The 144,179-nt window shown below is 39.7% G+C and overlaps 4 protein-coding genes across 9 annotated transcripts in view; 1 reads left to right on the top strand and 3 right to left on the bottom strand.

Moving 5' to 3' along the window:
* Positions 1 to 18,100, bottom strand: part of SRPX (sushi repeat containing protein, X-linked) — a 43,942-nt gene extending 25,842 nt beyond the window's left edge. For 2 of the 4 annotated variants that reach the window (XM_021407885.1, XM_021407892.1), the window contains exon 1: positions 17,949 to 18,100. In XM_021407885.1, coding sequence (XP_021263560.1) covers positions 17,949 to 18,018 — 70 coding nt within the window. In that variant the 5' untranslated portion in view covers positions 18,019 to 18,100. Of the gene's footprint in view, positions 1 to 960; positions 3,357 to 17,948 lie in introns of those variants that run through there. The other 2 variants (XM_021407897.1, XM_021407876.1) reach the window with 2 other exon arrangements.
* Positions 27,096 to 92,898, bottom strand: RPGR (retinitis pigmentosa GTPase regulator). 3 transcript variants are annotated; one of them, XM_021407784.1, is made up of 17 exons: positions 92,741 to 92,898; positions 90,436 to 90,561; positions 83,906 to 83,998; positions 81,541 to 81,603; positions 79,857 to 80,015; positions 77,757 to 77,906; positions 68,053 to 68,211; positions 57,474 to 57,629; positions 56,799 to 56,923; positions 54,886 to 55,068; positions 53,787 to 53,952; positions 52,392 to 52,495; positions 51,891 to 51,956; positions 33,692 to 33,937; positions 33,434 to 33,473; positions 32,074 to 32,162; positions 27,096 to 29,760 (listed from the first exon to the last, which is right to left on the bottom strand). In XM_021407784.1, exons 1-17 carry the CDS (start codon positions 92,814 to 92,816, stop codon positions 29,536 to 29,538), a joined length of 2,226 nt encoding a protein of 741 aa, XP_021263459.1. In that variant the 5' UTR covers positions 92,817 to 92,898; the 3' UTR covers positions 27,096 to 29,535. The 3 variants fall into 3 exon arrangements, 2 of the variants coding, with proteins under 2 accessions (XP_021263459.1, XP_021263466.1); XR_002441972.1 differs by lacking the exon at positions 33,434 to 33,473 and having other exon boundaries at positions 29,666 to 29,760; XM_021407791.1 differs by lacking the exons at positions 77,757 to 77,906; positions 79,857 to 80,015; positions 81,541 to 81,603; positions 83,906 to 83,998.
* LOC110403958 (spore wall protein 2-like) lies at positions 46,864 to 51,884 on the bottom strand. The gene has a single exon (XM_021407771.1). It carries the CDS (start codon positions 50,809 to 50,811, stop codon positions 48,493 to 48,495), a length of 2,319 nt encoding a protein of 772 aa, XP_021263446.1. The 5' UTR covers positions 50,812 to 51,884; the 3' UTR covers positions 46,864 to 48,492.
* On the top strand, positions 91,868 to 121,276 carry OTC (ornithine carbamoyltransferase). Its single transcript, XM_021407799.1, has 11 exons — positions 91,868 to 92,547; positions 94,978 to 95,080; positions 97,872 to 98,010; positions 98,716 to 98,797; positions 104,474 to 104,561; positions 109,636 to 109,789; positions 116,056 to 116,178; positions 116,854 to 116,907; positions 117,011 to 117,160; positions 118,186 to 118,323; positions 120,496 to 121,276. The coding sequence occupies exons 2-11, from the start codon at positions 95,004 to 95,006 to the stop codon at positions 120,553 to 120,555; spliced, it is 1,065 nt and encodes a 354-aa protein (XP_021263474.1). The 5' UTR covers positions 91,868 to 92,547; positions 94,978 to 95,003; the 3' UTR covers positions 120,556 to 121,276.

Here is a 144,179-nt window from a genome sequence, read left to right as displayed (position 1 = left end):
ATCACTTTCCATTCTCCTGCCTGACTCGGTCAGTAGTCCTAAATGTCTTTGCAATGCAAGCGAAAGCACAGAAACCCAGCAATCCTGCATTCAGCAAGAGCTGTGATTAACTGAGAAGTAGAGGATACCAAGAGAACCTCAGAATATTCCTGAAACCAAATGCAGCTCAATTATCCAGACCAAGTTAACACGTTTTCCAGTAATTTCACATGTTTTAGCCTGGATGATTAACTTCCAGAGGTGTCTAGCAACTTCCCTGCCTGTACTTAAGGAAATACACACATGGATAGCTCAGACCTGAGCTTCCCACAAGCTATTGTTACGCTTCTGTTTCTTGCAGGTGTAAGCTCTTCAAGGCACAGAAAGCAATTCCATATCAAGAAGATACCCTCGGGGCTATATATCTCTGTATTGATTAAGATCCAAACACCATGTTTTAAAGCATAGGTTTCAACTTGCTTCAACAGACATGCCTCCTATAGGATTCCATCAAAGTACAGCTCCTTCAAAAAAACTACAGCCCAATTGAAATGCAGAACAGAAAGCTTCATAACTAGCAAGTTCAAAAGAGGTCAGTGATGTCTGAAGTCTGTGAGCCAGCAGTAGCTTGTGCCTTGTGAAATAAAGCCACCCAGTTACTCAGAAATCATGAATCCGATTAGGAAAATGCAGACACAGGTTCTCTTCCCAGAAGACAATCTCTTTCCCTTTCCTTGCCATCTGTGACCTAATGTGACTATGAAAAAACTCTGCAGCTGACATCAAGCACTACAGGTGTTTCAGAACAGATGAATTTCACATGTTAAGAAAACTACTACGGCTGTATGTAGTCAGCTAACAAAACAACTTGTTTCACATGTGGGCAAATGCTGCATGACACATAAAACAATACTACTGGCATAAGGTCCCATTTATTTCCATGAAATCACATACTCAGAATAAGGCAAGCTATGTCCATACCTTTTACTCTCACAGAAGTCACTGGTGTGATGGAAAGAGCATGAACGCAGAAGTTAGTGCTTAACCAAGAAACGCTCTGCAAAATAACATTTAACTTCGCTCCCATTTACGTACATATGTCGATATCTTAGATACAGCAAATCCAAAGCAGAACACTTTCCACCACTGGTTTGCGTTATTTCTCTCTTCCCTGCAGGCTGGCAATAGAAGTGGAAGTTGTTCAGGTGGCTCCGAGCCAACCCAGGCAGAAGGCCGTTAACGCAGCAGTCAAGGAAAAGCTGGCAGACTTCAGGAGAGGCTACAAACTCCCTTGCCAACACATGTGTGCAGCCCAGGGAATACAGTACAGTCAGAGGCTGCTCCCTGGTGTCTCGCTTCACTACAAATGTATAACCACAGGTTTAGTGTCAGGATGAGGAAGGCATACTGCTTATAGCATGCGTCACATCGTGCTTAAAATAGACTTGTAAAATATATATACATATAGCTGTTTTTCAACCAAAAGTCATTTAAGAACTAGATAAAATGGCTTCTGCTATTGAAATAAAGTGATGATTTCTGTTAAGAAAAAAAAGTCTAAACAGGCTAAAAAAGACATACTTCAGAGCTGACACTGGTATGTCTGCAACAGAAGTATCACTCATCTTATGTTGCACTTGGTTTCCTTCCCACATGGACCACATTCCCTTGATTGTTGAGCAGCGCATCCCACAAGGTACCACAATGATTCATCAAGCACATGGGCCGTAGGGGTCAAGCTGGGGGCTTGGCTCACAGGGAAAACTCAGAATGTTATGTACATGAACATCATGAAATACTGATTTTCAGACTGGACAGTCAGGTTTTGTTTTGTCTGTTTAATCTGGCAATGAATCCAAAAACACGGAAATAACAAGGTGCAGAGAATGAGGAAGAAGTCAGTTTCTGTGATTTTTTTTTTTAATAAGCTGTCAAGAGAAGGCCCAAGAGCATATGCCCTTTCCTTTAAAAAGGCTCAATCTGATGGCAATCTTGCTAAAAAGCTAAAACCCAGCAAAACAAAAGAAAAACCCAAAAGAGACAGATGAACAAAACAAGTCCTTGAATATTTAGAATGGCAACATATTATGCCAGCAGGAAGCCAAAAGGGAGAGAATGGAGAAAAATATTCCCTTTGTTCAGGCTGTGAGAACTTCAAGTTCCATTGTTGCTTAAGGAACTCATCAATAAATAATACTAAAAAAATAAAGATAGCATCTCTCTGCGTGATCAGGAATGGTCACAATACCACAAAATGCTACCAAAGAGAGGAAAAAATGCATCATGAACACTGAAACATAAATCAGCTCAGCTGAACAGAATGTACATTCTTTAACCTATATACTCAAGAAGAGTGAACACCCTACATTACAGCTACTAAAACAGAGCTAACGTATATTATTATGCAATATGAAGCTATTTGTCATTCTGAGCACACAGAGAGTCTAAGCTTAAGTCTAAGAGCATAAGTATAACAGGAAGGAAAAGAATTCATTATTTACAGCAGTTATGGAGTTGTGCATGGAAAATATAGACAGCTCTTGAAACAGAAGAATTCACACTGACAAAATAGAAGAGGCTCTACAAAGTCTGTCCATATGTTTTTTGTGGTCTGGACATGGACAGCCACAAGTACTGCTCGTTTCTTTGTTGCTCTCATACTTGCCTACAGTTCAACTCAGATTCTGCCCCATCCCGTCAAACATCAACTCACCTTCACCATTTACAGCTTTGCTGCTGCTCAAACAGACTGCAATAACCTAATTTAAGCACAAAGTTCCTGGCAATTAAGAAAATTCCAGTTGTTTTATATCCCTGCAGCATGCCTTCACCTATCCTGCTTTCTACACTGGCTTGTCATAGCAATTCTACTCTTTACACCTGTGGCCCCGTTTTCCACTGAGGTTCCATAGCCTGAACTGCAGACTTCCCATCTGCACCCTGCTAGCAAACCCTCCTCTTCCATCAGGACTTCGGAGACTGGTACTGCCTACAGACAAGCTTGACCAGTGGCACTCTCTTTTCTAAGGCCTCTTCCTGACTGATCTTATTTACAAACTCACAATCACAGCTATCTATACATTTAGAGATTTGAAATCATGAGAACAGGCAGAGGCCTTATTAGCTTTTGTCTTACTGAAACAAAGCTATGTAGGTGTGTTGTCAGTATCGTTCATCTGTACGCATCTGATCTCACTTAAGTTTTCCAAGAGCTGGGCTGGCTGGAGCCCCCCAGGACACTGGATGGACTGTGTACTCAGGTCAACAGCCACCCTCAGACAACAGCTGCTTGACATGAGCCAGCAGTGTGTGCTTACATCCCAGAAGGTCAACTGTATCCTGGGCTGCAGCAAAAGAAGGGCAGCCAGCAGGGTGAGGGAGGGAGATTGTTTCTCTCTGCTCTGCTCTCACCTGCAGTACTGCATCCCAGTCTGAGGCCCCCAGCATAAGAAAGACCTAGAGCTGTTGGAGCAGATCCAGAGGAGGCCACGAAGATGATCAGAGGGCTGGAGCACTTCTTCTATGAAGAAAGGCTGAGGAATTTGGAGTTGTTCAGCCTGGAGACCTCACTACTGCCTTCCAGTACTTCAGGGAAGCTTATGAACAGGAGGGAGACTGAATTCTTACATGCTCTGATAATTATAGGATGAGGGGGAATGGTTTTTAACTAAAAGAGGGGACATTAGATATTAGGAAGAAATTCTTTACCCGGAGGGCTGCGGGACCCTGGCACAGCTGCCCAGAGATGCTGTGGTGCCCCATCCCTGGAGGCGCTCAAGGCCAGGCTGGGTGGGGCCCTGAGCAGCCTGAGTTGGTGGGGGCAGCCCTGCCCATAGTAGCAGGGTGTAACTACATATAGACTTTAAGGTCCTTTCCAAATGAGCCATTCTATGATTTTATGACTAGTCTGCCTCTAAGCTACCTGAAAGGGCAAAGAACTATGGCAGTTTTGGATGAAAACCTGATGGCAGGGAACTTCTCAACACGATATGAGGTCCTGAGGACCAGCACCTTTGTGGTGTGAAACTGTGTAGCACAAAAGAATTCCAGAGTTCATGCTATCTTCTATGCTGAGCAGAAGTAACTGGAAGGCCTTGCAGAGAGATCTTAATAAATTAGAGGGCTGGGCAATCACCAACCATATGCATTTTAACAAGGGCAAATGCCAGATTCTGCACATGGAATGAAGCAACCTCCACATGGGATTGGGGGATGAGAGGCTGGAGAACAGCCCTGTGTAAAGGGATCTATGTGGGGGTCCTGGCTGATGGAAAGGTGGATCTGAGTCGGAAACGTGCCCTGGCAGCCAAAAGGGCAAACAGTACCTGGGGGGTGCAGCAGGGCCAGCACTGCCAACTGGAGATGGGAGGGATTGTCCTAAGCTGCTCTGTGCTGTGTGGTTGAACAATGAGTGCAGGTTGGAGTGCCACGATACAGGACAGATATAAAACTATGAGTGAGCATCCAAAAGAGGGCTACAAAGATGGGGAAGGGTCTAAAGGATAAGATGAATGAGGAGCGGCTGAGGTCCCTCAGTTTGTTCAGCCCAGAGCAGAGGAGCTGAGAGGAGGCCTCACAGCAGCTGCAGCCCCTCACAGGGAACGGAGGGGCAGCGCTGAGCTCTGCTCTCTGGGGACGGCGACAAGGCCCGAGAGAACGGCATGGAGCTGGGCCAGGGGAGGGGCAGCTGGGGTTAGGGAAAGGGTCTGCACCAGAGGGCGGTGGGCATGGGACAGGCTGCCCAGGGCAGCAGGCATGGCCTCCAGTGCTGGAGTTCAACGAGGGTCCCTTTCAACTCGGGATATTCTATGAAATATGAATTTATAACAAATAAAGCCTGCATTACTCATAAAGCTCTACAGAAACAAAATACTTGACAGACTTCTTCCCTGGGTGAAGCACAAGAGGACAGAATACATTACAGGCAGGTGCACCACTAGGTAGACTAGAAGGCTGCAAGCTAGAAAGGCAAATGTGGACTTTGAAGAGGCAAAAAAGTACTACCACGTATATATGTATATATAGATTGTTAACTTTTAAGATCTAGAGGAATAATATCTGTGAGCATATTTCAATAAGCACTTTTTTCCTTCTATTAAAATATTCTATGGTATAGAATGGACTTTGGGGTAACTTTACAAAGGAAGAGACTGAGAACTAAGTCTGATCTATTCTGAACTGGTGATAGATGGAAGAAATTTTATTTACTTTTGATGCAGACAGTGGAAACCAGCACAACTCAGTATCTAACCTTTAATAGTACAGCACCAGGTACACTGCTTTCTTCTCTTCTATCTACAATTCACATAAATAACATGTCAATGTTATTTGGAAGCTCTGCCATTTTACAAATATTTTTCAGATCTTACATGGAGACTAAAAGAAAGGTTCTCTAAAAAACAAACAAACAAACAAAAATCTCAATTTTAACTATCAGACAGTAATCCTGATTCTTGAAAGCTAGCATCAGGAGCTATCTTTATTCCAAAGAAACTCTCTAACAAGATCCCAGAAAACAATAGGAGGAGAGTGGAAAAATGTGAAGTTACTGACTGAAGTTCCTGTCTGTGATCTCATCTCACTCCTTTATATCTGGAGTCCTACTGCGTCTGAAGCAACACAGAGCTACTGTATATTCTGTACTGGCACTGAGCTCCCTTGAAGACTTCCCCTGCACAATTTTTCCTTACCTTCTCTGCTTAAGTCACCACTTCAGAAAAACACATATATAATACATACACATGTAACTTTTTTGTAATATATGTAATGATCCAACATTTATATATATTTTATATATATATATATATATATATATAACTGGTTCAAGAAGGACTTTCTAGCTTTAATTTGTTATCTTGCATTGTCTCACTACTTCTTATGCATAAATGCAACTATAGTACAGAATTCTATCATGGTGTACTTTAAGTTCCAATCCTGTGTGAGCAAATGACTTTTCAGCGAAATATGAAGCATAAACACTGGTTTACAAAGCCCATGTTCTAGAAAGTGTGCTATCTAGTCCATAGCACCTGCAAACAGACAAAAGCATCAAGCGTGCTTGGTATTAATACTCCAGGACCCCTTGGAAGGGAAAGAGACTTCCAAGGACTCCAGGATTTCTCGTTCTTTGCTACTGCTTAGCAAAGGTAGCAAGAAAGCAAAAACACAGGCATTGCACTAGGGAGGAAGAGCTGAAGAAATTACTCACGGCCATGTGTGGCAGTGAGCAGGTCAAAAACTAAGCAAAGAAGATGGAAAAACAGATGGAACTCGAAAAGAAAAAGAAAACCAACAAAAAAACCCACCAGGTACAGAGGAACTTAAAATTTAATAGCAAACTAATCAGTGGAGGACAAAAAGAAATAACTGCTGTCAAAAATCAGGAGGTAGGAATTCAATTTCTCCCTGAAGACTAGTATTAAAAATTGCTTCAAAGCAAACAATATTTGTCATGGAGTTCACAGCCAAAAGCACAGAAGTTGTATAAACCAACTGATGAGAACTGGCTTGCTCATTTTGTTTAAATTAATGAATGTTAATTATGTCCTAAGGGAGACTCAGAAGAGTTTGCTACAGCCAGAATATATAATCCACGTCTTAAAGGAACATTTGAGATGCTCCCACCAAACCTTAACTCATTTTTCTTTAATATTCCTTTCAGTGCGAATTCCCAATTGAAAGGATATTCTCCATGTTCTCACATTTCTAATGAGAAGACAAACAAGTTTCAGAAAGAAAGTGGTTGCCACAGCCATTTGTGAGGATATGGATGAGGAAATCTCAGTTTCACTAATGATTCATACACATCACAGAAATCACAAGAGTATTACAAGAAATACCGATATTGTATTGATGGCTTTGGTTACAGCAGAATTTGATCACTTGGTGATTTTTTTTAAATGACATCTGCTGGAATTACATGATTTATAAGAAATATTAGCTTTATATTAAAAAAAATATATAGATTTACTGCCAAAATCAATGCTCAGAAAACCTGCATCTTCAACTGCCCCGTGCTAGATAAATAAAAATCAGCCAACATAAAATAAATTTCCTTAGTCTCTGGAACCCTAATTGCTGGTTTAAGGCAAAAGAGAAACCTGGAAATACCAATATAACCAATTAAACAAATTCATGACCTCAGTGCACCACAGCCAAGTTTCCAACATTTACACCCTACTCCTTCACGTGGCAGAAAAGGGCAGTGAAAATTCACTGCAACTACCAGAAACACCAGAGGTGACCAGAGCAGCTGGAGAGAAACTCTAAGAGCAGACTTTGTGTGGAGAAATATTTTGAAAGTCAATCCATATGTTTTTCAAAAGGTATGCACTTGAAAACAAAATGGAAAATCAAATTTTCCTAGTCCTTGCAGTAGATGCTGCAGACTTCTCATCCTCTCTTCATAACCATGCCCCACCTTCAGCAGCAACCTGGAGTCCTTTTGTTGAGGCTGACATCTACTACTAATGAGCAAAGTCTGGCAGGAATGACCAACTCCCTCAAGCAAAGTAGGCAAACAACTTCATATTACTGAGTTCACTTAATCAGGATATAGTCCTTTAACCACTACTTCTACCAATCTCAGCTGTCAACAGATACAGTTTAGTACAGAAGAACTGTTCGAGCTCCATAAACATCCTGAAGACAGAAACTAGAGGCTCTTAGAAAGCAGCAGCCAAACTCAGAGCAAAAGAGACATTTTTATATAACAGATTTACAGCTTTGTTTGAATTCTAGTCACATCACTCAAATTTCTTCTCTGAGCATCAAAATATTTCACTATTTCATTAAAAAGTGGCATATACCAAAGATCAGACCTTTCGCCGCATAAAGACAGTATAGGACCCCACTGTATTTCACACTTAGAGAAATATCAATGTCTGAAAAACTCCCTTGTGAGATTTCAGGGCTTGTTAAAGACAGACGGACAATCTACTTGTTTCTTATACAGGCCTGACATATATCTACAAAAAGGGAGCACGTAAAATACTAAACAAACAAAATCTATACTAAAAGCACTATGGTAGTAAAAATTCTCACAGCAAAAAATGAAATCAACATCTAAATCATTACTAAGAATTAATACACCCTAAATGAGATGGAACTTAACCCAAAATCCAGCTGGAGGTCAAACACCGAAGACACATCCCATTCCCCGTAACACTTGCAACAGCCTGCAACCCTTCCAAGTCCCTTTGCTCCATCTGGGAGCTGACTCACCCCACGGCCCCAGGGTCACAGTGGGCCCCACTCACCATCCTGGCTCTGCTCAGTGGATGTGGAGTGGGGATGGTGGGTGCAGCCACTGGAGTAAGCCCTGCCCCGCTGCCAGCCTCTGTTGCACAAGGCCCAGCAGAAAGCGAGGAGTCACACAAGCTATATCCTGCACTTGCTCCTTTGCCCCCTGGCACTACAGAGGCTCTCTGGCATCTTTTGCTCGCAAAGCAACCGGTTCCATAGCAGCCTACCACATGCCAACATCTGCCAATGTGAAACTGGGTGAGTGCCTCAAGCATGATGTGACAGAAGAGCATTCCATTTCACCAAATCCCTAATCCAGCTGGCTTCCCGGAAAAGAAAGCAGATACACTGGGAAAAAGAAGATACATGTTGGTTTCAACCATCCCTACAGAATTTGATTTCCCAGCAAGAACTGTTAGTAGGAGCAATCCATCAGCCAGCACCCCTATGTAATACATGCTCCAGACTTCAGTAGTCTTCAGGAGATTGTTACGGGGCCGAAGTATGCATACGGCAGATGGCTGAGAACTACAAGCCTGGAGGAGATGCAATCCTGTATGAACTTGCAAACTGCAGCACGGTGGAGCCTGCCAAGTCTTCCTCCTCCCCTGCTCATACACAGAGTATCTCACTGCAACGGCAGTGATTCTCACAGCACTTTCCTCAGAGGAAACTACAAGTGACTGAGACGTACATAGTGCGGTTTTAAAAGAACCATTCAAGCAAACATAAACCAAAACGTAAGTTGTTGCTGTTGCTTGAACAGTGCTGCTGTGCTGGGCTTTCCAGTCAAAGCTTATTTAAATAGTGCAATAGCTAATTCATGCAGACACAAGGTCTTTGTTACACCTTTCCCTGGTGCATTTCTGCCTTTTGTCCATCCAGCTTACCACAGTGCCCTCATCTAAATCAGGCCCAAAATATTCTGGAGAACGCTTCTTAGTGTGAACTGGGACCCTGGGAAGCATCAGCCTCCACACCACAAAATTCATTAGCAACACATTAATTTATTGTGTTGTGTGCCACAGTATGGAATTTTTCTTTTCCCCATCCTCCTGCTTTTCACTATCTTTGCGAAATAAAGAATAACTTTGTTACAGCCAAAAGAGTAAACTCGGAACAGAATTGTACTTCAAAAACAATATTCATCCGCTGCGAAAACATCAGAACCTACTTTCACTGTGAGGGGCTTTCGTATATACTTTGTTACCGAAAGGAAGGACTTATTTTTAATTCCTCTGTACCGATTCATTTTGGCAAACTGGCTTAGTTTTCCGACAGGAAAAACAGACAGTCATAAACTAAATGTGTTGCCTTTTGATGAGCTCCAACTTGTTTTTTATTGCACACAAGCAACGTATGTGTTTTAATATATTTTATATCTAAAACGTCAAAGGCATTTTATAAATATGCCACACATTTAAGATGTCCCTAAGCAAACTGGCAGGCAAAATTATTGCAAAAGGATGATTCTGAATAACAATAAAACAAAAGAACTTTTGGTGCTGCAGGGCATGCTTTCTGCCATTACTGGTGTCTAAGGGGTGCAAAATGCCTTGAAGCCATTTATAGGCACTGTTTAGTATTCTTGGTTTCAACACCCAGTTATAAACAAACACAGAATCACCAACCAGAAGTAGAAAAAATAAAAAGAATTCAGGCATCCATATTTTCTGAAGAGACCGTCAGACACATCACCAACAAGTTCTCAGGTAGTTAACAGCTGCAAACTGTCAGTGCACTGGAGGAAAGGATGAAAAGGTGTTGGTGATACACCAACAGCACTGCTATCATTTATGCAGGTGTTGACCTCTCTTATTAGAGAACTACTCATATGATGTAATTGATTGCGCATTTCCTTAAACTAGAAGTCAATGCATGTTCATAGTTATGCTTATCTCCTGTTTCTCACATAGATTTCCTATGTAATTATGGTAAGTATCAGTACCAGAGAGAAACTCAAAATGTGATTCCTGATAAAGGAATTTCTGAACAAGGCAATGCATCCACATGTTGTAACCAAAGTAGCAGTGAGGCAGATGGAAAGACAAGTCAGTGGAGTGCATGGATTTACCCCAAACAGCAACCATACACAAGTCATACTGCTTTTTAAGTCTTGAAGAGCTACAGGAGCTTCCTATGGCAGTTCCCTAACTAAACACCCCCAACCACTTTGACTTAATACGATGCACAGCATACATAACAGCAATAATGGTACTTCCTCCTCATATGAATGTTTTCAGCCACAGTTTTCCAAGTGTGTTCTCCCACCAGATAAACCATTCCCAAAGGGGATGCAGACAGAGGTTAACCAGCTCCCTTAAAAATATGAAAATCAGTGATACAAAGCTGAAGCAAATTACCGGCCAGATGCCTTCACAGAAAACACCTTCAAGAACTCATCTTTCTTTCCTCCTACACTAATAAAGAACATACCTCCCTTTCAACATGCAATCGTCTTCTGTGCCGCTCACATCCACTCCTTTCCCAGAAAAAGTAAACTATAGGGAAGACCTTTTTGTTATATGTTCTATTATTTATTATTATTTTTTATTTAATCATTTCACTGCCAGCGCATCTAAACAGCTTAGAGCAGTGAATGTCTGCAAGCCAACATGCTTTTAATCTTCAGGAATAGCTGAATAGAATCATGTTAACTCCAGCCTGTTTGACTTAGGAGTGACACATTATAACTAGAAAGCCACAATGGACAGACTCAGGATGGGAAGATGCAAATTAAGTCATTATTTTAAGCGCACTGTCCGAAAATTGAAAACTTTAAAGAGAACTGTAATTGGCAGCAGCTTGCAACCATGTGGCGGCCGGAAGCAACATCTCACCCTATCTGGCCAGCTGCTGTCAGGACAGAAGACCTCGGCAGGACACAAGTAAGGCCCACAGACCCTACTAGGTTACAGCTTTCCTGAGACAGCCACAGAGGAGACAGACTTTGCACAGTGACTCCATTTGCCAGCCCACACTGGTTAAGTGTAGGCTTTGGGTAAGCCATGCAGCATGACAAGGCACTGCTGGAGAAGCCCAAATACATGACTAATTCTAAACTGTGATGGAATGCATGCTATTCTTAGCATACAGATGTATGGCAGGCCTAAATCCGGTACCTTAAAAAGCAGTGACATTTCCTGAAAAGAGAAAGGGGGCAAAAAATAGGAAAGAATAAAATCAGTTGTCTTCAATTCCATCTCAAATTGGAAGAAAAGCTGTCTATTCAAAGCTGTGTGAAATTTAAGATTTGTCACAACTGAAAAAAAGTTTCCTTCTGTAACAGCAACATAGTAATTTTAGAAACTTCAAAACAAAGTTTCACTATAACACAAGCTTCCAGATCATCCAAATTACATATATGAAATATTCTCACACATGTATATTTTTATCCACTGCACTGCAGCAAAAGATAGCAGTAACAGAAAATTTATTGCTGTACATTTTTCTCCAAAGCTGCAGAAGTTCCCTCTGCAATTCTACAAGGGACACAGCTGCATGTCACAGTCTGAACACTGTACAAATCAAAGACATATATGTGTGTGAGTATTTACTCACCAGTTTCAAACAAATCAATACATTCGAGAATTATTCTGATATGCATCTTGCATGTTTTGGATGTGGCTTTTTGCTCCTTGAAAAAAAGTTCAAAACGACCCGCTGGCATCTCACAAAAGCAAACCAGAACACCCATAATTTCATGTATTCTCACTAATTTATTTTTAGGCCCCAAGCATCAAGCAAAACTTGGTATCTCAAAACAGCTTCTAGCCTAAATCCCACTTATGTCATCTGTCCTCAGACGCAGATACATTTTTATCCATTAAACAAAGCATGAAGTTGTACGAGTGATATCTGCTCGAATGGCAAAAATCTTTGCCAAAAATGCTTGGCTTTCCCCAGCTATCGTCACACGAGCTGGCAGGGGCTGGGCGATCTGATACAGCTGGGAGTGCCTCCATCTCCAGGGATGTGCTGCAGAAGGCCAGCTGAATGGCTCAGCACCAGTGAGAGCAACAACGCACATCCCACCCCCACTGCTTATATTGTGCCAAAGAGCACTGCAGGGTGAAAGAAAGCAGCTCCCAGCTCAGCAGGCCCACTGGAGGATGCACTAGAGGTCACTTGGGCATGCTGGTACCAAGCTCTTAATGCGCTCTCATGCTAAATGCATTCTCCTTCCACCTTCATGCAACTTAGGAGGAAGATGTAATTTTAGACATTTCTCTGAGGAAAAAATGTGCAGCTGCCAAGAAACACTAGTTAAAGAATAATGTGAGGTGGGGGAAGGATTTCTAATCATCCTTATTTTTCACTTGATAGAACTTTACTTTCCATATAACTGTTGCTTTCAAGTTTCTGTGTACTCGGTACGCAGCAAAGACATCACAACAAATTTTTGCCAGTATTGTTCAGGAAAACTAACAGAAGACATTGGTAAAGTTGAGCTTCCCACATTCATTAATTTGAGTGATTTTAATTTGCTTTCACAGGTGTCTCTGAAGAAATACAAAACCCTGTCTCTCTTCATTTTGAGATATGCAAAAGCACAAGCTAAAGCTGTGTGGTAGAGCCCTTACAGAGCCATTCTGAGTTACAGGAAACACCAGAATCATTAAAATTAAAACCTCTAATTTGGAACTACTTTCAAGATATTGCAGCATAAATCTTCAGTCAGAGCAGCTTTAATAGTGTTCTTTTAAATATAATTAATAGCCAGAAGCAGTGGCAAAGAACTCACACAGCCAGCCTGTAGTATTCTGCATACTGAGCTTTTAATTTACTGTTCTAAAAAAAAGTTTGAGTGCCTTGTGAAACAGACAGCATACTGTAAGTACTTCACATATCACGTATCTTGATGCATCAAATCAAACCAAAAAAAAACCACCAAAAAACACAGCCATTCCAGAAGCAGAAAACTTAGCAAAATATTTTGAGGGAAACTTAAATTTGTTACCCCCGTCAGCAAAAAATACATTTGCACTTTCATAAGCTTCACAGGAAGTAGCATGAAAGGCATAGACTGACAATACTAAATTACAGTATATATCACAACTTCATGAACTATGAGATTACACTTCACTTACAAGTCTGAAATCAAAGAATGCCTGCTATCAGCAGCGTTATTTTGGTCATCATGGTATAAGAAGGGCATGAAACAATGAGATAACATCAAAAGGAGATCTACAAAGATGGGGAGGGTCTAGATGGGAAGACATATGAAGAGTGGCTGAGGCCCCTCGGTGTGTCCAGCCCAGAGCAGAGGAGCTGAGGGGAGGCCTCATGGCGGCTGCAGCTCCTCACAGGGAGCAGAGGGGCAGCGCTGAGCTTTGCTCTCTGGGGACAGCGACAGGGCCCGAGGGAACGGCATGGAGCTGTGTCAGGGAGGGGCAGCTGGGGGTTAGGGAAAGGTTCTGTACCAGAGGGCAGTGGGCACGGAAGAGGCTGCTCAGGGCAGTGGGCATGGCCCCGAGTGCTGGAGTTGTGGGAGCATCTGGACAGTGCTCTCAGATGTAGGGTTTGATTTTGGGTGGTCCTTGCGGGTCTCTTCTAGCTCAGGATGTTCTCTGATTGTGTGATTACTGGTAAACTTTCTGGACAAAAGACAGTGTGATCATGGTGGAGGTAGGTAGAGATGAGAGCTTGAGTGATGGGGTCTTCTCAATGCTCTCCACTCCCGTTACGCCAGTAGGCTGTAGAGCAATCCTTTGGAAATAACCTCTTCCAATGAAAATACTCTCAGGATCCTTGTACTGCCTAATTTCATGTATGGCAGCACTGGACAGGGGTTCAAGATGCAGGACTACCTAAAAATGTAAGTATATTTCTAGACATCTTATAATTTGTGAGACAATCAAGTGAGGAATTACCAATTTCAGTGACCCCTCTGAGATGGCCTATCTGCAGTAACTGAATTGCAAGAAATTTCAAAACGGAGTCAAAAATAAAATAAAAAAAAAAAAACAACAGAAAAACAGGATTCATCTTTTATATCTTCACAGCACATCCCTGTAAACAGTGCTCCTCATACACTCTCTGGACTTCGGTCACTTAGGGAAATTTTATCAGCAGTACATCAAGGCATCTGAAAGCGCAAGATGAAGCCCATGCCCATCTCCAAACTCCAATCCTACTCTAAATCAGTATCTATATAGTAGACTTTTCACATAAGCATCTCCAATTACTTCACAATGGTGCACATTTGTGCTATTTTCATTTACAGAGGAGGAAAGCAAGGAAGGGCAAAGCAAACCTGTGCAACTTGCCTAAGGTTACGCATGAAATACATGAAGAGTTTGAATTTCCAGTCCAGTGGTTCATTCAACAGAACACTGATAAAGCAGCATGCCAAATATTTTTCCTTGCACCTTCATCAGCCACAAATGAGACTCAGTTGTTACCCATCCTGTTCATATTTGTATAGTGAGGAGAAAAAATAAGTGTATTTCATTAATACTACTTATTACATCTATTGCCTTCAGCTTTCAGAGAGTTGAGGCTACAAACAACACAGAAAGAAATGCACAATGCTTTGGCACCAGTTAGTGGTGTGAGTTTTCAGTGAATTTACTACAGCTCATGAGGATGGCCTACTTCACATGAGAAAATACAAATGCAGCATCAAGGGAATGATAATATTCTTGATGGATATAAACAAGACATCTGTTGTATCTGAGGTCACTTAAGAACATCATTTTTGCTAGGCTTCTCTGCTGCTGGAAGTCTTGCTTGTTAGTGCACATGCAGTCATCCACCTACCTAAAACGTATTTAAGAGTGGCCAACTGGTCCAAGAGGACAACTCTTAGAATAAAGCTGTGCCTTAGGACATAATTATCTGCTTGCAATGGCATGACTTTTGTTTTTATTTTGTCTTTCACTTGGCCTGCAAGCAATCTGAGGGCAGGCAGTGCCTTTCTGTTCTGTTTTTAGACAGCCTATGGGATACCCAGGTCAGCCTTCTCCACACACTCAGTATCAGTGCACTTGGCTTCAGAGGACCAGCACACACAGAACCAAGGACAAAAGGGGATCTTGCGCATGGTTCTACAGAAGTAGTCACCTAGGGTTAAGGGGCAGACAGCAAGCTGCATTAAAAAAACACCAAGAAAAACCTCAGCTGACACAAGGGGCCCCACCCTTGGCAATACAGGACACCAGCTGTTTGAGGGGCTTGGATATGGCTCCCTGCCTGCTCTTCAGTCCACTCTAACAGAAAGGAACTCTCAGTAGGAATCAAGGCATTAATTGCAATGCTAGGTTTATTACAGCTTGCCATACATAGTCACTTTTCTCCTGTCTCTAGTCTAGTTACAGCATAAACTCAAATGGGCAACAACGGCCCCTCTTCTCAACGGCTGCAGCACTGGGATGTCTCACTCACCAACAGATCCCTCACCCCACAGTGACACAGCTATTCTTCCCACAACCAGACTTCCATCTGCACATTTTTAATGTAAATACATATTTATGTTTAAAAGTGTATCACGTGTATATATTGTTTTTCATGTACTTACATCTCATACAGGCTTTGAGAACAGCTCTATAAAATCACATATGCTTTAGGTGACCTTTATAGCATCTCTCGAGGTTCATAATCCCTTCACCCAACAACATCCTACTCTAATGCACAGCTGCTTTTTTAATGCAGCATAACTACTTCCCGTTAATTTTGTCATAGATTGACTCTTCCTTACATCTGTCTACTAAACGTGTAAAAACACGGGTACAGCAGTCTTCCCCATGCAGTGCCAGTGGATTTCACTACCAAAACACTGATCAAAAGACATCCATACATTCAACTGTACCTCATCTGGCACTACCAGGTGTTCCGCCTGAGCTACACGTAATAAGGATCTATATAGTTTTTTCAAAACTCTGAAAATCAGAAAAAAAGAGACGGGAAGGGCTCCAGGGGAAGGCAAGAGGAACCTGAGGAGGAAAAGTCAATAAAGACACTCTTTAGTCCCTAGAGGAGAAAAAAAATAAAATATGTACACTCTTCATGATAGCCTTTGGGTTATGGTGCACAAAAGCTCTACACTAAAAATTTCAGTTGTATCAAATTATGAATTCAAGAGCTGATTAAACTACTTCTGGTGTTTAAATAACAATCCATTACTGAAAATAAGCATTTTGTGTGGCTCTAGAACAGATTCTTTGGCTTTGTCTACAAGAAAGCATTCACCCCCTAGTAACAGATCATTAAAGTACATGCACGTATAATCTGTGTTCAAGGCTGCCACACACATATACATCCTATTGAAATTATTTTAAGAAGCTATTTGAGTTTCCTTATGGACTTTCTGTTACCTGATATGCACAGTTGCAGATGGTGACACTGAGAAAAAAAACACCTATTTACAGTTTCACTAGATTTCATTGCAAGAACAAAGATTTGAACAGAGATCACATTTTCTCTATTAAAAAACAAAAGCAAACAAATATCACAAAAGAAAGGGAGCATAAAGCTTTAACTCAATATTAGGGTTCATAAATACAACTGCTGATAGCTAGAAGTATTTGGAGCCTTTGACACTAAACATAAGAGGAAAATTGGACTTGCAAATGACTGAAAGCTGAAACAAGCAGGCTATTGTGTGGACAGTTTGAAGATGACATGCAAGAAGTGGGTTTTTGAGACTGGAGAAGTTCCATTTGGCCTTTCAGGAAGAAAGAGAAGAACAGGATATTAGCATCCTCTGTAAACTAATTGAAGACTAACATTGACATGAACCACAAAGTAAGGCATTCAGTCATCTTCCTAAAAAAATAAAGGGAGTTTGGCAGCACAGCAGTCGTCCGAGAAATGCCAGGATAGAAACCTCTGTTGTCTTTGTTGACTTAGCAGCTGATGCATCCAATACCTTAATGTTTTGTAAGGAAAAACACAAATGCGCACTTCAGCATCTTTCATGCTGGAAAGCAGCTAGCTGAAACAAGCCAGCAAAAACAACAAAAAAAAACTAACTTGGACTCAAACACCATCGCTATGCCACCTCATGCCCCTGCACAACCAGAACTACCGCTGCAGAAAGGATGGCTCAGGCTGCAAAGCACAGCACCACAGTGCGCATAAGTGCCCCACAGCTGGGAACTGACACCTTCCTTACCTGGTTTTCTCTGCAGCACCAACCCACGGTAATACACCTGCACTTGGATCCACACCTAACCCCTTCACAGGCTCTGTTCTGACCACACATCTCTGCTGAGCACACCTGTTGAATGATGACCGCATGCCTCCTCCGCTTACACCGGCTTCACCTGCACAGTCTGTCAGGGCAGCTATCTCTAACTTGACGAGATGCAGCTGCTTTAGAAGAACGGGCAGAGCTACACGTGGATTTTCCTCTGCCATGAAAGCGGGCCTATGTTTCAGCTTATTTCCAGTTTTGCTAAAACCCACTCAAAGAATCAGAAGTGAAACAAGGTAAGGTCGTACTCTAAGCACCAGACGCACAAGGAGCTGGCCCCATTTACTCCCCCAGTTGTCATACTGAGACGAGCTTTCTGCACACCCAACCCCACACGGACACCAAAACCCGACGAAACCCTCCGAAGTGCCCTCCAGCGCCGAGCTGGGCACCCGCTCACCCCAATTCCCATTCTGCGATAGACGAGACCCCCACGGCACAAAGCGCTGCGGCCCAGCCGCCCCCGTGGGGTCAGCGCCCGCCGCCGGCGCTCCCCGGAGCTGCCCACTGCCCGCCGCCCCTTCCCTACCCTCGTACTCCCGGCTGGGGCAGGCGGCCAGGGCGAGCAGCGCGGCCAGGCGCAGACAGCGGCTCGCCATGCTGCGCGGCGGCGGCGGCCCTTCCCGGCTGAGGGCTGCGCGGCAAAGGGGCAGGAGGAGGAGGAGTGGGACGGAGACATCCTCGGAGCGGGCTCCCGGGCTCCGCCGGAGACTCCTCCTCCTCCCGCCGCCGCCGGGGCGCGGAGACCGCTCCTTCCCGCTCCATCCCGCCCCGCCCCTCCTGCCCGCGGGGCCCGGGAGCTCTGGGGTCGGAGCTGTGAGGATGGTGGCCGGAGGTGTTGGATGGGTTCAAAAATCGTGATCCAGGTCCTTGAATCATGAGGTTATGAAGGAAAAGGCTGGAGTCCTTGCATTTGCCGTTAACTTTTTGAGCTGCTAGGGTGTTCAGGGTCACGTTGTTAGGCTTCCTTCCATAACCGCAAAGGCTAGAGGCTTTTTTTCCCCCTTCCAGATGAAAGCAAATTCCCTCAGCAGCCTTAGCCTACAGAACCAAGGCTGTAGGCAAAGCATCAAGTGTTCCAACACTTTTGATTAAAGTTTGAGTTCTTTCAGCCCTCCAGCTTTACTACAGATAGATGTAGGCTTTTTTTTTTTTCTTTTTCCATTTTTCCATCTTGAAGAGGGAGCATATGTTACGTCTTCAAGCTGCTGAAGGTGCGGTATAACTGTGGCCTAGCTAGAGCACTGCTGGGAATTGCACAGTAGGACAGGGGGGATCGTAGAATCACAGAATGGTTTGGGTTGGAAGGGAGCTCAAAGCCCACCCAGCCCCAACCCCTGCCGTGGGCAGGGCTGCCCCCCACCAGCTCAGGCTGCACAGGGCCCCATCCAACCTGGCCTTGAGCGCCTCCAGGGATGGGGCACCACAGTGTCTCTGGGCAGCTGTGCCAGGGCTTCATCACCCTCTGGGTAAAGAATTTCCCCATAACATCTAAGCTAAATCTCCCCTTTTATTTTAAAACAGATCCTCCTTGTCCTATCGCTATCAGACTGTGTGAAAAGTCAGTCTCCATCTTGTTTATAGGTTCCCCTCAAGAACTGGAAGGCCACAATGAGGTCTCTCCAGAGCCTTTGCTTCCCCAAGCTGAGCCCAGGGGGGCTTCTTGGGTCCCACCACGGGCTGCACTATTTGCAGCAGAACACAGGCACAACACACTGATTTTCAGAGACCATCATCTCCAGAGAAAACAGTAGTGTGGAGACTGAGGAGGAAGAGACATTGATTTTGCCTACTTTTGAGGCTAAGACAATGGTGGCCTAGGAAATGGACACTCACTATTAATTATAGTAAAAGTCTGGACGGGTGCTGTGTTTGGGAGCTTCCTCCCAGATGTTTTCTTCTAATCTGAGTGAAGCACTCCTCCCCACCCCAACCCACCACACCTGGCATCATACTGAGCCGTGCCTCAGGAGTGCAGCCATGGGCACAGTGTGGGCACTGGGACCCCAGCATCAGCTCTTCTCCCACAGGACCCTGCTCTGCCAGATGCAGATGGTGCTGGAGTAGGCTAGTCTTCCATACTCAGGTTTTAAATTTTATCACTATGTATAAAATCTATTACTATCACTGGTAAACTGCAGTTTACCAGCCTAGGGAAAGAAGAGATATCCATGCAAGGTGTGATTAAAAAGACCAACATTACCTTGGAAGTGGAAGAATAAGGAAAAAGGATTGCTTTAGGCTATTATTATTGGCACAGATGTCATAGAAAAGATTAATGTAGAAGGTTAGAAGTCTGTAACAAATAGTGATAATCTCTATGATTTATCTATGCAGCAAGGCTTTGGTAGCAATTCAGCATGAGAAGATGCAATTCTGCAATTCAGAAGTGTGCATTTTCTTTTTTTAATTTGTAACAAATTAGATTTTTGTGAAGTTGTTTTCTTAAGGGAGCTTTTCATAGGAGAAAATGTTTGGTACTGGGAATGTGTTAAACAAGTGTCACATTTATTGAATTTAAAAGTATAGTCTTGGTCAGTTTTTCCTCCTAGTTCAGCTTTCAAAGAGTTGTAGAAAAAATTCCAAATATTTAAGCCTGTGGTTATATGGAGTCCCAGGTACTACTGGCATTGCACAAGAAGTAACCACCATGCTGTTTGTTGAGGATTAACAGCTTTTGGCCATTTAGAGGCAAATGAAATGCAGTCCCCAATTAGATAAAGCTCCTTAAAAATAGGTGACAGTACAGGACGAAGGTGTGTGAGAATGTCTTAGTTTAATATATAATAAGTCTCAAAGCAAAACGTGCTGTTGGAGACTTACAGATGTATTCTTAATATGCCTGTGAGTTAATTTAAGCATGTAATTTCTCTTTCATGCTTTTTTAAATAGAGGTTCATAGATATGGTTTTCCTAGTGTGCACCAGAATAGCTGTAACTTAACTACAGTTCCAGTGATAATACAAAAGCAGCACTTAATGGAGGGGGAAATTCAGTGCCATACGATTTTTAATAAAGTTTAACAATCTGATTAAACTTCCTCACCAAAGAATGATAAGAAAAAGAAACAGAAAAAAAAAATAAACAACAACCAAACAAATCCAAAATAACAACCCAGCTGCATGTAATTAAGCTTTGGATGTCCCACTAGGACTCTGTTAGTCATGATACGAAGATGACAAAAGGAGGGCCCAATCCAGGTTGGGTGCACTCCAGTGCTGGGAGGTTTCTGTGACTCTCATGTAGAGTCCAACAGGAGGAGACAGAAAAGGAAGAAAAGGTTGGGATTGACCTGTGGAGATAACGAGAAGGAAGAGAAGCTCTGGAGTGGGCACTGCTGTGATGAGGTAATGGAAGCACTGAGAAGAAAAAAGGCAAAGAAGGCTAGAAGGAGGCATATGGATGTGTGTCACATACAGCTCAATCTTGGGAAAGAAATATGAAATTTCTCAATCTTACCATAATGCCGCTGTCAACAAATACCTGTCAAACCGCGCTGCCAGCACATGTGTTTCAGTTCAGCAGAGCAGATGCTTCATTCAGTGATGTTTTCAAAAAATCTCCACTGAAGATAGCATATCCGATGAAGAGACTTTGCTTATTTTGCATTTTCTGCTAGAAAGCTGTGGTTTTTTTTTCTAAGATATAGACAGAAAACAGAACACTGGAGGATGGGTCTATTAGGCTTTTAGCTTTGTCACTGGATATAAATGTCAGAAGGATGTAGACCAATGGAAATTCTTGTTCTGTAAGTTTCAGTAACAACAATAATTATCAAATGGTTTATTTTATGCAACAATATCCTTCATTTAATGAGGCAGCCCTTGAAAAAAAATACTTAACAATACACTGCTCTGGCTGTATATTTCAGGGAAAAGAACTGTCCTTCAGGACGGCACTCTCTGAATCACGGAATCACAGAGTCATTAAGGTTGGAACAGACCTCTAAGATCATCTAGTCCAACTATCCACCCACCACCAATGTTGCTCATTAAACCATGTCCCTATGTGCCACGTCTTCACATTCTTTGAACACCTCTGGGGACGGTGACTCCACCACTTTCCTGGGCAGCCTCACTACTCTTCTGGAGAAGAAATCCTTTTGCTGTGCTCCCTGTGTAAGCGATATGACCCACTTCTCCTTGGGTCTTGCCAGTTATTGGTGGCCTCATGCTCTCCCATCCTGCAATGAATGGCACAAAGAAAGCGGCTAGGCTAACATTCTCTCAATTTCTCCACTAACAAAATCTTCACTATAGAAAATTTCAACGTGAAGTCTGCATCAGTCACATATACATAGCATACATATCTAGCAAGTCTTTAGGAATACCAGTTGCGTGTTCCTCTTCCACCCAGATGACTCACAGTTTCTTAGGCAGTGACAAAACAGAAATGGTGTGGAGGGGAAAGAATACTGCGTAATACTTTTAAGAATATTACATGGTGCATCAGGAGATGCATGGTTACTGTATAATAGAGATATTAAAGAACAAAAGCTCTGTATGTTTTATTTTGTTAAAGCTCTTAATATCTCTTAAATTCTAGCTGGTAAGATCTCAGCTTTTGATGAGCTTAATTGGAAACAGCTGTGTCTAAACTGTTTCAACATAAAATGAGAACGATCTTGAAAATGAAAGATTTCTCTGTACGCAAATAAAAGAACGGTAATTTAGCCAGATTCAGATTTTGCAATGTTTTTTTTTGAGTCATTACTATTTGAAAAAAGCTGGTAATTATATTTTGTGATTAAAATGCAATGCCAGCACTGTCTTAGAAGCAAATAGGTTGAAGTTTAACTGACATCTCATCAGATAAGAAATTGAGCAAAGCATACCTACTAAAAAGCCTTAATTTCCCCAATTCTCACCACAAATAGTGGTCTCATCACACTTCACTAGGATGCTATTTATGTTCTTGAAGGAATTTAGATGTAACAAGGTGTGAAAATGTAACCCTTGTGAGCAGTGAATAGTCTAAATTACATAGCTCTTAAAAACACTCTTCAGGGAAGTTACAGATTGTTATATTTTAAAGAGAGAAAACTGTAACTGTTTATCATTTTCATATACAACCCTGGGGTACTTTTCAATTTGCTCCATACTACTTTTTAATATCTGATTCAAATAGATTTCCTTTCTACTGCTAATTCACATAATTTAGATTTCTTGAAACTTCTCTTTTCTGTGTTGCTAAGCAGCTGTGCTGGAAGGTGGATGTCATAAGTCTAAGTGTTATTCCTTCATCTGGAGGTATTAGATGTAGAGTACTGAGAGTAGGATCAAGAGCGGGAGTGTAACTCAACTGCTGTAAGAACCATCCCTTTCTCAGTCAGCAGGGCATCTGGCCAGTGGTTTTAATGGAAATTGAGTACAGAATGGGCTTTGGATGTAAGAAAGCATTTCTGGTGTACTTAAGTAAATGTCAAAATAGTAGATGTCAAAAGGCACTTTTGATGGACACTTTTAATGTTGTATTCATAAATACATTTCAAGTGAACTCCTACTAAGTTTATCGATACTTGCATAAGACTAGCTTGTATGCATGTGATTGTCAGAGCTTACATCAGTTTATTATGATATTAATACATTTCAACTACTCTGATGTCAATGGCATGACTTAAAATCTTCCTTAGGGACAAAATTTGGACACGGCTTGCTTATTATATAACTATTTCCTGGAAGAAAAAGAAAAAAGTTACACAAAGATCATTTGATATATTATTTTAATCTTTGGGTGTATAAAATACTGCCTAACCAGCATGTTCTCTCCTTTTCGATTTCAGTCATCAGAAACCTGCTTAGGAATAGTAGAGACAGAAATAAATCCTGTGCTTCTGGAAATCGCTAAACAAACGTATATATGTATTAAATTGTAATTTTAGATCATATATCTCCAATTGTTTATAAACAAACACGTATACATACGTGTGTGTGTGTATGTATCTCAATATATATATACACCCATATGTATACTTGTCTATATCATAGAATACCCCGAGATGGTGATTGCCCAGCCCTGCCATTTGTCAAGATCTCTCTGCAAGCCCTCTCTACCTTTGAGGGAGTTAACAGCTCTTCCAGTTTGGTGTTGTCCTCAAACTTAGCATCCGCTTAAGTCCTGCATCCAGACATCATCTCCAGAGGAGACCTTTCCTTTACAGATAAAACACTTGATCCTCTAGAGAGGAGTATGGTTTGAAAGGTTTGGAGAACATCATTTATTTTGTTGGATTGCTTTCTAAATTTCTAAAATATCAAATAAAAGCATAGGCATGAAAGAGAGCTTGCACATCACCTGTTTGTGCCATCAGCAAAATGTACTTGGTGTCTTTTTCTAGTTGGACTTCCAGATCTGCCTCTGTGAGACTGCTGACATTGCAGAGCATTGCCTGGGTACACAACTACTGCCTTACAGAAGCCATTCTATTGAAATCATGGAGCATTTGTAAGAAATGGTATCTATCTATCTATCTATCTATCTATTTGATCCAAGGGATGGAACAACTCCCCCAGGAGGACAGGCTGAGAGAGCTGGGGCTGTTCAGCCTGGAGAAGAGAAGGCTGCAGGGAGACCTGAGAGCGGCCTGTCAGTAACTAAAGGGGGGCTGTAAGAAAGAAGGGGACAGACTCTTTAGCAGGGTCTGTTGTGATAGGACAGGGGGAAATGGTTTCAAACTAAAAGAGGGGAGATTTAGACTGGATATAAGGAAGAAGTTTTTAACAGTAAGGATGATGAGGCACTGGCACAGGTTGCCCAGAGAGGCGGTGGATGCCGCATCCCTGGAGACATCCAAGGTCAGGCTGGACAGGGCTCTGAGCACCCTGATGTAGCTGTAGGTGTCCCTGCTCATTGCAGGGGAGTTGGACCAGGTGACCTTTAAAGGTCCCTTCCAGCTCAAATGATTCTATGATTCTATGATTTATCTAGTTATTTGTTTAACTGTTCTGGAAATAAAATTTTTGAATAAGAAACCTTTTCAGTTGTTGTGTCCTTCTAGGCATTCATTCATTCATTCCTTTACTGGTGAAATCTCAGACTGAATTTGTATTTCATCTCCCCAAGGGAGCAAAAGCAATGGTTCTACCATCAGTTTAATGGTTTTCTGAAAGATTCAACCTCTAGATTCTTAGCTGCAGATATACACAAACAAATAATAAAATGCTAACTGTTAATTTCAAGATATAGCTTCCCTTATGAAGTCTTTTAGGTGCAATCAAGCATGAGTTGTACTATGGTAGTGTTAATCCTGCCCTATGGGAATCGTTTTAATGTATTAGTAACTCTGAAGAGCACACGAGAGATGTAGTACATTGCCAAAACATGATCTGTATCTTACTGAGAGACGAATGCATACAGCAGCTTGTCTGGGGTGCGTATCATAGTTCAAATTTTATCTTTGGAGTTCACATAAAGTTTCTTGAATAGACTCATGAAAAAATGACTCAGAAAAATCCCTTACTGAAAGAATCAGTTACTCATAAAATGCCATACCTAAAACATGGTATGCTTCAACTTAATTATATATTTTTCTGAATGTGTGCATGAACGTGTGCATGAACCATCAAAAAAGATGTCATTTCTGGAAAGTTAACAGTTGCTTGTTAGGTTCTGCTCCTCCCCACTATCTATATGTAAAAAAAAAAAAAAAAAGGGTAAATGACACATTTAGCAACTTTTAATACAGCTGAGCTTAATTTAGGAGTTTCATAAGCTTTTACACTCTTAGCCAAACCTAACAAACAGTTGTGTGACAGTTCCACAGAATCAGCATGGTTGGAAAAGACCACTAGGATCATCTAGTCCATGGGTATCCAAACTTCTGGCTTTCCTGCGCTGCACTGAGCGAAGAGGAATTGTTTCAGGCCACATAGATATTGGTCACTCTAAAAGTAATGCCTCCTGTTTATTTTCATGGAAACTGCAACAGAGTGAGCACAGTAACTCTGATAGAGCAAATTCTGTGCTACAAAACACATATGCAACACAGTCACAACCGTTAGCTCTACATTTTCACCAGTGACGAACAACAGCCTGCACACCACGCTCATAAAAATCTGCACCCACTGTTGCTGTTGCCACTGCTGAAATGCACCACCAACTGCCTCACTGTGCTCACATAGAATCATAGAATCACCAGTGTTGGAAAAGACCTTTAAGATCATCCAGTCCAACCGTCCACCTTTCACCAATAGTTCCCACTAAACCAAGTCCCTCAGCACAGCATCTGAAAGTTTCTCAAATACCTTCAGGGTCAGTGACTCCACCACCTCCCTTGGCAGCTCGTTCCAGGCCTGACCACATCCACTGTTTCATCTCCATCAACATTGATCAAGTGTTGATGAATGTCAGTGGATACCATTTTTTTCTGTACAGAGGAATTCAATGACACACCTTTGCTTCATATGCACTTCCATGTCAGACATTATTGCTGTTACCTGGAAGAAGAGGCCAACACCCACCTCAACACAACCTTCCTACAGGTAGCTGTAGAGAGCAATAAGGTCTCCCCTGAGCCTCCTCTTCTCCAGACTCAACAATTCCAGTTCCTTCAGCTGCTCCCCATAAGACTTGCACTCCAGACCCCTCACAGCTTTGTTACCCTTCTTTGGACACACTCCAGGGCCTCGATGTCTTTCTTGTAGTGAGGGGCTCAAAACTGAACACAGTACTCAAGGTATAGCCTCACCAGAGCTGAGTACAGATGGATTATCACCTCCATGTACTGGAGGTCCTGACAACACTATTTCTGATATGAGCCAGGATGCCACTGGGTTTCTTGGCCACCCGGGCACATTGCTGGCTCATGTTCAGCCAAGTGTCAACCAACACCCCCAGGTCTGTTCCCTCCACACAGTCTTCCAGCCACTCTGCTCCAAGCCTGTAGTGTTGCCTGAGGTTGTCGTGGCCAAAGTGCAGGACCCAGCACTTGGTCTTGTTGAACCTCATCCCATTGGCCTCAGCCCAGCGATCCAGCCTGACCAGATCTCTCTGTAGGGCCTTGCTACCCCCCAGCACATCAGTGCTTCCTGCCAACTTGGTGTCATCTGCAAACCTACTGACGGTGCTCTCAATGCCCTCATCCAGTAAAGATATCGAACAAGACAGGCCCCCATACCGACCCCTGGGGAACACCACTCATGGCCGGTCGCCAGCTGGATTTAACTCCATTCACCAGCACTCTGTGGGCCCAGCCATCCAGCCTGTTCTTCACACAGCAAGAAGAGTATCTGTCCAAGCTCCTGGCTGTCAGCTTCTCAAGGAGAATACTGTGGGAGACAGAGTCAAAGGCTTTGCTGAAGCCTAGGTAGACTACATCAACAGCCTTCCCCCCACCCACCAGGCAGGTCACTCGATCATAGGAGATGAGGTTGGTTAGGCAGGACCTGCCCTTCGTGAATCCATGCTGGCTGGGCCTGACCCACTAGTTGTCCTGCACCTGTCACACTCAGGGCAATCTGCTCCATGACCCTCCCTGATACTGAGGTCAGGCCAGTAGGCCTGTAGTTCCCTGGATCCTCCTTCTGATCGTTCCTGGTGGGTGTTACATGTGTAAGTCTCCAGTTCTCTGGGAGCTCTCCAGTTGACCAGAACTGCACACGTATGTAAGATGTAAAAAGGCTTTTTCAGATCAAACATTTACCTGAACGTATGTATTGAAATTTGCACACTGAACATCTACATTCAGAAATAAGTGAATTTTTATTTAAACTCGCATAAATGTATATATGATCTCTCCATAAAACTTACGGGGGGGGAAAAAAAAAAACCACTAGTATATACAAGTGTTAAGGTACCAGAGGACCTTAAAACAAAAAGTTAGAATCCAGAAGAGATAAAGCTTTCAGAGAATTCTGAATCACAAAAATTGATAGAGGGAGTATCCTTAACTGCCTTTTGGGGGGCCAGCGTAAGGAAAACTGCTGGCTTCAGACCAAGATGATGCAGTTACACCTCCGAAGAACACAAACTCCACCTAGTGGCAGTTTTGCTGATGACGTTTCAGAAAACCAGGAATTCTGAAGCACAACCTCAGTTGAACAATAGGGCCGTGAAATCAAGGAATAAGTATTTAAATTATCTTTGGGAAAGTAACGTGGACTATAGAAAAATACAAGTGTTTCTACAAGTTTTTCGCTATTGTTCAGTTGACAAATGCCTTTAAAAATAAAAATATGTTTTTATCATGACTGTGAACTCCTAAAAGACTTAAGTTAATACACATGTACATGTAACGGATTTGTTTACTCTTTTTTATTACCAAGGAAGTCACGTAAAAAAAAAAAAGACATTTCAATAGATTAATCTGCTCATGCTTTTTCGTAAGCAAACTGGATCATCTGGTGTGGACCAGGTAAATGTGCGAGTCCCTTGAACTAGCTTTGGTGTACATCAGCTTAGATTTCATTACACAAACTTCAACAGCATCAGATGTAGTGGTAACTACCACTCTAAAGTACTATTTTCCACTAAAATAGTTCACACTTAAAAGAAGAAACTGTCCTGACAGTAAAGATTTGTGATTGAATTTCTCCTCTTAAAAAAAAACAACCAGAGCTCATTTAAATTTATGAAGATACTGTTGGGTCTATCTCTCCTTTTCCACTTCTTTAATATTCACAACAGTATCCAAGCAGAACAGGAACCAAATGTGCATTCAAGAAAATAAGAAAATATGTAAATACAGAGGACAGTGCGAAAAGAAAGAGCTCATGGAAAGTTAACTGCAGATCTTAAGAGGTAAATAACAGATAAAAATAAAAGGATCTCACGTAACTCTGGCAAAGGATGACCAAATCACCCAGGTTTTTAGTGCGATGCTTTCTGTAGCCTAAAGGAGACCTCATGAAAGTATCTGGGCACATGACATACTTACAGGAACTAAATGCATCAATCTTCCAGCTAAATATAACTCCAGACACTTATGATTCTGTTATATATAAACTTAAGCAACTTTGGAACTAGAAAAAAACTAATTATCCAAAAGGCAAACATGGCCAAAGGCATCTGTACGCCACTGAAATGAAAAAAAACACACATAGGTTTTCTACAAAGATCATCTGTTCCTTGGAAAGGATTCCAACTAGTACTCAGTTTAGCATTAATTCTTTGTATTTTTTTTCCCCCCTAGAGTTTGTGCTTATTCATAAAACCTATGCATATTTGAGTAACAGGCAAGCAGATACTGGATCAGATTCATCCTGGTAAGGGTTATATTTCTTATTTATCTAAACAATGTTCAGAAATCTAATTCCTTGTAGAAGGAATTTTGGTAAGTGGATGAGTGGGGTTGTGACTTTTCCTTCGTGAACTATTAAACAAAACATTCTGTTCATCCATACCATGGATGTTCAAAAACTACACAACTGGAATCCAATTCAGATTACAATAAGGACACCCACCTCTTACTTTGCCTGATTCTGTGAGGAGAGAGTCCTGCTACCTGATGCTGATTTCAGCAGGAGTAAAGGCATTCAGCAACTCCCAGCCTTGAGAGGTTTCCACAGCTCCAGGTTTGGCAGGATACTGACTCACATACTTGTGTCACTATTAGAGGTATAGTTTCCAACTACTGCCATGCTGGAAATCAGGCACAGACTAAGTAATTTCCTCCATGAGGGCCTCAATGTTCAGTACGTGAGGCATTTATTGCTTTTTTTTTTTTAAAAAAAAAAGGTGAAAAGAGAAAGAGGAATATGTATTTCTAAGTAACTGAGCATCCTCTTTAAAATGTGAACTTCAGTGCTCTAGGCCAGTTTGGTAATCTTTCATCAAATATTTAAGAGTTTTGCAAAAGCATCATACTGCGTAGACTGAAACAGAATAAAGTTATACAGTAAAAAAAATGAAATGTCTGTGTCTAACTTCACATAAAAAAATATATTTTGTTTTACAACACTAACAATTAAGGCTACAGAACTCCAGCAAGATTCTGATAAACATATTAATTGCAACTATTAAACTTACCAATAAATACAAAGAAAATGGTCTGCATGTTTAAAATCACAACAATCAATTGAAATCAAACTGGGAACAGCTCCAGTAATTTGTAACTGTTTTCAAGTATAAATTGCACTATGTGCTTTAAGACTGCCACATTCTTACATATTGTAGCAGTGTTAGAGTAATACACAAGTAGAAGATTTCACTCTTCTATCCTGGTTAGTCACAGTTTCCTTGGAATTCTCCAATGTATGATTCTGGTTTTCGTCTTTGCTGTCTTCACCAGATAAATCTTCCCTTTCTTTCTCTTGTTCACTCTGGAGTGGCTTTCCAGATACATCTTCCTTTCTGTTACATACATTCTTCTGGAATGCCAGTGGTTTTCGTTTAAACAAGGAAAACTGGAGTAAAAAAAAAAAAACACAACAACATAACAAGCCCCAAACAGTTAGCTGTGGAATTCAAGGTTTAAAAAAAAAGAAAACAACAACAACAGAAAACCCACAAGGGCGATCTCAAGGAGGCCAGAAACCTCAGGTAGAGCAAGGAAAGGCAAAAGCTCACTTGATCTTGATTTCTCAATAGAAGTGGGGCCTCATGATCCTTCTTTTGGGGTTTTAAGAATATATATGCAATCTTAAAATCAGGGCATATTGGAAACACAAGGTCTAGCTGACCTGCTGTTTTCAGAGGGAAATATGCTGGAAAAATTATTTAGCAATGCCTCTTTAGAATCAACTCTTGTCACCTCACAAAAACCTGATGTGACAAGCAACTCATCTTTTATAGGAATGCTATACAGAGTCAGGTGATAACAGGCTTTATCTCATTTCTACTGACAGAGGTACTAAGAGCTATTGTAATGGGGCATACTTTTTTCTAGTCACGCTAACCCTTACCAATATATACTAGCCATTCTCTGTTTAGAAGTACTCACGAGGCTAATTAAGGCAACGTATGAGAATTTGCAGACTGGCTTATACGCTTGCCTGTAGAAGAAACCAAGCTAACCTAACCATCAGTTGCATACACAAAACAATAGTTTCTAATGTATAAATACATAAATAACTGAAACTCTTTAAAGTCTTTTTTTAATCAGATGATTTCTTATATGAGAAGGTCAAACATCACTTGGTTATTCTTTAGGAGCAAGAGAAACAACTGCAGATAGCAAAAAGTCTTCTTGAAACAGAGATGTTGCTTACTTTCAAGCTAATTATAGCAAGTAAATAAAAATATTCCTATTTCTTTCATCACAAAATTTACCACTGCGTGTGTCTTAGAGGACTCTTTATTACAAGCTCCATCAGACTACCATGTATAAACAGAAGAAATTTTTTTTAAGAAAAGGAAATACACTGTACTTACATTTTAGTTTAACAGGAGTTAGTCACAAAACTGCCTCTTAACTTTCTATAGCTTCACAAAAAACAGTTGTTTTTACTGCAACACTACAATACCTAAAATAGTTACTCATGTTCTGTGTTTTTCATGAAGTATATTCTGGTTTTGTGACTGTTCCATTTACATACCCTATTATGAAATAAAGTAACTTACTTCCAATCAAATATTATTTCTCCCTCACATAACCTGGTGTAAAACCATATCACAAACATATAGATGACAAATAAGAGTGCCCAGGATTTAGGTGATTACTTCTAACAGACTTGTTACCTGTAGTCTGCAGTTACGGTGTCACTTCCCAGGTATAATGAGAGTAGCTATTAACTTCTGTTAAGATTAGTGTTATCTGTAGCTTATCTATTTACTTAAATCTATATATTATCTGCCTATAGCATTATGTTCCTGGATCAGATCTAAAGAACCTTACAAAGTCATGGTTTATGCCACAGCTGGCCACACTACTGTAACATCTAGATACCTCAAAGGCAATCTCCCATCATTCCACAGTGCAGTTCCACTAGTGTTATAAACACTCACAGCTTTCAATATGAGCATCTTCTTTTCTTCCACTAGTCGTACCTATCTGACATCTTCATTTTGGAGTTAAAGAGCAGGAAATACGTGACACATAGAAAGTTATAAGGCGCTCTAAAACTCTAAGGCCAAGGAGAAGTACCATAAAAAACACACCAACATGCGTGTCTGACAGTCTCTGTCAGAAAAATGTTGATATATATGCTTAATATATGTAAGGATAGACAACAGCAGGTATAGCTACCTCAAATCAGTTCTGGGTCACCTGAGAAAAGTAGAGATCACCCCCTTTCTGAGGATCAGAGCTTACCAAACACTCCAAAGGAGACAAACTCCAAGTAGAGATGCTTCCCTTGTGGCTGCCAGCCCTTAAATGAGGTTAGAGAGGGGTGAAGCCAGGGTCCACCCCTTCTGGTCACACAGGTGAAGTGAGGTGAATTGCTTCCACCTGTGCTCCCAGGGCTGGCTATGCCCCCTCACCAGGTGCTCAATCACCAGTTCAGGCTCTGAACTAACGGTAACCACACAATATGCAAGCTTCCAAACTCTCTCATTTTGATTCACGGACAGTGCACAATAACCAGATTTTCCACAATAAGCAACACATACAGGGATATCACAAAACGAAATCAAATTTTAAACAGAAATAATGAGTTGCTCAGCAGTTTAACTGTTTATTGCAGTTCAGGTAAATTTGGTTATTTGCTTCAGCTCAGTAACTGCCCAGTGCCTTCCTGTTCACTGCTGAAATGAAAAGTAAAAATCAGACTACATACCTTTTTTCTCCCAACTATTCCTTCACCTATTTGGTCCTCAGTGTTCTCTGAAGAATCGTTCACAGTGTGATTGTCAGTACTTTCTCTCTCTACAATAACATAAACCTTTATATTAACTTTCTTCTGATTCTCAGAAATTAAGAGCAGAAAAAAGTGTTATTCAAATGAGTTTTGAAGTGAAAGTCACTAAATACAATGTAGATCTTAATCTTCAAGTCAACATAACGCCCAGCTTCTCTACACTTTTCTACATAGTAGCCTTGTATTATTCTCCAAATGCTTGATTTTCAGGAAAAGAACACACACGACAGTAATATAATGTAAAATGTTTTGACTTGGACACTCGTCGTTTCCTCTTGTGGAGAGAAGACAATGTCTTGTAAACAGATTTTTAAAGTATAATCTAATTTGGAAATGCTGACTTTTAAGGCAAAAGTTATTGTTCAGCTTTAATCTTTATTCCATAGAATTTCCCGGTAAAGGAAAAGCTTTCCATCTGAGTTGATGTTCCTGTGTTTAAATTTTCCTATACTCCCTGCGTGAATGATACAAAAGAACTTTATGTCAAAACCTTGATGATGGAAAATTGTTTGAGCATCCATTCCACACAAGCTATTGCAATTATAATAATGAAGATAAATGGCATAGCTTCATTATTAAAGCAAGCGGTCTTTTTTATACCGTGCTTGTTTTTTTCTTTCGAAAGAGCAATCATAGATTATTCTAGAATTTCTGAAATAAAGGGAGCATTTTTGACTTGTCTTGAAAATATGGCATTCAACCTCACACTCCCAGATTTTCTAAAGGAATATCTGTCATCAATATACTCAAACTGTCTTCAAGACTGCAAGCAACGTCTAGACTCACGTCTTCAGCATCTTTGAACAGCATTCAGGAATTACCACATTTCACAGAAAATAGTCTGTTTGTGAACATAATGAGGAAACCTCAGTTGATGGGGAAGGAGACAACTGACAAACTTCTCTGGTGAACTGAAGAAACACAGCACCTAAAGAAGCTGCTTGGGAAATAATCCAATTGCCATGACTTTGTCACCTTAAAACTAGAAAGGATTATCTTCCTTTTAAAGAAGATAATCCTGCTAAGAGAAAGTCCGTTTGTCTGGGCATCTTCCAAAACGTAACTGGAAGAAATGTTTTTTTTCTTCCAACACCTCAATAATTAGTAATAATTTTTCCCTCTCCAATTTAATTCTCTCTCAATAACTGCTTTACCAATCACTGACAGTAACTATATTGTTCAGTATTTTTATAATAGAGATTGTTTAGAAATCTTTTGAAATGTTTTATTCATTTTAGAATGTATGTAATGGTCCAATTCTCAGGAATTGTATTCTTACCCTGCTGAATGATGGTCTCTTTCTGAGTAGTCTCTTCTGTCTATAGAGACAAAACAATGAAATTTCTACTTTCAAACTTGCTAAAAAATAAATTGTTTAACTATAAACACCTACATATGTATTTTTCCCTCTATCAAAACCACCCAAGAAAACAACTTTGCTTTTCCAAGTCAGCTACACATATACTAAAATTAATGTGAGTTACAGAACACCAAACTGTATCACAGAAAATAACTTAAAAGGAGTAAAAGCTTTTACCTCTACAGTTTCCACTGTGCTATTATCATTTTTCTCTCCCTCAGGTGTTTTACTATGGTGTTTCTCTTTCTCATGTTCTTCCTCCATTTCCTCTTTGACTGTTTCTTCTGCTTCTGTTTCTCCATCTTCTCCTTCTTCTTCTTCCTCTTCTTCGACTGCTTCTTCTTCCACATCTTCTACTGCTGCTGCTTCTTCATCTTCATCATCATCATCATCCGTGTCTTCGTCTCCAGACAAGTTTTGTTCCTTTGACAAGATGGCCAGAAAGTAATTTTGAAATGCATGCTGCACAATGATATCATGTTCCTCAACCCAAACCAATTCATCATACATTATAATTTGACTAAAACCAAGAAAATTCTAATGAAAATGTTCCAAGGTAGACAAAACAAGTGTAAAGACGGGTGACCTTATTTGAGGTTTTGCTCTCAACAATCTGACTGTGAGTTAGCTCATGTTAACATTACTGAAGTCTTACATTTTGATACACTAAGTTTAAAGGCTTTGTCACTGCATGATCACTGTAGAATCTTATCTGCTGGTGTTTGGAACAAGGATGAGGAAAATGACAGCAGGTTTCCGGAAGGCTGTGAACATTTCTTTCATTTTTATTTTTTGTGAGAAAATTATGAAGCTAAAAATGCCAAACTCTTCATGTGCTCAATTCTTCAATAATATTCTATGAAAGAAAGCAAATATTTTTCTGTGATGGAAAGAAAAAGCAAATACCACCTCTCCAAGAGCTGAAAAAGGTTGATTCTTACATACTGGTGTATCTGAGGAACAAGGAAGAATAAAAACTGAAAATGTTTTCATCTAAAGTTCTTTGGAAGTGGCATTATTTATCATTGATATACTTTATCCTAGACTTCAGTGGTATCACTATAGGTGGTATTAAATGCAATATTAAATGCAGACATGCTTAGAGATAACACATGCACTGGATTTTGCCTTTGCAAAAAAAAAAAAAAAGTGAAAATAACACCACTGGATAAAATACTGACAGTCTTCCAAAAGAGTAACAGATTGACATGGAAGTACTTAGAAGGTACATCCGTGAAAAAAATAATTTTCTACTTTTGGTTATTTCAAAATCAAGATAGTTTTCAAAAATATTGAGCATAGTTATGGCCTGTGAAAGGGATTCAACATAGTCACTTTGAAGTGGTGGAAACTGAAGATTAGTAGGGCATGCATGCGCTATGTAACACGCATCTACTAAATGCAGCATGAGGTAAAGACGGCTAAATGTAAAAGAAGATTTTAATCCAGCTTTGAACCACTAGAACTGTTTATCCCACTTTACAAGCACATATAAGTATCTCTAGCTGTGCTGATACAGGGATACTGGTCAAGCAATCAACAACAAAAATAGTGATGTTACATATAGCATAGGCAATAAAAGCATTAGAATTTGGGTTCTGAGGGAGGAACTTCTAATGAGATACTAAAGGATCACGACTTGTTCACATGAAAATCAGTTCCTAAAGTCAAACTGATATGAAAAAACTCTTCTTCCAATTCGGTCTTATCCAGTTACATAATCCAATCGCAAAAGTAATCTATGCTTCTAGCCTTATCTTTAGTCACACTTCATTTCCAGCTTTCTATCTACTCACAACTACCTTCTTCCTCATCTATATATTCAAAACATATTTTAAAAGAGCAAAGTCTATTTTCTTTCAAGAACATTTATCCTGCACAGATAACAATGTGTCTGATGACAAGCAGCACTCATTAAGCTGAAAGCCACATCTGCCAGAGGTAACTAAGAAAACTTGAACTTGGCATTTAAAAATACTTCCTAGAAGCATAGTCTAGTGGTAAATAAATTAAAAAAAAGAGGGAAGAACAAAGAAAAATGTTGTGATATTTTCATCAGATCCAAATGCTTCAAATAGCTAGAAATGTTATAATTAAAGTAACATTAAAAAAAGACTTTTTAAATCAGACTCATCATAAAGTCAGTATTAATCAGTGGGACCACAAATAGCATTATTCTAGAAATGAAACAATGTACAAAATTACTGTCAGCAATACAGAATTTGTCTGTTGTGTGGAGAAGTTTTGCACTGTGGTAAGCAGAATCATGTGTACATTTTCCATATACTTGAATGAAAAAGCAGAGTATAATCATCCATAGCATTGATTTTAACATGGTTACAGTATTTCTGAAACTGAACAAAGATCCTACAATAGCCTTATAGAACTTAAAAGACTCATGTATAACAAAAATCACTGTTCTTTTACAGATGCACGACTTCATTGCATGACTCCACAGGTTCATAGCAGGTTTGGGTCCAATCATAAAAACATTTCCTATAAGCCTAAAAACAAAGCTGTTTAAATATAGGAGTCTACATAGGAGATACGCAGAAGCTGTCAACGTCTTCAGCAGATTGATAAGCACCACTCAGATATCATATGAATTTAAGACATCCTAACATGGGATTTACAGAGACTAGTATCATTCTAGATTCCAATTCACATCCTATAGGACATCCTATAACACCTGAAGTGACACTAGTTATGTTTGGGTAACTGAGTAAATGCTCCTAGACAAAGCAACAAGCGGAGCTAAAAGAAGGTACTTACTGTTGTTAAATTGAACAGCTTTCCGGACTGACCAGGTTTCCACTGACTATACTTGCAGCTTGGCAGTGGTGCCTCTGGCTAACACCTTATCTGTTCAACTTCTAAAATTAGCCATTTTGAATGACAACTCTGATTGCAGACTTTATTACTGTTACTTTCACGTACCCACTTACAGGCATGTTTTGGAGAGTTTTTACCAATGGTAGTAAACAACAGATGAGAATGCGATACTACAGATACTCTTTTTACTTTAAAAGATGAATCATCAGTTTATCAAAAATGATCTCCAAACAATGTGATGCTACTAATTAAAGCACATGTTTAACTCAGTATAAGCTCTGCATTACACTCCATCATCACGCGTTAGGAGGTTTATTTTTTTATTGCACTTCATATTCCCTAGTCAAAGAAAGATAATGCTGTAAGAATAACTTCAATAGTTTTACGTCTAAAGTTGATACACAGAAAAACTGACTTGGTCAAGGACACACACAGTAAGTCCAACAGTGGCAAAAACCATAAAAGAAAATACTTGAAATGGTTTTCATTTAAGCCAGAGATCCCAGTTTCTTCAAGGTCAGTACCAGGAAACAACTTTTCATGTACCACTTTTCACCTAATGCCATGAAAAAACAACCTCAGTGAAGCATGAAGATGCATCATGGTAGACCTTGCTCAAATGACTGCAGCGAACCAGGTTTCTCTATATGGCCTTAACTGTTTCATTGTTGATCCCTCCTGCATAATTTATGGAAACTCTGGCAGCTTGGCTGCCCATAATTTGCATTTCAGAAGGGAAAGCTTATGGATTTTCTCCAAGCCTCCCTTCAAGAAGTCAAAATATTTTTTTTGTTTGCCACCACCAATTTATGTTGCTAGGAAAGAAAATATCAAAACCACTGACAAAATAAATTTATGCCTTCTCAGATCTTCTAAAATCTTGCAAAAACTCAGTGATGAAGATAAATCTGTAATTTCTACGTGTACCACTATGAAACAAAGAGTTCTGGGAAGTTCAGGTTTACAGAAAACATATTTTTGTTTCTATTTGCCCTGGAAACTGCTAATAATCTGAAGAGATTATTAAAGACAGCTGAAAATAAGACATTTAGCCACATGCTTCTTCCTTAGCTACCTTCTCCCAAGTAACCACAAATTTGCAATTGCTTAGCAGAGCTTTTAATCACATAAAGAACAGATTCCTCCCATTACCGGTCCAGTCTGTTACCTTTAGATATCCAAAATCTCTCCTACATGCATATGTCTGCTTACACACCTATACAATAACTGAACTGAATACACACTTAGTAGAAGTTTCACTATGAAGTAGAAGACACATAGTTGATGGGTATCATCTCTGTTGAGGTTGACCTACAGGCCACAGTACATAATGCTGTCAGATGGGGAATGAACAATGCTCCCTTTGTTGAACACTGGTAAAGACAACCACAAAATACATCTCCACAGATCATACTTCTTTTTTGATAAAGGGTTGAAGAGGAATCATAATTTCCCCAAATCCTCATTTTAACCTCCAAAACACTAGTGCAAGTCAATATCATTCTTGAATTATCTACAAAGGGAAAATACATTGTTACCATTTTATTAACACGGCATTTAAAGTAACAACATTAACCACTAATTTACATACAGCTGAGAGAAGACAAAAAAAAATTGGATCTACTTGTCCCTTGTGGGTTAGACATATATAGCTGGGTAGGCATGTAACATTTTGTTGATACTGTTCTTTTAATGATATCAAGTTATCTAACATGAAGTGACTGGAAATACTGCCTTACAAAAGTCTTAGTAAGGCTAAAACACATACCTTGTAGTTACTTAAAGGTTACAGTGAAAGCTTAACATCTTAAACAGTGCTAGTCATTTCATCAGGAATTTGAACAGGACTTCCATTTTATAGCTATTGGTCTAGAAAAGTTATTAGCTCAGTTATTCTCACCCTTAGACAAGTATCTTCCACCTTAATGATTACTAATGAAAAAGATGTACAGTTTGGTAAGTGACAAAATTCAAATATATAACAGTTCAAATGTACTCAAAAGTACACAAATGAGACATCTAAAAGCTTATTCTTTCAATTACAAGTAGTGAGGCAGTCAATCATCCAAACCAGGCTATCCTTATCTATTCGCCATGAAGATGAACAGGAGAGATCAGCTGGATGTATATGCTGTGTTTTTAAATCATCTTCTATAGTACTTTACTAAGCAATATATTTTGTTTACTAGAAGCCAAACAAGAGGATGTATACGTTTTCATAGACATCACTTTGTGACAGGCTGGCAGTGCACATACTTTGCATTTAAAGAATTAATCTGATTCAAAACTTTAGGTGTTATTCAGAAATAGTATACTGACATTTAGTATACAGTTCTAGACAGCCCTTTGTTGCTGCCATTATCTTATAGATTTAATTTGGCTGGTTGTAGTGTAATTATTCCATGGCTTGCCAGTTTGTTACTTTATGTATAACTGAAAAAGATATATCTCTGAATTCTTGTTTGAGTATAGGTAACCACTTAATATAAGAAACTCTAGTGTAAAGCTACTTTCTAAAAAAAGGCAGCATTTCTACTTTCAAGTTTATTTTAGATATCAACTTAATCTATTGACTACAAAAATAATTTAAATGGATTTACCTAAAGGATACTCCCTCCATCAAGTCAGAACAAATTTTTATTATTTGTTTCCCAAGATTTGTCAGCATCTGAAATAGCTCAGATAGCTTTCATACACAGAACTCTACATTATTCCAGAAGTCTGTTTTATTTGGAGAACAAAAAATATAAATTTCCAAGGTGAAAAGAGGAAAAAAAAACCTCTACAGATACAGAATGATTTCTTAAGGTGTTTGTGAAGAATCACAAAACAAATTGGAAACTATTTACATCAAATATAAACTCTTATAAGCTATTTTACAAAAATAACCTTTAATCTTTATTCACTTACAAAAGGCATACCAAAATAAATCCTGAATGCTTAAGCAAAACAGAGGAAATATCATGAGCAATTTCAAATTAGAATATATTGTTATGACCTTAAAAACTCCTATGTTTGGAAGGTAATGTGCTACATAAAAAAAAAAATGAATTCTTAATGCTAAAAGACTTAAGAGGAAAACTAACTTGGGAATATTGGCCCACATGTGGATACAGTTTCTGCATATTTTCCAAATTCTCACAGAAAAAGTTTCTAGTACCTGGAACTGGTCATACAGCTCCCACTTACTTGCAAGTGAATTTGGACAGTCACTGGTTTCTGCTTTTACTGTGTCACACAGCTAGAGTACATTATACCTCTCCAAAATATTGTGCTTTTTGTTGGAATCCTGCCTTAATCATGCTGATTATTATTCATCACTTTTGTAAAAATATGGGCAAAGACAATTTCTTCACCAATAATACCACTGCATGCAGAAAGGTTTTATAGGTTTCTAATCTCCATACATTCCTGAAGAGGATGCCCCATGAGTCACTATTAAAGTTTCCACAGTCTGCAAGACTGAGTCTCTCCAGGGAGATTGACCATTTCAAAATACTCTGATGTAAAACCAATTTCTGTATAAGCATCAGCAATCTTTAAGCCCATCCTCATCTTGCAGCTTTTCCTGTATGGGTAGATTTTTTAAGGCACGCTCAACCTTGTAAGAAAAGTCCTACCAATTTCCATGTGCACTTCATGTCATGCCGGTATTTTTGAAGGCTATTGGAAGGCCTGCTCTAAAACAGAGCTTAACTTCTTTCTGTACGCTTTATATGGGACACATTTAGGTCTATTTTTTTTTCCCTGAGAAATCACAATGAAGTGTCCAATAAAACAGATTAAATTTTGCAGCAATACTGCTGCTGTGTTTCTAATTACAGGAGGCATTTTGTGCCTTGGCTAGACACTGGATAAAATGAAATTATTTTATACTCCCTTTTAAGAAATCCAGTTTCTGCTAGGGTGGCTTACAATCCCAAATTCGTGTTCGACTGGTGACTCTTGCTGAGTTTGCAGTTGAACAGCACATCACTGGTACAAAAGAAGTAGAAAATGTAACTCTTCAACACTACTGTGATCAGGTATACATGCAGATAAAAGCTTTGTTTAATATAAAATTCTAATTGGAGCTACCTTTGTTTAGCCCTCTCTCACACTCTCAATATGCAACCACAAATACTTTTCATTTCACGCAAACCACAAATGCAATTCTGTGTGAAAGGGGGGGGTACTTTACAAGTTATAAAGCTCTGAGCCCAGAACATTAAACTCGGGACATTCCATCAGACTGCCCTGCAACTGACCCATCATCCAGAGACAGAAAAAGCACAGTCCATGTCTGACGTTTCAGTGTTGGGACACTTAAGAAAGCCAGAATAATAAAGTCTACTTGATAACTCAGGACCTTGATAATAAACTATTTTCATAACTTAGTATGAGTTTTTGAGATAATTATATTAACATTTATTTAAATTATCACATCAGGAGGTTGCCAAGAAAAGAGGCAGTAGAAATAGCCATAAATCCTTAAAAAATACAGTCATTAAGTGTACTTCCTGTTTTTTTTGCAATAGAAAAAGCAGTGCAATTTTTTGAAGTCAAAGATATCTCATCAAAATGTTTTCACTATGCAAAAGCAAACCTCTCTGCATTAAAACATGTAGAAGTGTATTAAAATACTGTAACTCAATGAGTGCCTTCAGATCAAGAACACATTCAGAAATTAACAGATGACAACAGTACAGGTCTGCCATTTGTGCAAGCAAAATACTGATTCAGATGCTCACAGAACGCTACAGTATGAAATACTGCCATGTATCTCAACTGCACAGTCAGAAATGAGTTGAGAATTTGCCCTCATAATCAGCTACCACAAAACGTATTACAGTCTACAGATCTGACAACATTCCTTCATCCAAAGATTCTATTATTTTTGAACTTGATTTGGCTTCCCATAACACTCATTTTAAAATTAAAGACATACACAAAAGGTCATGTGAGTTCATAGTCAGACTGTGTTAAACAAAATCCTTTGCCTTTAATCTTTGCTTTTTCTTCTTCTTTTTTTTTTTCTTTTGTACTAGGAAGAGTATCTTAACCATGCTTTTGTCAAATGGCTAGATTTGTCCACACTGCAAATTGAATTTGCTACTCTGAGGAGATCAATAACATAGCCCTTTATGGAGAAAGGAAGCAAAAAGTTATCCTGGCTTGATGTCTTTCTGGGTAATAAAGACAGCAGTTGATGGGTTATAGAGGGGGGGTTCATTACGTAAAGTAACTGCATGACAAAATTTAGTGTTGATAAATGCAAAATACTGCACAGCATTACTTCATATACACAACAGCAGATCTTGTAAAATAACACCTTAACATTACAACTGAGAGTTCTAAGAAACACCATTACAATGCTCTGCAGTGGTCAAATTCAAGAGAACAGAAAAACAGGAAATAAGAAATAGGAGGTCAGTATGCTGCTGCATAAGTCCATGTTGCACTTGCATCTGGATTACTAACAAACTTGTGGTCTGCCATCCTAAGCCTGTAGTGAGATGAGCCTCAAGGATTAAAGAAGAACTTCAGTGTGATAAATCTTCAGCTACAGCAGAGATGAATTAAGGGAAACATGTCTACAAAATCATTGTGGAGGAATCTGCATGGCATCCTTTCCCCCTTGGTAACATGACCTGGATAACATCAGCTTGTAAAACAAGATTGTGCCTGTATACACACTGCGTAAGTTGCATACCAAAAAACTTGAGAAGTCATTTGCCCCCAGACTGAAAAAGACAAGAGGAAATTAACAATGTTCAAATATTCCTAAAATAAGCATTGGGTGGATTAAACGGTAACAAGAGACTCCTGAAAATCCAAAGAAAATCTACGTCAGCTTGAAAATAAGTATAAAAGCATGAACATCAAACTGAGTTTGACACTGCCACCAGCTCCCCCCCAGCACCAGGACTGAGAGAACAGTACGGACTGGCAGTATGGGCTGCAACTGGCAGTATGGCTGCAACAAGGAGACTCACACCTTGTAAGTGTGTATGTGATGTTATGGGGCGCATTCTCCAGGCACATAACTAGTGCCTGCTGTTAGAAGTGGTATGTGCATATGTAATATTGTGAACATGCTTGGGACTGTGGGGGAAAATTAAAATTTCTGAGATCTTCAGCAGAAGGGTGCTCAGAAATATGCAGATGCTTTTTAACATTTTATGAATGTCAGTACTGTTGTTACCTGCTGCATTACTGCTGCTGATCTTTGATCTTTAATGTGGAGTTCATTAATCACTGGTTAATAGTTATTAATAAGTCAGTAAACCACTTTGATTCTGACTTGATTTAAATCACAGAGTTGAACAGCTTTTTCCTGTGACAACCAAGAGGGAATAAATCATGAAGAGGCAACAAACTCTCTTTTTATTCTTTAATAAAGAGAAAACAGAGACAAAAAAGTATGTCAACAGTTTACGGGCGTTAGGCCCGATTCCGTGACGAAGGGGACGGGGGACCCACGGGCCCACGTCCTGGGAAAAGGGGAAAGGGGAAAAGGGTAGGGAGATGGCCCTGAGAGCAAAGAACAGCGGCAACAATCTGAGGAGAAACAAACTAATTTACTAAATAAGATAGCGGAATGCAAAACAACACACTATAATACAATATAATTACTATTTAAGCTGATAAATCTAATACAGAGAGAGAGAATGTCCCAAAATCAAGGTAGGCTTTACTCTACTACCGACGATAAGACCAGGCCGAACAGCCCCAGCTCTTTCAGTACGTCCTTGTAGGATAGCTGTTCCATTCCTTGGATCATTTTTGTGGCCCTCCTCTGGACACACTCCAACAGGTCCATGTCTCTCCTGTACTGAGGACTCCACATCTGGATGCAGTACTCCAGGTGAGGTCTCACCAGTGCAGAGAAGAGGGGCGGGATCACCTCCCTCGACCTGGAGGCCCCACTTCTTTGGATGCAGCCCAGGATACGGTTGGCTTTCTGGGCTGCAAAGGCACACTGCTGGCTCATGTTCAGCTTGCCATCCATCAGTATCCTCAGGTCTTTTTTGGCAGGGCTGCACTCAATCCTTTCATCCCCCAACTTGTATTGGTAGTAAGGGCTGCCTCTACCCAGGTGCAAGACCTTGCACTTGGATTTGTTCAACCTCATGAGGTTCACCTGGGCCCACTGCTCAAGCCTCTCTACATCGCTCTGGATGGCATCCTGTCCCTCTGGCATGTTGACCGCACACCACAGCTTGGTGTCATCAGCAAACTTGCTGAGGGTGCACTCGACCCACTATCAATGTCATTGATGAAGATATTAAAGTGTATCAGTCCTAGCACTGACCCAACCCCTGCAGGACAACACTCATCACTGACCTCCATCCAAACATTGAGCCATTGACCACCACTCTCTGGACTCGATCCTGCAGCCAGTTCTTCATCCACTGAACAGGCCACTCACCAGATCCATATCTTTCCAATTTGGAGAGAAGGATGTTGTGAGGTACCATGTCAAAGGCCTTACTGAAGTCCAGATAGATGACATCAGTTGCTCTTCCATTGTCCACTGATGCAGTCACACCATCACAGTCGGCCACTAGGTTGGTCAAGCAGGATTTGTCCTTGGTGAAGCCATGCTGATTCTCCCATATCACCTTCTTGTCTTCCATGTGCCTTAACACAGCTTCCAGGAGGATCTGCTCCATGATCTTTCCCGACACAGGAAAGACTGACAGGTCAGTAGTTCCCAGGGTCATCTGTTTCACCCTTCTTAAAAACTGGGTGTGACATTGCCTTTCTTCCAGTCACCAGAGACTTCTCTGATTGCCATGACTTTTCAAATATCATTGAGAGTGGCTTGTTGACTGTATCAGCCAATTCCCTCAGGACTCTGGGATGCATCTCATCGGGACCCATAGACTTGTGGATATTCAGGTTCCGCAGGTGGTCATGATTCTGATCTTCACTTAAAGCGGGAGGGACACTGCTTCTCCGACACTGCTTCTCCGATCCCCTCCTAACAAGCTGGGCCTTGGCTTTCCTGACCCATCCCTACACAGCCTAGCAGCTTCTTTATACTCTTCCCACAGTATCTATCCCTGTTTCCACTGCCTGTGCATTTTCTTCTTGCTCTTCAGTTTGACCAGCAGGTCTCAGTTCAGGCATGCTGGTCCCTTGCCTTCCCTTCCCGACTTGCTACACCTGGGGATGGAGAGCTCTTGCACCCTGAGGAAAGCTTCCTTAAAGATCTGCGAGCTCTGCTCTGCACCCTTACCCATGAGGACAGTTTCCCAGGGTATTTTGTTGAGCAACTTCCTGAAGAGCTGGAAGTTAGCTTTCCTAAAATTTAGCGTCCTAACTTTACTCTTCACCTGTCTCATGTCCCTCCAGAGCATGAACTCAACCACAGCATGGTCACTACAGCCCAGGCAGCCTCCAATCCTGATGTCACCGATCGGTTCATTTGTCCCAGTGAGCAAAAGGTCCAGTATTGCATCCTCCCTGGTGAGGCCTTCTAGTACTTGACTCAGGAATTTATCCTCAGTCATTCCACGAGCATCTTGGATTGTCTACAGCTTGCCATGCTATTTTTCCAGCAGATGTCTGGGTGGTTGAAGTCCCCCAGCAGCACGAGTGCTTGTGGTCGCAATGCCTCCTGTAGCTGGAGCAGAAGGCCTCACCAGCAGGCTCTGCTTGATAAGGTAGCCTGTAGCAGACAGCGATCACAAGGCTCCCTTTGCTGCCTCAGTCTCTGTCACCCACAGGCTTTTGACTTGTTCAAGACTGTTCTTAGAGACAGCTCTTCAAATCCTATTCCTTTTCTGATGTGGATAGCAACAACCCCTCCCCTCCTTCCTTGCCTGTCCCTTCAGAACAGCCTGTAGCCACCGATAGCCACACTCCCATCATGGGAATCATTCCAACAGGTTTCGGTGACAGCAACTATATCTTGACTTTTCTAGTAGCACCGTAGCTTTCAGATCCTTCTGTCTGTTTCCCAAGCTGCGTGCACTGGTGTAGAGGCACTTCAGCTGGGCAGCTGGTCTTGTCATCTTCTTAAAGAGTAACTCCTAATTCCTTTTAAGTATTTCCCTTGATTTTCCCCATTGCCTTCTATTGCCCCAGCAGTCACTGCCTCATCATCACAGGATTCAATATGTGCTGCAGTGTTGCCAGCACCCCTCAGGACAGCAGTTCAAGGCCCTTGCCAGTACCCTGTCCCTCTACTACAGCTATGCCATACCATAGCTTATCATGGGAAAGTTCACTATCCTCCTCATCCCTCTTCAGATCTAGTTTAAAGCCCTCCCAGTGAGCCTCACTAGCTTTTCCCCAAGGACCTTTCTCCCCCTTTGAGCACGGAGAAATATCACACAGTGAAGGAGTATTACACAGGAGAAGTATCACTACATTTGCTCTATTCTTGTTGTTTTCTCTTTTGCCAGGCATTCACAGATTGCAACTGATAGAAACAAGTTATTGGTGCCACCCAAACCTTTGGTCTGGGTAGTTATGTCTGTTGTTTTCTCTATTTCAGGATTTTTTTTTCTCTACTAAAAACTAGTTTGGGAGCGCTTCTGCCATGTTACTTAAGTACTGCACATAAATCTTTTTGTATCCCATAATAAAACCCAAGGACATACTGAATTTCCATAAAACCACAGCTACCAAGCTTTATAAATCAGTATGAGTCAAGCTAAACAAAATTCCACTCTAGTTAATGCTGCTGAAGTTCCAAATTCCCCCAAAGCTCAGAAACATTGGCATAGTGAACCATTTATGTAACAGTTCTGTGGAAAACCCTTAGAAGAACTGCAGAAAAGCTCTGCTTTTCCCCTACCACAGGAATGATCCACAAACCAATATAAAATCAATTTTAATTTCAATGATTTTCTTCCAGACAGAATAAAGAAGATGCCCACACCTGGCTTTTTTTAGACTCTTGTGAGACCTTGGGAAGCCTTATGCTATCAGTATTTGTTAAGCAAGAAACAACAAATAGTCCCCATTTGCCTAACAATTTAGATTAAAAGCTCTACCCAAACTATAAAGGACGATTCATTCCTATGTGGATCTGAAATCAGTGCCCTTGCATTTTTTTTTCCTCTCTCTTTCTTGGAAATATTGCTCATAACAAGAGAATATTCTTACAGCACAGCTTTCTTCCAAGGCTGAATTTCAGAATCACAAGTAAGCAGATTATCATATTCCAAGAAACACGATTTTAGGTCTATAAAAATACTTTCCAGTATTGCTCCAAGTTTAGTCACAGTAACATCCTAATCTTTCCTAAGAAAGATAAAATAACACAGTTTAACTCCACTTAGTTTTAGAAGTAAGCAATTTCACAGTACTTCAGTGATAAAGCAGTACTTCTGCAGAAGAACTAAAGACTCCATTATTAGAGTGAGCTGTCTTCTTGAGGAGCGCATTTAACTGTCAAAATATTCCCCTCTATCGGAATATCATTATACTTACCTTTTTCCATACTTACCCATCCATACCCACGTCAAGACAATGTATTCCAGAAAGTTATAAAGGTTGAAATTAATTTCACATGGGCAAAATACAGTCACTGGACTATTTTTATTATAGTTATTACATACAGCATGTAACTGAAATTGATCTTACCTTCAAACACGGTATATGGAAGGGGTGATGAAGGTAGGAAGGATTGAACTAAACTAGAATGCACTAGCAAAGCATTAATCTACCACAGCCTTCTTAGAAAATAAATTCTGGAGACATTGTGTCAAAGACAGTTTAATGTTAATATCTTACAACATTAAAAAATTTTCATAGTCTCAACATAAGTATTGATTCTGTTAACATTTTTATTGAGTGGCATTTACTCATTTTGGTTTCTTTCTTCTGTATCCATTTTAAATAAGGTTTAAATACCAATTCTTCCAGTGAATGTCAATACCGAGAGATATTTACAAAATTTCCTCAGACCATCCATTAGCATAGTACTTAACTAATAAAGCCGAATGACAAGAGTTTATATCCCTTCCTTTGCTGGTTCAGCCTCTAATAACAATAATGCAGTATTACAAAGACACAAAAATATCTTTCAAGATTTGTCTGTGTAGAAGTTTTAGCATACTTTCTCTTTAAAAAGTAATTTAGACTTCCATGCCACTTTTGCTACTATTCCATCTACTTTCTTGGTTTGTTACAGCATCTTCTTTCTGGAGATCATTGATGTGATCATTAGGAAGGAAGTAAAAACAGAAATCTCCTCTAGTGAGGAGAAGCTTAAGCTCTGATCCTGGAAACATATACATACTTCACACTGCAGCAAAATATAATCCCCTCCTTGAGAAGCTTAGAGTTAGGTGACTAATATAATCTAATCTTTTGCAGGCAGCTATTGAGTCTTTTCTGTATTGCATAGTATATGCAAGTAAATAATGTTTTACAGGTATATTTTCAAATTCTTAATTATGTCAAATCATGAAAAGTAACTGTCAAAAATTATCACTAAAGAGAATGCATTCTGACTATAATGCAATCTAGGCCAAATTCTGAGGCTCATGTTCAGCTTTTATGCACATAATTGCGTGCTGACACCAAAATTTGAAGTCAACCTTTAAGGCCTTTGGAAAAGCCCAGGCCACCTTTTGCCTAGGCTTACATTCCCATTTTCCTCTCATCTACTGACCCAAGTGTATTTGGCAACTTGTCCACTAATTTATTTGAACAAACATTTTACCTATATATGAACACAAGAAAAGTAGGGGGAATGGAGTGATACCAAAATTTTAAAATAGGTATCCTTTACGATTTACTGACATTCTTTTCATATAAGGCACATTAACAAGTAAGTTGCAACTAAAATTCATGTATTACCTCAAGAAATCTGATTCAGATGCAAAGAAGATTACACTGTTACAATGTATAATTCATGTTATCAGCATGAAGTTATAATTTCAGGCAAACACATTCTGCCTCCTTAGCAGTTCTTTTAAATCTGTGTCAAATATGATAAAGATGATTGTATAAATGATTGTATCAAAAAAGTATATGATTTATCTCATAAAAGCTTCTCAAATCCACGCATTTTCTTCAGTCTTTTTCAATAAATAGGCACTTAAAATATATGTATAACAAGTTTTTGGCTGCATTTAAAAATCAATTTGCCATAGTTTCAGATTTTCCTGAGTAGACTCAAGATGCATCTCCACTAGTCTATACTATTTTAGTGTTAAATAATGAGGCAGCACATTGTTCCAAAATTGTTCTGAATTATGCAAACCATTTGCCACATGCTGTTTTGACTTCATTTTTTGTTTGGAGCTGTTCAGTACAGCAGAACTTTCTGTCTTCCCTGGTTTCCCGGTTTTGCTTTTCTTTTGTGGAAGCTTATTATTAACAATTTTTCTTTCATCTTTTGTTTTTTCTTCTTCTTCCTCCCCTTCTTCTCCCTCTCCATCCTCCTCTTCTTCCTCCTGACCCTCATCTTCATCCTCTTCATCTCCCCCTTCTTCTACTTCCTCTACATCTTCCTCCTCTTCCTCTCCTTCCTCTTCTTCCTGTTCTTTTTCTTCTTCTTCTTCTCCCTCTCCCTCTTCCTCTTCTTGCTTTTCCCCTCTCTCTTCCTCCTCAGCTCCCTCTCCCTCTTCTTCTTCAGTTCCCTCTCCCTCTTCTTCTTCAGTTCCCTCTCCCTCTTCCTCCTCAATTTCTTCTTCCTCTTCTTCTGCTTCTTCTTTACTCTCTTCTTCTAGTTCTACTTCCTCTTCTTCCTCTCCTTTTCCCTCATCTTCTTCCATCTCTTCTCCCTCTTCTTCATCTTCTGCTTCTTCTTCTTCTTCTCCTTCCTCTTCTTCATTTCCTCCTTCCTCCTCTTCCTTGTTTTCATCTTCTTCACTCTTCTCCCCTTCTGTTTCTATCTCTGCTCCTTCCTCTGCCTCCTCCTCTTCTTCTCTTTGCTCTTCTATTTCATCCTCCCCCTCTTCTCCTTCCTCTTCTAATCCATCCTCCCTCATCTCCTTAGCCCTCTTATTTCTGTCTTCCTCTTTCCATTCTTCTTTGGATATCTCTTGTTCTTCCCTTCCTGACAAGGCTTCTTCTAACTCCTCCTCTTCACCATCTCCTTCAGTCTCCCTTTCTTTTTCTTCACTTTCCTTTCCATCTTCTCCTTCCTGTTCTGCTTCAATCTCTTTTTGTTCCTCCTCCTCCTCTATATTTTCACCTCCTTCCTCACTCTCATCTCTTCCTTCACTTTTATCCTGTTCCCCCTCTTCCTTTTCAGTTTGTTTCTCTTTTACATCCTCCTCCTCTTCTTCAATATCCTCTTTTTCTCCCTCACTCTGTATTTCTGCTTCCTCTATCAATCTGCCTTCTTCATCTCCTTGAGCTGTGACACATTTTTCATGACTCACTTCAACCTCTTCTGCATCCCCACTTTCACTATCTCTTTCAATTTGTGATTCATCTCTTTCATTTTCTTCATTATCTTTTCCCTCATCATCTTCATCTCTTTCAGCAGAAATGACTTTGTCTGTATCTTTTTCAACCTCAGCCTCTTCATCTTCCTCCCCTACTTCAACTTCACTGTCAACTGCTTCATTCAGTTGACATCCATTTTCTTTTTCACTTTCACCTTTTTCACTGTCTTCGCTCTCCTGTTCTTGATTAGATTCCTCATCATTTTTTGTTTCTAACTGTCTATCTTCATCAAATTTAGCTTCAGAGTATGTCTCATCCTCATTCATGCTTTTTATATCAATGGCTTCTATATACTCTTTCTCACTGTTTGTAGCTTGCACCTCTTCAATCTCACTGCCTTCTTTTTGTAAGTCCAGATCTTTTACATTTTCTGTTTTTATTGACTTCCGGATCTTTCTGTCTTCATAGCAGAACCCTTCTTTTTCCCTACTCTTAAGAACATGTTTTGCAAGACTATTACTACTTTCTTCACTTGAAGATGATGATGTAGATACAGCTATTTGTTTAAATAATGGGTCCTTTTTTTTAAACTCCCTCTGCTTTTCAGTACTTTGTTTCCCTCTTTCACACGAATTAGATTTTTCAGCAGCACTCTTTATTTTTTTTCCACTTTCTACTGCTTCTTGACTTCCTTGCTTTTTAACAAGATTGCATTCTTCTACAGTTAATGAACCAATCTGGGGCTGATCACTGGATGCAGATGGAAGTACGTCAATTTTAAGGGATTGCTTAGACCTAACAACTTTTAACTTTTTATCAGAATCATTTGTTTTTTCATTGGGAAAACAATAGGTTATTTCTTCCCTGATAATTTCAGGATTTTCTGAATATTCTTTTTCCCTTTTCACTAATTTGCATTTGTCCCTGCTAACGTGCTGAACACCACTTTTTGAAGTACTAACACTTTGTGTATGCTGAGATTTACCTTTCCTTGTATTTTTTTTGGCCACGGGCTTCCCTACAAAGGCACTACTTTTTTCTAAATCTGCATTTTGTCCTGGTGACTCCGAAAGTGAAGATTGCTTTTGTAAGGAACCAGAGTCTAATTCTGATCCTTTCTGCATGAAATCAAAATCAACATTTTCCAGCCCACCCTTACCATCTCTTTTCAGTTTCACATTTTTATTGTTCTTCTATTCCACATGAGAAGCAGAAAATTAAAAAGAAAGAAGGAAAGCATTAAGAACAAGCGACAACAAAAGAAAAAGACTACAGAAAAAAACTGAATGATAAAAGAAACAATTTATGTGGTGAGACTAAAAGATAGCATAAAAGGTGAAGTATTATAAATGAAATGGATTTAGAAGTATATGTATTAGAAGAACGCAACATGCTTTTGATGGCAAATGTACTGCCCTTTTTTCACTATTGAAGCACTCAAAGTGAATGCAACTCTGTAGCCATGATCACAACTAGAGTACGTGCAATGCGTGAAGGAGGCAGTGTGAACCGAGGTAAAAACTAAAGTTCTATTATACCTTCCTCCACTTGGGAAATCTTCTGATGCACTCACTGATATGCCTTTTCTAAAAGTTTTGAAAATCTGTTGACCTTCTGCTTTAAAATTTGCATTTACTTAGAATTCTTCAAAACTTTTTTTTTAATATATACAATGAAATGATAATGAAATATACCAAAATGCTGAAAGACTGGTATAATTTTAGAAGTGAAACAGGATACTAATTTAAAAGTATTTCAATTTTATAATTAAGACCAATATTATTGCTCCCTTAAAAATACTCAATGGCAATTTTCTGTAAAATCTTTACTTACACTGTGTCCCAAAAGTCAATTAAAATATTTTGCTATCAATTGAACAGCAGACATATATGTTACTACCATAAATTATAAAGTGCTTATGATAGTTTCCTGTTCCTTAGATTGGCAGACTATTATACTCTCTCATCTCAGCCAATGCTGGCAATGAAAGTTCTATGTGCCTGTACAAATCCTCTCTGGCTTCAGTTAGCTTCTCAGAATTTTACTTCAAGGAAAATCCAAACATTAGCAAGAGGGGGCCTATAAAATTTGTTTAGTGTTTGTTAAAACTCAAAGCAAAACAATGAAGTTCATGGGTCATACAAGAATTACAGCTCTTTTAAACATCAGTGTAAGTGTATGCATATATAATTAGTTACAGTACCTTTTGTTTTTGAATTGGTGATAATTTTAAGGACAGGTCACTGGAATTCGATCTCATCACATGTGTCTGCAAAGAATGAGACCTCCGTTAAAGAATGAATATAACAAGCTATGAAAGGCTGCTTAATGACATAATTTCAATGTTTTGAAAATACTTTTTCACTGGAGAACCTAAAAATATTTTTCAAGCCACACAATACCTATTAAATTGCTAGTTAAATAAATTATATATGCTACTGTTTTCATATAGTAACCTAAAACTTCACATTATTTCAACAGAAAAGACAAGGGATAACATTTTGAAAGGTTTCTCTGTATCCTCACCAGTGTCAAGAAATGCATGTTCATTTACACATTTATACATTATATCAATACTTATTTATGTCAAATATGAAGTTTAGGGCTAGGTAAACATTCTATACTAGAACCTGAAACAAAGCTGCTTTGTTCTCCCCCTGCACAAGAACAATAGAGTCATAGATTCCTTAATAGAACATATTACCATATTTAGGATGTCAGCTGTATCTCCAAGATTTCTGTCATTATTTTCAGTATCTGAATCTTCTGCAGAGCCTTCACTGGGTTCATCTTTTTGATGCTTCTTTTCTATAAGGTAAATGTAAACACTAAACATCTAAGCAAATGATATATACCAAGCAGCGTACCTCACTCTTGCGAAAGAGAGATTATATCATCTCTATTTTACTGACATCAGGCTGCAGTATGGAGATTCCTCATTCTGCCAGTCTAAAACACAGCAAAAACACTTCCACCTCATTTTGAGCAGTATCAAAATTAGAGGCAGCTCAACAATCTAGCATCAGTGTACTATTAATATCTGATAATTTTTGCAGGCTTTTGAAGCACAAATGTTACATGGGACAAAACTTTTTTTGACTTTTTTTTTTATAATCTCTTTAATACTAGTGGACCAATTTGACTAAATTATCCGCAGTCATGTTATCTACTTTGCATATTACCTGTGTAATGGATGGAGACACTGAATTTAGTAACTCCAATGCAGCATCATAAAAACGTGCCTACAAATTTTCAAGTTCACGTCAAGTTCATTAGGTTTCATGTGGTACAAACCCTGAGTTTTCAGATCTCAGAACACTCTAAAGGCAATTCAATTTTCACCATAATGCTTAACCTGGAACCAACATGGACATACTAGCAGCTCTACAAATAATCATCTTAATTCTAGCTGAATTAATAACTTTCAAATTGAATTTGACTGTCCAATGAATCTGAACTAACTCTGGACTTCGGCATTCCTCCTTCCAGGAAATCACACATGGTATGGAACTCAGATAAGTACGAAACTGTACCAGAGAACATGTGCACAAGTCCAGACCATTATCACTGTTGTCCAGATTTTGGCATGAGATAGGATACTACGAATCCTGATTATCTTAGATATCAGTGAGTGAACAAGTACTTTTGCATTTCCAAAGGAAGAAGAAAGCTCCTATAGGAATTAGGAAATCTCTTTTCTTACCTAAGGTCTCCATTAGGCATTCCCAAGTCTTTAAGATTTGGTTTCCTAATCACTTTTTCTCTGTAACTCTTTTTCTTAATGAAAACCAAGAAAGTGGTTACTGATTTCACAGTTGTATTTCTACAGGATTGAGAAACTTAAGTATAATTTAGCCATTGTTTTTCTTTCAATCAAACCTCCTCTAAATCTTTAAGCATGCTTTCCAAACGTGAACCAAGTTTAGGCTATTTCTTTTATGTACTTCTCAACTTTTATGTTCGTATTCTGACACATGCCCATGAGTTAAGGCTGATCCAGATCCTTCTTATGTGTTCCAACTGAGCATTCATTTATGCTTAAGCAAAGCCAAACTACATAATTCTCAGAAAATAACTGCAAAATATGGGGGCAAGTCACCTTCTTCATGATGGCTCTCCTTCACAGGCTCAGGCTTAGGAACATCTGTTGTAGAAAAACATATTGGGCTAGTGTTGCTAGTCACATGCAGTGAGGATTTTAAGAAATGTTCTCCCAGTGGAGGCAGAGTTCGTGCCATTCGAATAAACTGTTCTGGTGACCGTTCCTTTACAAAATTAAAAAACATACTGAGAAAATTCTGAGAGTAAGGCTAGAAAAATTAAACATAAGTAACCTCCTATACTTGACAGTGGTGCTTTCCTTTGGTTGATGATACAACACTGTAACTTTGTATAAACTATGTAACAAGTATACACCAGATTTCTTGACCATTTTGATTATTTGTAGTCCTAAAAACTGGAGAGGTATATAACGGGACATTTCAAAGGATTTTACAGAATAATTTTAAGCAGTCTTAAAATACAGACAAAGAAGAAAAAGAATTATGATTTTTATTTTAAATAAAAATACTTCTTTCCTAAATACCATTGAGGTACTTAATCTACAGCATCACTGCATTTTCTTGGAATATAGGAGCGGTGGAATTAGTTTTTAGACAGGAAGGTGAGATGACCCATCTCACTATGCTGCTCAAGGAAATCACATGTAATGTGTAACTGAAAATAAAGCAGAAGAAACTACTATTTTAAGATGCAACAGGATCTTAAGATGATTTTAGGATGATCATGAAACATTCCCCTTCGAAAATTTGTAGTATTAACTACAAACTTGCTCAAGCTATTCAAGGCTTCAGAGGTTCTTTTTTATCTATTTATTTATTTTTACATTTCTAAGATATTTTGAAAAACACAAAGGAATAGATGGTATTTTAAAACAAAGAAAAACACAAAACCAATTTCAGCCTTTTTCATACATACAAACAACTAAAATCTGGCCAATACCTATCCTTTTACTTGCATCAGTTTTGGGAAGAGGGTGCATATTCATTCCTCTTTTTACAAATTAACGTTATACACTTATTTCAATGAGATATATTTATGTGAGTATTTGCTATCACATCAGTTTGAAAAGTAATAGTTTGAAAAGTGATTTTGTTTTCTGTAAAAATTATGGCAACTCTCAACAGCTCTGAATTTACCCTCTCTCGACGTCGTATTCGTGCTGATGTTAGTTGTAACGTGTTTGTTACTAGTGAATCTCCACTCATTTTAGAGACAGTAGAAATCAAACGGCTCTCATATAAATCTTCTAAGAGTATTTCTTCAGATTCTTTTGGTCTTGGAGTAGCAAAAACCAGCATGTGACAACCACCGCATGCAACCTACAGCACAAAACAAAGTTCAGATTATTTCATTTGCAAGTATTAACACAATGATCTCATTTTCTTACAATCATCGCCAGTTATGTAGATTACAAGAAAACAGAATCAAAAGTAAGAGATGTTATTTCAAATCTAGTTTCTACTGACTTTCAATAAAAGTACATAATTACTATTATTAATGACTAATGATGTATGTTCATTTCTTCTTACTTAAATAAAATTTATTTGCATTCAACAAAACATAAGATAAGGCTAGGAAACTATTGAAACAGAAGAAAGCAAAGCAATTTCCACTGGGACCGGTGCTCTTCAACATCTTCATCAATGACATAGACGATATCATCGAGTGCATCCTCAGCAAGTTTGCAGATGACACCAAGCTGAGTGGTGCAGTCGATACATTGGAGGGAAGGGAAGCCATCCAGAGGGACCTGGACAGGCTGGACAAGTGGGCCCACAAGAACCTAATGAGATTCAACAAGGCCAAATGCAAGGTGCTGCACTTGGGCCAGAGCAATCCCAGGTATTTATACAAACTGGGGCAAGAACTCCTTGAGAGCAGCCCTGCAGAGAGGGACTTGGGGGTCTTGGTGGACGAGAAGTTGGACATAAGCCAGCAGTGTGTGCTGGCAGCCCAGAAGGCTAACTGTGTTCTGGGCTGCATTAAAAGAGGAGTGGTCAGCAGGGAGAGGGAGGTGACTGTCCCCCTCTACTCGGCTCTTGTGAGGCCCCATCTGGAGTACTGGGTCCAGGCCTGGGGCACCCAGCACAAGAAAGATACAGAGCTCTTGGAACGGGTCCAGAAGAGGGCAACTAAGATGATCAGAGGGCTGGAGCACCTCTCCTACAAAGAAAGGTTGAGGGAACTGGGCTTATTTAGCTTGGAGAAGAGAAGGCTCCAGGGAGACCTCATTGTGGCCTTCCAATACTTGAAGGGAGCATATAAACAGGAGGGGGAACGACTGTTTACAAGGGTGGACAGTGATAGGGCAAGGGGAAATGGTTTTAAACTAAGACAGGGGAGGTTTAGGTTGGATATTAGGAGGAAGTTTTTCACACAGAGAGTGGTGACGCACTGGAACAGGTTGCCCGAAGAGGTTGTGGATGCCCCATCCCTGGAGGCATTTCTCAAAGGAAGGCTGGATGTGGCTCTGGGCAGCCTGGTCAAGTGGTTGGCAACCCTGTTCACAGCAGGGGGGTTGAAACTAGATGATCATTATGGCCCTTTTCAACTCAGGCCATTCTATGATTCTCTCATTTTCAAACAATTGTAGCAAATTATTTTGCTTCAAGTCAAATGTGAGCAACAGATAACTACAGTGACATCCAGAGCAAATTGTTGCCCAGGACCACATCCACACAGCTTTTGAAAATCTCCAAGAAAGAGACTCCACAACATCTCTGAGCATCCTGTGCCAGTGTTCTGTTAACAACACAGCACAGAATTGTTTCCCAATCCTCAGATGGAGCCTCCTTGTGTTTCAGCTTGTGCCCATTACTTGTTGTTATGCAACTGGGCACCACCTGATGGTCTGGTTCCTTCTTTGCACCTTCCTTTCAGGTATTTATAGGCATTGATAAGATTACCTCCACGCCTTCACTTCTCTAGGCTGAATACTAATTAAATGTTGTAGGAAAAAACATTTTATAATTAGATTTCAGTTCTCATTAATAATATTCTGTAAGAATATAAACATTTGGATGTCTGTGAAGCACGTAAAAAGTTTTACCAAAAGGACTGTGAAACTCAAAAAATTAGAACATAGAGCAGGATCAAATTGATTTGCAAAATTCTCTTCTCCAAGGCCTAACTTTCCGTGTCTCCCATCTCCAAAAGTAAACATGAGGCCATTCTCTGTATATGGAAAAAAAAGGATGTTATTAATAACAGAGATTCAATAGAAAAACAGGACAAAAACATTACAAAGTAACAGGTCATGCAAGCAAGGAATCTTTCTCTCCCAAAAGCAAAAACTGAACAATTATTTTTAGATTCTCAACAGATGAATATACTCTAAAAGTATGTATACTTTCAGACAAAGGACTGTCTAAGATTAGAGTCAGTCTAGACAATTTTGAAAAAAAAAAAAGAAACAGTAACATCGAATCTGTGCAGGAAAACAAAGGCTTCTAAACAAGACTACTTGTTAACAAGACATGTTTCTGAGGACACAATTCCCCAGGAGATATCATATACAGAACTATGTAGAAATTCCTAGAACTGAATCTGGCTTTGTCACTAACTTACTTAAACGTTATAGAACTAATAAGTTTGCATATGCCTTCTTCTACTCTTCGTTTTATAACATATACTTCAAACATACATTTTATAATATATATGTCAAAAATACTTCGACAGTATAGAGAAACTAAGAGCGCATTTCAGAATTTTTTCACTTACATACCTGCTATTACAGCAGTGTGATTTTCCCCACATGTAATGTTATGTATTTTACGTTTCCTCAAGTGTTTCACAGACTTTGGTACCGAAGTTTCAAAAAGTAAAGTGCCATGTCCCAGCTGCCCATACTGTCCAAGTCCAAACGTATACACATCTGTCTCTGAAAATGTATGGGCAAAGTTAACAGCAAATAAGCCACTATTTATATAATAACCCATTTTTATTAGCCAAATGGAAGCCAAAAGACATCAGCATCAAAAAGCACTGTTTCATCAATTTAAAAATTAAAAAAAAATCAATTAATTAAAAAAAAAAGCAATGAAGCCCCAAAATATACACAGAATTCTGAATGGTTCAATATGTAATAATTCTAACGTAACTGTAAAACAATCTACAGATTTCACGTGCACAAGATATCAGCTAACACAAAATATTATCAGGCTTTTATGAACCACAGCTAACTCATTACTACAGTGTTTACATATATATGCATTTTCAAGCCTCATCTTAATTTCTTGTTACCTTCGTGTATACTGCATGACTCCAAATTTAATAGACCTCTTTAAACTACAACTAATTGGTGTGGAAGATCCTGGAACAGGAACGGAACAGGTTTTGGTATTCTCTTTCTGTATCAAATCAACCCTGCCCTAAACACAAAGAACACTATAACTGTGTTAGCTTGTTACAGAATAATAAACTTTCCACATTTTTTTTCCATTCAATGGATTGTCTTTGTCAGTAAAAAGAATGTGGTGTTCTACGAGGCATCAAAGATTCTTGGTGTGTCCATCCTTGGCAATCCATCACAACAGGGGAAGACTGTGAAGCTTAGAAATCTTAGTGAGGTCATGATTGAAAAGAAAAATTCAAAGACTAACTATTTTTGGAAAAAGACATATTCTTGGAATTTTATTCCCTCTTCTTTTTTTCCCTGCAATTAGGCAACAGAGGAAAAGCTAAAAAAGTACTGCTTAAAACTTGCAAAAATTTCAGGAAAATCTATGAAAGACTGGGAAGGACAAAAGTATTCTATCTCAAGCAAAAAAAAACAAAAACAGAAAAGAAAATAAAAAAAACTGAGATCTGGGAGCAATATATCATTATGCCATTAACATGGTGTAGAACAGTCATCAGGTCAAAAATCTCAGTATCTTCAAGACAGGAACAAGCATTCAAAGCTGAATGTGTGGAACAACAATTTGAAGGAGAATCTTTGCTTTTTAAGTACTTCCATGCATCAAGGAAACAAGGTCACTGGTCCTGCTATGCTGGACCTTGTCCTCACCAACGAGGAGGGGCTGATGAACAACATGAAGTTCAAGGGCAACCTTGGATGCAATGATCACAAAATGGTGGAGTTCAAGATCCTTAGGGGGTCAAAGAGGGTGTGCAGCAAGCTTGCTACTCTGGACTTCAGGAGAGCAGACTTTGACCTCTTCAGGCAACTGCTTGGCAGTGTGACATGGAGGGAAGAGGGGCCCAAGAAAACTGGTCAGTTTTCAAGGACCATCTCCTCCACACCCAGAAGAAGCGCATCCTGAGAAAGAGGTAGGCAGGCAAGAATGCCAGGAAGCCTCTGTGGATCACCAAGGAGCTCCTGGACCTACTTTCATGCAAAGAAAGTCTACGGGAAGTGGAAGCAAGAACGGGTTATCTGGAAGGACTACAAAGATGTTGTCTGAGCAGCCAGGGATCAGGTTAGGAAAGCTAAAACCCAGGCAGAATTAAATCTAGCCAGAAACACAAAGGGGAACAAGAAGAAATTCTACAGATAAATCAGTGATAAAAGGAAGACCAGGGACTTGTACAAAGTGTTTCACACTGTTCTGCATGACACCCTGGTTGCCAAACTGGAAAAAAATGGATGGACCACTTGTTGGATAAGGAATTGGCTGGATGGTCACACTCAGAGAGTTGCAGTCAACAGCTCAATGACTAAGTGGAGACTGGTGATGAGTGGCGTTCCTCACTGATCAGTGCTGGGACCGGTGTTATTTAACACCTTTGTAGGCTACATGGACAGTGGGATTGAGCGCACCCTCAGCAAATTTGCAGACAACACTAAGCTGAGTGGTGCAGCTGACACACTAGAGGGAAGGGATGCCATCCAGAGGGACCTGGACAGGCTTGAGAGGTGGGCCCCTGCAAACCTCATGAATTTCAACAAGGCAAAGTGCAAGGTCGGGGCAATTCCAAGCACAGACACAAGCTGAGTGCAGAACGGCTTGAGAGCAGCCCTGAGGAGAAGGATTTTGGGGTGCTGGTTGATGAAAGACTCAACATGAGCTAGCAACGTCCACTTGCTGCCCAGAAGGCCAATCATATCCTGGGTTGCATCAAAAAAGCACGATAAGCAGGTCAAGGGAGGTGATTCTGCCCCTCTATTCTGCTCTCATGAGATCTCACCTGGAGTACTGCGTCAAGTTCTGGGGCCCCTCAACACAAGAAGAACATGGAGTTGTTGTCCAGAGGAGGGCCATGAAGATGATCACAGGGCTAGAGCACCTCCCCTATGAGGACAGGCTGAGAGAGTTGGGGTTCTTCAGCCTGGAGAAGCGAAGGCTCCGGAGGGATGCTATACTAGTCTTCCAGTATCTGAAGGGGGCCTACAGAAAAGCTGGGGAAGGACTTTTCAGAAGGGTGTATAGCGATAGGACGAGATGAAATGGCTTTAAACCAGAAGAGTGTAGATTTAGACTAGATATTAAGAAGAAATTCTTTACTGTGAGGGTGGTGAGACACTGAACAGGTTGCCCAGCAAAGTTGTGAATTCCCCCTCCCTGGAGGTGTCCAAGGCCAGGCTGGATGGGCCTTTTGAGCAACCTGGTCTAGAGGGAGGTGTCCATGCCTATAGCAAAGGGGTTGGAACTAGATGATGTTAAAGACCCTTCCAACCCAAACCATTCTATGATTCTATTAACAGCCAAGTAAATTCAGTGCCACAAAAGTAATTCACTCTGTGTGACTCTTCTGTTGTTTCTCTTGGAACAGCCACAAACTGGAGAAATATTAAAAACAAACTATGTCACCATTCCCTCAGACTAATCTTTCACTACTGTCAGGGAAAGAGAAAGCAGAGAATGGATCAGATTTCATATTATTACCATAGAAGCACATTTTTTAATTCAATTTCAAAAGCATCATTACTTAATACTATAACAGGAAATATAGAAGTTTTCTTTCTAGAAACGAGTTTGCCATTTCTGCCTCTTTCAAAGTTGTTCCAATTGAAGATGTCATGAATTTACAGTATAAAAAAGAATATGGTCTCACACTTTTTTAGACTGGAAATGCAAAATACTTACTAAAGTCATTTATCTACTAAATGTAATAGTAAAGCTCCCTCTACTGGAAATATCAGTACAAGAAGGCAACATCAGAAGGAATCTTTAAAAAGTAAAATAATGTATTAGACTCTTTCTATGACATTTAGACATTCTGAATAAGAATCAATAGATGACTCCTGAAAGGTAGTTCACTCTAAGTGAACTGAAGAATTCTTAGCCTCATTTTAGTAAACAGCTTTCTCAGGTTGGCTGATTCCGTAAACTTTATTTAAGAGTATAATTTGTCTTAACACTTCTTTGAAAAGCAGAAGATCTTGTCATTTTCAAATTATCCAGCTCCATCTGATTAACATTATTATTTTGAATGAAGTTAGAGTTGTTTCATATAATCTTTAATCCTAGATTGCAATGTTTTTCATAAAAAATATCTAGTCCTCTAAAGATATTTATGTTTAGAGAGATGTTAACTTTAAAAGTACAGGAACTATTTTCTTTCCCCTGTTGCTACTGACAATGAGAACAGAGCAATTCAAAACCAACTTATGATGCCTTTATAAGATGAATGAATTTTTCTTCTGCTTCTGTGCACCATGGATACCTACATTTTGCTCCTAAAATTTCTTATTAGTCAATTATCAAAGTATAGAAAGACAAAAACATTACAGCATTCTTAAACGAGGCCAAACCTCAGTAATAACCACACTTAGCAGAAATGGGGATAAAAAGAAGCCTATTGCAAAGCAATCTCAAAGACTTTGTGACAGAAAGACAGAGGTGAACTTTATTCTGAGCTTGATTTTGCAAATAAATTTGCCAACAAAATGAATCCAAAAAGGGATACAGTTGCATTGTTGCCTTCCTCCTGTCCTCAGTCTTAATAATGATATGGTTAGATGAAACAAGTGGAACATGCTGCCACCAAAAGGGCAGATGTCATTTCTCCATTCTCTCTCTTAAATCCTTGCTTGCATCGTCTCTGCTATTCACCTGGCTGCATGGAAAGCCAGCTCAGCTCAGTAAGCCAGGTTTGTTTTGTTTTGCTTTTTAACTGATACGGTTTCCTGTGGAATGGTGAAGACAGTACAAGCGTGATACAAGGAGATGGGAAAGACACATTACTACAGCAGCATGAGGGAAGATCTCTTCCTCCATGGTTCAGTGAACTATGAGGATGGCTCAGCCATACTAACAGCACCCAGAGGAAAGAAAGTGCAAGTCCTTGGCCTCTTGAACACTGGGACTGCTTCTCCTTCACTTTGAATATTTTCTTTTTGGAAGAGCAGGGATATTTCCAATTAACTGTCTTTGAAAGGGTTTTGTCCACCTTTACAGACATCCTCTGGAGTACAATCTTTAATCTCAGTGACAGTTGTCACTATAAATGAAATATCCCTAAGCAAGAATATAGTTTTCAGATTTTTTTAACACAGGCTATTTTACTGAAAGAACTGAGGGAGCACCAAGAATCTTTTTTTCAGATCCATGCATTCCTAGTTACATATTTAAGGCTACATACAAAGTGAAAAATCTTGAGGAGAATAACAGAAACAGACAGATATGCCCACAGATCTCCATATAGCTTCATTTCACTTGAACATTATCTTGTCAATAACCTATTCAGCTATACTGTAACTTTAGTTTTGAACATCTTCTGCTGAAAAATGTTACTTTAAAAATCAACTGTTGACGTAATACTCAGTTTTACCACAGCTAGTAATAGGATTTGGGGATTTCAGTATAAATAGTATACAGACTAAAGAATGGTTTGAAAAATCTAGATAATCCTATACGGTTTGAACAGTCTCTCAGTTCTATCACAAAAAGAGGGAGCTGTTTCCCCCTTTTATTCTCTTTCAAAAGGTTATCTTGACTTCCTTTTCTTTTTAAAAGACCTAGAGACAGAATATGAAAAATCCAACATTTTACATGTTAACACACTAATGTGCTGTACTGTAATGTCAAATGATCTATTCTTGAAGGACTACTCCACATCTTCCTTTGAAGAGACATCTTTGCTTTCCCACCTTTCAGAGAATAAAAGGAGGTAATATATCCTTTTATAGAGAGGATTATTCACAAAGGATCTGTCATCATCTGAAAAAAAAAAAAAAAGGAGGGCAGGGGGGAGATGTTAAGGCCACTCCCAATCATCTGTTTCTTCTTCTCCCACTTCTAGATTCAAAAGATGTTTTTATTCTAACTTCTTAAAAGCTTTAATGAAAAAGTACACAATTTGGGATTGCTGCTCTCAGATTTCTTTTGAAAGTGATGATACCAAAAGCTTTCATTTTCAGTAGGAATCTTTTGCAAGAATCCTGGATGAGAAGTTTTTTTAGTCTCTGAGTGAAAGAAGTCATCTGGGATGAGGGTATGATCTTGAACTGACTGACAGACTGTCATGAAATGAGTAAGTTTGTCCTGTGATAAAGACAGGGAGCTTTTGCAGCAACTGAATTTTTAACTGTTATTCCCTTTATTCCCTATACCAAATACAAATATTAAAGTCAGAAGTAACAATAAGAGTTGTAGAGATGATGGTTTCCAATATCGTATTCAAAATTTCTAAAATGTATGTTTTTTAAAGTTTGCTGGTTTTTTTTGTTTTTTTTTTTCCTTATTATGGCTATCAGCAATGGCAATCTTTTATTTATTCTCCGGAAAAAAAAAAAAGTTTCACATTTTGTAATTTCAGACCAAAGAATGAATTATTTTCATATTTACGTTCTGCCATTTACACTGATACACTGCTGGAAGGATTTCCAACAGTAGTTTGATCAAATAATCCATATAACAATGGTTCTTACTATACAAAATTACCAATAAAGTAGATATGACAGTCATAAGAAAGAAATCAAATGAAGTGCTTTGGAACAGACTAATTATGTATGACAGTCAGGAAGGAACTTGTCTCACACTCAGTAAGATAATTGGATTATGCTTTCTTCTAATTTGATAGACCCTAAGTAGGACTGATGACAAGAAATGAACCAGGATGTACAACAGTTTCTACATATGCTATTTTCTCCTATTTCATTCCTATGTCAAATGAGACAAATGAAATGGAGAAATACACAATAGCCAGTCACTTCTGTTATTTAAGAGTAAAATAACACAGCCTGAAAAACTGGAAAGACTGCAAAAAGATGCAAATTGTATCAGCACAATGTTACTAAAAAGCCAAACAGTATCTATTTTCACAAGATACGTGAAATTCAGAATTTCTTCAAAATTGTACTAGTTTACAAATTTACTAATTTAAGAAACTGAGCTTAAAAGAGAAATAAATGTTTCCAGTCCTCTTTGAACTTATATCCTTCATCAGAACTCTGAATATGTGGTCATGGTCATGCCACTTCATCTTGGGATGCAACACACACTTCAGTACTTATTCAAAGTTATGTTTCTGATGCCACACCTATAATGCTACTCTCATTTTTTAAATCAAGGAATCATAAAATAACCCAAGTTGGAAGGGTCCCACAAGGATCATAGAGTCCAGCTCCTGGCTTCACAAAGGTCAACCCAAAATCAGACTCTACATCTGAGAGTGCTGTCCAGATGCTCTTTGATCTCCAGCACTCGGGGCCATGCCCACTGCCCTGAGCAGCCTGTCCCATGCCCACCACCCTCTGGTGCAGACCCTTTCCCTAACCCCAGCTGCCCCTCCCCTGACACAGCTCCATGCCGTTTCCTCAGGCCCTGTCGCTGTCACAGAGAGCAGAGCTCAGCGCTGCCCCTCCGCTCCCTGTGAGGAGCTGCAGCCGCCATGAGGCCTCCCCTCAGCTCCTCTGCTCTGGGCTGAGCAAACTGAGGGACCTCAGCCGCTCCTCATACACCTTACCCTCTTGACCCTTCCCCATCTTTGTAGCCCTCCTTTTGATGCTCACTCATAGTTTTATGTCTGTATATGTGGCACTCAGCGCTGCACACAATGCTCAAGGTGAAACCACACCAGCACAGAGCAGATTGGGACAACCCCTCCCCTGTCCAGCCGTCACTGCTGGCTCTGCTGCACCCCCGGGTATGGTTGGCCCTTCCGGATGCAAGGGTACACTGCTGACCTCAAATCCAACTTGCCATCAATCAAAAATCCCAGATCCCTTTCCACAGGACTACTCTCCAGCCTCTCATCTGCCAGTCTTTACACAGAACAAGGGTTACTTCATCCCATGTGCAGAATCTGGCACTTGCTCAGCCTAGCTAGCTGTATTCCGAACATTTTCTCCAGAACAATACTATGAGAGATAATATTGAAAGCTTTGCTGAAATTCAAAAAGATTACACCTGCTGGCTTTCCTTGGCCAGCTAGGTGCATAACTTTGTCATAAAGGAAATTAAGTTTGTTAAACAGGATTTTCTGTTCGTGAACCTGTGCTGGCTATTACCAATGACTGCGTTGTCTTTCAAGTGTTTTTTAGTAACTCTCAGAATAATCTTCTCCATAATTTTACTAGGCACTGAATAATAATGGCAGAATTACATTAAAAATTCTCTATCTGACCTTTCACTCCTAACGCAACAACTATCAATCTTTAGGCATACATATTTTGTCATATTTTGTTTTCTTCTTCTCTTGACTCAAATGGATCTACTGGCACTCAACACTGATGAACTGCCTGCTAAGCCAGCACTATACTTCTTATGTACCTTCTACTTATGTACCTAACTATAGCATCTATTTTCATACACAAGCAAATTCTACATAGTAACACACTGACTTACTATGGTATTTTCTTCACTATATTCGTTGTTTTTTTGTTTTGCTCTGTTTTGCATTTAGTCTGCCTCCATGCTCCGCTTTTACTTCCTGCAAGATTTAACTAAAATGCTGATGTCATCCAAGTCTACAACTTCCTACAAAATCTCCGTAGAAGTCATTTGTTTTAATGAATTTTTATCACATGAAGTACCTTTAAAACAAAATATCTATTGGTTGGTTTAAAATTTACGGTTAAAAATTCAATAATGATAATCTAATTCTTTTTGCTGAACTTCACTTCGTAACTCATAAAATAATACTAGGATTTATACATTTGCTAGCCTCAAATTTATGGTAATATTTTTCCTAATAATGATAACCTGATTTCATGCAAAGAAATTTATTTTATGGCAGAATACTGCTAGGGTGAGGCTGTATGCTGGAGACAAAGGCTTTGAAATGTAGACAAATGTTTGCATTATTTTTTGGATTGACTACTGTTATTTCCTCCTCCCAAAGGAGTTTTTGACTTACCCAGAATCTTGCAGCTTCTCTCATCATTACACATAACCTTTTACAGCCCACTGCTTCCACCTTTATTCTCTCCAGTGGCTTGCAGTACAATATCACATCAAATTACTTAAAATTCCCCTCAGTGAGATTTTCAGTTTATATTTTAGCAACTTTGCTTACATAACCTTGAAGGCACTCTGTCAGGTTGACAATAGATGACTACTTAGCATTTCCAAAATACAGATTTAAGGACTCATAAAACCTACTAATTTTTGTAACTTTTGCATTTGGGTAGAAGATTAATTGCAAATATGCTATACAGTCATGGAATTCATTACAAGCCAAAACTAATAATTCTGAAATCATCTGTGTACAAAGTCAAACTCCCTTTTTCTGCTTCTGTAGTATTTTATAATTACAAAATCTAATGAAAACAGAAATTTTGATGAGTAGATGAGCTCAAATAGGATGGTCAGGAAAGCTGGAGAAGAAGGAAAGAGTCTTCTGTTTGAATGACTGGAGCTTCCAGAAGCTCCCAGAAATAAGATACATAATTAGATTAAACCAAGGCATTCACGAGGAACGCTGTTCAGATTACTGAAAAAACACAACTTGCTTTCTAGAATGAGAAGGCAGATTGACTTCTCTGCTCTTCCCTGGGTCCTACATTACAATCTCTTCCTTGAACATAATGATACCACCATCACTGAGATGCCTCAACTTTTTAAATGTCTATCCTTTCAGACAGAAAATTCTACTTAACTCCCAGCTTAACCTGTATTGCAATCAAAGTTCTATTCTGAGATCTCACTCAGAGAACAGTTGATTATTTTTCTCTAGGAAAGAATTTAAGTGATTGAAGAAAGGTGCCACATCTCCCTTTAGTTTTCTCTTTTTTAGCCTCATAAGTCCCCCTTTTTAAAAATTTAAAATTTTTAAATTTAAAAATCCAATCTTGTAACTAGTGACAGGACGAGGGGAAATGGCCTCAAGTTGTGCCAGCGGAGATCTAGGCTGGACATTAGGAAATTCTACTTTTCTGAAAGAGTGGTCAGGCGCTGGAATGGGCTGCCCAGGGAGGTGGTTGAGTCACCGTCCCTGGAGGTGCAAGAAACATTTAGATATAGCGTTGAGAGACATGGTCTGGTGGGGTTATTGGTGGTAGGTGGATGGTTGGACTGGATAATCTTGTAGGTCTTTTCCAACCTAGCTAATTCTATGATTCTATGATTCTATGTCATATTTCGTCCTCCAAGTAATATAAATACAACCCTGCAAACTAATATATGTAAGTTTATTTTATGATTTTTATATTTTTTAAAATGTTCAGTTATATCTGTTCTGGTTTTATACATATGTTAAAGATTCTGCTCAAGGTCACAGATAAATTCTGTATTATAACAAGAGATATTTAATCCATTTAGGCTTCCATTAGACTGTGCTTCTCTATCATTATTAATAGATAGCTAGTTGAAAAGTGACTTTCTAATTATCACATATTCTGGGTCACGTAAATTTACTACAGAATGGAAGCTTCCTTCTAAAACGTTCTCTTGACACTCCTAATACCACTTTCAAGCTCCTCAGACATAAGAGACATTGATCACTGGTGTTGCACTAGGAGGTACTAGCTTGTTACAAACCCAGTAAGACACTCAGAGTTTGTAAAGTATCTCATCAATGCAATCTATCTGAGCTAATACTATAAATAAAAAAAGGTATAATCTTTCATTTCCTCATATTACAGGAATACTGAGCTGTATGGAATTGAATGGGCTTCCAACCATGCATGGCATGGTATGCTCTTCTTTTAAAATTAGCTTGTAAAATCGGTCCTCAAGCAAAGGGATAAGCACAGCACAGAAGGTCAAGCTATACGCGCAGCGCAGCACAGACCTGAACTTACTGAGATTAACCATCACATGCACTTTCACCTCCTTGATGTACAATGGTCTTCTGCTTAGGAGCATTACAGAATTTGACTTTTTGGTAGAATGTGAGATCTTCAAAGTAAATTGAAATTGCTAACCTATAGAGCTGTTTAAAAAAAAAAAAAAAAAAAGGGCATTTAAATACCATACCTGTAAGCACCACTGTGTGTTCTCCACCACAAGCAACCTTATTAACTTTTTCCATAATTCCCAGTACTGGCTGTGGGACTCTATTGTTCTTTAGCTGCTCAGGCAATAATCCCAGCTTTCCATTTTCAGGTTCCCCAAATGTATAGAGTTCACCATCTCCTGTAAAAATACAGAACAGAACAGGATTCCCATAAAGCATTCAGCAGCAAGGTTAGGTTGTCAAGACAGCTGCAGACAGAAATCAGTAATATAGAAAAGTATATGAATGTTACAGGATAACAGAACATATTTGTAGAATGCCCAATTTAGCTGTACAAAGCAGTATGCTTTGATGGGATACGGAAGAGTTAAATATTAAGACAACTCTCTCTCCAAGGTAAGAATCTTACTATTTAGTCTGCAAGGAACAACACTAGAGAAAAATAAAACCATATACATCCTTTTTTGGAGAGGTTATTATCCCCTTTGTAACCCTATTTTTGTCAACTGAGATTGTCTGCAAGAGTTTCAATTAAAACAGAAAATACTGATGGAAAATAATCACTTTCTTCTTGCAAGATATAGGGGAAAAAAAGAGAAAAAAAAACAAGTAAATGACGTGAAACTGTGTGAAGTCTGGACAACAACAAAAGAGTTATACATCCAACAACAGTGGTTCCATGGCAATAACTCCACCAAAATTAACTTCAGGAAAATACTGAGAGGTCTTTACAAACATATTCCTTCATCATCTTTCCAATCTTCCAGATAATTACACAAAAAGAGCCTTTTCATTTACCCATACTTTTTAACCATTCAGTTCTAAATCTGTTCAATCCCAAGTAATTCAGTTTACTTTCAAAGTTTCCTTTGTTACGCCTTTTCAAATCACCTCCTTTACTTTTCACTGCTATGTAAGTCTGAATTACCATACAACATAGCATCCTATATATCCTTCTATAATAGTTACAGAACTAACATATAAAAAATACTTTCCATTGCAATATTTACAATTTATATATTCCTGCCTCTATCTACATTTCTGATTTTCTGATCTAAGGAGCCTCCCAGTATTCTAATAGGCCAGAGTGAGGTTTTCAGGGAAAATGTTTCCTTACTGTCAGGAAAAGATTTAAATTAATAGCCGAGTGTTCTCCAGAGAAAACTAATGATATCTGTAGAATGATATCTTCATAGCAGATCATGGCCCACAGTTTGCATTTTAAAATATTTACCTCTCCCAAAATTGTAAAGCACTATTTTGTAAGAAAAAAATATTTTTGTAATCTCACCTAGATATGAAAAAGTACAAGGATAAACAGAACTCTCATATGGAGCGAATTTAAGAAAACAAAATGTTTAGACTAAGGTAGGAGCTGCCAGTTCAAGGAAAATTTGGAGAGAAAGCTACATAATAACAAAACACATACTTATCCTCAAGTCCTAAAGCTCAGTCATCAGAAGAATCCACTTAAAATATTTTTGGGAAAATGTATATTTGTGAGTCCATACAGAATGTATTTTTGCTATCAGAGTGATACATTTAGTATTCATAAATTTGCTTTTACAGAATTCAGAGGCATTACTATTGCAGTATGCACAAGAAATGCTTGAGAGATTCTTACTCAAAAGCTACAAATTCCTTGTCCATATGAAAGTTCAGTTGACCTTAGAAATGCTGTTTCTTGCCCAAAGACAATGAAAATAGATGTGCTCACAGAGTTTCAAAGCAGAAGCCTTGCTTGAGTGCTCAGAATTGTCCATCAGAGAAGTCTAACTCTCCACTGAAAAAAGATAGAGCCTAAGACGATGAAGTTATTAGTAGCTTTTTTCTTAGCGTAGATCCTGGTTTTGTTGCTTTTCCTTACACTTTGTGAGACAAAAAACTTAAAATTTGGGAATTAAAAGTCAATGGCAATGACCAAAAAATAAGTTTATGTGGAAACAGATGGAAGATTTAAAAGTAAACAAGTGCATACAAAAGTAAAGTAGAAAGAATGAAGCTACACATGCATTCTAAAAAGCAAATGAGATTAGCCAAATGAACAAAATCGAGTTAATAAAAAAAGGAAGTATATAACTCAAAATGAAAGGAGTTTTATTAAAACTTGGATATAACAAGCCAAGACAGGAAAGAAATTTTATCTTTTTGAATTTGTAATTCTGAAAATGAGAAAGCTAAAACTGGTATAATTTAGAAATGTGTCTTTTAATTCAATTTTCCTGAACTTTACTCTGGTAATAGAAACGTAGAATGGTTTGGGTGGGAAGGGACCTTAAGGATCATCTAGTTCCAGCCCCGCTGTTGTAGGCAGGGCTGCCCCTCACCAGCACAGGCTGCCCAGGACTCAATCCAACCAGGCCTCGAACACCTCCAGGGATAGGAAATCCATAACTTATTTGGGCAGCTTGTGCCAAGGCCTCACCACCCCGAGAGAAAAAATTTCCATGTAACATCTAACCTAAATCTCCCCTCTTTTAGTTTAAAGCTATTCCCCCTCGTCCTATCAATATCAGACCGTGTAAAAAGTCAGTCTCCCTCCTGCTTATAAGCTCTCCACAATTACTGGAAGGCCACAATGAGTTCTCCCTGGAGCCTTTTCTTCTCCAAGGTGAACAAGCCCAGCTCCCTCAATCTTTCTTCATGAGAGGTGCTCCAGCCCTCTAGTCATCTTTGTGGTCCTCCTCGGTGCCCACTTCAACAGCTCCACCTCTTTCTTGTGTTGAGGAGCCCAGACCTGGATGCAATACTTCAGAGGAGACTTCATGAGGGCAGAGTAGAGGGGAATAATCACCTTCCTATCCATGCTGGCCACCTCTTCTGATGCAGCCCAGGATACCATTGGCCTTCCAGGCTGCAAGAGCACACTGTTGGCTCACGTCCAGCTTTTTGACCACCAGAATCCTCAAGTCCTTCTTTGCAGGACAGCTCTTAATGAGTTCTTCTCCCAGTCTGTATACATATCTGAGATTGCACCAACCCAGGTACAACACCTTGCATTCAGTCTTATTGAACCTCATTAGGTTCTTGTGGGACCACTTTTCAAGCCTGTCTAGGTAACTCTGGATGGTACTCCTTCTTTCTATCGTGTCAGCTGCACCATTCAACATCATGAGCAAACTTGCTGAGGGTGCACTCGATCTCACTGTCTAGGCTGTGTATAAAGATGTTTAATAGCACCAGTCCCAAGATGGACCCCTGGGTGACACCAGTCATCACCAGTCTCCACAGATCTGTTGACCACAACCCTCTGGCAGTGACCATCCGACCAATTCTTCATCCACCAAACAGTGCAACCTTCAAATCCATATCTCTCCAATTTAGAGATGAGGATGTGGTGCGTGACTGACTGTGTCAAAGGTCTTACAGAAGTCCAGGTAGATGAAATCAGTTCCCCTTCCTTCGTTCACTGATGCTGTGACTCCATCATAGAAGGACACCAGGCTGGTCAGGCATGATCCGCCCTTGGTGCAGCCATGCTGGCTGTCTCAGATCGTATGTGCCTTAACACAGGTGCCAGGAGGATCTGCTCCATGATCTCTGAAAGCACAGACATGAAGCCCACTGGCCTGTAGTTCCCCAGGTCTTCTTTTCTCCTTTTCTTAAAAATGGGAGTGATGTTTTCCTTCTAGTCACGGGGACTTTGCCTGACAGCCGTGACTTTTCAAATATGATGGAGAGTGGCTTGGCAACCAATACACTCAATTAAAATTTTCTTTTGCACGACTTAAAACCGAGCAAGAATTTCAGGCAGCTTTATTATGCCTAAGTATAAGTCAGCTTGTTACTATCATGTTTTCTTTACAGTTATCTGGTAAAATCTAGTAGATAAATTAAATTAAAGTTGTTTTTCCTGGAAAACTCTTGTCAGTAACATTTGGTTTTTTTTTTCCATGGCACTTGGCTCTTGACTCACACTCTTTCGCAGAACAGTGACTACAGCAGTTGGTGCATAGACAGCAGCACAGAGAATGCTGTTGCCAGGACCTTCTATAAGAAGAACAGCTTTATTCTGTTCCCAGGGAGAAGAGGCCAGCACTATCCTTTCCATCTCACCTCCTTAGGAAGTTGCAGAGAGCAATGAGGTCAACAAGGGGTCTGATGCATTTAGAAAACCCTTAAGTCACCATGTGTTTTAATAAAACAGTGCTTCTCCTCAAATCCTCTCAGAGGAAATAATTCTGGAGTCAGTATGCTGATCTGTGATGTATGTTACCTTTGTTGGTGGCAGTCCAAGTAAAGCAAAAAAAAAAAAAAAAGGAAAAAAAAAGGTCAAAATTATGATTTATTTTCTTCAAATAAAGCCTGAGGATACATTTTCAATGAATTTTACCAGTACAGAGAATCTGAAGTATGTCTCATTTTATGGCAGCATTCATTCAGGATCCAAAAAAAATTTTTTTTTTATGTTACCTAACAATGTATTCCATACTGAAAGTGCAAGAACTGTAATAAGGACATTTTTTCATAAAAATACAAATTCCTGCCTTAAGTGGAATATCGGTCCAATCATCAAAACAAAGTTGCAACCCAGCATTTCCTCCAAAGATTTAGAACCAAACTTTTACGGCACAATATTTATATCTAATGCTTACAGGACTTACAAAATTTGACCCCTGTTGTAGTAAAAAAAAAAAATCCCAGACTATTTTGTATGTTTCCTACATAATTCTAAGACTATTTCTGCCTCTCACAGTGGCATGGATTCGTCGATATCACAGAACCACAGAATGGCTGAGGTTGGAAGTGACCTCTGGAGATCACCTAGTCCAACCTCCCTGCTCACGCAGGGTCCCCTAGAGGATATTATCCAGGATTGTGTCCAGGTGACTTTTAAATAACTCCAGGGAAGGAGGCTACTCAACCTCCCTGGGCAATCTGTGCCAATGCTGTGTCATCCTCACAGCAATTTTTTCTCTCCTTCAGATGGAACTTCCTGTGTTTCAGCTTGTAACTGTTGCCTTGTCCTATCACTGGACTCCACTGAGAAGAGTCTGGCCCCATCTTTTTGACACTCTTCCATCAGATACTTATATTCATTGATCAGATCCCCGAGTCTTCTCTTCTCCAGGTTGAACAAGCCCAGCTCCATAGGAGAAATGCTTCAGTTCGTCAACCATTTTAGTAGCCCTTCAAGTACCACACCTGTGAGCCACTAGAACACATCCTCCCAGCTGTTCTTAGTTTTTCTTTCATTCCCAGCATTTTATTTTTTCTCCCTCATTAATGACATTTTCTCTTTCCTGCACACCTTTCCTGCACACGCGAAGTATTTTAAATGACATCATTAATATTACAACAATTCACTTATTTGCATGTATCTGTGAAAAAAATGCCTTTATTGCATTCTTCTACACTCTTCTAAGAGGTATTTTGTAGTCATTTTAATCTGTGTTTTTTAAATAAAGAGCAGCCTATCTCAGGTGCAGAAAAGTGTATTTCATTTCATTTCTAAACTATGTACTGTGTTTATGGTTTTCTGCTCAGTCTGATTTTCTATTTTAATCCTGATCTTTATTCTTATGTGCAGAAACACTCTGAATAGACTTCAGTAACAGATATTTTCCAGTTATGTGCATTTTTTTAATTCCAAAATGCCAGCCTAATTAACAGCAAAAAAAAAAAAAAAGAAAAAAAGAATCAACCACAGCATGAGGGTTTCTGTAACCAAAACATTCAATTGACAACAAGAGGTGTCAGTGCTCCTACTGGGAGATTTTATTAGACATAATAAAGAAAAAAAAAAAACACAAAAAACCAAAACCAGCATTTTGGGAAGGTAAGTATTGATATTTTAATACTCTTGGACCTGTCATATAAGGAAGTTGCTCCAAAAGAAATGCCCCTTATTTATTTCCATGGAAACTCCAACAGATACAAAGAGCACAATAACACTGTTTGATTGAGAAAATTCTCAGCTACAAAATACTATTTTTCAACATTGCCACCATGTGCTATACATTTTCACCAGCGATGAACAAGAGCCTGCACGCCACCCACACTTGTGAAAATCAGCACTAGCAGAGACAACCCACTGTCACCGTCACCACTGCTGAAACGCACCACCCACCACCTCACTGTGCTCACATCCACTGCTTGGTCTCCATAACGTTCAGCAAATGTTGACGAATGTCAATGGGTGCATGGAGGAATTCAGCGACACACTTCTGCTTCGTATACACTTTCATTTTGTCAGACTGCCCCACTGCTGCCATCTGTCGCACAGCAACAAAGTGTTACAGAATACTGGCAGGAAGGTTCAACATCTACTGTCATACCACCAACATCCGCCCCTGACATTGTGGGCCAACGTAATAAAACAGGAGGCTTTACTTTTGGAACAGCTCTCATATTTCTAGGAACAAGTTCAGAAACCCAGAAAAGCACTTAGGATTTAACTACGTATGCAATTCTCTTCAAAGAGATCACAGCATTTCTTTCTGAACACTACTGCACAGTAAATATTAATCCAATCACAATCTAATTAATAGGATTAGAGATTCAAATGGTCAAACTGCCACTGACTTGCCAAACTAGTCAAGCTTATTACAGTTTTTAAACTTAATAATCCAGCTGACAAAGATAAAGCCATTTACTAAGGTAATTTTGGAATATATTACACATCATTTAAAGTTGTATAGTAGTCTAGAAATTATGAATAGCTATCAGGCAGAAAAAAGATTGAATCAAACACAGATACATTTTCAGTCCAGTTACATGAGTGCAGCACATCTGCATTTTAAGGACATTCTATTCCAAGTAAGTCCATGGAATCTGGTTGTTTCATTTTCTACTCTCATATGAGCCTTCCCATTCTCTCATATTGAACTTTCCTTAGTGTGGTGTATTTCTGGTATCACTAAGCTTTAGCTCACAGAAAAGTGTCATAAAAAAGAACACACCAACAGAAAACTATCTTTGCCCATAAAAGACAGATGTGCACAGTGCTGGAATCCATACCACACAACGTTTTTTACCTTGATTGTCTGTTATTAATGAACATCCTGCCCTGGAGAGGGCACTCTGTGACCACGCTATGTATTCTAGTGTGTCCTCATTAACTATCCGTTTTAACCCAAACATGCCTGTGATCCTATCAGTCTGCTTAGCCAGTATACAGTTTATATCAAATATAAATAAGTTTAGAAAAGGAGCCATATGGTGCCATGCTCACCAGTTCAACCTGGCAACATACATCAAGTTCTATATCCTGCAAACATGCTTTATTATTAAAGATTTGATGCTTATTAAAGTATAAGTTCTGTTTAAAAAGACAAATTGTAGCAATACTACAGTACTGTAGTAACTTGTAAGTAACAGGTACTGAAAGCTCTCTATTAACAGTTTCTTCCATGTCTCCCATAGTAGTAACTGTGGTCTAGGAAAGTTCCTTTGCGTAGATGTCGAGGGAACTAATATTGATGATATACTTAATTGAATTGTTGTTGAAGTACATATTAAAAATGACACTCGTTACTATATATTCTAGTGTACAAGATAAAATTGTACATTCAAAACACATGGAAAACCCCTGCTAGGCAAATTTTTAAACATACTTTAAGGCATAATTTGATGACTAACTGGAAATTTAGGGAGAAAAACCCCTATCTCTATTTTATATGAATATCACAGATACTACATAATTATCCATTTTGCTATGTTCTACTACCCCTCAGAGGCAGAATACTGAGGATGTCAACCACTGTTCTGAGCCAGCCTAGCAAGTACAGAACAAGCACTTTCAACAGGAAATAAAAGAATCTTCAAAATTGTAAAAGCACATCTTTTTTCTTTTTCACACAAAACCTTTTAACAGCATAATGCCTTCCTAACTAGGCTATAAGAAATAAAAGAGTAACTACATTTGCATTCAGGCTCAGCTCACGGAACTTCCAAATTCATAATTTAATGGCTAGCATCACAGCTAAAATAATGTGTCATTATAGTACACTTAAATAAATGTGTAAAGCTTTGTTTTTAAGTTCTAACTACATACCTACATTAGTTCAAGAGAAGATTATTTCCATTAAAGTCCAAAACTAAACTTTCATTTATTTAAGGTATATTTATTTAAGGTATCAGTCAAAGAAAACTGTCCACAAGGGCCCAAAGTAAAATTATCAAAAAATATTTCTCCTTTCACCATAAAAAAAGGTGAACAGCAAGGCAGTCAGACTTAACTTCTGCAGGATTTGCAGATACTAGAGGCTGAAAATTAAGACTTTCCACCTCAGAACCAGGCTTGTTTAAACAGTAACACATTCAAAAAGTTCCTGTTTTCACAGGTGAAAACGAATTTATCTTCTTATTAACATTTTAAGAGGCTCTATTTCTCTAATTCATATTTCCTTCTTCTCAGCCCTCTCCATTAAACATTTCTGCTCCCTCAGAGCACTTGACACACACAGCTATCTCCTTGCTTTTAGATGCTTGCCCTCAGCCCTTCTTTTAATGAGAGCTTTTGACACATCCCACTGCAGTCTTGTCAGAATCATAGAATCACAGAACTTCAGTTCTTGGCTTTAAGGCAGAAAAACACACCTTCTTACTCCATCCTTGAAGTAAGGACTTTTTTTTCCATTTGTTTCAAGTTCAGGAAGCAGTGTAATTTCTAACAGTTGCTGACCTCTTGACCAGTCAGAGGTATTTAAACGATTTATTGCAATAAAACATCTGTAATAAAAGTTGCATACTACCAGCATAACACCTAATTAATACTTTGCCATCTTAAGGTCTCATTCTGTTAAAAGCACGTTCTCAGAGAGCTAAATATTGTATGTGGGAAAGTAATATTTATCAAGTAAGCTGAGAAAAGTAGCTGGTGGAATGGTTACCGGGTACCCATTAAAGGCTTTACAGTTAAAACTATTGATCCTTTGAAATCTTTAATTACTCTGAGGGGACGAACTGTATAGCTTAATAATGTAAATCTATAAGGCTGAGAGGAATTCATAGTTGCTTAAATTCAACCACATTAGCATTATTAAAAAATGAGTGGCATCAACACTTTGTAAAGGAAAAAAGAGGTAGAAAAACACAAGAGGTGGAAAGCAATCAAGAGGTGGGTTGGGTTGGAGATCAGACACCAGCTCACTGTAGTGTATGCTTCTTCTTGTACTGTATATTGACTCTTTGACTCCAAAACAACTTAAGACTGAGACTTAACATCGAACTTTTACAACAATGTTGCTCTGCTAGCAAACAAGATTAATTTTTCCCCAAAATATACTAATTCTGTGCAAGATTTTCATGTCTAGGAATGATGAAGATGATTAGTTGATCAACACAGGAATAAGAATAATCTCAAGAAAAGCTGGATTACTGAAACCGTAGTATTAGTCACCATTTGTCATAATCTTCATGAAAATAATGCTATGTGTGATAAGACAGTAATTTTTCCTCATAACTTTTTGTAAGTCATTGTGCACAGGCAGAATATTTACAGCAGTATTTTCTCATGGGATTTTTAATTAAATATAGGGTACGTTACAGAGGAGATTACAAGTAACTTTTCCAAGTAATACGGAACCTCATTTTAGAGAGAATCTCTCTGGTAAAATCTCCCTGTGTGACGCATAAACACATAGATGACTATCACTTCTACCAGACAGTTATTGCTTACATAGGTTCAAAAGGAGCAAATGTCTCATTAGCTACCTTTATAAAGACCACAATCTGAGGACCACTGTCTTTTTTTCACTAACCATTACTCTCATTTGCTTACCTGTTATGAAGGCAGAATGATAATATCCACAGGATACAGAGGAAACGGGTTTTCCAACATCTACTTGACAAGGGACACTGACATAGGTTTTGTCAGCCAAGCCAATCTGACCTTCTGAATTATCACCCCACACAAAAAGCTGCCCATCCTCTAAAGTGAAGACATAGAAAGTTAATAGATTTAAAAGCGAAGCTGAACTAATGAAAAGTTAATTTACCTATTCAAGAAGCATTTTATAAACTCTATGTACAACACTACTAAATGTCATTATCTCAGGGACAAAAAGTGATATTTAGCACAATGCAACACAACAGTCTGAAGTATGAAGCTGTCCCCTAATCTTTTCAAAAGCGACTCAGAGCACTTAGTGATCACATGCTGTTACAAAATAAATAGCAAGAGTAAAATCTATGTAGAAAATTTCCTTCAGAAAGAGAAAAATTGAGAACATAAGACAACTCAGTTGCCAGATACCAGCATTAAAACATTATAGTGAATTGAAGGCTTCTCATTTCTGGTAGCACCTCACTACTTTCTTGTTCTTCCAAACTTATACTCTATTCTGACTTTGATACACATCTCACTTATTCTTTCATTGTCTCACAGTTCTTTTCACAGGTTATTATATTGCCCAGCTTTATTTTGTTTTCCTTAAACTATCAGCTGTTCCAAGTTTATTAAGACCAGTCTCTGTTGACACAAAGACCAAAGTCAGCAGTAAGAACCGAAAAAAGGTAGTGAACAACATGAAAAATCCCAAGATTTTTCTAGAAGTAAGGTCTTCTCTCTGCTTATTTCTTATTGGTGGTAAATAAGCTGCGAGTAAAGAACTACCATATACAATGTTACTGAGATGTTGGTTGGAAGCACACTCACTGAAAGTTCATTTAGAGATCTTAAGAGGATGCTATCAATTGTCACAAAAAATACAAAAAAGCAAGCAAAGTATATGTTCTTCATATACTGATGCTTTGTTACATTCTTGTCATGGTTTTATAATTTTCGGTTATTGGTATTCCACATCATAACATCATGTAGTGCATGTACCTGGTTCTCAGAAGAGAAGGACTGCTACGTTCCTCAGGGGACTTTGCTCCCCTGTTACCATTTTCCGGTCAGAGGGAAAGATCAAAACTCGTAGATCGCGATACCTTGCTCTTTTTTTCCACCCGTCTCTCATCCCAGCAGCATCTTGCTCCCCAGCCATCTCACCATCAGTATCAGTGTAAGGCCTACCTTAACTTTGGACACTCTCTCTCATTGTATTGGATTTATCAGCTTAAATTGTAATTATATTGTATTATAGTGTGTTATTTTGCATTCCGATATCTTATTTAGTAAATTAGTTTGTTTCTCCTCAGATTGTTGCCGCTGTTTTGTTCTCAGGCCCATCTCCCTACCCTTCTTCCCTCTTCCCTTTCACGGGGCATGGGTCCATGGGTCCCCAGCCCCATTCGTCACGGAACTGGGCCGAACCAGCCCATAAACTGTTGACAATTCTGAAATCACAGCCTCAATAATATATCCTAAACATGTACTGAAACAGTTCCTTTTAACAAGACTGGAGAAATTAGAGGTTAATAAAGGGCCATGGATACAACAGCTGAATGTATTCTAATCGTGTAGACTTCATCAAGTCATCATCATATATTTTTGCCATGGAAGAAACAGCTCAGGCTGCTCTCAGAATTAGCAGTGACACAGTTGTGTAGTCTCCACCAGTAGACCAAAATAACTGTAATAAAAAGTGGAATTAAAGAAACTTAGTTTAGCTCGCTTTCCTGGAAATTAATTAGAGTTTTTCCTACTTTGAGTGTATTTATACCATTTTTCCTTTGTATAGATTCTTAGCAACTAGTACAGACTGAGTCCTCACTGCACACCTACAGAAACTGTAGGAAGCTATTCAGAAGCCACCCCTCAACATACTGTACTGAAATATGCAATTGGCTATAAAAAAAATTCCAAGGTTTAGTGGGGAAAGAAGACAGGGAGGCATAGAAAATACACACATACATGCAAACAGAAACCTGGAAAAAATGTTTCTCTGGAACACCAGGCTTGAACACATAAATAGATTTTATTAGCTGTTGCTCTTACCAGTTACTGCTGCTGAGGTGTACGATCCAGCTGCTAGCTGTTTGATCCTGTGCTGGTTGGTAAAAAAACTAATTAAATGAAATGTGGTCCTTTCCTCTGTGTCACCTAATCCCAATTGACCTTCACTGTTACCTCCAGCAGCATACACATTCCCTTTTTCTGCATATACAAAAGCACATGTAATACACAGAATGAGGACATTCTCAACAGCAGCAAAAAGTCAGAGAAATTGCAGCAAGTCATTTAATTTCCTACAGAAAAACTTTACAGGAAAGTATGGGGTCTATCACCCTCAAATATTCTGGAGTTGACGCTGGATGTTCCTGCTGTAATTAGCAGGGAGGCTTTCCTGCACACATTTAGATCACTCTAAAGGCCTTATACAACCATAGACTGAGTGTGCTTCCCAACATTTTGGAGCCTGATCTGAAAAATAAATACAATTTTAAGTTGGGAAAAAGTCCTGACAAAATGAGTACTAGCAGCCTTAGCAGCTAGAAGCAGCCCCTTTCCTAAAGTATAATTTAAATTAAGATAAAACGAGAGGAAAATGGAGAATGATGTAATGGACAAGAAAATTAAGAAGATGTATAACTTGACAGTTTTGAATAACAGGAATCAAATATATTTTTACTTACATTTTTATTAAAAATATTTTATTCATTTTAATATTTAAATAACTTTCAATGTAATTAGCTTGATCTTTATTTTGCTTTAGAATCTTAAAATTGAAGTTAAAGCCGATGATTAACATCTTTAACCTAAAAGAACTTCAAAATTTATGTTTTTAATTTTAGTGTGTTTCACATTTAAAGTGATCGTCTATGATGAAAAACACAAGGTCAATAAATAACATAAATCCAGACACAAAAGTGATAAGAAACTGACGTATAATTCACAAATGATCCCTGGTATATAAATGGTCACAAATTACTTAGCCAGAGTGCATACTAAAAGTGACTAATATTTACCCTGTGCAGTCTAGCATATTCAACTATTATTAAAATGTTCTGTTTTATTCTAATAGTATTATTTACTGTGCTCTGGGTCTCCACATACGTAAACCCCTAATAATCAACAGTTCTCTTTATATCATTACCGCTAAGGCATTGCAAAAACAAAGATGGCTATTCCATTACATAAATTTTAGAACCACGACAATAATTTGCGCTCCCTAAAAATTTATTTTTTGGTTTAAATTTACAGTTTATTTATTTATAGCTTAATAAAGTAACTTGTCAATGAAACAGCAGACTATCACGTCTAAATAAAATGCAACATACTTCGAAGGCTTCAAAACATAATGTTCTGCTGCTTTTACTTAAATGTAGAACTTCATGCTCATAACAATACATTCCTTGTCAAAGGTAAATTTGAGTACAGATATATAAAAATACTCCTATCCCCACAAAGGGCTTCAATGAAATATTGGTAACTGTTACCCATACCTCAAATACAGATAAAATTACAGATAAAAGCTAGTGAATTCCTCTGTAACATGATTTTTCTAAATGCACTGCACAGAGTAATTCAAGCATTCAAAGATCTGGATATAAGAAAACAAGTTTTAACAGCACATTCTCCTTCTTTTTTCTTTCCTGTTCACTCCTGGGGTTACCAATGCAATTTTTGCATTTAAACAAGAAAAAATCTACCTTCAATATGTACATAATTTGTTACGTACCTGTGTAAACTAAAGTGTGATTTCTTCCGCAAACAGCGAGTCTTGTTTTTTCTGGTTTTAAAGCTATGAATTAAAACCAAAGGAGGAGGGGAAGTTACAAACAAGTTGACAACTGGTTCAACACCATCATGTTCAATGGTCCAGAGAAAACTCTGATTTTTTTCATATTTTTACCAACAGAATGACTACAAGTTTGGTTGGCCATTAGACCTTAGCACATGACTTACTAAACAGGATTAGGGTCAGGCTGATGATTGGTGACTTGACGATGGTTACTTGATCCCAATGCCACACTCCACAAAATTTACCATTTTCAGGATATGCCTTAAAGAATACATCAATTTGCAGAACAAAATGCATGCTTAGAGCTTTCTTCAATTTTCGTTAATAGTAATGTTCTTAATTCACTCTTTTGCTTCTCTTGCTAATTAAAATATTTAAACTCAATAGTTTTTTTGTCTTATCACCCATACCTTCCTCACTATGCACAGCTACTTTTTTTGCTAGACTTTTGCTCTGTACTGCCATTCTATTGATTACTAAACTCACAATTACTAAGGCCAGTCCCATCTATAGGTTTTGAATATACCGTCCCACCTCAACTTTAGCTCAATAACCATCCATCCATGCATATTCTTCTCTGCAGTCTAGTCACCATAAAAGACTGGGAATGTACACAAGAGGATGTATCAGGAGTTATTTTGGTGGGAAAGAGAGAACATGGTACTGGTTTTATCCCACAGTAAGTGCACTCCATCTCAGAAACAGTGAAAAAATAATCTCACTGACTTTTCCACCCCCTCCTCAGTTATTATTCTTTGCCAACATTTTTTTCTTCACTCAGCCATGTCCACTTACAATACTCATCAAGCTATTAAAAAAGCATTACGTTAACATATTTTTTTCCACTGCATCTGTCCTTGATGAAGACAACAACCATAATTCCTTTCACAAAATCCTTTTCAGTCCTTCCAAATCAACCTTCATTGGCACCATAACATTCAGATTAAATTCCTTTCTCTTTACTACCAAGCCACTAAATAAATCTATCTATTTAAGCATGAAGTCTCTGATATCAAATAGACACAGAAATTGTTCAAACTCAGAATCCTACATATCCCACCTGACACCTGTCCTTACCTCCAGGCAGGAACCATAACATTTCCAATACTGGTTTCTTCCTACAATATTAATTTGCTGCTTTCTATCCCAACATTCTGGCTCCTACACCAGCAATAATCTTGATCAGCTCATCAGAAGCTAGCGCTCCCTAACCTTCCTCCCACTTAGGCTCATTGATCATATATATTGCTGGCAGTTTTTAATAACCAATTTCATTAGTCTCCAGTTAAGCCCCAGAATGATTTTGTCCGAAAAATGAGCAGCCACAATTATTACACCTGGAGCAGAAATGGAAACATTGTCTTTGCAACTCCACTCCCAAAGCTAACAAATGCCTGAAAGCTAGCGAGAAAAGCTCCAGGACACTCTTTCTCTGCCTACTGCTAAGAGCAGAAAGATAGCCCCCTCGTGACTTTTTTCCAGTGGAAGCCAGCCTGTTTTGAATCGCTGCTATCTCTCTCTTTTATTGTCCATTGCAACTGGACAGTAAAACAAAACTTGACACCCAATCCATCTGAGCCAAAGTAAGAATCAGTCTCTCATATGGCTGACAGAAGATGTGAACCTGAGAATATTTTCATTCTCCCTCTGAACTGAAATAGAGAGAGAAGTAGATAAAGAACAGTAGAATAAAATAGATCAAGAAGAAAAGTTTGAACAAACACGGTAATTCATTTTTAAACAATGAGCTAACAGATCAATCCACTAAGAGAAAGGATGAGGATAAACACGTAATGATGAAAAGGAATTTGTTAATGGGATAGGTATTATTTGACATACATGAGGAGGTAGGGAAAAAATATTGACTCCATTTTACTTGACAAGATAAAATTGGCTAGGAAACATCCAGAAGATAGCAGAATGCAATGAAAATATTTTACACATATGTAAGGAGGTGGGCATTCATTTTACTGCTTTTTTACACTTCATACAAATGTATCTACATTTATGACCCCTTGGACAAATCTTACACCTGCTAAAAAGAAACAAAAAAGATTGGATTCTATGTCTCTGAAATAATTTTCAGGCACAAAAGGACCCAGAACCTGGAACTGACAGAAAAGCTTCCTTCCAACTTCCAGACAGTTGGGATTCCTTTTAAACTACCCTTATGAGCTTACACAGTAATATGTTACACATGATGAGTAAAGAAATCAGAATCAGTTATTTTGGAACTGCAACTTAGAAAGCACTTTTTCACAGTAACAAACTTTCAAAAGGACAAAAAAAAAATTAAACAAACCTTTAACACATGTTGGTTTGCTGACAGTATTCTTTGATCCTAGTCCTAACTGGCCCCAGTTGTTACTGCCGAACATGTAAAGTTTACCATTCCCTGAAAGAAAAGGCGTAGTCAGAATCCACGAGTATTTGAATATCTCATACAAGATGAGGTGGTTTTATCACTGCTATTTGTTATATCCTTTTTAATGTAAGATTTAGAATTAGGCAATTCCATGCGTATGCGTAAGCAACAATTAATGTCCTGATTTTTCAGCAAGTAGTAATTGCACTGTAGATGTATTTAGTAAGAAATACATACACAGAAGAAATGTCAAAAGAGGAGAACAAACACCTTCTCCTCAAGCTACTGCTCAGATATAGCACGCATCAGAAAATGTAAAAGGAGTGCTCTCAGACAGACTTTGTGGCACGCAAAGCAGTCTCAATGGAAGCACTGACAAAGGAACAGAGCATTTAACTGCGCACCCACACCTTTTACCTCAGAGTCAGGGATGAATAATGCAGCAATATAGTTAGTATAAACAAAAATTTGTGATATTCAGCTTATTTTATTGTCTATTGGGGGAAAATATTTAATTACTCAATGTCCTGTCTTAAAGCGATCTGCAGATCGCGCTTCTTTAGATCATTTATGATAAATTTTTGGATGTGTTCGCAAATTAAATGGGTTTTTCTTTGGACAAATATGTCTGCGAGAAGAGCTTTTTTTCTACTCTGCATCTTTCATCATGGATTAATCTGGTACTTTGCGTATAAAGAAGGAATGTGCACAAACACCATGCAGTCAGAGAGTTTTGTGTGCCTATATGAAGAAATCTTCAACAGGAATAATGCTAAAGTTGTATTTCAGAAACTTGTATGACTTGTATGACTTGAATTTGCAGGTTTGACCATCACAAGCAGAGAACTGCTTTCATTCAGAATAACCCACTTTTTTAAGAAGATGATAAATGAACAGATAAGACTTTTCTCACTGGGCATGCAGATCAGACTGCCAGATCTCACTATGAACAATACCTTAAATTTATTCATCTCATTTCATTTCACTTGTTAAAGTAATGGCTCTTGTAAAACTGCCAAGATCATATCCAAAGATAAAACCCCACCTCCAACAGAAATATTTGCAAAACAATAGAAGCTAATTTGTCAAAAAACAAAGAATCAAAATCCCTTTTATAACTGTTAAAACAAGACTGTTTACTTTTGCTGAAGCTCTGCATTTGTGAGTTGGATTCCATAATGGAGCTGTCATGTAAATAAACTTTCAGTCACCCTGGCCATCAGTTATCACATGAGCACAACGCGTTAACAGCAATTCCACACAATAATACCAAAACATTAAGTCTGTTTGTACTTCAGTAGCATAGGTTCCTTGTGAAGGTTCTGAATGTGATTTACAGAGACTCTGAAATACGATTTTGAGATTTTTAGAGTAGTTACAAAAATTCATTTATTTTCTCAAATATTACCAAAATTTAAAATAATAAATAGTAATTAAAAAAAAAATCAAACAGTAACTATTAGCTAACATCTCAAATTGTTAGATTTGACGACTACGTGTCAACGTTAAGTCTTTCCAGTAAAGCTGAAATGGAAAAAAGCCTGAGATCAAGGCTATGCTTACCACATTTCACATTTGTAGCACCACCCTGATTTTGGTAATGCAACCACGCCAAAACATAGGCAGAAGTGTATCACTGAAAGTGAAGCACATCTTAAGGGAGAAACTTTTTATTAGCAAGTGGTATCCTACACTGGTATATGCATCTTTGTAGCCCTACTACATACTTCATAAAGGCCTAACACTGTAATACTCATGTGGGAATACGATATCAAGTTGCCATAATTCAATTTAATCACATTCTCTTTTATCCATTCAGAATTCCAGCAGGTCACGCTTTTAATCCCATAATCTGCTGTTTCTTACACCAATCTTTTAGTTCTCAAGCATTCCTTTATAAGTCAAGAGGCTTAACAAATGAGCAGAATTTTTGTTATATTCTTTACCAGCTGACTGACAGTCTTTGATAATTTCAGGCTTTCAACACTTAGCAGTGTAACAGAAAAAAAGAAAACTGAGAAGTAGCTAATTCAGACAGTGAGTAAAACCTACTAGGCACCACACACGAACCTTACCAAATGCATATAATGAGGCAATGTTTCTAGGTCTGTATAGCAAATCAGGTTTAAAACAGGCATTTGATGGAATCTCAGCCGGCCAGGTAACACTACAGAATTTTGCAAAATGCCCTATTTTCATAATTGCGTACTGAGTTATCTCTAGTCATCACCGCAGATGTACTGAAGTGAGAACTACTTCAGCAGCAGACAAATAGGCAAGGATCATTTAAAAACCTAACAAATTCAGGTCACCCTTTGTCTTCTTGTATCCACTTTGGTACAGATTGTGGCCATCTCGTATAGCAGGCAGAAGACGTGTGCAGCACAGTCAGGGAAAAGAACGGATACAACAGGATCTAAAGAAACTACTTGGATTGTTTTGGCAATGTAAACATACTCCTAACACTGACATGAACCTCTCCTGATGCAAGATTGGGCTACTCCTCCAAAGGTATGAATACTTAAGCACATCACCAGCGGATGTTTCACCAACACTAACTTGGATATATTAACAGAAGCCACTAGATGCTTACATCTTCCAGAACAGAGAATTTTGTGAGACTTCAGGGAGAGAGTATCTCCTAACTAGTAAATATCCCATATGGTGGCTGCTATCACAACCATGATTCCTTAGAACTCCATTTGGCTTGCGGTACCCTCGTTCATGAAGCCAGGCTAAAACCAGTCATTCAGCAGTTGAGGAATACAAGCTGAAATACTCACTACTTTGTGATAATAGCAGACAGCCAACTATTTATATCATCCGCATTCCATGCATTTTCCGTCTGGCTTTCTACATGGTATAAGTGTGCAAGAGAGCTAAAAAAGGTAGGGTACATAGCGACTTCAAATCTTTATGACTGGATTCTATTGAGAAGTTTTATCTGAAGAAAATTTCAAATATATATGCCAGGCATCATGTTTTTCTTTATTATTATTTGTGCTACTTCATGAATAAACAACAATTCATATACAATTCAAATACATCTCAAGAACATGGGAATGACATCAGTTTTCTCAGACAAATCACGATATTCTCAAAAGTTTTACTGAGCGGTAAGAACAGTCATGCTTAGGATATTTAACATCATACAAACAAAAACAGTGCAGAATGTTGCTTGCTCCTATGCACACCAAAAACTAACAGAAACGTGTAGTAACCTTCCTCATTTTCCTCTTGCAGCTAACTGTAACAGGTACTGTACCATAATCTGATGGCCTGCCAGCAGGTAGAGAGAGGAGACAAGAGTTTGGTGTCTAAAGATCTGGAGAGATTCCAATGTTTCTTTGGTCTACATTGCTGAATATTTAGTGCTTCACGTAACTTGAAACTATGTGCATGTTATCTTGTTGCGTGTCCACATGAATCTCTTTCCTTCTGCACTCTTGCACCAGGAGCTTCAACTCTCCCCAGAGTTCTGAGTCCAGAAGATGCATCTTCCACCACTTCCCCCCTGCGAATAGAATTGGTCTCTTTGATCAAATGTGGGTGATCTGCTTAGTATACTCTAATCGAGGCCTACAAACAATAAGACAGGTGTTAAGAGGTTTGCAGAAAAGAAAATTATTAATAGAAAGATATTAGGAAGAGATTCTTAAAAATATGGTTCATGTCACTTACTTCACACTAGCTCCCAACAGGATGAATAAATTGCTTTCCAAAGCCTACAGTTACAAAAGAAGCACTGAGTAAACAGTATTCTCAGGCCAAAAAATATAGGGATGGGGCAAGAAATATTGTTAAGCATATTGTGAGTGATGCTGGAACAGACAACAAAAAGAGCTCAGACAACAAAAAGCAAAAAATGGCTTGAGCACTTCAATCAAGATTGTACTAGAGGCAGATACAAAATGAGGAAGGAAATAAAAAATTCAATCCTGAATTCCAGAATTGAAGGAGGAAGTGTCTTTCCTGACTAGCTCAGCAAGGAAATTCAGTCAGCAAGAAACTATTACTAGTTTGATCTATTCCAACACATAGCCACAGTGTGTAAACAGAACTTATTTTGGACTGTAACTCCTGACATGGAAAGCCAAGGACCAGAGGTTTTTTTTATGCTTAGTTTACACTTTTCTTTCTAAAACCCATAGGGGAATATTGATGTTGGATTACATGAACGAAGTATCCGAAATGTTCTGAATATTTTATCAGAATGCTGAATATTACCTCCTGTACATTTTCTTCACTTCCATACAGTGCTAGATACAGCTGTCTTTCCTGTCCCAAACCAGTTGTAAGGAATGTTTTGAATCAGCTTGCATGACTGTTTCACTTACAACTGTTGAGGCATGTTAGTATAACATGTTAGTATAAATCTGACGCATTTCTATTGTTTTAATCTACCTCAGCCCCCTAAATACATAGTTCCCACTATATCCTCCAAGGGTGGAAAAATACGGTGTGGGAAATGTGACCTGTAAATAAAGACTGAAATTAAAATGAAGTATGCATTAATACACACCTGCGTGAGAAACTTTTCCCTCTTCCAGGTCAGGTTCAGCTGGATTTCAAGGAACTCCTGGTTTCTCCAAATGTCTGCATCCTTCCAGTGAACTCACTACCACCATGCACCTCTGCAGCTCTTTATTTCCAGGTGTTATTGCAGTTCAATGACATTCACGAAAGGCTTTAATTCCACTGCGTCATCCAACTCCATCTAACAGCAGAAATGTGTGGTGCACTCACGCGTGCGCAGTTGTGAAGAACAAACGAGGGTCAAAGATGTCCTCTTTTCCATCTTTACCATTTTGCTTGACTCTTGCAGTTTCTCTCATTTTATTCAGCGTTGGGCAATATTTTCCCTTCAGTTTTGCCTCTGCTTTGTAATGTCATAGAAAACTGTTTGGTTTTGAGGATTTATTTTATTATTTATTTTATGCTTATGCAGTTCCTTCTCCACAAATACTCTGGGAAAATGAAGCTCTTATTATCTAGATGCACCCCTCATGACTTATCTGCATACTACAGTACCAAAGGCCTGCTACAGAGACCTTTTTAAAAGCTCAAGTATACATTAAATGACTAGGGAGAACGGATAAGAGATAGTAGAGAAATGGTGCTGCATACAACCCTACACAACTTGACTTCTTCCAAAGCTTCATTCAAGTGGCTGCTATTACAGGGACATGGGAATTAGAGGATTGTTGTTGATGAGGCTAACAGTGCTGGCAAGAGCACACGCTGGGGGACCTCAGTGGGGCAAGTTCAATTGACCAGTCTGAACTGAGAATTATACTGCTGTTATTTCAAACTGGGTATGGGCATATGAGAGGATACTTTAAAAAAAAAAAAAAAAAGCGAGAGGAAAATTTCCAGTGCCTCAGGTTACGTTCTGATTAATTTTACGCAACAGGCAACTTCATAGAATAGGTTCAAGCCAAAAAGAAGTGTGAAGTTTTGTTCAAAACATTAATTTATTCATGCATAATTCATTTTCTGTGAAGTTAGGCTTGAAAAATTCATTGTATAATTTCAGTTCAAATTGCTCTGCGATCCATGAAATCTATATTCTTTTAACACGCTTGGAATTATTAATTCTAGAAAATGCAGCATTTTCAACTCTACCTGGGGATGCAGCAAGAAAAGCTCAAGAAACTATCCAGTAAGCAATGACCAGGATATAACACCCAGCACTGATGAAGAGTAAACATATGTCAAGAAAGAAGTCCTGGAAATATGCAAAGGAATCTCAAGATAAAGTCTGACCGGAAGTTAGATGCCAATATAATTAACACATTTCTGTCACAAAAGAGTAGTCTCATTCATGCAATAAATGGAACAAACTCTTCAATGAGTATTGCTTCCAGCCTTTCAAAGAGATGAAAATGAACACAGACTGCTCAATGCATTGCATTTGAGCTTCCCTGAATAATTTGCAATTTATTTCTCATTTTAGTAGGATTTTCTGAAGTTCTTTGACTTATTTCTTCAAGGGTTATTTCCAATTGACAGAAAACCAATAGTTTAGAACTTCCTTTCAGAGAAACAACTTTATCTGTTGTTTCAGGCAGATTCCTAGTGAGCTTGTTGACTGAGTTCAATAGACAGTTTACTTCCCCAGTACAAACCTGTATAGTTAAGATCGTCCACAAGACACCATCAGACTTACAGGAAACACTCAAGCTGAACAAAGTCACGCTCATTCTCAATCCAAGATGCTGCATTCAGTTATTACAGATTCACTCATGACAGCTCCTGGGCATGTCTCACGAAAACCTTCATTGACCTCACATTAACTACAAAGGCATCCGACTGCCCCAGTATAAGCAGTCCCCTCTCCTCTCCGCATTTTACACATTATCTTAGACTTCAAATTCAAACTGTAGGTTTCCACGCTGCCAAATGCATAAACATACTTTTGTATATAAATTATACGTATAACCAAACATGCTGCTTCCACTACTGACCTGTAACAACAGCAGTGTGTTCATCTCCGCATGATATATGTACAGGCTTGTCATTTTTGAACCAGAACTTGCTAGGAATATTTTCTGCAAAGTTACTTTTTCCAAATGTGAAAACAGCACCTGATTCTAAAACATAAAAAGCCAATGTCAATTTTAGTGAAAATTTTGCCTCATACCTTTTAAAATAGCAATTTCTGATTAATCCAAATGCACATTTTAGTTACCCATCTTTTTCTTTTTAATAAAATAATAATGGCTGAACTGTTCTGTTTCACCACGACTGCTTCATTTTTATGCTCACACATTTTTATGCCCCCATGAATTTCTTAAAAGAACAGGTATTATTGTGTTCTGAGAATATGTAAGTTTATTTTAAAGTAAATGCATTTCATCACGGCCCTCTAAGAAAAACTACCAGGTATGTAAAGGAAAAAGAAATCTGAAAAACTGCCCCCAAAAAGTACAATAAAAAGCTCATCCTGAGGGCAGGATGAGACAAAGAGCTCTCACTTATGTTTATACTTGAATTCAAACAGGTTTTCCAAATTGAATTAGAGCTAGATGCACAAAGAAGTGACAGTCCCCAAACTGACCGCTCCTCCTCACCCACCCAAAAAGATACACACGTTCTAAAAATGGCCCCCTAAAATCAGAACTCTCAGCCTTCAGAACACTGGTTGTCTCAACTGCCTTTGATCATAATGCTATCATAGAAACAAACAAACAAGCCCCACAATAAAACCTGGACGGCCCTTCCACCTCTGCACAGTTTTCTCACTTCTTCCCACTTTTAGAAGCATCAGCAACGTTCATTCATCCATTGGTCAAGCATTCTGTCAAGCATTTGGCTTGACAAAGAAAATATTTTCTACAGGAAAATAAATTAACTTAAATAAGTTGCCAAAAAATGTAAAATTTTGTGTTTTTAGCAGAGAATCGTGCTTGAGGGAGGTATGACTTTTCTTTGCAGACTTTTTTTTAAACATACAGGCTTGTGATAGCAAATACAATTTTATAGGAACATTGCCTTCACTGAAAATATGCACATTGAAATGCTTCACTCACATCAATGGCCTGCACCCCAGCTCCAAAAACAAAAGCTCTGTCTTAAGCTGTAAGCTCAAGACTCATTTTGAGAAGGTTCTTTAACACAGAACTTTCTGAAATCATAACTTTCTGATAACATGCAAACGACACGTTATTTTATGCACCAGACTCGGAATACATTTACAGAATTGTACTTACTGCCTCTCTAGTTGTTTCACTTTTATTAGATGAACCTTTGTGCAAATTCAAGCTTTTAAATAAATCACAGAATGGCTTGAGTGGAAAGGACTCTTAAAGATCACCTAGTTCTACGCTCTCCCTGCTGTGGGCAGGGCTGCCCCCCACCAACTCAGGCTGCCCAGGGCCCCATCCAACCTGGCCTTGAGCGCCTCCAGGAATGGGGCTCCACAGCTTCTCTGGGCAGCCTGTGCCATGGCCTCACTGCCCTCTGGGTAAAGAATTTCCTCCTAATATCTGACCTAATCTCCCTTCTTTTAGTTAAAAGCCATCCCCCCAGTCCTATCACCATCAGATCACGTAAAAAGTTGGTCCCCTCCTGCTAATAAGCTCCCCTCATGTACTGGAAGGCCACAGTGAGGTCTCCCTGTAGACTTCTCTTCTCCAGGCTGAACTAAGCCCAACTCCCCCAGCCTGCCTTCATAGGAAGGGTGCTTAATTTTGTCTCTCCAGCCTGCCAGCCAGCCATGTTCTGTGTCTGAGCACACATCCAGTGATCCACCTGGCAAATGGAGAGTTCTCCAGCTAATTTTTATTTTAGAAACATTAATAGGCTTATATAAATATACATATTCTTAATTCGATCTATATAAGAAACAGGGTAACTTAATTCACAAACATCCCTCCTCTCTCGGTAGAAACTGAAGTCTCAGCTGTCACTCTGGAAATTAAATTCTACCAGTCATACAGTTAAACTCCACCGAACACAAACGAGCCATTCGCCGCCTCAGCACCAAGCAGACAAGGAAGCTGCCGTAGGTCCAACGCACACCCAAGCTTTTAACCCCACAAACGGTCCGCTTAACATTGCGTCACTGCTACACGCCGGTGAGGAAAGCAAGGCAGCCCCTGCGTCACTCCTCACGGCAGCGTTACCGCGTCCTCCCCTCGGAGGACGGAGGCACACGGCCGAGGCGGCGGGCAGGCCGGTGGGAGGCGGGGAAGGCCAGGAAGGGCAACAGGCGAACGGGGTCCCCCGGAGCCGGCAGCAGCGGGCAGAGAGGCCCGTACCCCGACTTACCGGGCACCGGTAGCTCTTCTTCCTCGGCGGGTTCGGCCATAGCAGCGCGCAGGCAGCGCTCAGCCCCGCGCCCCATGCAGCCGCCCCGGCCTGCCGGAAGTAAACAGAGGCCTTGCCACGGGCAACGGCCATAGCGACCACCGACGAGAGGAGCCGCCGGCCGTGGGGGGGGGAGCAGCGCCCCCTGGCGGCCGGCGGTGGTGTGGCGGCGTGGCGGTCACTCGCTGCTGCCGTTCTTTCCCCGCTGTCAGGCGCCGCCCTGAAGTCTTGGGGTTTGGAGGGGTCCATAGGGCGAGGGGAGGCCAAGCGGCCACAGCGTTCCGGGTGGGATGCTGGAAAAGAGGAAGGATATTTTCCACTGAAGTTCCCTTGAAAACTAGGGTTCACATGTGACCTTCCTTGGCTGTAGCACCCATCGCATGGCACACAAGTCTGTATTTACAATCTAAAGCAGACAGCAGGTTTGGGATTTCTGTGTTCCAGGGCATGGCATTTAAAATGCAGCAGTAAGAACACATACGTTGAGAAATACCATCAAAGAGAGAATAACGTACTATAAACCTGTACTGATAGAAAAGTAGATTAGGATAACAGAATTGTGTAGATATTGTCATTCAGTTTGAACGTGAGCCCAACTGTTCTATTAAACTGTCTTCTATGAGTTTTTCAAGACCGTACCTTGTGAATACCACTGGAATTTCTGTTGCTACAGTTTGATGGGATCCTTTGTTTTTTCTTCTTTTCTCAGTTTTTATGGCTTACAATCATCAGCTAAAATGATGTTTTAGACTAAAGCCAGACTTTAAAGCAATGATGTTCCCCTACACCCTTATAATTTCCAGCGTTCCTCAAAGGATTCAGCCTTTTTACAGGAAAGTCCCTCAAATACCTTGAAGAAAGGAAAAGCAATTGGTATCATGCTCCTCTACTGAACACATGCTTAGAAGATGGCAGAGAAAGTCAGTTGCCAACTGAAATTCCTTGTCCAGTTCGGGACAGAGTCTGTCCTTTTACTTATTTTAGTCTTGTTTTCCAGGTTTCTCTTCCCTTCTTCTAACCATTTCTAAAATAAAAGTAGATGACGGAGTGAAGGCATCCCCATTGGTGGTGAGGGGCTAAGCTTTGGAGGTGGACTTCTGGATGAAGAACTGGATGCAAGTCAGCAGGAACAGCCTCAGATTATCAGCAAAGACCAGGCTGTGCATGTTGCAGTTCCTTACGTTGGCCACCACAATCATAAAACTATAGAATCATTAAGGTTGGAAAAGACCTCTAAGATCACCTAGTCCAGCCATTGACCCATCCCCACCATGCCCACTGACCATGTCCCTCAGTGCCACATCCACACAGTTCTTAACCACCTCCAGGGATGGTGACTCCCCACCTCTCTGGGCAGCCTGTGCCACTGCCTCACTGCTCTTTTGGAGAAGAAATTGTTCCTAATATACAATCTGAACCTCACCTGGCACAACGTGAAGCCATTCCTTCTCGTCCTATCACTGCTACCTGGGAGAAGAGGCCAATCCCCATCTCACCACACCCTCCTTTCAGGTGGTTGTAGAGAACAATACGGTCTCCCCCAAGCCTCCTCTTCTCTGGACTGAATAATCTCAGTTCCCCCAGCAGCTCCCAATAAGACTTGTGCTCCAGACCCTTCACAGCTTTGCTGCCGTTCTCTGGACATGCTCCAGGGCCTCTTCTTGCAGTGTGGGGCCCAAAACTGAACACAGTATTTGAGGTGCAGCTTCACCAGTGCTGAGTACAATTAACTCCAAGGCGTCCGCCAGAGTCTGATGGACACCAAAGAGGAGGTGCAGGTGCTGGAGGAATGCCAGGTTCCAGAGGAAGAAAGGCCACTGGGACAGGGTCCCTCATTGTCCTGGCCCCCAACACCAAGCTGCTCTGCTCTTGCAATGCTGTGACAGTTCTTTCACCTTTTTCTGCTAGGACAAATATTTCACAAACAGGAAATTGCTGCAAAATGATATTGACACAGTTGTAATATGATGGTCTCACACAAAAGAGCACAAACTGAGGGTTGTGTAATGGACCCTGTGAAAAGCCTTTATCTGTAGAATTTGACCAAAGAAAGATTCAGTTTCAGCCCCAAGCAAGCTCAGCCCAGACTGGTAAAATCAAATATAAGACTGTCTGTTCTTTGCACTCCACTTGTTTGCACGGCAGCACAACTCATTCTCTGCTCCATACAACTTAATTTCTGTAAACTCTATCTACAGGACTGAGAGAAAAGTCGTGCAAGAAGATGCTTTTTAATTTGAAGAACTTTTGCCATATTACAAAATTAACACGGAACAGCAAGCATCTGCCACGACATTTTTGGTAAGCTTATCCTTTAGTTTTGTCTGCCATTTAGTGACATTTAATCAGAAAACTGGAGACAAAAGCAATTTAATTTTGTGAAGGAGTGATTGTTTCGGATAAAGGTTTCTGCTAGCATTTTGAATGCCCTTTTTCTTTCTGGGGCAGCAAAAGCTGAGACTGGAGGATTTTTCCTTTTAACATTTCTGAAATCTTGTTAATTCTTTCCATGGGATTTAGCGGCAACATCAAGAATAAATGTTTCTTCTTGAGTTCAGTGTACACTGCAGGTACTGTAGTTGATAAATATCTGAATAAAGTATGGAAAATCCTTATGCATTTAAACAGTTTTTATGACCAGTAATGGGAGGGGATTCTTTCCTTGAAGCTACAAGGTGGATCTCAGTTTCAGTGTGTTTTCTTTAATTGTTTTATTTCATTATTATTATTATTATTACTACTATTATTATTATTATTATTTCTACTTAAACTTGAGTCATGCAGGAAAAGCATTATGTGAGATAACATTCAAAATTAACTGAGGAGACTTGTCTATGTAACTCGATTTTTGATTCTTCAAGGGCATCAACTTGCCCATCCCTTGTGGCTTCAGATAAGTACCTATATGACAATGTTTCTGTAAGACACCTCTAATGCTTGTCACATGTCAAGAATCAAATTAAGTTAAAGACTTGAAACTTAATTTTCCATCCACCTATATTTTCATGTTGGTGTCAATAAGAATAGAATTAACAGCATTATATAACAAATGATTAATGTTAGAAAACAATACACATACCCAGAAAGCCTAATATGCAGTGGTATTTTTATTCATCATTTCTACATTGCCTCAGATTAAAAAAAAAAAAGTTTTCCTAGTTCTTTGATTTATCTGTGACAGTCTTAAAGAGTTCTTGAAGCCTGGGTGATAATTTCTCCATGGATTTATGGATTTTCACTGCTGGCAATTGGTGGGACCTTTCTCTGGTTGGTAGCGATGATAGAAAAGCACGTGTGGAAAACAACTGCAGTAAAACTGGTTTTCAAATAAAATAATCTAATTTACTAAGCTTTCTATATCATAGAATCATGGAATCATGGAATCATAGAATCATAGAATGACCTGGGTTGAAAAGGACCATAATGGTAATCTAGTTTCAACCCCCCTGCTGTGTGCAGGGTTGCCAGCCACTAGACCAGGCTGCCCAGAGCCACATCCAGCCTTGAAGATATATAATGGCCTTGAACATATATAATGTTGTTGTATAATTCTTAGGTTTTTTTACACTATATCATAACATTGGCATAAGCTATCAATCACCACTGTCTTACAAATATTACAAGCTAAGCACACTGTGGTTGATACTACCAGATAACCTAATATCTATCAATCTATATGCTAGTAATCCAAAGTAATTTCTTTCCCTGCTCAGAATGAAATATGCCAACTACTTGACCTTGCATTTCTGCCTGTTATATTTTAACTTCAGTGTGTTGTCTCATGCCTCTTCTCTGGAATTTATATGTCTACTTCTGCCCCTGTTTCTGAGGATGTGGACAAGGGAAGGGAACACATTTCCGAAGGTCATAGCAGTAAAACAGAATCACGATGGGAACACAGAGATCAGAAAGGGATCCATAGTCCAGTGTTCTTGTAGCCTGACAAGAGCAGATCAGGTCAGCTATAATATACTTAGCCAGGGCTTGAAAATCTCCAAGGATGGTAATTCCAAATCCTCTCAGGGTAGCCAATTTTAGTGCTTCACTGTCTTCTCATGCAGAAGTTAGTGGGAAATGACAATGTGCAGGTGGTGTAACTGAGCTTGGCCTCAGCTTAAGAGCTTAAGAGGCACCTACTTGGAAATATGGAACATGTAGTTGCAGAACCAGCTGTTTGCATTGCTTTGTACTCCATCAGATCAGTTTAAAAATTCTGCCTTTTAAAAAATACGGTAAGCTCGTACCCATCCAAAACTTTAGCAAGACTACATTGCAAAGTGTGTTATGCTAAGGACAGCTGTTGGTACAGTGCAAAAGAAGGGGCTGATTTGTCACTGGATCAGTTATCTTAAGCCTGTGGAAACACTGGCTTGGACTGAACCATTTTATAAAATCTATCTATTTGTAAAACCATTTTATAAAAATCTAAAATAGTGGAAATTATAATGTGTAACTTCTGTAGGTAATTATCAGCATCCCATTTCACGTGATTCTAAAGTCATAAATCTAGTTGGAGGCACTGTGCACTCCTTGAGTAAATACACTCACTGCATGTGCTCTGAATGTCTCTGGTGTGATAGGAGAAGGGCCAGAGCACACAGCAATGTTGTGGTTTTATAATTTGGTTATCCTCTTTCCCAGTCCCTTGAATAATCAAGAGACATGTATAGGAACGCCATCATTTTTATACATGGAAGTGGAATGTGGCCTGTGTCCCACCCATCCACAAAGCACTTCCCCACGTTCTGTACCTCAAAGGGCAGTTTATAGTCTGCTTGTATGCAATTTCACCAAGCCCTGCCTGGCTCTGCATTTGGCTTTGTTTGATGAGGCAGCGCACAGTCAAGCCATACACTCCTCAGAAGGCTTACAGTACAATCACTTCTACTGTGATCAATATACCGCATTGTGGCATGTTGTGCCAGCATGACCGTGAAAGTTATTGAAACCAGTTAACACAGTCCATCAAGCTGATCCAGCTGGGTCAAATGAGGGGAGTGGGAGAGATTTCAGCAGCTTGTTTATTGGCTTTTGCATGAGTACAATTTCATGTCAAATGCCAAAAGCATTTTTTTTTTCTCTTTTGACACAGCCGTGGGCCATCAGATCAATTGAATGTTTGTCTGAAAGGTCGTGACTTCCTTACTCTACAGAACTACACAGCAGATGAACTGAAGTATTTGCTATGGGTGGCCTCAGATTTGAAACAAAGGATAAAGGACAAAGGAGAGGTAAAATGCTTTAACTGATATTTAAGGCACTCAGATGTTGAAGTAAATATTGTTCTGGAAGATACTGGGAATCAGCAGTTTAGCTGGTTTTCTCTAAATATAATCACTGTAACTCTTAAATCCTGTATACCATGTACTGTGGTCATGGTTTAGTGGGAAATATTGGTGATAGGTGGACGGTTGGACTGGATGATCTTAGAGATCTTTTCCAACACTGGTGATTCTATAATTCTATGATTCTATACTACAAAACAAAGAACCTTCCTGTAAAATGTTCAGAGATATTCTTTAAATACTACAGAGGTCTACAGAAATGAAAAAAAATAAACAGCTTTGCACAGCTAACTCCCTGTTATTGGCCAACCCTATCCATTTACACATGGTGTGTATGCACCACCCCTAAATGTAGGAAATAGAAAGCAGTTCTCTGTTCTGCATGGGAATAAGATTAGTATCAGAGTTCTCCTTAATGCTAGTTCAAATTGACTGCCAAAATACAGTGGCTTTTTGTCACTAGAATTAGTTCTTTCTCTTTAACCTTTTTCATTGCTAGTTCTCCTTGAAAAAGTTGAAATGAAGTTATGGTTTAAAGAAAAAAACAAGTGTAACTTCTCTAATGCCAAATTAATATGTGAAAAAAATATTTCACACTGGAAATCATGTAATGACTATAAAATTGAAATGCCTTCCATTCCTGTTGTCCAGTATTTGCCCCTGATGCAAGGAAAATCTTTGGCCATGATTTTTGAGAAGAGAAGCACAAGAACAAGATTATCTGCAGAAACAGGTAAATCGGACCAATGGCACAATCACATTTTATTTGAAATTGTATATTGTGAGTATGCACTTAAAAATACTATGTAATTTTCCAGTTAGCATTTTTTACTCAAGAGATGCCTAAAGTTTTAAAGCAAAAATAGAAAAAGAATGGTAGCTAATTGTGTTTCACTTTGCATATTAATGTCACAAGAACATCCCTTTGGCCTCTGAAATACCACCAGATAATTCCAACATGGTGAATCAGAAATAAAGTAACAGACCAAAGTGTTTCTGCTGTAAGTTCCCATCATGATACTCATCTCCAAACTTGTATTTTAGTAAGTATCACTAATTTAATCTTGTGCAAGCTCTAGTAAATGTCTTTCTAATGTATTATGCATTACCATTGTCACATTTCAGAGTATGTGTTTAGACTGGGAATCATAGTAATGCCTTGATGTAAATTAGGGAAAAAAGAAATTTAACATGATTACCTACACAGGAAGATAACTTGATGGAAACTCCAGGGTATTAGCCTAGTAAGATCTGAAGTGGAACACTATTCTTTTAGGATATAGCCTTGCAAACACTGGAACACAGGCATATCTTTAATTACATGGTAGTTGCTCTGGAGTCAGTGAGACCACTGAAATAAATTATTCATGTGTTTGCATGTTACCAAGAAACCCAGGAATAACTTTGAATTGGTGACTGTCTTATGGGTATATTTTTACTCATCAGGGAAGGAGAAGCTTCTCCCTGGTTAAGTGACAGAAAACTTGTTGAATATTCACTTTTTACAAGATGTAAGGGAAAAGGTAAAAAAAAAAAAAAAAATGGAAGGAAGAGGCAGAAAGGTCATCTGCAAGCATTTCTGAATTTGCTTTCATATCCTCTGACATAGTCTGCTGATCCTGGTCTTGATGTAGACTTGTTGTTCCTTTCCATTTTCTCCAGATAAAGCAGTCACTTATGAATGTGTTTCTATCTTGCATTCTCTCTTTGTTAAGGCAACCCACCTCTTAGTACTGGAGTTTTTAGGCCAGTTTCCAGTTGCCTGCCATATTCATACATGGGCAGGTACACATGAATTCTCTGAATCTGTTTATCCTTCTTGCTTCTGTATTCAGAGGGAAGCACAATTAGTCCTTGGTTTTGAAGGCTTATGGAACGGGGAAGCTCAAGTTTATTCATTTGAACTTTCCAAAGGATGGGAGTTAGCACACATGAATTCATCCAAGAGGGATTAATCTCCAATGAAATAAAACCAATTTGTTTCTGAGTGAGAGTGTCCACAAGGGAGTTCAATGCAGCTTAAGTCCTGTGCATTAACTTCACACCTTCGGTTATTTGATCTTAAGTCCTCTAAGCCTAAGGCTTGTTTCAAAGGCAGACTCAAGCTTTTTATGTCCATGGAAACTCTATACATTTCAGCTGCTTTTTAATATACACAAATTCTCCCTTGGAATTTATAACTCAAAACAAATGTGGGGTCACACATGTTTCTTTTAGCTGAATAAGCTAATTTTGCGCCAATTTTCTAATGTCCAGGGAAAGTGTACATTGAAGTAGATTGGAGCGTTTGCTTATAGAATACAGGAGCCATCTCAAATAGCATTTCCCAAGAATTGCACCTTCAAGACCTTGAAAGAGGTCACTCGTGGGACACGGCTCTGGTGATCAGATTGATGTGAACAAACTTTGCAGCAAGGAGACTTGAAAAGCACTGGTTACAACGTCTGCTCTGTGCAGTGTCCAGGAGATTGCTGCCACACACGAACAATGTGGAAGTCTCTTCTGAAGTCGTGCTGTCCCTAAGCCTCTGGAGAACTCCATTTTTTAAAAACAAACAAACACAAATTTATAATGAATTGTAAGGGAACAGCTGAAGTTTGTGGTTCTTCCAACATACTATTTCTCTAAGCAGTTTTATTCTCACAGCATTGCTACTGAATAATGTATAGGTCTCTGTGGCATAATCCGTTGTCCCTTTACCCTGCTGAATAAATATAATCTTGTCCTAATGCGTATTTCTGAAATCTCTATTATTTTACCATTTCTAGGAATAATACTGGTCTTACAAGTTTACTATAAATAACTTTCATAGGGTATTGGTAAAGTAAATCCAGTTTTGCAGTACCTACTAGATTTACTGCTATCACTAGCTACTATATTGGGAAATGTGGAATCTGTGCAATAATGCTGGTAAATGAAGAAATAAAAATAAACCACATGATTACACAAATGCTGAATGCAGACAATATGTAACCACGTAGAAACGGAAATAGAAAAATGCAGGTAGAGAAGCTCTGTGTATCTTCTTTCCTTGTGTACTAAAATACAGAAGATTCTGACAGGTTTACAGAAGTTCGCTGCCACTGGCTTCAGCAGAATTACTCCCAGCTTACTCTTCTTACTACAGGCACAAGGGGAAGAAGAAATCCATGCCTGAAGGCTACTGCCACAGAAATAATTGCATTAGTTCACATGTTCTAATGTAGTGGGTATGGCATCACACAGCAGGAATATGCAGTATGTTTTATTTTTCTTGGAATGACTAGTGTTATTTAGCTTGGCTATATTGCAGAGGGGGCAAGAACACTCTTTTAGCTTTCTCTCCCCTTAGAGGGGTAGCATTAAAAAATGTTTACGAGGTTTTAGGTTTCTGCTTTAGGAATGCTCCTGTATTTGCTGCCTAGAAGTGTTCTTTGTTACTAGTCTAAATAAAAAGATACTTTATAGATTATACGTCATGGCAAGCAGTGAGGAAAGTAAAAAATCCAAATCCAGATATACTGAAATATAAAATAAGATCCTTTCTTTCAGTTTGAGAAGATGTGTGTGTATGCATGTCTCCTGGTGATGGCAAGGCAGTCCCGTAATCATGTATACAATGTGCAAACTAGAGGATTCACTTTGACCTGCTTACCCAACATTCCAGGGACAGACTGGAGTAGTGATTTAATTCAGGTCTGTACAACCACCAGAACTCATGTCCTAAATAAAAGAGTTTGCATAAGTGGGATAAATAATGTGACGCAGCCTGAGGCATAAAACTGTCCATTAAAAAAAAAAACTAACAAGAGTGAAAACTGTGGTAATGAGATACTAATCTATTCTGCCTCTCCAGTATGAATGTCCAGTACAGTTTGCTAAAGATACCAGGATTGATATGAACACTTAGCATATGGCTTTGGATATGACCAGATTGTGACAACAAAGAGGTTTACATCTTCCAATTTAACGCTGCACTCTAGCATGTGCTAATTTACTGAGTAGGTGCCTGCATATCTTCAGAAGTCACCAACTACTTTTTTTATACTGATAGTCTGAATGAAAGAATCTACAATATAGATTCTTCCTCTGTAACTGTATGCAAAGCTAGAGCGCAGTGCTCCTGTATTTCCAGATGGAATGTTTTGGATGGAAGTACATTCCCAGGCCCTGCACAGATGGACAGTTCATGAGCAGAAACGCAACACATTAGGACCTTGCTATGTACACAGACTCAAGGTGATAGCTCCAGCTAGGCTGCCTGACATCTTGCAATTCTGAATAAATGGCCAGATTCCTCTTTTTCTGCCTGGGCATCTCTTACAGAAAAACAGAACGTGTCCATGGGAGTCTGCCCCGAGTGTGAAACACCTACCAAAGTGTCCATATTTAGAAGCCTGAAGTGAAGAGCTGCTGTCTTGTGTGGAACTTTATGATATAAATCATTGACATAATCATATAGAACTTTGAAAATAAAAAACATACAGAGTCTGGCGGGACATGTTACTGACTTCAAAATGATATTGAATATATAGGCTGTAATGTCTAGGCACCAGTTTGCACACACATTCCCATCAATACAGTGTTTGTGGCAAAGCTGCAGAGAGGAAGTGAAAATATCTAGGGAAACCTAAATATTTTTCCTGTCATAATACAAAAAGGCTTCTGAATAACCAGGAAAGAAGGGTGATTCAACCAGCATATTGGTTGTGGTTTTCTAAATAGTAATATTAGAATAAGTGATGCTTCCATCTTAAAAGTTTGTTGAATCTGAATCCAATCTCTTTCTGACTTGGAACAATCTCTAATGATGGCAAAGGGAAAGTAAAAGCAGGCCCACTCGCTGGAATGAATATACATTGGCCAGGTGGAGCAATGGAGCAGAGAACTGCCCTTCAGATGGGGTTAGGACCATCATTATTTTTTAATCCCAGTTTTTGGAAAATTGAGGCAGTCAAAAGGCAATGAACTGCCGGTACTATTTTTATCTGCTTCATTTTAAAGACTGGCTGAACTGATCCAGAGCGGAGCACCTCACCTCAACCCTGCTGCCCGCGCAGGATGGAATGTAATAAGGGCTTTTCTGTGCTCGGGGCCCAGCAGCAGGGCCCACACCTGCAGCCTGAACTTCACTGCTGGTGTTAGCTGTGAAAGGTTCCAGTGTTCCTTACTGGTTTGATCATGTTTTGAAGGGTAGCTGCGGGATCAACTCTTTAATCTCTGAGGGGCCTTTAACAACGTTGTTTTTTGCAGCAGCGCTCCTCGCGATGCCTGCACTGCCATCTAATGGCTGCAAACAGCCCAAGCAGCTTTTAATTTTTTTTTTTCTTTTTTATTTTCTTCATAACAGCTGAAAATTTGTTAGCACCACCTCCTCAAGTGCACAGTAAATGCCTTACAGGGCTACCTAAAGCCCAGTTCAAATCCTTTATACTTTCCCAGGTGTAGGATCCTGCACTAAACCGTTTGTGAAAGTTCATAAAACAATCCCCTCAAGGCTCATCCTCCCGATATGTGGACACGATGGACTTTACACAGAGTTTTAGTGGAGGGAGGCTTTACACTTAAACCAGGCTAAGGCAGGGAGACTCAAGTGTGGTGAAAAAAGATCTGTGCCTCTCTGTTTGTGCCAGCCGGTTGCCTGCGTTAGCTTTCTTGTGGAGGTGCAATAGAAATAAGTCAGCACAGAACCTGAGATTTGCCCTTAGTGTGAAGTTTTTCTGTCCAAAATACCCCTCAGGCAACTTTTAAGTTCCCTCAAATGTTTTATATTCTTAAATGGTGCTCAGATCCTCCTCTGGTTTCCTGTTCAGGAATGTATTTCATTTTTCAAACCTAATCCATTTGGTGCATTCACTCACCTTGCAATTTCCTTACTATTGCAAGGTGAAAGGATTCTGACAGCACCTGAGATCTTTCCATCTTTCTCTGACACACTGCAAGTTTTTAATACACTTGGTCATTTGTGACCAAGCTTAAGGTTATTATGATGTATGTGGAAACTTGGGGTCTTCTGTCTGAGCGAATATCCTTGACACTTGTTTGCAAGGATGTGGAATTAGACTTAATGACTCAGATGGTCCTTTGCAGTTCTATGATGCTAAGTCTACTGACATAAACGTAGAAATTCGGCATGATAAATGAGTTATCTAACTTAGCAGGGAGCCATGGTGATGCTTTCAACAATATGTGGTCTTGCAGCCTGAATGACTGTTCCTATTAACAGAGATCACAACTCACGGCTGAGTATTTCAGCAAGGCATCATATTTGAGCGGTTTTGTCCTATTTATTTGCATCTTGTGGTGTCAGACTTTAAGCATTTGAAACATTTGGATGCCCTGCTGAGTTTTATTGCATGAAAATTATTTTGAATCTTGGTTGTAAGTATGAGGGGCTGTTTAATTTCCTTTTTATGTGTCCTTCTTGCAGGATTTGCTCTCCTTGGAGGACATCCTTCCTTCCTTACAATACAAGACATTCACCTGGGCACTAATGAGAGTCTCACAGATACAGCAAGGTTGGTAAGATGTTACTTAACGGATTGCTACATATTTGGAAGATGCTTAAGGAAATAGTTGATCAGTCTGAAACCTGTCTTGCGGATTTTTAAAAGCTAATATTTTCCATATGGAAAATGTCAGATGGCACTCCAAATTTCTTAAATATTTACAGGTCAGCTCACAGAATCTATAGCTCTGTACACCATCATTCTGTCTGTTCTAAAACACCTCACAGCAATAAATATTTTTATTGAATTTATTGAATTTTGGTTATGGACTGACAGTGAGAGTGACAGTCACACAAACAGACAAATCTCAGTAGAATAACTCCATTGATATTGGCATTGATAATGGCATGTATCTTCAAACATGACCAGAATCTTTTTGTTATGTTGGAATGAGCAGCTAGCAGCCTATCCTCATTGTCACAGCTGGGGAGAACTTTGCTCAAAGTAGGCAGAACATGACGTTATCATTTGCAGGTGCTCTTGATGTATTTCACAGCCCTCCATGTATTAAAGACTCATCCAGCCTCAGTAGCATGCTGCTTCCTAGGAATCCTTATTGCAGCCTGAGTCTCTCAGGCTTAGCTGTTGAAAGGTTAGTAGTGTCTGAAAGGTCCTTTTTGCTCTGGTGAAAAATATGCAGTGTCAGGTTTGTCAGGCTCAAGTCAAAATATGCAATCAGCCAACTGAGGTTCCATTGCCACTGCTGTATATTACACTTTTTATGGTTGTTACTGGGAGAGACTGAGAACTGTGTTGCTCTTCTTTCTCTGATGAAACACAAGGAAAATGTAAGAAAAATACAAAACATTTGAACATTTTAAGTTTTCCTTTCCTGCCTTTAACTGCTGAAGTGGAGGACATATGGGTATTAATAGTAGAAAGTCAAAATTTCAGTCTCTTGGGGCTTAAAAATGCTGACTTCCTGTTAGATAAATTATACTGCCAGTACCAAAACAAGCTGCAGCTATAGCGTTCAGATGTTTCAGAGGAAGTGTGTCCCATTGCCTTGTTTCAGTAACTACGTGTTTTAAAATGACTGAAAAATCATGGAAACTCATGAGCCTACAAAGGGCTCACAATTAAACAGTCTGAATCCACTGTGTCCACCTTGCCAGTTCAGCAGAGCTCATAGATGGCCTGGGGATTGAAATACATCCCTTCAAAAGAAATTCTTCATACATCATGATACATTGCCCCAGTTTAAGCAGAATAGCTACAGCTTCATCAAAGTGTCCTATTCAGAAGCTTCAGAGCACAAGCATCCTGCTACAACTCCATTGGTAGGACAGCTGCAGGATTTCTCCAGTCAAACATATATAATGCTTACTATTAAAGGCAAATGGAAAACATATTAAAGGTATTTCCCCTCAAAGTGATGTAGGTAAGTATTATTCACCAAAGTTTTCCCTTTTCTTCCTTTTTCACTGGGTCATTGCAACACAAGAGCCTCTTGGCAGAGAAGAGTAAGAGAGGATGTTGATAGAGTGCCGTAACAGGGAGATGGGAGCCTGGGACAGAAGAGGCAGAGCCTGCATGGTGAACCTCTTGGCAGTAATGCCTGTCAGCCTATCCCCTCTAACATCAGAGTAATGACGGGCAGTCCTCATCTCTTGGACCCTGGGCACCATCAAGCAAACCTTCAGGAAAGGGAAGGATGTGGTCAGGGCCCTTATGCAGTGCTCCCCTACAACTTCACCGAGCACCATTCTACCAGATGTGCAGCATTGTTGTCTGAAGGCTCTCTGCTATTCAGACACTAACCCTACGGCAAATCCAGCCCTGTTCTGATCCACAAAAGGACATATTTTCTGTGAGTTTTTATTCCTTCTTCCCAAATAGGATAATAAAAGGCCATCAAGTTTTTGGTTTGCAGTGTCTTGAATGATCTTCACTTGCACACACAAAAAGGAAAAAAGAAAGACAAAAAAAAAACAAGAAACAAGGCAAAAGGCAGAAAGAAGCAAATCTTCCTGCTGTTCCAGAGCAGTCCTTGTTCTGTGGAGAAGATTCTGCCAATACCCACTTTCCATGCAAGCCGTCACCCCAAATTCTCTGGCACAGCTTCCTCTTCCAGGTCAAGCTTCTTTCAAGTCCCTGACCCGGGGATTTTGCTCCTCTGCTGAGTCACATCATTTGCCTACTGCAGTGGAGTGAAAGCTTTCCTAAGTAATTACAGAGCTCCATGTGCTCTGCTTCACTCCTGTTCTCATTAGAAAAATTATTGTTGACTTTGCATAATCAAGACTGAGTAGTTTAGCCAAAATAACAACCTGATTATTAATTCCTTGGCATTTCATGTGAATGAAGGATGACATACCCACCTCGTTCAGTTAAGATGAGAATGATAAAAGAATGCTCGTAGTAAACCCAGAGAGTATTTCAGATATCTATGGTTTTATGTCAAGGCCTCTGAAGGCTTTAGAAGTACTTACAATTGAGACTTAAAGCAGAGGATACATGGGTTTATAAAAGTCCTCAGTTTTTATTATAATTGCTGCAGGTAAGAGTTGAAAGCATTTCTCCTGTGAACATATTTTATCGATTTATTACTTGGTCATAATACAGCTCGTCCATACTTTGCAAGATGTTTACATTTACACCAATGCAGTAGCAATTAGCACCCATTAAGGATCTTTTCAGTGCTGTTTAGCACATCTGATATCCTAGGTGAAATGAAATACCTGTAAGTATTGTACCAGTATTTTCCACTGTAGAGAAGTTCCACTGAGAAGTTCCACTGTGCACCATGATAGTTCAGTGGCTATAATGTTCAGTACTGAAGAGCTCCTAGGATGATTTTACAACTCCATGAGCATAATTAGGGGATGAACATCTGAATCTCTGGGCATATGCCTCTTTACTACTATCAATTACAATGAAATAGCCTTTTCAGACAATTAAACCTTGTGAATTAATACATACTTTCAAAAAATGCATAGAATACTCCAAACCCTGGATTGGAATATTCTACCCCAAATGAATGCAGATGCCCTAAAATCACAGTGCTGTATTTAAAAAAAAAAAAAAAAGCAGAGATAACCATGTTGAAAGACTTTATCACCTTTATTTTTGAAATCTTTAGAGGATATTGAGCAAAACTTTGCAGCTTTTCTTGGTAGAAATAAAGCTTATTTTGAAAAGATTCATATGCAGCATTCCAGTGTATTCATATATTTCCAAGCTTTGGGATTTTGAAGCTTAAGTTTATAGGCTCGTGGTCTTGCAAAAAGAAAGAAAACAAAACACAAAAATATAACCAATAATACAGAAACCTTTGTAACTCCATCAAATCCAAAGTCACCTGATGAGCCTCCCACTCACCTTCCAAAGCTTCATCTTCGCTGAAGACTCTTTTCTAACCATATCTTTTTTTTCCTATACAGTCCCATCCTTACATGGTTTCCTTTAGATTTGCTTGATTACAAGAGATTTCATGTCCTTAGATGAGGGTTAGATTTTTGGCTGAGCTGAATTTGGTTTTGATTTTTCAAAGTATTAGCTCATTTTCCACCAGGACTTCCTGCTATAAGATATGACATCTAGAAATGCTGGCAGAAAGACTGAGATCTTGCTGGTAAGAGTGCAGTAATTCTAGTAGCTACTAGAGTATGAAGAAAATCCATCAGTGTACACTAGTTGGACATCTTGAAATATTTATCTGTCATGTGAGATAGGAGTCGGCTGACCTAATATCCTAAAAATTTCTAAGATAATTCTAATGTAATTGCCTCTTTTTCGTGTCTGATGTAGGACTAAGTATATCTTGTTTAGTTAGACACCTATTAGATGGTAACAACATGGGTCTTTTATCCCATCTCTGATGGCTAGTTTAAAACAGGTTTTCCACAGTCACATGCTTCAAGCTAGAATAAACAAACAAACAAAAATGACAGAACTCAGCTAAGAAGAAAAGTAGTCACACAAATAACCACTCCAATAGCTTACCTTCAGTAAATACTTTGTTCAGTTTCTTCATTTCACTCATGGCTGCTATCAGCAGTCTTCAGAGAGAGCTCTGTGGGGAGTCTTGTAACGTTTTATAAGAGGTTTGCTTGCATGAGGCGTGTCTGATGTCAGTAGAAAAAAATTGTTACTGATTTACTCCAGGAGGAAATGTGTGTGTGTAAAGGCCATGCCATTAACAGCCATATTTCCACAGGAGGAGATATCAGAATCCTTTCTGGCTAGACAGAAAGTGATACTGCAGTGCTTTTTCACGCTCTCCTATCCAGTCTCTTCCTTGTTTTGTTTTAAGGTCCTACTAGAGAAAACATTAAAGCACACAAAATGCTACTTCAAAGTCATGCTTCAGGGCCTGATTAAAACAGAAATGCAGAGAAATGCAGAGCCCCTACTCATGTTTAATTTATCAAAAGAATTCAGGGCACACTAAGTATGCCATGATAATCCACCATGCTAATCTCTGAGTCTGTCACACTTTGGCAAACGAGGCTAAAGCCAGAGTGGCACAGTGACTCCTGCATGCCCCTATCCATATACTGAATTTCAAACTCAGACATTGCTTTAATTCTGAGACCATGTGTGTGTCAGTGTGCAGCTGTGTAGGTAGGAGAAAGAACAGGCTGGTATTGTCAGCTTTCTATCTTCATTAAGATCAGTAAGTAATTGTGGAAATCTAAAACAAATCTGTAGTCCTAATCATCACAAAGGTCAAGCTACCGTACAGAGACACTCTCAGAACATTTTTTTCTTTAGTAAGAGACTCAAGAAATCTTACCCACGCTTATCAAATTCTTCAAATATTACAGTGTTGCACAATCTCTTATCTTAGTTCATTTACCTTAACATTTATTGATGTTATATCTGTAGCTACAATCAAAAGCTAAGAAGAAATGCTTTCATTTACTTGCTATAGTTTCTTAATAAGTAAAACTGCTTACTTTTTAGCAGCTTGTTAAATATCTGCATTTAAGTGTGTTATGCAGGCATCATAAATTATTCAGACAGCTGAACATTTTTGATTCATTACCACTTTTCATTAATATTTATATGCTGCATACTGAAGGGTGCAATGGGGCTGTATTTATTATGTTTGACTTGGATATTTTCTGCCATCCCCCAGGGTGCTGTCCAGCATGACAAATGCAATCTTGGCTCGAGTTTATAAGCATAATGATCTAGACCTAATGACGAAAGAAGCCACGATCCCAATAATCAATGGATTGTCTGATTTATACCATCCTCTCCAGATTTTAGCTGATTACCTAACTCTTCAGGTACCGATATAATCCCTGCTTAATAACTCTGGAAAAATCACATTCAAAACTACTTAGTGCTACATTTTTTTAAGTGGTAATTACATGACACTTGTTATTTAAGGAGATCTTTATCCAGGAATATAATTAAGAACCTGTTTAATTTGAAACAATTACTTAGCTCTATCAACTGTAGTGGGACTGAAGTTAAGCATAAAATTAAGTACTTCATTGGAATTAGGCTGCAATTCAGAAAATTTGCAGGGAGGGTTACATACTAAGATAAAGGCAAGATGCTGGCTCAACCAATGCTAATGGGAATTTTGCCACTGGCTCAGCAGTAGTAGCAGTAGTAGTTCACTCTTGATTCTGCCCTAACCCATGAACAGCTTAAAAGGAATTGTTATCCATATGTCAGGAAATTGGTCAAACAAAGGTTTTTTGAAAAGCCAGTTAATGCTACAAGTGCAAATCCCTAATATTCAGGCTCTTAAGTCTATTTAAACTTTGCTCACATCAAAGAATGGATAATAAAGAACATATTTTGTAGTTCTAATCTAACAAAATATTGGTTTGACAGTAGCATTTTACATATAGATAGCGTTCTACACATAGAATGCCAGATGTTTATCTGTGAACGGAAGGACTATGCTGTTTTATAATCAATCAAGGAAGTAGCTTATTAAAAAAGATTAGTGTACTGCAGGGCTTGTTAACAATTTTGATGAACTCTTCTGACCTTGTTTACTTTCTGAATGAATAAAAATCGCACTGCTTGAAAAAAGGACAGTTGGGATAATTTTGTGACTCATTCAGCTGTGTTTCTCAGCTCTGCAATGGGATATTTGGTATGTGGAAAAGATCTTATGAGAGAAATAACAAGTTATTCATGCCTTACACTTCGAATACCAAAACATTCGTATGTTTAGAGAAAATTACTTTTTGTTACTTTGATTCATGTTTGTCTTACAATTTTCCATACTAAAAATGAAGAGGCCAGCAAAAACCAGTGCAGTGGACACTAAAATGCTTTGCATCCCTCAGGATATGGTTCACACTGGAGATCATACTGAGCCAACTTCAGTGAGCTATTCAAATTATGTAAGATGGTAAACCAGAATGAGAAGTTCAACATCAAACACCATACATCATCTTTTTATTTAAACATTGTGTGCAATTATAAACCAGGTGTATGTTATGGCTGTGTTTTGGGAGGTTTCTATCTTACCTTGGTTATTAGCATTTATGCCTTGGTTATTACCATTTACACCTTGGTTATTAGCATTTTCACAATTATGAATACCATAATTCACTATTAATCATGACTCATAGTCTACATAACTATTGATATCTCTGCCTATAAACCTAGTTTCATCCTACATAGCTCTGTGCCACTAACTGCGGCACCGAAGTTCTCCAGCTCTGGACTGCTGAGCATCTCAATTACCCTCCAGAGATGGATATCCTTCTCCACTGATCTTAGGAAGAAACCTACTGAGATTAATAGAATGAGTAGATGCCCTGTTGATAATCATTCTCTGCTTCTCTGTTGTGTCCCTGAATGGAGCAGCTGTGATAGAAACTCCAGGTGAACATATCCCCCCAAGCTGAATGTTCCCATGGTTTAAATACCTACGGTGGCAGCAGCGGCAGTGACTGTCCTTTTTGCATCAAAGACTGGAGAAGAAGTCTTTGGACAGTGTTTCTGCCTATTTGACATGATATGGAAACGGAACTTTAACAGTTGGTGCTCAAACAAAAGAAACATCCGATGTGGACTGGTATCACGATAAACTGAGCATTCACAGACATAGCTCTCAAGGAGTGACTTAGCCTTTGGACATGTGTGGAAGCATTTTAAAACTGACAATCCTTTCCCAGTCAACCTGAGAAGCAGGTTCCTCCAGCCATTCCCATCTCTCCCCTGGCCTTTCCATCATGTTCTTCAGCCCATAGCAGGAGATCTCTAGAGGGCAGCTGCATGGCTGTGCCACTTTGCTGAGGGTATGCTGCACCACTGGCTTAGGACCTGCTTTCCACCCTCACTTTCTTACCCAGGAAGGAGAGGAGAAGGGAGGCAGGCCCTCTCGGCAGTGCACCACGGGTGTTGGCACTGCAGGCCAACTTTGCTCTTTTCTGCACAGTACACTGAGATGTAGACTGGTTTTACAGCCAGCTGCATGCAGTAAAACAGCATTTCAGCCATATAATGAAGGTTACCAGTTCACAGAAGCAGAATTAATGCTTGAAGAAGCGAGAGTCACAGGGTCTGGTTGTCACTTATGCAATCAAACTTCTCATGTGAGTCTCTACAGGGTGAAAAGATGCAAGAAGATTAATATGGGGATGTTGAATAGTACCGCTGATTCCTTAAATCAGTTAAAAGTTTCACATATAACATTTGGACTGCTTTTCTGCGATGCAAAGGCAATTTATTTGATTTATGCATGCATGCAAAATGCAGTAGTGACACAGACTGATAGCCTTGTATTTACATGTAACTGCAGAATTTATGCAGCTTATTTCTCTCAAAAATCTCTTCGTTATCTTTGTAAATACTTTCCTGCCTGGATCTGGCCCCTCTCTGCTGTCAGTACCTACCCCAAATGTAAGTTTTTCTCTTCTTTATTATCCCCCTGTATTTCCCACTGGAGCTCTACGTGCATGCTGGCCCTTGTAACATTTAGCACATTTTTATTCTTCCATTTCCTAAATCCTATTAATTTTGCCACATGCCTTCTAGAATCATAGGGATGTTTTCCTTGCCATACCTCTTTCTTTCTTTCTAAAAATTTTGGTTGTTCTGAGTTTGATCTTGAGTAATAGCCCACAAGAAACGGTTGTAAATGTTTTGCAACCTGACTGCGAGAGTGTGGGGGTGTGGCTTTTAAAGACTACGAGTTGGTGTGCTGTTGCTGTGCACCTGGAGAGCCATTTTATGTCTGTGACTGTGCTGAAGGAGTGAATCAGCCACTTCCCGAGCCTGCCTACTGCCACTCTGTCTCCTGGGCAGAAACTGTGACTCACAATTTCTGTTCTGTGAAACTTGGCTGGCATGTGGCATCACACAGTTCGTATTCTGGGGACACACCATATATTGACATTGATTCAATTGATATTAATGCCACTGGGCAAATCAGCTAACTTGTAGCTGACTGCAGGATGGCCAGACTGGTAATTAGAGTGGATCCATATGCCACTAGCTTTTATGTCACTGGTCTGAAGGGAAATTTCTTTTTCAGAAAGAAATGGTTGGCATGGAGAAATGTTTAACATAATAAATACATCAATGGTTCCTTTTTAAATACTGTCACAAATTGCAGCATTGTCCAGTTTCAAGCAAGATGCCATATATTCTCAGACTTCCCTCAAAGTGTAACCCAAAGAGCTCTAATTACTGGAGTTTTCAAATTCATCACCATCATCATTATACTTATTCTAACAATTAGGAATCCCAACTAGGATCCAGACTGATCCTCTAGAGCATGCTGTGCCAAACACTGAGGAAGGAATACAAAAGATAACTGGTACAGCATCTGTCTTCATCTCAGTTTGAGAGCCAGTAGATCTGGCCCCTTTTTTCATTCAATGGATCATACGTGTCTCCCAAAGGGCTAAAGCTTTGACAAGCTTTCCATTTAAAATTTTGACACATTATTGATTAATCATTCAAAAGCTTATTTTAATTGAGGGCTGTTATGACTGTTGAAGCTAAATATTTCAGAGATAACTTAAAATATTGTCAGTTTCAGCCCAGCTGGAAGCAATTCCAGGTAGAGTCAGACATTAAAGTCTCTCATTAATTAAACTAGTCTTCTCTAAATATACAACAGTGTTATATTGTTGAGCATGCTTATTTTTACCCCATGGTTTGAGATTAACAAAGCCAAGTTTTGTTTCACTGCAGCAACAGTCACCAGCTTGCCAAAGAGGCATTCATAAGGGAGAAGAGCTCTAGAATTTCTAAATATTTCTGTGTGGCTTTACTAGAAGTCCAAAGTCAGGTCCCAAATATGAAGAGAAACTGTAGAACACCCAAGCAGGTAAAATGCCTATATCAGTATAACACAGTTTGGAAAAACTGGGGAGTGATGCAAGGGGAAAAGTACCTTCAGAGGATCAGGTGAGCTGAGTGTATTGTATAGATTATGGCTTAACCTGGATCATTACGGTCATGGCAAAACTCTTTTAACAGGATTTCCTCCTTCTTTATAGCCTATACTATAAAATAGAAAAACAAAAAGTATGCCTCATATACAACAGTTTTTGTATTGCCTTAAAGCTTCCCGGTTTAAGGCAATACAATTATTTCATCTTTCTCATGTTCTCAGTAGCTGGGGATGTGTGCAATATAGGATGTGTGCTCTGAGGATAAGCACCACAGTCACAGTTGTAGTGAGCTGACTTTAAATGGAGAGGCTGGAATTGCAGCAGCAGTGTACAGTGGCAGCATAGAGCTTAGCACAGGATGTAAAACAGGCTCCACAAGCACACACACAGCTTGATTCTGCCTGGGCTATGGCTTTCTCTATTAGCTAAACATCTTCATTACAATTAGCTCAGCTATGCCCATTCTATGTAGCAGTCACTGCAGTTGTAGATTTGCAGTTTACAGTACAGATTTTGAGGGCAGTTACACAGACATCTTTAGTTCTTCGTATTTCATCTATAACAGCTAGTAGTTTGGGAAAACAGAGAAAAGTATTTAATATGCATTGTGCTTCTTTTAATTCGGGGTAGCAGCTGGTAATAAGGTGGAGGTTATTTAACATAGCCGTATATTTGTGACTCACTAGTCAGTGCTTTGAGCATTACAGGCTGTGATGTCTATTTTTAAATAGTGAGATCGAAAGAACTGGGGGTTGTCTCATTTGCTCTTGGCTGTGGGTTTGTGTCTCAGCTATTGCTAACCCCTAACTGGAAACAACTCCTTAAATAAATGCCTTAGTTTGGCCTTCTCCTAGGAGCATCTCTGTTAGGAGATGTGGAAGGATTTTGAAATATTCATAAAGACTTGCAGAGCTGTTACGCTATCACAACTTCCATGTCCACAAGGTCTTGCTTTGCTCTCCTATAAATGCCCTTGCATCACAGCTCTGCCTATCAGGCTATTGCTGTCTAACAACCTGCAAATGAAAAAAACCTATCATTTTACCATTCAATAGTTTTAGCTTTTAAACTGAGGGCAGCACAGGACTCAGATGTAGATCTCAACTAAATTTAATGTCATTAAATATTTCACATGCTACTATTTTTGACTCAAGACTGTGCTCACCGGCAGAATTGACAGTAAGTTTGTTTAGGAACAACTTTGCAGCTGTTTGTTTAGGAGAAGCTGCTGCCAGGAGAGGGGAGTGCAGTTCCAGTCCTTTTCTTGTTCGGCCATTTGGTGTCTTTGCTGAGCCTGTGCAAAGTAGCGTGTTAGTACAGCTCTGCAGTGTGGATGCTTATCCCAACAGGCAAGCATTGAGCCATATCACACCAAGTGCTGAAACACCGTCTGGCTTCCAGTTCGTACAAGGCAATGGTATCATGGCCCAACTTTGAACTAAGAGTAAAAGGCTCTCCATCATGCCTTCAGTCTTTCAAGTTGAGGTGGAGTAGTACAGAGCAGGCAGATAGAAGCACTGGATTACATCTTCACAATTTTTCTGGTGTTAATTTAAGTACACGTAAACATGCATATTCAGATCAAGCCTTATTGAAAGGCTTCAAATTGTCCTAGTCTGGAAATGTGAGCTGCTATTACTCTTCTTCCTCTTTAGGCCTTATCCATTGGTGACTGAGGGCCAGAGTAGCTACACATGTACAGGCTGTGAGTACAATTAGGCAAAGCTACAGTTGACACTGTAATGCTGTTCCAGGTGAGGGTAATCCACATGCTCTAAAAATCATTGTGTTCCTTGGCTGTACAACTGCAAGCAAACCCCTGAATTTCCAGTGATCACTGACACTTACTAGCACCAACCCATGGCTATACCACTTCAGCGCTGAATTTACTGCTGTGCCTCCCAGCCTGGGCCTTACCATACAGCATACCTGTCAATGTGTTCTTCACCAGAGAAAGCTGCAGTGCTTCATCTAAGACATGGGAAGCATTCCCTCACTGACCATCTTGGGAGTGTAGCAAGTTTAATTAAACCTATGGTCCTATATTAACAGCAGCTAGCATTTGAAAGCAAACAATCTTAGCACCAGACCAATTTGACCAACCACTCCTCCCCACGGCATCACCTTACTCTGTTCTCCTGGAGTGTAACACCAGGAATGTGTGATTCCTTTGGCAGGAGCACTATGGTGGTCTGAATGGGCTCACCATCACCTGGATTGGGGACGGAAACAATGTCCTCCACTCCATCATGACAAGTGCCGCAAAGCTGGGAATGCATCTCCGCATTGCAACTCCCAAGGTATGAAAGCTGTGTGCATGGAGAAAGGAGGGCAAACTTTGCCTTTCCCATCTCAGCCAGCTCAATGCTTTCCCAAGGGCCTCAGCTAGCAGTGCTTGTATCTCGAGTGTCAGCTTGCAGAACCAAGGTTCAGAATCGTGATTCAATTGTTTTGATGCAAAACGGGAGTAATTCTGACTCCAACTTCACAGAAGGGCTGATGGGAATTCTTGATTGCACTCTAAGTCACAGAGGATGATCATTCAATTTGAGAAAATATTACAAAGGCACCAAAATCCCCTTCCTGCCACAAATGCGAGAGTCATTTCAGATTGATGGAAGTCTTGTGTCATGGTTGGTTCAGATTGATGGTGCAGCTTTTTAGAATGCTGCATTATAATGCAATATAAAATATAAAACAAGGAATCAGTTTAGAACAAAAAATTAAACTGTATAGGCATTACATTCTGTAACCATTGAAATACGTTTTCTTTACATTAGCAGAACAATGTCCACCAGTTTATCTCCAAAATAAACTTGCAACAAAGTCTAATTGATTTCCTGAAGCTTTACAGTGCTGAAAGACATGTCTCTTCCTACAGCAAATGTTTCAGTCAGTATATTCCTAACCAGTGTAAATGGTCATTAAAGATCTTATACATGTTCCATGGTGTTATCTACTGTCTCTTTTGGCAGGGGTTTGAACCAGACCTCAGAATAACAAAAATAACTGAGCAGTACTCCAAAGAGGTATGAGCCTAATAAACAGCCTGGTATGGGATTTTAAATAGTTTATTTTTGCTGTAATTGAAGTTTCGTGCTTTCCTGATCTTCATCATTTTATTCACATTAGTATGGTACCAAGTTGCTTCTCACCACAGATCCTTTGGAAGCTGCAAACGGTGCCAACGTCTTAGTTACAGATACATGGATAAGCATGGGACAAGAAGAGGAAAAGACAAGAAGACTAAAAGCATTTCAAGGTTATCAGATTACGATGCAGGTAAAAATTCAGATTCCATTTTTGCTTCATCCTTTTACAGATTTGTAAGAATCAACATTAGCAAAACATGGGTTTGGTATTTCTTTGAAGGGAGCTGCAGTAAAACCACATGCAAACACTTCTTCAGCTTTAAAACTCACAAGAATAACATAGTTTGAATTAACTCGCACATGTTATGTGTCTTAGCCTCTCTGAGAATTTCCCAGTGAAATCTAACTCTAGAACATAACCAGTGCTGGTGAGCTAATCCTTTACTTCTTTCCTATTTGGTACCAGAAAAGATTCCTTATATTTTATTTAGAATGACCAGCTCACAGATTTTGTCTTCAAGTCCATAACCTGGGCAGCATTTCGGGCAATTTTGTGTATATCTGTCAATGTGCAAAGCACTAAATATATATGTTTAAAAATCATCTCATTGAAATGCTTATCAGAGCAAAAACAGAGAAAATGTAAAGTCATAAATTGTCCAAGATAAAAAGGACATTTTCCTTGCTGATAGAATTACTGGTTTAATTGACTGTATTTTAACATAAGTTCATAAAATACTATTAATGAGTATGTCTCTGAACTGGCTTAAAACTTCATTGTTCATTGATATTAGATCTATGTTATGAGGGACAATATCAAAAGAAAAAAGAATTACAGCCTTTTAAATCATAGTTTAATGTGTTCTCATTGAAATTATCAATAGCATTACATTATTGTATGGCACTGGAATATAAATTGCACTTTATTGATCCACTAAGTCACTAGGGTTTTTACTTCCTACTAGAGCAAGAGAAATAGGAGTAAAAATTTGGCTTTTGTGAAGTCAGCACTGAACTCTTACTGACTTAAATGGGGATATTCCCCCCTTATTCACAGATGAGCAAGTCTTTTGAAGTCAGCAGAATTCTTCTGAGTTCATCATCAAAGTCACCAGAGTGGAAGCTAATATAAAATTTGGTAACCTTTTTACCAGTTAAAGATTTCATTAACATACTAGCATATTTCGTTAATTTTTTATTCTTTTTGATCTACAGACTGTGAAATCTGCTGCTTCCAATTGGACATTTTTACATTGTTTACCAAGAAAACCTGAAGAAGTTGATGATGAAGTATTTTATTCTCCAAGATCACTGGTTTTCCAGGAGGCAGAAAACAGAAAATGGACAATTATGGTAAAAAAAAAAAAAAAAAGGAACATAATATTATTTATAGGCTAGGATCAACTTCTATTCTGCCTTACACTACAGACTTGGACTCAGTATAATCCCCTCAATAAACCATAAATATTAGTACATAAGTTTTAAATGCACCCCAAGGTACATCACAGTTTTGATTGTAGGCAACATACATTTGTAGGACAAATACTTCTGGACACAAATATGACCTATTTTGATAATAATCTGCAGTTGTTTGACCCAGGTTTTATCACTAAGGGAAACCTACAGTATAAACTGCATTTTATTATTATTATTTTTGTATTTGAATTGCTGGGTTTACACTAATGATGAACTTAGCTGCTCCATTTTAAAGCACATTAAATGCTGAGGTCCCAGGGGCTGCTCATACAAACAGCAGTTTCCCAAACACTTAGCGCAGATGGTGCTAGAGATTCTGCAGCTTTCTCTCAAGCAAAACTGCCACTGAAAACCAATGGGAGCTTTCCCTGGAAAAGAACTGCAAGAGCAAAGCTCTGAAGGACCCTGCAAAGTTACAGCGTGGGTGACACTGTGTGATCCATGGGAACCGTGAGAGTACACTCAGCATTTAACAGAAGCCATAACTTCTTTCACAGCATTCCTAGAATGTCAGAAAACCACTTCCAGATCTCAGTAGCATGTTATTTATTGTTGGCTTTAGAACCATCATGTTGACAAAAGCTAGTGAAAACTCTGAGATGAAAAAACAAAACAAAACAGAAATGGCATAATCATAGCTCTCAGATGAACTCTAGATGTGCTCCAAGTGAAGAAGTAGTTGAGTATTGTATGTACCAAAACCTCAGATTTTGGACAGAGTTAAAATTATTGACAATTTTTTCTTAAAATCCCGCATAATTTTTAGCCTTAAAATTATGAAAAGTGCTCATATTTAAAAAAAAATTTACAATATTTAATTACTCTGAAACACTAAAAAAAAACAAACAAAAAACACTTTTACTTTGGGTTCAAGCTACACATTTTGTTTGGAGAAGAAAACTGTCAGAATTACAGAACCACAGAATCATTAAGGTTGGAAAAGACCTCCAAGACCACCTAGTCCAACCGTTAGCCCATCATCACCATGCCCATTAACCATGTCCTTCAGTGCCACAAAACCACGTCACTCACTTGTATTTTTTCAAGCTAAAAAAAACAAAATATATGGGCTTTGTTTATATATTATTTTCTACCCATTTCAGCTCACCTAGCAAACTGAAAAAGGAATGATTTGCTCAGCTGTAACTCCAAACCAGGCTGAGTGAAGCTATGAAATGGGCGGCAGTGGGGGCTGCACGGCTGTGTTCCATCCCCACTGTGTGCCTGGGTCTACCTGTCACACTGAGCAGTGCTGATGGGACACGAAAGACCCCTGGAGGGCCCTTGTAAATCCAGGTCTAGGCCAAGAGAATGATTTATAGTCAGACATGGCTGTGAAATCACAACAGTGTGAACCAAGTAATACTTCGTTAAAACGGAGCCAGCACAGCAGCTTGTGGTGTATGCAGGTATGAGGAGGACAACCAAGCTGCTTCATCACTGTTTTATTTAGCTGATGTTCCCATTTCTCATTTCATGGCCATACGATAGGTTGGTTGGAATGCATACTGAATACGAGGGGGAAAGCAGGAGGAGTAGGTGATACACTGTTAACTTCAGTGAGGATTTTCCATGTTTTAGCGCAGAAAGTATAGCTAAACTGGGATACATTTCCAAGCCCTTATTCAGGTATGGCTGTCGCTGATGCTAATGGAAGTTCTGCTGAAATATGCAAGCAAGCCCACATGTTTTTTTGGGTACCTACAGCATTTCCTAGACATAGCTGAGGATACAGTATAGCACAACAAAAAGGCCTCAGCTTTTGTTCTAAATGTGCTTTGTCTGAATTTCTGCTTGGCTGTCCATTAATATATTTTGCCTGCACTGAGAAAACCTATCAGCTGCAATACAGAACATCCTAAGTGATTTTCAGCTCTTTCCTGATTCCTCATCAGAAATTCTAGCACATAAATCTAAGTGTGCACTTTTTGTCAGGCCAATAATTCTCAACACAGAACTTCAGAGCTAGAAAATATTTTTTCCCTTATTTATTTTTATGGAATATCTGTTTCCAATGTGATTGCATTTTTTTCTTTCTTCCTCCTCTAGGCCGTCATGGTTTCCCTGCTGACAGATTACTCACCACAGCTACAAAAGCCTACATTTTGATGCTTGGACCCCGGCCAAGAAAAAAATATTCCTCACTGGCAGAATATTCTGGTCCGCATATACATCGATCTTCTTCAGAAAGGATCGAGGCAATGAATGATTCTTTAATAAAATTGTAGGGCTGGCTTTGCTGAAGTGTGCACTGTTGCATTACATTTGTGAAAATGTTTGAGGCAATAAACTCCACTGCAAATGTCACCTCTCATCTGGAGTCTCTCGGATACCTTTTCAGTGATCAGCACCACTGAAAGTTTTTTGGGTTCCACTTTAATGATTGGCTCTGCCAGCATCATAGGCATATTGTACACTTCTTTTAGATGTGCTGGAGCTAGCATTGTGTAATATGAAAGACATAAACTCCTGAAACCTTTCCACATGATTGCTGATCAGTGGGAGGGTGCACAGACCAGCAGTGCTTTACTGTTGCCTTGACTACCTACACTTCTTGGGTGCTTTGGCTCCTGTTTCTGTCCTCCAGCCAGCCTCCAAATCTCTCTGCTGTTTGGCACTGAAAACATACAAACCCCATGAGCATCACCTTCCTCTGTGACATTCCTGTGGGCTAGCACAGGAGGATACTGCTGCAGCATTGGAGCAGAGCAGGTTCCACACAGTTGGATGTGGCAGAGAAAAATGACTGGAAGGAATTGTAGCGAGGTGGTGTTGGCCTCTTCTCCCAGGTAACGGTGATAGGATGAGAGGGAATGGCCTCAAGTTGTGCCAGGGGAGGTTCAGGTTGGATATTAGGAACAATTTATTCTCAGGAAGAGCAGTGAGGCAGTGGCACAGGCTGCCCAGGGAGGTGGTGGAGTCACTGTCGCTGGAGGTGTTGAAGAACTGTGTGGATGTGGCACCGAGGGATGTAGGCAGTGGGCATGGTGGGGGTGAGATGGTGGTTGGACTAGCTGATCTTAGTGATCTTTTCCAACCTTAATGATTCTTTGATTATATGATTCTATTGTTCATCTCTCTTACACCGTCACTCCATAAACAGAATTCAGGTTAAAATATCAAGTTTTCAGTTTATATTTTTCTAAGCAAAAATGAAGGTCGCCATACGATGGCATTGTATACTGCTCCTTTGTGGAAACAATTTGCCGCATTTCACCTGGTGCTGTAACACTGTGCACATTTCAGCTAATCTCTCTCAGCAGTGAACAGATTCATGATGTTTGTAGTTTTTATGATGGCTGGGTGTGTGTATATTTCAGCTAACGCTTTGTGCACTGTAAAAAACACCTTCTTTGCTGTTGCTATTAATTTCAAGTATATGTCGGTGTGTTTCTTACTGTAGTACTTGAACAATGACTGTGATATTTTAAAAATTGAAAAATTGCAAATTAGTTTCAATTTTCTGACCAGCTGCAAAACTCTACTTAATTTGTTTCAAAACTGAAGTTCACTGCTGGACCACATATAACACTGGAATGAAAATAAAAAATGCATTTTTTTTCTACCCACTTATGATTGATTTGTGTTTTTTGCAAGTATTTGTGCGTCTCTTGTTAACGTTGGCATTATTATTGGCATTCACGACATTACAAATATTTCAGGAACTCGAAGGATCATTTACACTTCAGCAGAAATCTAGCTGCAGCAAGAGTGGAAGAGTAGGGGATTTGATAAATATCAGTATTTTACTCCCCAGTTTAGCATACAGGGGAAGATGTATGCAATACAGTGTATTTCTTCTTGTATTCGATCCTGCTTTAGCAAAGTATACACAGTATTCTTGGAACCAGTGAACTACTCCCAGTGTTTAGACTTGTAGATAACCTTCCTAACCTGATTTTAATGCTATTTGAGTAAGACAACTCACTTTATTAGCCCTCTCATTAAAAGAAAAGACATTAATGTCAGTTTTATTGTGTTGATTAATGTCCTATCAGTGAAGTCGGGCAGATTTATAGTAACAAATTGCTTTGTTTCATGTTTTACAGAGAACAGATTAAGAATTATCTGGCACTCTTTTGCCTCTCTCTTCTTCTCTGATTAAAGTGCATGGAGGTTACCACAAATTCTGAAACTCATATTATACTTAGGAATGTGAGCAGGTTGCTGTACATCTGAATCCTCTTGAAGTTTTTTAAACATATATACAGAACTACTGCATAGCACACAAGCAACAGAGTCCAGTGTGCAGGGAGTGCATTTCATACCGTTCTATTCCTCTGTAACCATCTACATGAAATAACGACAGTCCCAGCTCTGTCTTGCACAAACCACCGCCACCACCAGCTATTCTGATAGTTTTGGAAGTACTGCGCAGAGCATCTACTGTCCTGAAGAAGCACTGAGCTCACTACACATTTCTGCTCATGCGTTATAGAGTCTGTGTGGTGTGTGCTGGGAGCCAGCGCATCCCTGCAGGTCAGATTTACTGAATACGTGCAGACTGTCTGCACAGTGCATGCTGAGTAGCTCTGACACTCCCTAGAGGTGTCAGGTTGGTACCAAATAGGCATGCACGTTTCTGCTGCAGGGACCCAGAAATATGGTGCCTTTAAGCCTTCCTGTTCTGCCTAAAAGGTCTCACACTGCTTTGCTCAGCATCAGAACATCTCTATGAGGGTTAACCCACCTGCGCATGTTAGTCATTCTGGGACTGACACGTGGTAGCTGTACTAGCATGTGAGGCACAATTATTATGCCATCCAGAGTTCTCGCGAATTCATTACTTGAATTTACAAGAGATGACTGCAAATGCAGTGTTTAAGGGAAACACTATAATAATGTGGAAAGATTTTGCAGGGAAATAAAGCGTTACCAGCATTCAAAAGGCTTAAAACAAATGCATAACAGGTAGCAGCCACTAATAGCTTACAGTGTTTTTCATTACATTTATTATGCTTTAATCAGTAGAAGTGCTGTTTCTGTTGCTGAGCACACTTGAAGGATGAGGTATGAGGTTTTTTTTTGTCTTTCTACACAGAGGCTCGTGCTTGTCTCCTGATAGCCCAGATCTTCCTTCACCCAAAGCCCCTCTTTTCTGTTTGACCTGGATAACAGCCCTGGTCCAGCAAGGACAACCTACAGCATCAGGTTGGATATTAGGAAACATTTCTTCTCAGCAAGTGTGGTGCTGCACTGGCACAGGCTGCCCAGGGAGGTGGTGGAGTCACCGTTCCTGGAGGTATTCAAGAGCCGTGTGGATGTGGCACTGAGGGACATGGGCAGTGGGCATGGTGTGATGGGCTGGTGGCTGGGCTAGGTGATCTTAGAGGTCTTTTCCAACCTTAATGATTCTATGATTCTATCTCAAGCAGCTCTAGAATGTTATATTTTTGCATTCGACACACTCCCACTGTATCTTCACATTCCTTTAGAGTAAATTATTACTCCTCTCCTACACCTGGAGTTACAAATACAGTATTGCCTGTTAGCAGTTTATGCACTGCGAGCACTTGTTCTGCAGCTTGTTACCAGCAGTGCCGGGATTCTTTGGTCACTTTCACATCATCATCTGAAAATGATCTAACATTAATTCATGAGACAGTGGGAAAAGAGAGAAAAAATGCTTCTCTAAGTTTTTTTCAGGGAGTAAGAACATTTTTTTCCTGTTCTCTCCGTTAAGTACAAAGCTGACACACAGCACGGTAACAGCAGGCCTACAGAATGCATTTACAAATAATTAATATCTCTAAGAATACATGGAACAGTAAGCTTAGAAAGGACTCAGTGGGGAGCTCGGACTATCAGGAGGGAACAAAGAAAAGTAAGAATTCTGAAACAGAATTAAGTATTTTGTTTGTAAAACTGGGAAAAAGTCTCCATCAGACTTGTTTTATGGTAGCAAAAGCAGTCACCTGTGAGAAGCTGAGATGCTAAAAGGAAGACATGTACAACTAGATGCATTAAATAGCAAGGAGTCATCCAGGTTTGGTTGCATGAAGTCTCCAGAACTCATGAGTTATGCTTACTCTTCATAAGACAGGCCAGTGCTAGCCAGTTAATTACGTCACTGCCTTCCACATTCTGTAAAAAAGGGAGGACGAGCTGCATGAAGATGGAAGAGATTCACTGAGCTGATTGTTCTGTTTGAGGACAACTTTCTCAACTGAGCTCCAGAATATGGAGTTTAGTTCTGTTTTTCCAGGAATGTGTAATACTGGTAGAAAGGCTGAAGAATGCTGCTCTGCACACAAGGGGAAAGGTTTCTTCTTTCTTCTGGGTTACTCAGTTAATCACTTGGTTAATGCATTAAGCAAATAAAGTGTTTTTTTTTTTATATTATTTTGCCACAGCTATTTAACCGGCTGCATTGCAAATGCAGAGACCAAAATTTCCGGGTCTTGCCCAAGGTTGTGTGTAGGTAGACACTTCCTAAACTGCAATAACCATTTTACTCAGCTCAGCATTTACTATCATGACTAATGAGATACAGCTATTTGCCAGGCTTTTTGGTTCTTATACAGTCTTGTTACCAGCCCTTTGTAGAAATCGCAAACTTTTGTGGCCTCTGTAAATGCTGATGATCCCTTCTGTGTGTATGTATGCAGCGGATTTTCTCTAGGGGCAAGCAATTTGACATGACTACGTTCAGAAAGCAGATCTTTCACAACCACAAAGACATGGCCAAGTGCCTTGGAAAGCTCCTTGTGGTCTCTGTCATGTTAGAGGACTATTGAATTCAGCTGCTCTCCAGTGTGCCTATTTTAAGGGGATTGGCATCCTTGCAAAGTAGGCTGTAACACAAGCATAATATATCCAGAAAGAGGGACGAGCTTCAAAGTTGCAACCTTTGCTGCTCAAAGTTAATTAATTTAGCTGAGACTGAAGTCAAACTGTGAGGAATTGCAGCAATAGCTGTAGAAGAGTGGATGGGGGGGTGCAGATGGAGCTTATCGATTTAAGCACAAAATAACGTTCACTGGAAGAAGAAAGCTAAACTGCTCACTAGCACAGACTGTGGAACTTATCATAGAATCGTAGAATCACAGAATGGTTTGGATTGGAAAGGACCTCAAAGCCCACCCAGCGCCATCCCCTGTCGTGGGCAGGGCTGCTCCCCACCAGCTCAGGCTGCCCAGGGCCCCATCCAACCTGGCCTTGAGCGCCTTCATGAGTCCCTCTCCAGGTCAGATCCAGTAAGTTCAATCATGTCTCATCTGGCTGACTCCTGTATTTTGTGTCCTCATCTGAAACACTCTAGGACTAAACAGGAAGCAGATGTTCTTCATAGAACATGACATGGTCTCACTCTTGGACAGACTGGATGATGGGATGCAAAAGAGCTTACCGTGGCTCCCTCATTGCTCACATGCCCTGACTCACCACTGCTGGCAGGGATGCATGGAGCACAGTGTGTGGTCAGCTCCCAGACAGAACTGTCCCAGCCCCTCCCCAGGAATGTCACACAGGACCCACCACCATCTGTGTGGGCACCCATTTCTGAAGATAATTGATATCCTAACTGATATCACTGGAGGGATATTGGCTTGCTTTGGGGATTTAACTAACTGAAAATAAATGCCTCCCAGCACTTCAAAATCCTTGCGTGAGTCATCAGCAGATTTCAAGGCCCACCCTGCAGCTCAGATTTCTGATTTAAATCTGAGTTCTTTGGGGGGATTTCTGAGCACCAGGCCCTGTGGGAGAATCCCCAAGCACTTCCCCACGGTGTTTCTCCAGAGGGCTCCTGCAGGGGACAGCCACTTCAGGCAGAAGCAGGGACTGCGGCAGAAGTTTGGAGCATTTTAAAGTCTGACTGACAATAACATGTCTTAATCCCAATTCAGCAATTACATAATGCACCTCACGTGTCAATCGATCACATACATCTCGTACGCATATAAACCTATAATACAGAGTTGCTGATAGCGTAATCTATGCAGAGAGAACTTTGAGATCCCCTTCTCTTACTCCTTTGTGCTGGGATACAACTGGGTGTTTTTCAAGTCCATTTGTAACCCTGAATTTCCTGTCTTTTGCATAATTGCAATGCCCCTATGTTTTACTTTAAATTACTTCTGCATTCATGCAGCAGGAGAAATTTTAAGAAGTGTAGCCAAGTAATTTGATTTTAAGAAGTGCTCTGGAGGAAGGTAGACACATATAATTTGTCTCCTGCCAGCTTTATGAGTCCCCCTCTCTCAGGAAAGCTAACAATTCCATCCAGAAATAATTCCATTAGACACAAAATATCAGAGCTGTGAATCACTGGGCATTTCAGAGCATCACTTCACAGCGGGAGAGCAGCTGAAAACTGCACCAGAGACAGGAGCTTAATTCTTACTGTAGCACCAGGGAGGAAAATGCAATCAAAAACAGCTATAGGAAGTTGCAGTACAGTAGAACTATCTATTTTACCCGTTGCCTTCTTGGGAAAAAGAAACCAGGAAATTATAGTTATTCTTCCAACAATACTGTTGATTTAGCAAAGGTGCTAACTAGGATTTGCAAGACTGCAGTCAAGGGCTCCAGAAGAACGTTAAAAAAAAAAAAAAAAAACTTCTCTGAAACATAGTGTTGTATGGACCATGCACACATTGATTTTAAGTATTCACGTAACAAGTGAACAACTGTTTATGCCCAGGAAAAGTTTCCCTGGTGCTCTGAGAGGGCAGTGAGACCAATCCAAATCAGAACTATACAGTGACAGAATGGATTCTGAATGGTGAGGACAGCAAGCTGTCGCCAATTTGAAGTTTTTAGCTCTGACTACATCAGAAAGTCACCTGTTCTGCATTCCCTTCTCTGCAGCTAGACATATCAGTGCTGCTTTGATGCAGCTGACTGGGAACTTCCCACAACATTGGTCCTGCAAGGTTGTTGCTGGACAGCCAGAGTAGTTGCTTCACTTGCAACTTTTAGAACTTGTCCTATTTTGCAACAGGGTAAAATTATTTCCCTGTGTTGCTAATACTTAGGAACACAATGGATTTTCTTACTCTTCCCTTCTGAAGATCTCCAAGGAAGAGACTCCACAACCTCTCTGGGCAGCCTGTGCCAGCACTCTGTCACCTGCAGCGCTTCCTGGTGTTCAGAGGGAACCTCCTGTGTGCCAGTATGTGCCCACTGCCTCTTGTCTTGGCACTGGGCACCACTGAAATGAGCCCAGCTCCTTTCTCTTTGCATCCTCCCTTCAGGTATTTATAGACATTGGTAAGATCCTCCTGATCCTCCTCTTCTACAGGCTCAGTAGACCTGGATGTCTCCGCTTTCACTTGTATGAGAGATATCTCATTCCCTTAGTGCCCCTTCACTAGACTCTCCCCAGCATGTCCATATATCTTCTGCTGGGAGCCTCAGGCTGGACCCAGCACTCCAGGGGAGGCCCCACCAGTGCTGAGTAAAGGGGAAGGATTACCTTCCTCCACTTGCTAGCAGTACTTTGCCTCATGCAGCCAAGGATCATGGAATCATAGAATCACTTGAATGGGAAGAGACACTTAAAGGTTATCTAGTCCAACTCCCCCTCAATGAACACCTACAGCTAGATCAGATTGCTCAGAGCCCCCTTCAGCCTGATCTTGAATGTTTCCAGGGATGGGGCTTCCACCAGGGAGGGCAACCTGTGCCAGTGCCTCACCATCCTCATCATAAAAATCTTTCTCCTTATGTTCAGTCTAAATCTCCTCTCTTTTAGTTTGAAACCATTTCCCCTTGTCCTATCACAACAGACCCTGCTAAAGAGTCTGCCCCCTTCTTTCTTATAGATCCCCTTTAGATACTGACAGGCTGCTCTCAGGTCTCCCCGCAGCCTTCTCTTCTCCATGCTGAACAGCCCCAGCTCTCAGCCTGTCCTTGTAGGGGAGCTGTTCCATCCCTTGGATCTCTTTTGCCACCTTAGCAGCAAGGGCATATTGCTGTCTCTTGTTCAGCTTGATGTCCACCAGGACCCCCAGATCCTTTTCTGGCAAGCCACTTTGCAGCTGAGCAGCCACAAGCATTTACTGTTGCATGCATGTCCCTTAAGATAGGTGCTCACATAGTGAGCGTACAGAGAGTTGAGAGCCTACAAACGCTGGAGATCATCCTTCTCAAGCATTCAAGTCCACAGCTGCCTGGTACCCTGGGCTCCTGGCCTGATCATCCTAGAGCCACTTCTAGTGTTTGGCATCAAGGTGCTTGTCAGGGGACGGACCTGTAGCCATGATTTTCTTTCTGTTTTTCAGACACTCTCAGAATAGTCAGAATTATCAAAGCTGTCAGTCAAATTGACTGACTTTTCTTCCTCTGCCCATTCCCATCCCTTAGTCCCTGCATCACAATTCATCTATCAGCTTCCCAGCACACAGGAGTAGAATACAGTGTAGAACAAAAGCCTCAAATGAGAGATTTCAAAATAAATAATGCTTTAAAAATGAATACAAAATGTTAGCCCATTGTCTGTAACCACAAAAACAATATCGTGTCCTCAGATGAAAATTGAAGAACAACGCCCTTCAGGTCTCTGAATGCCATTTTGTGTTTGAAGTGGTTGGTTGTCATCGACAAGTGACACGAAATGCTCCAACCATTTATTTAAAAATCGCTGTGCACTAATCCACACAAAGATCTCAAAATTATGAACAGTGACATATCATGTGTGCGCTTAAGTGCGGAAAAAAAGGATGACCTTGAGAACTGCTGCGTAAGTACTGAAATGATGTACGTCCTCGCTAGAAATTTGTTGAGTTTGAAGAGGCTGGGCAAAAATAAATAAGAGGGAGAAAATTCACTGGTTGCCACCTCCCCCCTAAGAAATAAATCACCAAGGCTCTCCATGCTTCCCCTGAGATAATTACTTGCTCAGCTCTACCCCCCAGCCACAATGAAAGGGGCTTTTCTTCCACTTGAACTGACCTTTGGCAAACATTTCCCTTTCAATTAAGGTCTGAAATCTGCTCTTGCTGGAGACAGCGGGGAGAAGGCTCTCTACAGCCATTCACACAAGACTCGGGACAGAGAATAATTACCTGAATTCATAAGGTTAAGTCCAGTCTAGACTAAGGCAAAGAGATGTCATCTATAGGTCTCCATAGGAGAACAATATGTTTGTCTTTCTGGACTCGCCGGTCAGTCTGTGCTGCCTGCCCTGCTCTATAGTATGAATATTTCTCTCATGGACTGTCAAGCAATTACTGTGTCTGAGCACTAGGCTTGCTTTCCTCGTGTCATTATCAGTTTTATAACCAGTGTGAGCCTCCCAGGAATGAGGCTTTGACAGTGGCTTGACCTGGCTTGCTGGAGTGAGTGGAAATGCTCCTGCCGACAGCAGTTTGGGTGTAGGTGTCTGGCACTGGGGAAGCTGTTGCCTGAGTGAACTAAAGAAAATGTATTAAAAACATGCATCAAAAACTTACTGACTGCAAATTTGAAGGTGAAGCCTAGAGTAAATTAATGGATGGGTTCAAGAAAAAGGACTTCGGTAACTAGCAGAGGTAAAAGAAGAACATCACATTAATAAATGCAAGAATTTCAGTGGCTGCAAGGGGCAGAGCAAATGGATGTGATGTTCCTGTCCAGCCTAAGTTCTCCAGACATCTTTGCAAATTATTGCTAATGAGCCATTATTGCAGGCTTTCCTCTCTCTATGCAGCCTGTGTGAGCAACTCTGCCTGGTACGTCTCTGGCCAGCCTTGTGTTCAGTTAAACCACACTACAGCAGGCAAACGACTGGCTCAAAACTGGCCAAGTAACAAGCCATAGTGAAACACTTGGATTTTCACTATACAATTCTCTCAGTTTTATGGCACTGCCATGTCAAGACAGCTGTACTAATGGTGGTGTCACTTGGGATGGTTAAAAGATATCATAAAAGCTTGGCTTGTGAAGAGAAATAGCATCCTTCAAGTCAGGGCTCTTACTGTGTAGCTAAAAATCTCTCTTCTGTTCCTGTGAAATGTGAAAAACAATGGTTCAGTGCTCATACATTTCTTGTAGGGTGGCACATACACTAGATGCTATTGCTTCATTCCCAACTACTACCCCACATCTTCCTTAGATCCTAAGCCTCCTAACTGACTTTGATGTCATCCATTTTTGCATCCCTAGCTGAAACTTCTTTTTTCTTTAGCTTTGGGCTCTGCCTTCCTCAAGATTTCTTTCTATTCCTCCAGCTATTCCTTTAATGCTTGTAAACAGTTTCATCTGGTTTTCTCCCTTCTTCCTCTGAAAGGACAATCCTGTAATACTCTGGTCACCTTTCTCTGCATCTTAACCCTGTGTACTCTTTTGTGCTTATAAGAGCAACTCATTAGCCTGGAAGTCATGTTATTAAATTAAAATTTTTAAGTCCTTTGTATCTTACTCTCAGATGTCACCAGCCATTGACTGTCCTCTGTCTGATTCTGTATGAGGCAAATTCCTACAGCATGAGTTACTTTCTATGCCAACATGGTGTTTGTAATAGTCCGTTGTAGCAGAACACTTCTTCCTCCTGGTCTTCTTAGTATCAAAAGCAATTAAAGTTACTGCCTGTGCATTGATAAAGCAATTTCCTTTCCTGTCTTATCCCTTTCTGCTTCGGTCTTCATTATAATTAAGCACAAATATTTTCTGTTCACTTTCCAGGCTTCTGTTTATTTACTTTAATGCCTCGTTGATTTGCATCCGCTGCTATGCCAGAAATTTCAACTTTGTTTGCCTGGATATCTAGTTTCCCACTGACTATACTCATGGTGTCCTCATCAGGGAAGGAAGGTCCTTCTGATTATTAGCCTTTAAAATCTGCATCTGATTGTTTTGCTAGAGATTTTTCTTTTTGTTGCATTACCTATACTGTGGTGCCCATTAAGCACGATTTTGCATGCAGCTGAGGAAATAAAAAGACCCGTTCTGCAAGGTTTTTTTCCCCACATTTTTATATGCCTGAGATATTTATGGTGATCTATTTAAACAGGACCAGAGTATGTGAGAAGGAGGCAGCGTGAGCAGGTGCATGAAGACTGTGTCTTGGGAATCTGGCCTTGATTCCAGCTCTGCAACTGCTTTGGCATGCTCCAAAAAGTTACCTGTTTGGGCCTCAGTTTCCCTATCTTTGAAACAGGGATTATTTTGTCTGTTTACAAAGTGCTTTGAGACCATGTGATAAAGTGCACTACGTAATAACCATGCAGTGTCACTCTTCCTGTCCCATTCTTTCTCGTTATTTCTCACCCCAATGAGTTTCAACTGCTGTTAAATTAGATCCCAGGCATCTGAAAGAAACCTACATTTTTCACAGTGTACTGGTAAAAGCATCTCAGTGCTCCCTAACTCCCAGGTAGTAATGCAGGACAAGCAATTATATTAAAAGCACCTCTCCTGGAGCTATGGACAGTACTACAAAGGGGAATGCTAAGTGTCTGCACTATACAATGTGGATCTAAAGCAATTTCTTGTGACATTTTGTAGTCTGACGGTTGCCTGAAAGAGACCCCATATGGGATGTAAATTGCATGTGTTGCTGCCATATGCTTGGGGAAGCAAGATGCATTTGTATTCTTAGAATAGAGAAGCCTGCTGAATTCAAACAAGAAATCAGATACACATCACGTTCATTCCTGCTTGTGTTAGGTCTGCAGCATTTTTTATTCTTTTTCACTTGAGCACTGCATAAAGCTCTCTTTGGTGTAGCTGAGCTTCTACTGCAGGGAATTTGTGTACTATTTTTGACGGGATGTAACAGATCCCAGTTAGGTCTGTATTTTCACTCCAAGGGAAAAAATATGAAGCAGCCCATACAACACATGAAGCCAAATTTAGTCATAAGTCTCACTCCATGAATTTCCTGACTTCATGAGTGTTCCAGTCACTTATTTGATGGCTGAATTTGGCCTAGGATGCACATTAGTATACTGGATTGTTATTTGAAAGCAAAGAAGTTTCTATTAAATCTATTCAAGTCTTTTGTTCTTCTCTAATAATTCATAGAAGAGATAGAAGGGGTAGGGGTTGTTATCCAAGTCTTGCCTATGTTCTCTATTTCTTGCTCTGTTTCTCTATTCTGATGCTCTATAATTTTTAGGGATTCTTGTTCTTTATGTGAGCACTATGGTGATTTTATGGCTATGCATTATTTGCCTAGGTTTGCCAGGTTTTTCAGACAGAGGAGCAGCAGGGCAGGCCCCTCTCACCTGGCGGCAGAGGCCTGCACTCCTGGCACTGGGCCTTGTCTTAGCCATGTCAGCTCCTGAGGTGGAGCAGAAACAGGCACTTCAGCAAGAACAAGCATAGAATCATAAAATCATAGAATGAACCTCAAATCCCACCCAGCGCCAAACCCTGCCATGGGCAGGGCTGCCCCCCACCAGCTCAGGCTGCCCAGGGCCCCATCCAACCTGGCCTTGAGCGCCTCCAGGGATGGGGCACCACAGCTTCTCTGGGCAGCCCGGGCCAGGGCCTCGCTGCCCTCTGGGGAAAGAATTTCCTCCAAATATCTGACCTAAATCTCTCCTCTTTTAGTTCAAAGCCATTCCCTCTTGTCACAACACTATCAGACCATGTAAAAATTCGGTCCCTCTCCTGCTTATAAGCAGCAGGGTTTGCATGGCCACCCCTGGGCATAGACATCTCAAAGGAAAGGAAATCCACTTGCAGAGTTTTAATTTGAACTCCATGAAGTTAAGGTGAGACAGTTTTTACACTTGTCACATCTGTCTTTGACTCTCTCTACCCTGTACCCATCCTCTTTCATTACTGATTTTTTTATAATGTGACCAAATGAACACTTTTACTGTGAATATTTGAAAGAGGTACTCATCGGCTTACATTTGCATACTGATAAAAGTTATAAACCATGAAATAAGCTAGCCTTATATCATCCATATTTCCACCTTCCTGCAGGGCTTTGAATATGTCTCCCGCAAAGATATCTGAGGCAGTTTACCCACCTCTAGGCAAGGGCAAAGCATCCCTTCTTGTTCTCCAACCTACATGTGGACTGCCAACAGAGAGCATTTCACTCACTGAAGCATTTAAGAGACCAAAATGAGAAAGCAAACCAAGACTGTAAAAAAAGTCCCTGGAAGAGAAAAAGAAAAAAAATTATAAATTAAAAAAATATTAAAAAACAATTTCAGTGGATTAAGAGTGCTTTCCTGGGACACTGCAGAACGGAGCTTTTGTGATGTTTTCTTGCTGGGATACAGTGTAGTGATCTCAGGCCATGTTGTACGCCATGCTCCTCCAGGCCTGTTCCTGTGGTTTGCTCAGCACTGCTGTCTGTCTCATGACTGCACCAAAAGTAGGAGCAATCTGGAACCAGATATCTCATCCTCAAGAAGCTGCACAGCTTCGAAATTAGTTTCATTTTGAATTGTGAATAAAAGAAATTATGACATAATTTTTCATGGAGAGAAATACAAACGTTGAGGACAAGATGTTTCCTTTGGACAGACTCATTTAGGTTTCATTTTGCATTTATGTAAAACAGCAGTGTAACATAAAGGCTGTAGTAAAAAGGTAAGAACAGAACATTTCAGCATCTTCTGCAGATATTTTAATGAGAGCCATATGTAGCAGTAGTAAACTTCAGTTTTGTCAAAGCAGCATTTTCTGATGGAAAAAAAGAAGTGCTCTAAAAAAAACCCTGCTCTGCTTTCTCAATACATTCACCTAGTAGTTAAGATTGGGTATTAACCAGTCAACAATACATATTTGTCTTGCTCCTTCTTTGATTTCCTTTCCGGCGGAAGGAAGGCCACCTAATGATTTATGGAAGCTTGTGAAGACCAATAAGATTTTTTTTTCCCAGTGGAGACAAGCCGGAAGATTTTTCATATCTGTCTCATATAAGGCTTAGACTTCAGGGACAACGGGGAATGTTGGTAGGAGAGAGAACAGGGAGGAACCATAAAACAGCCATGCGAGGCTGTTGCAGAAGAGCAAAGGCTGAGTTCCTTGTTTAAAACCAGGCAAAGCTGAACTTCAAGTGTGTGGGAGACATCATCATTTGTCATTATTTCCTGATTAGCATATTGTGGTACAAGCCTCCATTGCATTCGCATCTGAAAGAAGAAATGCCACGCACAGCAGCAAGTAAAATAATTCAGGAAAATGAATATTCATCTGTCCCTCTAAGGATCATTCATTCTCTCCTCAGCGGTCTCTTTAGCAATAGGTTAATACAGTAAAATAATGCATGGGGCTCAGCAATTATGAAACTCTAATAACTCGTTCAGGTCAGAAAATGAGCTTGTGTGCTCTTTGACAATACAGCAATTACTAACCATCATGTTAGTTTCCTGTGGGAAGAAACAGTGATTACAGGAAAGTCACACCATGCTGCATTAACAAAGCATTCAAAAAGCTTTTAAGAAGTAGATAATATTTTACATATAGTTCTGGGCAAGGAGATTCAAATCAAGACTTAATTTAGGGAACACCTCTCTTGATTAAAAAAATATGTTCCCGAGAACAGCTGGAGTCATTTGCTGAGATAAATCAGATGATTTTATGGGTTGCTAAACCCATGAAATATATGGTATGTCTAGGATCTGTTGGCTGCATTCTTGTGCTATGAACACAGATATTGTAGTTCGCTAACAAAGAAAAATGATGGACCCAGCAGGCAATGGCAAAGCCATATCTTCTTTTTTCAATTTTACTCATTTGAGCTGAGAGAAATCTGCTCTGGAGAACCCCCTTGAGCCTTCTGATTTTTCCCATATTAGGCATAGAATGAAAACAACCTGTATTTCCTATTGCCTCCTGTATCTCTCAAAAGGAAAGCAGAGGAAGTATCATTGAGCTCTTTTAAGATAGAACAGAAGATTCCCTAGGTGTCATAAAGATTTTTAAGGATGCTACCTCAATACATAGTCTTGGGGATCACTAGGTCCCCATGTCTCGAGCATCTCTGAGTTTATAATAAATACATCTTTTTTTTTTTTTCCTGTACTCTAAATTATCTAAGTGGAAAACAAAATAACTTATCCTAAAGATGATAAAAAAAAAAGCTGGAAAAACAACAAAAGATGAACTGTATTGCATTTTATCTCCTCCTTCCTCCCATCCCATGCAGAACGGAGCATCTCCAAAAAAAATTACTGCAGAAAATTGTGTCTGAAGACTCTTGGCCAGGGAACCATGGAGACATGATTTGTATCACACAATGGTGAATTTATTTTGGGTGCTGGAGATAGGAAAGATCAAAGATGAGGATGAGGTAAGCCATAAATACAGGTGTAAATGAATAAATACAAAAGGCAGGTCTCAACATACACGAGGCACAACAAAATATGTGATGAAGCACCACAAAAGAATGAAAAAATGCTTTGTTTCTTTATTCTTCCCTTTTGCAGTGTAAGTTCAGAGCTCACAGAAAGTTCTGCTTCCAAGTGTTGCTAGAAAAGGTGTGTTGCAAATGATCTGCCCAGTTCAGATCTTGTTTCACTTGAACTGCTGTGATTCTTGGGTGTGGAGGCTACAAAGGTAACGAACAGACTGTTGTACTCCAGGGGCTGAGCTGTTTGCCAGTGAGATGCACAATGTTTTCTTACAGAGATTTTGCATCTTCTCCTTCTGTTGTTTTTCTTACTCTTTGTTACTATTCATGTTATGGTGGTTCCTCTGCTAATCCGTAAACTGCTTTGAAATGGAAGTTGAAATATCAGACAAAATTCAAACTGTTGCTTTTGTTGGCAGCGAGGAGGGAAATCACAACATTGCATTACAAAAAAAAAGGCTTCAGCTTTCTGTTCCCACTCTTTTCCTTTTTTGTTGTTGTTGTTGTTGTTGCTTTCTTTTTATTTGTCCTGGATAGAAAGTAATGACAAATATGTTATTAACTTATGGGGACAATATTTCCATTGCAAAGTCTGCAGGAGATATTCTATTCAATTTGTGGTTTCAATTCTGAACTTTCAGAATAATTCTCCTAGTCAGAAATTCCTGTAACGTAGTCTCAGGAGGCAGGGAATTTTTCTGAGAAGCTTTTCAAAAGCCATTTTAGGTGATTGAATTATCATGTATGTTTGGGGGGGGAGGGAAAAGGCTATTTCTACCTTTTATCTTTTTAGTTTCCTTTTTTTTTGTTTCCTATAGTTTCAGGCTTTTGCCAGGCAGAAATATGCAATTTCCTAGTAACTGAAGCAATGGAAATTACCCCAGGTGAGCTACGACTCTCTTGCAGTGAGAACATGCCTTTCTCCGTTTCTGTGCCAAACACAAGAAGTTCCTACTCTAAAGTAATGACATTTTGAAAACAAATAATATCGCTAAGCTAATTTTAATTGATATTAGAAACGGTTTTAAAAATAGTATGGATTAACTGTAAAAAAAAAAAAAAAGTCCCATTTGCAGAAATGAGCTATCCATCTGGTAGCTTGAGTAGAAGCCATTAGGGTAATGAAAGTTTCTGGAGACCCTAGCAGTGCTGATGGCACTGTGTAGGGTAAGCGGGCACCCTTGTGGAGCTGGGTGTACTACAGAAAGGAAACAGCCTAATGAAGATAAATCCAGACATGTATATTCATACGATTTTTTTCTCTCACCCACTTGACCCTACTTTCATAAACCAACACGCATGTACATTTTCCTGCTGTTCTTTATGCATTGCACATTGACTTATGCTGATAGCTAAGAAAAGCAAGCGGTTCAAAAGGTCAGAGAAGTGGTTTATGTTTTTCCACCAATGGAAAGAGGAAACTTAAGAAATACTGTAAAATCTAACAATACCAACATGCTAACAGTAGGAAAGAGCACTAACAATAGGATGTATTCTCTAAATAAATCGAGGAGAGGGGTGTATGTGTAGGAAGGAAGAAGAACATTTTGTAAGCCAGATGATTTCTGTGCTGTGGTCATTACAGAAGAGATGTTTTTCAAAACTCTCAGAAGCAAAAAAGGGGAGAGGTCTGCACCTTTCCCACAGTTTCTCCTTCTAGACTGGAAAGAAAGCAACATTCGACAAGTTTCTGGGGATGAGCTGTGTGCAGTTGTTCTGACATGGGTACAGCTATGGCACCAAAAAGCCCAGAGCAGATGGCAGGCGCGTGGGTGGGGAACGGATTGCTGAGATTCCAGGAGGAACAAAAGGAGAATCGCTGGTTATTGAGAGAACTGCAAATGCGCACGGGCACGGCTTCATGCATTTTTAGCCACCCTTCACTGCACAAGCATATGGGGCATGAACATGCTGGAGGGGTATCAGCAAGTGGGAGGAATGTGGTGGGACAATAATACTCTGAGATGATTAATCGGAGCACGGGGAGAGTTGCTGTTTATATCTAGATATTCTTCTCCCCTGTGTTATGAATCATCTGATACACTCAAAACTGAGAACAGATTGCAGCAGAGTATGAACTGCTCATGCCTGGGTACTGCCAAGGTAGAAGAGTTAGAAGAGCAGGCAAAGTGTGTCCCTGCTCCTCTCCAGCTGGCTTCTCCAGGTTTTGGGAATATGGGATGAGGAGGCAGGAGGCTGGTGCACATCCAAGTCGCTACTCAACTGTGGGTCTGAAGTAGGCAGAAGGCTCACACAGATGCAGAAGCTGGGAAATACCTCACAGTAAAGGCATGAAACTTGAGTTAGTATTGGATAGATGAACTGGTAATTCAGGCAGTTTTTTGAAAGACTTCATCAGTGACACCAGTAGTCAACGTCTCCACCAGTACCTTCATTGGAAACAATGCGCTTTGGCGTACTGTACAAAGCCTGCTGGTTAGAGATGCATTTGGGGCCAAAGAGCAGCCACCACACAGTCCAGCAAGACAGAAAGGAAATCAGGTCATTGTTCGTATTTACATTCCAAATTTCAAGAATTTAGTGCAAGTGCATAAGTCTTAGATATCAGAAAGAGAGCAGGAGGAACTGTGGCAGTGTAATGTCCCACTGAGACAACTTGTAACTTAATCCTATTTTATACCTTCTGTTCCTTCTTCAACATCTAATAGAGCCTTTGTGGAGTCCCAGCCAGTGTCAGCATTGTCCTGTCACCAGGGACAGCAGGAGGCACTTACACACAACAATGCAAAGGCTGAGACCACAACTTCACATACAACATGCATTATTGTAGCTACGCATCCATGCTCAGAGATCCAGCCCTGAAAATAACACTCAAAGTGAAGTCATTATGAAAATGATTCACCCAAGCATGTGCCAGCTGGCAGTGACGGAGGTGAGGGCTGCGCTCTGTCACAAAGTATGGTGGTATCTGCACTGCTGGGCACAGGCTCCACCAGGGCCATGGCCTCAGGGTGGGCTCCCCTTGCCCTGGAAACCACCATTACATTCTGCAACATGAAACATCCTTTCTCACTTGCATTTTTGCTAGAGGAACTCTCACTCCATTCTGTAAATCCACAACACCAGACACCCGTCTGTCAGCAGGTATTTGAGGAAGGCATGATGGAGTCCCCAGGGGCATGCTGATGCTGATTATGCTATTTTAGAAGATCCAGGGATATGTACCATATGCAGGATATTATTCCAGGAATGTCAACAGCATCAGGGTCATGTGGTCTCCCAAAGCCACTTAGAATAAAAAAAGCACTTATTTTCTCTTAGTAATCACACCTAGTTTATGTAACCTGTTGTGGCCCCTCTTCTTTTTGCCTGTCCCTCCTGCTCTCCTGCCAGATGGGTCATATTGTGTTAATTTGATTCATAAGATTTCTGGGGTAGTGAATGCATCTTGCTGTGCTTGCAGTGTGTACACCTGGCATTCTCTCACTTCCAAGTACTTGTCTATGCAACCTAAATAAATATCATTTCGGTACAGCTTTATTTGTATTGCCACGTCATATTTATATTAATAATGTATCATTAAATATTGGCAGAAAGTAATTTGAGATGAAAAATGAAGTGAGAGGTGGGTATGAAAAAAATCCTCGTACTATTAACTCTGGAAAAATGCAAAATATTCACAAGATGACTGAATGAGGTATTGCGGGGCGGGCTGTAACTACAGCACTTTTAATTTTCAAGCATTTGGCTTTGCAACTTGAATCTTGTTTCTTAAGATGAAGTTTTAACTGTTTCATTTCAATTACCCATTTTTGTCCACATCGTGATCAAGAAAAAATTACAGCAGGCTGCTGAGCTTGTGAGAAGGATTTGAACCTCAGGCACAGATATATTGGATGGGATTCAACTCCAGATCCAGACCCCTAAATGTTGTTGTTAGAATAGTTGTGAGCCACTCGATTATCCCCCATTGTTGCCAATGGGGTCTAGAGATCTAAAACGGGCACATCTGCAGAAAGCTGGTGCTGGCAAAGAAGTAAGATTTTCCTGAAGCTGAAAACTAAGCAGGGTATTTTTTGCACAATATACTTTTTCACTATTAATCAGCCAAAACCTAACAAGAATTTCACTTTTCCAACCAAAAGGCTTTGCTCCTCCTGCAAAATCAGTTCTCACAAAGACTGAATGTATGAAAATTTCTCATGAAACGTCACAATCATCTTTTGTAATGCTAAAGCAATATAAACTGACAGGGCCCTTATCCACTTCTCCAGAAATAATCAGTAGGTGGCATAAGCTTTTAAGGGAGGATAATGAGGATCGAGGTGCTTATAACACATACGATACCATTATTTAAATAGCCTGAATGGGTGCCTGACAGGCAAATCATCTTGGAAGTTGCTAGAACTGTTGTGCCAAGCCCTCATATTGGTTTGTGTGATGCTCACTGAGTCTAGAATGCAAAATCAGCTGCTCTGACTGAAGCTGCAACTCTCTGAGCTATTGTTGAAAAGGCATTCATGGGATTTTGCTTTGGGATTATCTGTACAAAATGGAAGACCCAAATAAGATAGAACGGACAATTGCTCTCTAACAAAATTATAACCATATAAACACATCTACATAAATAATAAAAAAAATCAGGTTTACAAAAAACTAAAAAAAATTGACGAAAATTATTTAAGAGGAGCATCATCTGACTTGATACAAATGTAGCCCTGTACTGAATTAGGTGTGTACCAGTTCTGTGTATGGGCTGCCCTTCCCAGTCATGTTACAGGTGCACTTTCTGTAACACTGCGCAGTTTGATATTCTTTCATGTGCCTTCCCATCTGGTGAAGACCTTACGCTGTGCAACCAAAATGTGCACAGCTGGCAGGCAGTCATCTCCATGCCTGAGTCATCTAGAAACACATTCAGATACAGTCATGCTCCTATCCTGCTTTACTGCAGATGACATGCAGCCCTAGTTACATTCAGTCCAGAGATGTGGCTTTAGTGAGATGTCATCTTCTCTCTATTGGTGGCCTGTTCTGCCACACTTCAGTGCAGAGGCTGAGTGCTACTTGTTCAGGATGGGAATGATGGCACACAGGCTTCGATTCCCATTGTGGTGCTAGGATCTTATACTAGCTTCCTGCAATTGGAATTATGTTTTCCTGGGCTGCTTCCAAACCACTGTGTTTCAGAACTACTAATGACAGGTTTTTGTACCCTTGTCTCTGGGCATTCGCATAGGCAGGCTGTGCTGGAGATACCAGGTTCTGGAGTTGCAATAGACTTGTGTTTCTGCTGCAGCAGCCTGGGATGTTGGGCACTTTCTCCAAGCTCCTTCAGCATGCCAGTTACACATAGCTTTATTTTTCTTCATCTGTAGCCTCTGCTGGAAAACAATTCAGAGGTAGCTGAGAGGTGTGCTGAACAGTGTGAGCCTGGTAGGAATGACCCACTGGTCCCTCTCTGTGATGCTAAAGGAGCTGTGGCTGAGACTGACGAGTGAATGAGCCCACTCGGGCCCTGGGATGAGGATAGATATCTGTGCTTGCACTAGCTGTTCCTGGGAGCTCTTTCTCCAGGCCCAGCCATTGTCCAGATGCTCTAATTTAGCCATTTTAATGCTCTCACCTGATATCCCATCAACTTTCCTAATGGACATTTGTCTGGTTCATATCCTGAGGCAATAGTCACTACACATTTATACCTGTGCTGTAATTAATTCATGTTGGACTCCTCGGGAACCCTCTGGGATGCTCCCTGATGTTCTCTTCATTTCTGCTTCACAGCTGCCAAGCTGCAAACTTCAGAAGCTGAGGCCCCATTATAATGGAGAAACTTACTATATTGCCTATGAGCAAAAGGCTGTCGTGACCCCTAAAGAAAGATTACTGGAGCGCTACAAGAAATTCAATAGTCTTAGTCATGAAATATGTGTGGGATAAAAATCTGCAGTTCTTTGTTTACATATTGAGTCTTGGGCAGAGCACAGAGCTGCCCGTAATGTGCTATTAAAATACAGTTATGCAGAATATTATATACCAGTGGAAAGCCATAACAGTGATGGCAGAAGAGCTGCGGTACAGAACCAAAACAAATCGTGCATTTTGTAACAATTTAAATGCATCCTGGCTCTAACTGATTACTAAATTACTGCTGTAGCTGCTGCACGGACATGCTGGGAATACAGAGTCTTTCTGACTGGTGCTCAAACCCTTTCCTCCGTGGAATGGCAAGTCCCCATTTTTCAGTCCCCATTACTCAGTTCACTCTGTTCAGATGTGTTCAATTATACAGATGCATTTCATTATTGGTATTACTGTAGCAAAATTCATACACCAAGACTCAACACTGCAACTGTCATACCAAGAAAAAAAAAATGAACTGGTTATCTTCTCCTTTCCCAGCAGAAAACTCTTTTGCTTGATTTTATCCTCTCAGCAAGAAGCAAGCTTTGGTTTCTCAGAAAGTATTGTTTCCGTTCTGTACCTTTCTCTATTTGATCCCTGTCCTTTACATGGATTTCTCCATGCAAGCACAAAGCCACGCCATCTGCCATCAGTTTTCCATGTTTATGCTCCCAAACCTGCACTATTCATCCAATGTCAGGCCCTTCTCATGTTGTGGGTATGCAGTATTATACTAACAGAGTTTCCCATTTTCACTCTCCCATTCACAATTGCCTCTGTGAATTTCTAAACCTCATCTCTCCTCCTGTGCAGGTGTCAACGGTTTACGGGCGTTTAGCCCGGTTCCATGACGAAGGGGACGGGGGATCCACAGGTCCACGCCCCATGAAAAGGGAAAAGGGGAAAAGGGTAAGGAGATGGTCCTGAGAGCAAAGAACAGTGGCAACAATCTGAGGAGAAACAAACTAATTTACTAAATAAGATATCGGAATGCAAAACAACACACTATAATACAATATAATTACAATTTAAGCTGATAAATCCAATACAGAGAGAGAGAATGTCCCAAAATCAAGGTAGGCCTTACTCTACTACCGACAATAAGACGGCTGGAGAGCGAGGTGCTGCCAAGACGAGAGACGGCGGAAAAAAGGGATGAGATCTCGTGATCTGCAAGTTTTTATACTGCGAGCTTTTATCTTTTCCCTCTGGCTGGAAATGGTAACAGAGGAGAAAAAGTACCGTGGGGACTGTAGTAGTCCTTCTCTTCTGAGAACCAGGTATATCCACTACATGATGTTATGATGTGGAATATCAACAACCAAAAATCACAAAACCATGACAGCAGGGCAGTCCCTTCCTGCAGCTGATTCCTTTTTCCTACATGACATGCTGTCCTGTAACTCCAAGCAAACATAGCCTCCATGGTAGCCTTTGTACACCAAGACTGCTCAGGAGCCCTGGATTTTCAGCTTCCCAAGTCCTGGCCTCCCCACTCTCCAGGGAGTTTCTGTTACAAGCAAAAACAGCTTAGGCAAACCAGAGGTACAGCTTTAAGGGTGCATTTGCCTACTGCTGTGAGTCAAGATGGGAACTTTGAATAGCTTTCTCTGTTTGCTGTTCATGCCCACCACTGCTCTGAGGGGCATGGAAAGAAGAAACAGGCTCACTGTGTCCTGCTTCTTTCTGCCTCCTACAAATCCAAGAGAATCATAGCATCATATTTGCTGAGAGCTGGGCTCTTCCTGACGTTAACAAAGATATGTTAACCTGGCCATGTCACACATGGGATGTCTCAGGCTAAATGCTGAGCTTCCCTATTACTGCTATCACAGAGAAAGAGGCATTATAGCAACAATCCTCAAATACAGTTTCCTTGCCAATGGTCCCCGCAGCACAGGCACTGCTTCTTCTTAGTGTTCCTGAGGAGGGAGGTCAGCACAAAAGGGATTAAGTGCTACTTCCTGCCTGTTTCCACCATCATGACCACACATGCATCTCCACATACCACACCATGAGTTGGTGAAGGCAACCACAGACTGAGCAACATCTGTTCAGCTGAATGGAGAACACGGCCTTAAGAATCACAGGCATTAAGCAAGTCTAGTATTGCTGTGGTAGCCAGCTTTAAGGCTCGTGTATCTTTTGCCATGAACACGTTCTTTTGCAGACTGAAAGAAACAGGCGTTATTTCTGTATAGACCACAAGCCAAAAGATAAAAATAGCATATAGAATCAAGCAATTCTGAATTTTCAATAATTAAATTAAATACCACTTAGGACTTGCACATTGCATTCATTTCCAGAGGATCGCATGATCAATAGTTAATAGTCCTCATAAAAGCAAATAGAGCATATAAAAATTGCATTTTTTTAATAAATGTGAGAAAAAGGGAAGGGAGGATAAGTGAAATACCCATGGCTACTGAGAAGCTGATAGGAGGGACACGATGAGAAAGTGTGTATCTGTGGACCTGATTTTCCACTGGTCAGCAAAATGGGTTGTTGCTCACGCCACTGGGAAGCAAGCAGGGGCTGCCAACAGTGGAAAAGGGGGAAATGTTAAGCATACAGCTGCCTGTTTTAAATGGCTGCACAAGTTGTTGCCGATTAAAAGTCAGGTTTT

The sequence above is a fragment of the Numida meleagris genome, chromosome 1 (genome assembly GCF_002078875.1).
Source record: "Numida meleagris isolate 19003 breed g44 Domestic line chromosome 1, NumMel1.0, whole genome shotgun sequence".
NCBI classification, from domain to species: domain Eukaryota; kingdom Metazoa; phylum Chordata; class Aves; order Galliformes; family Numididae; genus Numida; species Numida meleagris.
The sequence above is the reverse complement of the archived record's forward strand: the minus strand, read 5'-3'. Positions and strand labels throughout refer to the sequence as shown.

Excerpts from the sequence above, each read along its gene's own strand:
- LOC110403958 (XM_021407771.1), bottom strand. The coding sequence starts at position 50,811 with ATGCAGAAAGGATCAGAATTAGACTCTGGTTCCTTACAAAAGCAATCT.
- RPGR (XM_021407784.1), bottom strand. The coding sequence starts at position 92,816 with ATGGGGCGCGGGGCTGAGCGCTGCCTGCGCGCTGCTATGGCCGAACCC. Across the intron at positions 53,953-54,885 it reads GAATACGACGTCGAGAGAGG|GAACGGTCACCAGAACAGTT; the intron begins GTAAATTCAGAG and ends AATTTTGTAAAG. Across the intron at positions 33,474-33,691 it reads GCACAGTGGAAACTGTAGAG|ACAGAAGAGACTACTCAGAA; the intron begins GTAAAAGCTTTT and ends TTGTCTCTATAG.
- OTC (XM_021407799.1), top strand. The coding sequence starts at position 95,004 with ATGCTTTTTAATTTGAAGAACTTTTGCCATATTACAAAATTAACACGG. Across the intron at positions 116,179-116,853 it reads TCCGCATTGCAACTCCCAAG|GGGTTTGAACCAGACCTCAG; the intron begins GTATGAAAGCTG and ends CTCTTTTGGCAG. Across the intron at positions 117,161-118,185 it reads GTTATCAGATTACGATGCAG|ACTGTGAAATCTGCTGCTTC; the intron begins GTAAAAATTCAG and ends TTTGATCTACAG.